The sequence below is a fragment of the Hypomesus transpacificus genome, chromosome 2 (genome assembly GCF_021917145.1).
Source record: "Hypomesus transpacificus isolate Combined female chromosome 2, fHypTra1, whole genome shotgun sequence".
Taxonomy (NCBI): Eukaryota; Metazoa; Chordata; class Actinopteri; order Osmeriformes; family Osmeridae; genus Hypomesus; species Hypomesus transpacificus.
Window position 1 is genome coordinate 15,873,982 of NC_061061.1, and position 127,557 is coordinate 16,001,538.

At 43.1% G+C, this 127,557-nt stretch overlaps 15 protein-coding genes and 1 non-coding gene across 24 annotated transcripts; 11 read left to right on the forward strand and 5 right to left on the reverse strand.

Annotated features, from left to right (window-relative positions):
- Positions 1-10,098: 10,098 nt before the first annotated feature.
- Positions 10,099-17,118, forward strand: LOC124478574 (endoribonuclease ZC3H12A). The gene is made up of 6 exons (XM_047036880.1): positions 10,099-10,205; positions 10,825-11,256; positions 12,486-12,625; positions 13,848-14,082; positions 14,237-14,343; positions 14,580-17,118. The coding sequence occupies exons 2-6, from the start codon at positions 10,907-10,909 to the stop codon at positions 15,548-15,550; spliced, it is 1,803 nt and encodes a 600-aa protein (XP_046892836.1). The 5' UTR covers positions 10,099-10,205; positions 10,825-10,906; the 3' UTR covers positions 15,551-17,118.
- Positions 16,593-21,877, reverse strand: LOC124478590. Its single transcript, XM_047036905.1, has 7 exons — positions 20,957-21,877; positions 20,767-20,815; positions 20,395-20,570; positions 19,940-20,051; positions 19,683-19,827; positions 19,107-19,346; positions 16,593-18,196 (listed from the first exon to the last, which is right to left on the reverse strand). The coding sequence occupies exons 1-7, from the start codon at positions 21,029-21,031 to the stop codon at positions 18,139-18,141; spliced, it is 855 nt and encodes a 284-aa protein (XP_046892861.1). The 5' UTR covers positions 21,032-21,877; the 3' UTR covers positions 16,593-18,138.
- A 2,159-nt stretch (positions 21,878-24,036) lies between these two features.
- LOC124478584 (mucin-5AC) lies at positions 24,037-29,548 on the forward strand. Its single transcript, XM_047036893.1, has 9 exons — positions 24,037-24,155; positions 25,951-26,006; positions 26,430-27,077; positions 27,184-27,248; positions 27,476-27,574; positions 27,809-27,971; positions 28,114-28,193; positions 28,283-28,384; positions 28,678-29,548. The coding sequence occupies exons 2-9, from the start codon at positions 25,976-25,978 to the stop codon at positions 28,924-28,926; spliced, it is 1,437 nt and encodes a 478-aa protein (XP_046892849.1). The 5' UTR covers positions 24,037-24,155; positions 25,951-25,975; the 3' UTR covers positions 28,927-29,548.
- Positions 29,549-31,872: 2,324 nt separating this feature from the next.
- inpp5b (inositol polyphosphate-5-phosphatase B) lies at positions 31,873-46,761 on the forward strand. Of its 5 annotated transcripts, XM_047036831.1 has the most exons (23): positions 31,874-32,181; positions 32,731-32,812; positions 32,900-32,997; positions 33,179-33,208; positions 33,306-33,416; positions 34,571-34,714; positions 37,743-37,821; positions 38,158-38,328; positions 39,549-39,650; positions 39,902-40,016; positions 40,657-40,773; positions 41,087-41,274; positions 41,567-41,678; positions 41,768-41,877; positions 42,009-42,144; positions 42,313-42,423; positions 42,595-42,760; positions 43,294-43,529; positions 44,619-44,729; positions 45,148-45,232; positions 45,691-45,818; positions 45,907-46,018; positions 46,323-46,761. In XM_047036831.1, the coding sequence occupies exons 3-23, from the start codon at positions 32,925-32,927 to the stop codon at positions 46,430-46,432; spliced, it is 2,547 nt and encodes an 848-aa protein (XP_046892787.1). In that variant the 5' UTR covers positions 31,874-32,181; positions 32,731-32,812; positions 32,900-32,924; the 3' UTR covers positions 46,433-46,761. The 5 variants fall into 5 exon arrangements, with proteins under 5 accessions (XP_046892778.1, XP_046892787.1, XP_046892805.1 ...); XM_047036822.1 differs by lacking the exon at positions 32,900-32,997 and having other exon boundaries at positions 31,873-32,181; XM_047036849.1 differs by lacking the exons at positions 31,874-32,181; positions 32,731-32,812; positions 32,900-32,997; positions 33,179-33,208 and having other exon boundaries at positions 33,322-33,397.
- A 353-nt stretch (positions 46,762-47,114) lies between these two features.
- On the forward strand, positions 47,115-60,072 carry mtf1 (metal-regulatory transcription factor 1). Its single transcript, XM_047036869.1, has 11 exons — positions 47,115-47,285; positions 48,887-49,404; positions 51,413-51,651; positions 52,922-53,053; positions 53,230-53,303; positions 54,093-54,226; positions 54,428-54,505; positions 54,653-54,758; positions 55,043-55,680; positions 55,839-55,908; positions 56,008-60,072. Exons 2-11 carry the CDS (start codon positions 48,940-48,942, stop codon positions 56,508-56,510), a joined length of 2,439 nt encoding a protein of 812 aa, XP_046892825.1. The 5' UTR covers positions 47,115-47,285; positions 48,887-48,939; the 3' UTR covers positions 56,511-60,072.
- Positions 60,073-60,971: 899 nt separating this feature from the next.
- Positions 60,972-64,060, forward strand: yrdc (yrdC N(6)-threonylcarbamoyltransferase domain containing). The gene is made up of 6 exons (XM_047035481.1): positions 60,972-61,236; positions 61,549-61,744; positions 61,955-62,069; positions 62,273-62,392; positions 62,997-63,127; positions 63,328-64,060. Exons 1-6 carry the CDS (start codon positions 61,062-61,064, stop codon positions 63,395-63,397), a joined length of 807 nt encoding a protein of 268 aa, XP_046891437.1. The 5' UTR covers positions 60,972-61,061; the 3' UTR covers positions 63,398-64,060.
- A 1,106-nt stretch (positions 64,061-65,166) lies between these two features.
- Positions 65,167-72,545, reverse strand: LOC124480583 (glycoprotein endo-alpha-1,2-mannosidase-like protein). Its single transcript, XM_047040065.1, has 4 exons — positions 72,035-72,545; positions 70,697-70,806; positions 66,125-66,201; positions 65,167-65,840 (listed from the first exon to the last, which is right to left on the reverse strand). Exons 1-4 carry the CDS (start codon positions 72,543-72,545, stop codon positions 65,204-65,206), a joined length of 1,335 nt encoding a protein of 444 aa, XP_046896021.1. The 3' UTR covers positions 65,167-65,203.
- A 5,031-nt stretch (positions 72,546-77,576) lies between these two features.
- On the forward strand, positions 77,577-84,402 carry lin28aa (lin-28 homolog Aa). Its single transcript, XM_047033834.1, has 4 exons — positions 77,577-77,610; positions 78,071-78,243; positions 82,005-82,189; positions 84,186-84,402. The coding sequence occupies exons 1-4, from the start codon at positions 77,580-77,582 to the stop codon at positions 84,400-84,402; spliced, it is 606 nt and encodes a 201-aa protein (XP_046889790.1). The 5' UTR covers positions 77,577-77,579.
- Positions 84,403-87,715: 3,313 nt separating this feature from the next.
- Positions 87,716-91,227, forward strand: mecr (mitochondrial trans-2-enoyl-CoA reductase). Its single transcript, XM_047035906.1, has 10 exons — positions 87,716-88,035; positions 88,129-88,226; positions 88,310-88,441; positions 88,850-88,993; positions 89,284-89,386; positions 90,033-90,135; positions 90,220-90,293; positions 90,389-90,449; positions 90,562-90,634; positions 90,754-91,227. The coding sequence occupies exons 1-10, from the start codon at positions 87,818-87,820 to the stop codon at positions 90,915-90,917; spliced, it is 1,170 nt and encodes a 389-aa protein (XP_046891862.1). The 5' UTR covers positions 87,716-87,817; the 3' UTR covers positions 90,918-91,227.
- Positions 91,228-91,310: 83 nt separating this feature from the next.
- On the reverse strand, positions 91,311-95,763 carry smpdl3b (sphingomyelin phosphodiesterase acid like 3B). 2 transcript variants are annotated; one of them, XM_047035892.1, is made up of 9 exons: positions 95,743-95,763; positions 94,744-94,924; positions 94,388-94,601; positions 94,065-94,162; positions 93,818-93,961; positions 93,532-93,701; positions 93,160-93,340; positions 92,856-92,989; positions 91,311-92,671 (listed from the first exon to the last, which is right to left on the reverse strand). In XM_047035892.1, the coding sequence occupies exons 2-9, from the start codon at positions 94,802-94,804 to the stop codon at positions 92,309-92,311; spliced, it is 1,365 nt and encodes a 454-aa protein (XP_046891848.1). In that variant the 5' UTR covers positions 94,805-94,924; positions 95,743-95,763; the 3' UTR covers positions 91,311-92,308. The 2 variants fall into 2 exon arrangements, with proteins under 2 accessions (XP_046891848.1, XP_046891840.1); XM_047035884.1 differs by lacking the exon at positions 95,743-95,763 and having other exon boundaries at positions 94,744-95,091.
- On the forward strand, positions 95,400-98,787 carry rpa2 (replication protein A2). The gene is made up of 9 exons (XM_047035917.1): positions 95,400-95,567; positions 95,793-95,890; positions 96,028-96,129; positions 96,332-96,445; positions 96,794-96,868; positions 97,242-97,358; positions 97,575-97,703; positions 98,025-98,119; positions 98,247-98,787. Exons 1-9 carry the CDS (start codon positions 95,555-95,557, stop codon positions 98,332-98,334), a joined length of 831 nt encoding a protein of 276 aa, XP_046891873.1. The 5' UTR covers positions 95,400-95,554; the 3' UTR covers positions 98,335-98,787.
- A 42-nt stretch (positions 98,788-98,829) lies between these two features.
- Positions 98,830-102,893, reverse strand: themis2 (thymocyte selection associated family member 2). The gene is made up of 6 exons (XM_047035872.1): positions 102,690-102,893; positions 102,097-102,237; positions 101,523-101,948; positions 100,169-101,328; positions 99,856-99,964; positions 98,830-99,695 (listed from the first exon to the last, which is right to left on the reverse strand). The coding sequence occupies exons 1-6, from the start codon at positions 102,793-102,795 to the stop codon at positions 99,586-99,588; spliced, it is 2,052 nt and encodes a 683-aa protein (XP_046891828.1). The 5' UTR covers positions 102,796-102,893; the 3' UTR covers positions 98,830-99,585.
- A 488-nt stretch (positions 102,894-103,381) lies between these two features.
- Positions 103,382-107,392, forward strand: ppp1r8b (protein phosphatase 1, regulatory subunit 8b). The gene is made up of 7 exons (XM_047034148.1): positions 103,382-103,461; positions 103,926-103,986; positions 104,561-104,714; positions 104,870-105,087; positions 105,429-105,573; positions 105,869-105,933; positions 106,031-107,392. Exons 1-7 carry the CDS (start codon positions 103,400-103,402, stop codon positions 106,382-106,384), a joined length of 1,059 nt encoding a protein of 352 aa, XP_046890104.1. The 5' UTR covers positions 103,382-103,399; the 3' UTR covers positions 106,385-107,392.
- Positions 104,163-104,330, forward strand: LOC124483805. The gene has a single exon (XR_006957918.1). It is a non-coding gene; the product is annotated as a small Cajal body-specific RNA 1 (non-coding RNA).
- Positions 107,393-107,909: 517 nt separating the features above from the next.
- On the reverse strand, positions 107,910-113,546 carry LOC124478495 (cytochrome P450 4B1). 4 transcript variants are annotated; one of them, XM_047036737.1, is made up of 12 exons: positions 113,140-113,546; positions 112,567-112,711; positions 112,437-112,481; positions 112,147-112,274; positions 111,851-111,975; positions 111,558-111,712; positions 111,216-111,322; positions 110,361-110,551; positions 109,855-109,988; positions 109,316-109,380; positions 109,049-109,131; positions 107,910-108,411 (listed from the first exon to the last, which is right to left on the reverse strand). In XM_047036737.1, exons 1-12 carry the CDS (start codon positions 113,332-113,334, stop codon positions 108,234-108,236), a joined length of 1,551 nt encoding a protein of 516 aa, XP_046892693.1. In that variant the 5' UTR covers positions 113,335-113,546; the 3' UTR covers positions 107,910-108,233. The 4 variants fall into 4 exon arrangements, 3 of the variants coding, with proteins under 3 accessions (XP_046892693.1, XP_046892702.1, XP_046892713.1); XR_006957244.1 differs by lacking the exon at positions 109,316-109,380 and having other exon boundaries at positions 113,140-113,542; XM_047036746.1 differs by lacking the exons at positions 109,049-109,131; positions 109,316-109,380 and having other exon boundaries at positions 113,140-113,542.
- Positions 113,547-114,340: 794 nt separating this feature from the next.
- med18 (mediator of RNA polymerase II transcription, subunit 18 homolog (yeast)) lies at positions 114,341-117,527 on the forward strand. The gene is made up of 3 exons (XM_047036769.1): positions 114,341-114,650; positions 115,028-115,145; positions 115,787-117,527. Exons 2-3 carry the CDS (start codon positions 115,073-115,075, stop codon positions 116,338-116,340), a joined length of 627 nt encoding a protein of 208 aa, XP_046892725.1. The 5' UTR covers positions 114,341-114,650; positions 115,028-115,072; the 3' UTR covers positions 116,341-117,527.
- Positions 117,528-127,557: the final 10,030 nt, after the last annotated feature.

Consider the following 127,557-nt stretch of genomic DNA (forward strand, 5'->3'; position numbering starts at 1 on the left):
TTGTCGGTCTGCTGAAGTGGGAGGAAGTTCTATTTAATTGGATTTTGATGTTCCCTGTTGTCATGGCACCCAGATCCCGTCCTTTCACATGAATTTGTGAGTGTGTACGTGTGTGTCTGTGTTTGCATGTGTGTCTGTGTGTACACTCGCCTGTGTGCTTGTGTACGTGTGCACACGCACGTGTGTGTGTGTGTGTGTGTGCGAGCGTGTGCACGCGCACCAACGGGAAAGAATTATCCGATGCAGGAAATGAGGTTCTAGGAGGAGCAGTCAACGATGGGGGTATAGCCAGCTTTATTGATTGAGGGAAATGAATCGGTTTGATCATTTGTCACAATGGGCCCAGGCTGCAGCTGGTTAAGTGGTCCTAGATCCTCTCACCAGCAGCGAATGAAATCATATCCAAGAAGCTTCTAGTGCATATGTAATGAAGGGGCGCAAAGTCCATCTGCATCTCAATCTGCTTTGATGCTTTGATGTAGACCACTGTATCTCTGTCTGACGTCAGGGCAGCCTCGGAACAGACTCAAAACTTTGTATGCCGTGACTCGACTGGGTGTAACAGACGTGGCCACGCTTCGTCACAAGGTCTACAGGCCGATGTTCGCCACTCGCTGGGCTCGAACACCCCAACTCTGACTTGCCAAGCATCGCCAGCTACGCCAACGAAAGGTTAGCTCTTCGTTGAAGCGGGTGGCCTGTTACATACCTGAGGAGTGAGTTTCAGGGATTCACACCCGTTACATGGGCAGTACCAACGATAGAACAGGGGGTGACTTATGTTGATAAGGTAATTGCTGACAGATGGTTCAATTCAATACCAGAGCGAGTTTCTAAGGTTGGCGTATCATAGTTGACTGCTCTCTTCTCCATCTGACGGAATGACATGTATTTAGTTTAGGACAAACATTTAATAGATTAGGATTAGGACAAATATTTACAGTGCAGTACCAAGGGAGATTTCTGGAGTGATGGTGAGAAAACTCCAGAACAACAATGTCATGCCACAAAGACTGAAGATGCTGGGATGGATGGATGAATGACATTGGTTACTTCAACCTAAACCCAAAACCTTCAGGAACCTGCCATTTTTTGCTTTCAGTTCAAGAACCATGAGAGTACAACAATATTGTTGAACATCACTGAGCTGTGACACTGTGACACTGTGACCTGTGACACTGAGGATATAATGTCAACAAACAATACATATATTTATAAGACCTTGAGCAGAGGATAGAATTGCACTACAGCATGTCTTTTTGAAAGTTTTGTGCCGGCTATGCTGCTTTTAAAACCACAATAAAGCATTTATGTCTGAACATCAGTGAACAAGTAAGAGTACACAATAAGAAACATAGAGAAGTATATAGATGTTGCTAATCCAAATACTCAGTCGACTGTATCTACTGGTTTAAAATGGCCATCTGATACCTGTTTCAATCCTCACAAAGACTTATCAACATCAACAGACATACATTTTCACAAGTGACTGATCATCACTAACTGACCAGAGTGCCCTCGCAAGCCATGAAGGGAGACAAAAGTAACTAGATGAATTGTTATAAATGATAGTGCTTGAAACTGCTGTCTTGAATTCATTACTGGCCTGCAGTCAGCTACAGTTACACTCGTCAGTCTATAAATCCAGTCATTTGCCAGGAATTTTAAGTGGGAGGCAAGGCAATATTAACCGTATGTCCTCCAAAGTAACAAACTGAGTAATCAGCGGTGCGTGATTGTAAATACTAACGTCAACACGGGAGTTATGGTTGTTAAGTTCTCAGAGGAATGCTCTGAGGACAGCAGCAAACCCTTGTAGAGAGCCAGCAGTGTCTGAAAACTTCAAGTATAGTCATAGTCATGATAGGTAATAAGACAAGGAAAAAGAGGAGGTCAAAATTAGGTCTTAGGGATGGATGAGGAAGAGCCACAGTGTTCTTGTTTAAAAACTTTAAAATCCTGTGACTGAGCTCAAGAGAATCTAGAACATCCAAATTTAGCATTCAGGGTTAATCACCCATGGTGCAACACAGACAGTCCAACGTCTGTTCAGAAAGACAGGGCAGAGTGGCTTCCGTGGCAAATTGATTTTGCTCTTCAAATAAAAAGGGGGAACAGTGAAATTACTTTGCGATCTCTGTGTGGAGAAGAAACAGTAATTAATTTTCCATCGAAGCTCAAAACAATTTGAAAAAAATCATAATAATAAGGGCAATAATTGTTTGTCGGCTGATTGTTGCTCAAGCCAGGCACAATAAATTGTTGAAATAAACTGTCCTATTTCATAGACAATATTTGTAGAACTGTAAATAGATACACATAACATAAAAATGTGATTGTGTTTGTCTTAAATATTTCTTATATTTGTTACGTTTACTGTTATGTGAGTTGAACATCCACATGACCTAACCAAAGAAGCCTTTAAACTCTGTCTGATTCCCCTTTCATTTCCAAAGCACCTGTGGGTCTTTAAATACCCTTGAAGCTTTCACCTTCCTGTTGACACATAGAATACGTAACGCAGAGAAAAGAGGTGAGAAAAGATAGTCTTCGCCTTTAAACACAAAGTTGATCCTGAGGGATGATCCCAGCCCATTCATCTTTAATGTCTCAACTCCTGCTATGTGGCTCTCCAACCTGACACCAGCTATGGACAGAGAGAGGGGTAGGAGGAGACAGAGGAGGGGGGGGACAGCAGGGCAGTTAACTGGGGAATAGGGCCGTTGTGAATGATTGATGAGCGCAGGGGGCTGTTGGTGAGTTTGCCAGTCTGGAAAAGTGGACTAATCCATCCTAGCTCTCCCATTGGACCATATCAACATGGATCCAATGAGCCTGGTCCAGGGATTTTGTCCCTCTTGTGTCTGTCCACACCCCAAAGTTACAAAGAGCAGCAATGTTTAAGCTGGACAGGGCAGCTGACGATTTCCACACTGTTGTACTCGTCAGTCTCTCTCTCTCTCTCGCTCTCTCTATCGCTCTCTCTCACTCGCTCGCTCCTTCCTCATCAGTTGCTCCATCTCTCTCTCCAACAACTTTTTTTCCTTCCAAGTCTGAATTTGCTCCGAAAACCTCCCCTCCTTGCCTCCACTCCTGCATCCTGTTTATCAGTCCATCTTTTTTTTCTACTTTCAGTTGAGGAGGTCTGTTTTTGCTGGTTAAAGAGTGGCTCCTGCTGGTGAGGAATATATTACCACAGGAGGGAAGGAACATTGGCTGCCGTTGTGAGGGAAATCAAGCATAAAATCAGGCTGGCATCAGCGCCCACCATGACAGACCCTCTGTCCCAGGGCCACATTGGGCCCCTCATGGGAAGCAGAGCTGTAATGTAGGTTGGAGCACGGGGGTCTACTCCAGCCCTGACACAGCTTCTGTCTCTGGAGGTCCAGCCGAAAGGGTCATAATGAATCGCTGCTCTCCTGTGGCAGGCATTTCGTTTCTTCTTTTTTAATGAAAGGTTTGTTTGGTTCAAGCAAAAGAGCCTCTCTTCTGCATCGCGAGTAACAGGCCAACTCTTAATTAATCTTGACTAGATGGTGCTTTGAAGGGAGAGAAAAAACGATCCAGGAAAGAGCATGGGATCTTTACTCCAGACTATCTTGCCTGGCCTTGTATCGTCAGTGTGCAATGATTTCATAATTCAAATGTTGAATAAAGAATATTTTCAGATAAAGTCATCTTGTAAATAGACTTAGCCAATAATCTCTACAGCACGAACAGTCCAGGTCCTTACAGGAGACTGTATGAATGAATGTTTACATTCAAGGATTAAACTGCTGTATCTGAATATCATCCATCAACCTCTGTTCAGGGGTTCAGCTCTAAGGTCAATTTTGAAAATAATAATATCAGGAAATGTGTGATATGTCTGGCTCCTCTAAATGAACCGAGGTGTATTATCAGCCCACAAGGTGAGACCTCCAAAACAAAGTATGAAGGCAATGCTAATCTTAATGTAATATTTGTCTTCTGCTCCTTGTAGGAGTCGCAAACACAGTGAATTCAAATCATCTTAAATTCGCTCTCAGCACTGGATTTCCGACGGAGCCAGGAGATACTTTTTTCATTCCATTGTGTGCACCGTGTCAAACTGTCTCACCAAGGGGTAAATGGGTAAATTTAGCTCTGTGTTCAAGCAGTGTCTGTGAATTTAAGTCGGATTTTGGCCCTAATATGCAGAAAATGAGGAAAGCCCAAGCAGGTGATTGTTTTGTATTCTGTGCCTTTATTTGTCAGTTTGATAGAAAATGAATTTCTCAATTGCACACAGGCCTCTCCTACCGTATAGGTGCACTTAAAATGGAACGTTGTCTGAAAGTACGATAATCTGTTTGATTCACTCCATGAAGGACAGCTATGGTATACAACTTTTCTTACATTTGAACGTAAACTGCTTCGTCACTCTGTCTCCATCTCATGCCCCATCTCTCCTTTCCTCCCACTTACGTCTGTCTCGTTCTCTCTTTCTGTCTCACTCAGGGTTAGAATAGAAGGCCTATAGAATATTTCACCACCGGGGGAAGTCATTTGCATACATTTTATACCTCACCTGATTTATATCTAATCTCCTTTGATAAAACTGACCCTTTACCCCAGTCCCAGAGAGGAATGGAGAGTTATAAAAGTCAACCGTACGTTTTTGATTAAGGATCTGAGTGATTAAAAGTAAATTGTTAAACTGTGCCAAGGTGGCTTGTTTAATTATGGCAAATGAAGCATTAATTTGAGTTTGTCTTTAAATAGCATGGAGGGTAACAAGCACTGCCAGGCCCTTCTGCATGCAAGTCAAACTGCTTTGTTTACTTAGCTGAGGACATGCCAGTGACCCTTAAGAGGGATAATTAAAGCGGAACCACTATTATATTCTCAACGTGACGAGCATGCCAGGACAATTATCTAATTCAGGGTAGGCAGGGGTGAGGGCGTAAATAAAGACAGAGAAAAATACTGTCATCAGACAGTGAGTGGATATTCCCAAATGTTGCTCATCTCTTGGTTGCTGTTTTACCCAGGCTAATTAGGGTACAAAGTGCTAGCTAAATAGGGGTGGGTGTGCATGCATTCAACCGGCTCAAGTTTTCCCCTTTCTATTAAGCAAAATGTTCTCCATTCTGTTCGCATGGGCTTTAACAGCATGGTTTGCATCCTTTTCCAAATACATGCCCAGTGCCTAAATTCACTGGAATAAATGTGTATCAGTCCCTTAACCTGAATCACAGTGTTCCATAATGTCCAGTCAGGGGCGCCCCATAGGAGGGAAAAGTTAGGATGATGTTAAGGGACTGAGTGACAGGGGCCCCCCCAAAAAACTTTTTTCCCCATATTTTTTTTTCCATGGGGCCCAAAACTCCTGGCGGCGCCCCTGTGTCCAGTGTCCATGTGGGGGTGTACTCTTCCCATAAGGTTATCACAGAGTCAATGTAGAGACCCTCCTAGGCTATCCATTTTTTACATACAGTACAGTAACCGTTCCTTTGGTCTGAGTTTATACAAGAGGCTCATATATGCGTCAGAGTTCAATTTCAGGTAAACCATAAACGCTTTACCATGTCGGTATTAGGATGAGCTGGTATGATGGATTGTCATCCACAACTTTGGGTTCAATCCACATTCTTCTCCACAGGGACTGTAATTGGACGGGGCTAACTCAATAGAATTCACGACAATCTTCACCTACAGTATAATTCCTCACCCTTTTGTAAAAAAAAAAAACGGAACACACACATACACAATATAATTGCAAAACGAAATTATGTGGGCCATGGGGAAATATGAATTATGATATGTGTGCTGTAGTCATTTCACGGTTGACAGAGTCCCACCTTTAACCACGAGGTGTATGTCTTTCACTGTGGTTTCGGGTGTCTGTATTCTAATAAAGGAATAATGGAAGCACTCTCCCTTTTTAATTGGACATTGTTAGACTGACATATCAATCCCGCCACTGAGATGCCCTTGCCATGTATATCATAATTGAAACAGCTTTTATTTCCCTATACAGTCTTTACTCCATACCAGAGATCGAGGCTGCTCCTGCCTGGCAAATCTAGTTCCGCTTGGTTGATTCCATTTTTTTAATGCTTCTATTTGTTCTGCGTCAGTAGTATTTACCCGGTTTCTTGAACGTTGTCAGAGCTGTTGATCATCTCTCACTTTACCACTTCAGTCAACTCAGTTTTGATAATTCCAGCAGAAGGCAACTGTTAATACACAGACATGACATTGTTCACATTTTGTTTTTTACGATTTAACAGAAATCTTAATTTATTACTATGCAACTGGTGTTAAAACTGTGAGTGAACGTAGTCATGTGGTACTTAAAATGTAAGTATTACAGAAGAATGATAATAGCATAGAAAAAGTTTGAACAACTTGAACAGGTAATGTCAATCTATTTCAATCAGTGACAGTTTGGCATTACCTGTTCAAGCTCAAAAAAACGCAATCCTAAACTGTTGCAGTGTTTAAGGCGTTCTTGGCCAAACTGCTGAGAAGTGAACTGAGGCTGTGCAAATAAAAACTGGCAAAAGGCTGAATGAATGACCTCATGTTTGTGTCAAAAGGATAAGAAAGAATGACAGATTTTCACTATCGGAAAAGGGAATACAAACCTGGCGAGAGCGGGGTTGGGCTCACTGAATCCTGGGCAAAGTCATCCAGCAAAAGATATGACTCACTTCCTCAGTATCCTTGGCCTCCTAATTCAATCCAGAATATCCACTATGATCAGGAATTAAAAGGCCATCAACTGTATGCAGCACACCCCTTAAAAGCCTACACTGAAGTCTTGGTATAGACGGATACACTGTAGACGTGGGGTAGGGGGTTACTATGAGTAACCACAAGTGAATTGTAATAAACACCCTCATCAATCATTCAATAGAGCCAAGACCCTCCCCTCTCCCATCTAAAAGTAGAATATCCTGTCTCTCCCCACTGATGTGCTCTATTTTCCTTCTGAATGAAATAATAATCATAATATGGTCACCTCCCTAGGTTTTGTCATTGTATGGGCCGGCTTTCATTGTGTAGTCACATCCTATACTTCAAATTATTCCATGTTCTCTCATCACTCATTCCCTCCTGCACAGGGATTCCGTTTCCCTCTCTCCCGCAACTGGCTCAATGTCAGTCTCTCCTCTACAAACAAGAGTAAAGGGAACATTATCAAGTGTTATCAACCTAACTATATATTCTGAATGTAAAATCAGCCTACAAGATTTGTCTCTGATTTATAGTTAGAGACCACTGCGGGGAGCTTTTGTCCAAATAAAAACCCCAAAACAAGCTAGCTACAGTCCATCATTGATAGCCTCTGTAACTGCCATACCTGACAAGTGCTTCCCTGCTTCAGGTCCTCTGCCCTCTGGGGAAGCCCCTTGGCTGTTGCATATGCACCAGTGCCAGATAAGGGGACAGCTGGGTCGCAGAGGTCAGGACAGCACGTCAAAGGTGCCAGCTGGGGGTGTGAAAGAGGGTCAGAAGTGAGGGAGTCTAAATGAGTTGAAGGCAAATAAAAGGGTTTGGGCTGAGGGCAAACCTGTATGTTGGCAGCTAAGCTCTTGAGAAATTCTTGAGAAAATTGAGTCTGAATTCTAACAACCAATGGCAGACAGACAGGAAACCATGCCCAAGAGGCAGCCAACATCCTGCCATGGCACAAATTGAGGCTTGGTCCAAAGTTTTTAATTTTGTATTTTTTACTGGTCTTGCAAGTGTATACAACTTTCATGAAAAAGATAAGGTATTTGTGAAACTATGACAGAGAGGAAACAATGATATTATGCCAACATTCCTTGGAATTAAGTGTCTTGCTGTAAGAATCGTAAGAAGAAATGACAGTGTTCACATATAACCGCATGACCATAGCATTAGGGGAAGTGAAAGAGTCAAGTATCCCCAGGCTTCAGAAACTTCTCCGTCTTTCCCTGGGATCCCAGGATATTTGAATTAATCATCACACAAAACAGCAAGCAACAGCTGGGCTAAGCTCTGTTTTTAAATAGTACAGGACCCAGGGAGGATCAGCAATCACTTCTAGTTTCTGGATTCTGACATCAATAGTAATGAATACCTTGGAGTGTTGCCTGACTGCCAGAGCATGAATGCTGGCTTCACACAGGGAGGTACAAATGTGTGTGCGTGTGTGCGTGTATATAGAATACAAATGTGTGCTTATGGCTGTGTGTGTGCACCTGTGTTTGTGACGACACGGTGTGTGAATGATTATGCAGAATACCAGGTAGACTGAAATGACCTATGGTCCTGGCTGAAAGGGGTCATTAATCAGAGAGCGGAGTGTTAGGGCTCTTTGGTGAGGCCCTGTAACGAGGATTCACTTGCTGGGGATGGAACAGCTTCAAATTATATCCACTGGAAGTATCAGACAAACCTGAACTGACTCACTCAAGGGCAATGACAACTTTGAATGATCATCATTGAAAGTTTTCTTAAGAAAATCTTTCTTTTTTTTTATCTTCATCTCTCATATCATCCTCCTCAAATACAGTTACATCAGAACTCACACAATACAAGGCTTTGTTTGGTGATCTGTAAGACTAGCACTGGAGTTTGTGACGAGAAAAGGGAACAAGATGAATGCGGGGGACATGTTAGTTTGAAAGCTGTACTCAGGGAGTGTTGGAACTGTCCGGTGGCACAAAGGGTTTTGCTGTCCTGCTCGATATACTTTAGATTCAGACCCGGACTAAATTGGAAATCGTGAATCACTCTGTCAGTGGCAGCACAAGATGGATTACTCCAGTTAAAGGGCTCCCTTTTCTTTGCTTTGGGTCCTTTAAAGAAATCATACAAAAATTAATTTTTACGACAGGCGGCTGACTCGGGCCGCCATTGAAATGAGACCAGAGAAGCTGGCTCTGTGGTACTACAAAGGCTGTTTTATCAGCTGCGTTATCTGAACCAGCACAATTGCAGCAGGAGAAATATTTGATCAACTGTCTCAGGTTTAACCAGCCTTGCCAAAGCCTGCCTGCTTCAAGGAAAATACATGCCTTGAGCAGGACAAATGTATGTCCTTTGTGCTAAAGATTGTGTTTGATGTTGAAACTTCCATTCCGTAGGTCTAGAGGCCTTAAATAACTTTTTTTTTTAACAAGCAAGATTGTGCTTACTTTGGTACAACTGAGTGACTTGCCAAGTGTTTTATGAGGGTGCTTCTTGCTGGTATGTCACATTGAAGGCCCCTTTGCATGGTCATGCCTTGACTTTGTACATGCCTAGACATACAAAAAAAGCTTTTGGCTTGAAAAGTAAATTCTTCACTTCCTATCAGGCCTATCAGACATCCTCAGGATGATTAGAAAGAGCACTTGGCCTGACTCTCTCCGGTGCTGCTCCCTGCTAAGCGCAGCTAGTGGTTGCCAGGGCACCTGAGGGTTGGAGAAGTGCTTCTGTGGCGTGAGTGATGGAGGAAGTAGGCTTGTGGGAGGAGGGAGGTCGTGGTGAACTCATCCTGGCTGGCTGTAGCTCATTGCCTCGCAGTAATGCCAGGTCCCAGACACCTGGGACCAGTGGTGTGGGACCTCAGAGGAGGCAGTGGCCTGGCAACTAGCCCTGATTACTTTCTCCAGCCGCCGGAACTCTACTCAGTACACACCATTAACCCGGGATACGCAGGCTGACCCCCACCACAGGGTTGTGGTTAACCCTGCAACACACCAAGACTCTTGCGCACACACAAATTCACACATTCTAGCAAACAAGGGGCCTGAACTGAGACAGACTCACAAGACAACACTAAATGGCCACCATATCCACTAGTAATTAAAGATCTCTTTTCCCTTCAAAGATATTTTAGAGATCAGTGAGTGTGCTCAGTACACATATAGCGTTAAAGTTGAGTCAAATGTTATGTTACAAAGACTTAGACCTATTACCTTATTTGCGTTATATCTTAAAAAAAATAAACTTTTAATTGACTTTCAATAATCAATGTACGTTTAATAATTTAATGTAGAGTCAATGTATCATAAAAATAGACAGTCTGTCAATTTATGTTTCAACTTGTCATATTTCTCAGAAAAGTGTTTCTCCGAAGAGGAAGAGAAGTTGTCAGGAATGGGAGGTGCTGGAAATCACGTATCTAGTTGAAGTCATACTGTAGGCTACAGTATATCGGTAAGGTTAATGTTTTGAACATTAACATGGAGCACAAAGTGGAAAAGCTGTGTGCGAATGTTAGGGTAAGTGTTAGGCTACAAATCAAATGCTCTTTGGAAATAATGCTGTCTAAGGGGAATTATTTACCTTTTATTTAACATAGATAAACGTGACTTTAGACATACGTTTAACTTGTATTGTTGTGTGGAATACCGATGTCTATTCCGGGAAGTTGTGTAGTTTAGGAAAGTGTTATCAGTTGCCTATATCTTGCCGGTGTAATTAGGATTGTTAAGTTATGTTCCTTTGAGATAAACTTTTTGTTGTGCACTTTGTAACTTTACCCAGGTGTGTAAGCGTAAAATATCGTAGCCTTGTGCTTAGACTCATTGGTTAAGAGTGTCAGGTCTTTGTTGAACCGCAAAGGATGCAAATGGATAAATGACCGCTAGCAATAATTATCTGACATAAATGCTTGATTAAAACGTTACAGTCATTATAATAAATAGGCCTATAGAGTAGTTGAGTAGTCTAGTTCATTTTATTGACCCATTTATAATATTGTAAGTAGGCCCCCTAGTGGTCTGTCAATAGAAAATCGTATGCCTTTTACGAAATTGTTATCAGTTGCATATATCATGCCGGTGTAATAAGGATTGTTAATTTATGTTCCCTTGTGATCTACTTTTCGTCGTTACACAGTCCAACGAAGTGCAACACTGAGAAAAATGTCATGAGCCTCCAATGCTGACTCAGTGAGAACAAGGCAAATTGATGCTTCAGAATGGACAAGGCCTGCCCCAGCCAGGACCAAGACTCAGATGTTTTCCAACTTCACGTGGACTTTTTCAGGAAGCTGGGTTACTCCACCACTGAAGTGAGGTGTGCCATAGAGAATCTGGGCTTAACTGCCGATACCAACTCAGTACTTAGGGAGGTACTCCAAAACAGGGACAGCAAAGCTCCTGTGTCCAATGCAGAGATGAAAGATATGGCAGCATTACACACAGCCCCCATAGCTGGTCTAAAGAGCCCACAGAGACCCCAAAGAGACACTCCACAAGAGTCACTGGAGCAGGGGAGGGATGGAGAGCTAAACCCTGTCGTCATTGACGGCAGTAATGTGGCCATGAGGTAATGCTTCATTCCTTTTTGTTTTTGTTTGTTTGCTAAAGTATAATGTATAAATGAAAATGTTAAATAATCCTTAAATGTACCTTAATATATTGCTGACACTCATCATGGGTAAAACTCATCCTTTATGGTTTACCTTTTTAGCTCATGTTTTACAATGGTCGGAGACGACGTAAAACAAGTCTACAGTACAATACTTTCCTCTTGATATTGGATACTGTAAATACTTAACACTTTTCTTGCTCTTGTTGAACTGACCCTGAACCAATAACTCTCATCTGTGGCTCTTTCATTCTCAACTGTTTTCAAAAGACAAATCAGTCAAGTCTGAATATGCCTTTTAGTAGGGCACAGCTCCTATATGCAAATCTCAAACACTCCTTACCTCTCTCTCTCTCTCTGGGACAGTGTATTTTAATCCTCGAAGGAAGTTGCCTGTCAACAAATATGTTTTAAGTGTCCTGAGTTTGGATATGGATAGACAATATTTGCATATTGAAGTTTTGCAATGTAATAAGAACCCATCACAACATCATGAACCAGTATGCAAATATTGATTGAAGGTATAAAGTGACATGGTAAAGGTTCTTCCTCACAGACTACACTAAGAGGGTTTTCACCATCAGTGCCAAAACATGAAACCACTGTGGTCAAACATCTTGTTGACCATATGATGGGACATTTTAAGTTTGTTTTTTTTTACTAAAAAAATTGTATTGCAAAAAGGTCATTTGAAGGAATTGCTATATGCAAAAAGTATGAAAAGTATGTTGGATGTTGGGTTATGGTTTGAATAGTGTTATGCAAATCCATAAAACAAAATTATTGTCCCTCTGTATTTTAAAACATGATTGTAGATCACTTTACTAAACAATTCAGAGGCATTGTCTTGTAGTAAAAGGCTACATTTATAACAAATTGCTATACAAGACAGAATTTACAATTGTTCATTACAGCTCTAAAAACTAGAATTGTTATATGATCAAACATTTTTGTTAGAGTAGGCTCCCTATAATTGTTTATCTTAGCATAGCCCTACTACTTTTGAACTAAGGGAATTTAGAAAAATGTTCAGCTTGCATTCCAAGTGTATTGGAACAGTTTTGGGTTCTGTTGGATCACAAGTGAAAGGAACAACTGTTTCCCTCAATGTAGTTGCTCAACATGAATTTGTCTTATTCAATGAAGCACGGATTTTAATGGTATGTTTTCCCCTTTCTCTTCCTTAGTCATGGAAACAAGGAGGTATTTTCATGCAGGGGCATAGAGCTGGCAGTCAACTACTTCCTGGACAGAGGTCATACGGCCATCACTGTTTTTGTTCCTTCTTGGCGTAAGGAACAACCTAGACCAGATGCTCCCATCACAGGTAAGACACACACACACACACACACAGTTGCTGTAGAACAGGAATGAATGACCTATGACCAATATAGCTGTTAACAAGTGAGCTCAGAAAACAAAGTTGTCCTACCGTACACCAGCAAAAAGCATTTCCTGCATTTTCAAATATATGCTTTCTTTCAGAGGATGTTATCTGAATCGTGACACTGTTTATACTAAGCTATTGTAAAACAATTTGAAAAAGTGAAACACATTGAAAAAAAAACATTTGCTTAAAATCTTTTCACATTAGTTGTAAAATGTAAGGATTGCCTGGCCCTCACCATGTTGAAAAGAGAAGTGAGTCTTATTGTATTCTATTGGAAGCTATTCAGATGTAATAATGTGTAGTTACTTCTGCCAAACTATGTGTTGTATATGTGTAGGATGTGCACCTAGTCACTGGAGTTTTAATGGTTAACTAGCAAAGTGTCTGGGTGGAGTAATCCAAAGGTCCTATTTTAAACCCTAGAACCAGGAAGTAAAACTGTTATTTCTTTATTGGAAAGTCCCATCAAGAAATACAGACATATTTTTCCTCCACACCTTGAATACAGAAACAGTATCTTTAACAGTTTTCATACACTGTTTAAGGAATGTATTAACTTACATAACTGTAGGCAGTACAAGGAAGGTAGATCTTTCAGATTGGTGTGATGCAACAGTGCAAGGCACTGCCCCACCCAAAATGCTCATACGTAGGACTGTGAGGGCTGTAATCTGATACATCAGACCTTTCTGGCCCTTTACCTGAAGAGTTTTTCAATCATGTTGATTCAACATGTTCCAGCTAGTGTAAAAATCATCTTGTGCCAAAAACAAAAAAACCTTCAAGAATGTAGCTGTCTAGGAACAGGGCCCAGCTATACAGCATGAATTTGGTGTTGTGGTTTAAAACCATACATGTACTGTACTAATTACTTATCAGTCCTTTGTTTCCTTTTGATCTGACAGTGGTTAGTTATCTTACTAGTCAGCCTGTATAGGGCAACAGTGTGTTGAGGGCGTGCTTACTCTTGGTTTTAGACTTGACTGTTCTTCAGAAGGAAAACAATCCTAGTTCTCAGTCTTTTGTAAATAAGTGAATGCAACCATGTTTTTATTGTCGGCCTTCAAAAGACAACCATACATGACATTGCATCAGTCATATTTGTTTAAAAGTAATAAGTAATAGTACAAATAACAGTAAATGATCTCAAACTATTCAGACCAACACATCCTGACGGAGCTGGAGAGAGAGAAGATAGTGGTCTTCACCCCTTCACGACGTGTCGGGGGCAAACGGGTGGTCTGCTACGATGACCGCTTCATCATCAAGCTAGCCCACGATACCGATGGCGTAATAGTGTCCAATGACACGTACCGCGATCTACAGGGGGAGAGGCCAGAGTGGAAGAAATGCATAGAGGAGAAGCTCCTTATGTACTCTTTTGTCAATGACAAGTGAGTGACTTCATGTGATTCCAATGTTTTGTTCAGCATTTGCAGCAGAGCGCCACGGTCTTGAGTCCACCATCCTTTCGTTTATCACGTTGCAAATCTGTAGCTATCACAGTTCCCTATATGAAAATATCTGATCCTGTCTTGTTTGGTCCAGGTTCATGCCTCCAGATGACCCCCTAGGCCGTCATGGCCCCAGTCTGGATAATTTCCTTAGGAAGAACCCACTACCATCAGAGCAGAAGAGACAACTCTGTCCCTATGGTAAGGAATTTCTATTAGTTGTCCATTTGAACGACAGGATATCAACTTATCTCCCAGAATTCACTACGCCTCTTTCATAGTTCTTTAAAAGATATACTGCCTCATCCTGGTGAATTCCTTCAACCTTCAGAATCCCAAATGGACATCAGTTGATCTATTTTGGTTGATTCTACTAATATCGGGGGGGAGGGAAATTGTATTTTCTGATAACTATCATTTGTTTTTCTGTGTCTCAGATAAAAAGTGCACTTATGGGATAAAGTGTAAGTTCTACCACCCTGAACGCACTCAACAGTCTTACCGCTCACTGGCTGACGAGCTGAGGGACAACGCTCGGCTCTCCACGCTGAAAGAGGAGAGGAACACCAAAGTGTCGCAAAGGTGGCCTCAAACTGATCTAGGACCTCCTGTAAGCTCCTATCAGCACACGTTGGAGCATGACCTGGAGCACAGGCTGGTCTTAGATAGGCCGAGCCCCCTCCACAATGGCCATGTGAATGAGAATCAGCCTCTGTACTGGGATAGTGGTCGGCAGTTCACCAGAGATTCAGGAGGCTTCTCTCAGCATGACTGGCCTGTGATGCCTCGTCCCCCCTCCAACAATGACCAGCCCTACGTCAGCATTTCCCACAAGCACCTGGATTCCGGGCTGGGCTCATATGAGAGCCAGTATTCCGATGCCCCCCATGGTCTCAGTAAGCCACTTAGGAGTAGGCAGGACATCGAACAGCCTTGTAGGTGCTGCTCCCACGTGACATCATCCGCAGGCCCCCAGAAGCATTGCAGTTACCCAAGCCCGGAGCCCCACTCCCAGCCAAGATACAACACCTACCCGACCCCACAGTTCCCTCCGAGCATCCACCACTACAGCCTGCCCAGCCACTTCCAGGACAGGGGTCCGCCACAGCAAAAGTACTGGTCTGACCCCTTCCATGCAATACCCCAGACAAGGACTTCCTGCAGCCTCCCAAGCCCTCCAGCCTGTCATGGCCACTCATGCTCCTACCAGGAGCAGCCCTCATGGGGTTGCCCCATGCCCCAGCCTTCTACTTTTGACCCAGACAGGGAGGAGCTCCGCAAGAAACTGCAGGCCATCTTCAACCCCCATCATGTGGATATGGTCATGGGGATGTTCCCTCACCTGAGGGACCCCCAGAAGTTGGCTGCAGAGATCCTTAACTTCAGGTCTCAGAGAGGAGCCTTCTGATGTTCCCATGACTTTCCTGGATGTATTTTAATTGGTTAACCCTAAGCCATTGCTGCGTAGTTTAGCAATGTTTCACTGGGAACCGCACAGCTTACTCTGTTTTCCTGGAGTGAAGGCAAACAAAGGTTGGTTGTTAAGTGCCTTCTCTAGAAATTAGTTGGTTGAATGATTTTTTTGTACCTTTATGTATTGTCTGGTTTCATGTTTTGTGAAAATGAGATGTTGACTTGTTCTAAGTTAAAAACAATTGTATGACATTTGAGTCAAAAGTGATCTCTACAACCACATGTACTTTAGCCTTTACCTAGAAACTGTAAACTTAGACTGTTGATACATATTGTATCTCTTGGGAATTCTTGCACATTGATATAGTGTCCACGCTTCAGTTCTCATGCAATAAGGAACAACGTCTCCATCCAAATGGACACATTTTCCTACGAGTTTTGTTACATTGTGGATGTGTTAATGATAGGGGTATATAGACAGTGTTTCATACAGTAGGCACATCAGTATGTTGTGTAAAAGATCTGAACTGTCAGTAATCTGTCGGCCTCCAGCCACTATAAGTTAATTAACAGCAACCAGTACACAGTATCAGCCTAGCCTTGCTAGCCACAACCTATCCAAAGGAGCTCTTCTTTGTCAAATTTGTAAACACACTACTTTTGTTTTAATTGAGTGCGGTCTGTGCAACTGATCCTTCTTCTGGTTAAAGTTAGATGTATTTCACTGTTGTGTAGTAGAAAAAACTTTAGTCAAAGGTACTGTAAAATGCACCGGTGTAACACTGTGTGTACTTAGTTATTACGGGCATAGGATTTTATTTATCCAAATATGCATAAACTATATTTGGAGAGCCAGAGAGAGGAGTCTCTCTGAAACGAGAGAGAGAAAGAGAGAGAGAGAGAGAGAGAGACAGAGAAAGAGAGAGAGAGACCAACCAGGACTGGAACACACACCCAAGGAGACTGACAGTAAACAGAAGGGGCAGGGAACACCAGGAACTCAAGCTAAACAGGGGCACAGTGCCGTTGTTGTGACATGGAGTTAAATTCCAGTCTGTTTCAGGTGTTCTAGATAAAGGGTGATTGTAGGTATCACCTCTAGATCTCATGGGAATCCTTGTGACCCTATACTTTAGAAATACAATAAGACTACTCTCTACCTCCAACACCTTGTCTCCTCCTCCAGCAACACGAAACAGAACGGTCTGTTCCTTTGTGTACATTCTTAGAAGACACCAATGAATGTCGTCTGACTAAAACGACAGGATCAGCACTGAAAGAGCTTGAGAATACCAGACTGAATAAGATACACGTAAGGCCATGAGAAAACTATGTAGTTAGTCTTCTCCTTGCCTGGCATTCACAGACAAACAAACAGAGCTGGGACAGGCATGAGATTCCAAGGATTCCGGATAGCCATTCATGTCTGGAGGAGGGGATCCCTTTATGTTTTTTTCATGTCTTCTTTGAGGGGTTTAGGTGATGTTCCATGGACATATGGGAAGTCATATGTGAACACTGCTTGTAAAAAGGGCTGTACAAATAAAATATTATTTGATTTCATTTGACTATCCCTACTCTGTTTAAAGAATCTAAAATATACTTATCATAACTCTGAAGTAATCTCACACTTTGGCATGTTCATTCCAGTAAGAACATAAATAGGTTATCAGAATGTGTCCGTTGACACTGACTGTGGCTTTGACGGACTAGTTAGTTGTGCCCAGTCTTACCATCCATTCTACCAATTAAAAGTCACCTGTTAACCAAATACAGCAACTTAATCAACATTATCAATGTTCATTGACGGAAGGGAAACTAGTTTATTGTCACTGTTCTGTCATGCTATGATTCTTATCAAAATGTTGACATCCTTTAGATCAGGTTATTTGTCAAGCAAAACCGCAACTTTGTTTTGACGCAACTGTCAGACTTTGTCAATGTCGTCACAGATCCTATCTTGACATGACCTTTACAGAGTAGTAAAAAGAACAGGTTTAAGCAACATTTGTGCATTTGTACTTACATTTGGTTGTAGTGTTTTGCTTTCAGAGGATTAAAATACCTTGTCACTTTAAATGTTATTTCAGTCTCTAGTTACACATACTGGTAATTTACTCATGCTTCAATCAGTCAAAGGTAAAGTGTGATCATTTGTCACAATTTTTAAATATAGGTGAATTTGTGAATACTTGCACTTTCATCCTACACATCCGCATCTATAGTATCTTCAATATCTGGTTACTGGAACAATGTTGCATCATTTCAATAGCAGTTTAATAACATCTTAAAAAATGATATGAACAGTCTTGTGATATGTTTCATGCCTACACTGTGCTGATCAACATATTTACTATATTTATATGTGTTACATATAGGCTACACCCGGTAGTTGTTGTAAAACTTACAATTGACATTCTGTCCACATTTCATTATAGAATCTCTTTAAACTGCTCATTAAAAAGGAAAGTTGACGGTAAGCTCTTGCTTCAGAACTTTGTTGTTGGATGTAAAGTTTCAGCTGGATGTCGACAACCGCTACATCGAGATGTGCAGCTCAAGTAGAGAATGTCTGTGATGTCATCACTCCCAGACCATGAGCAGTTTGTTGAATGGTACGAAGGTCCCTTGTCCAGGCTTGCTGCAATAAACAGTCACCACAGTAAATCATGAGTGAGTGATCTGTCCACCATCGCAGTACGGAGGAGAACATGGTGGTATTACTTAAGTTCAGCGGAATGGGTATTGCAGACATGAATGTCGGGAATGCACTTTACTTGGGAATTAAGTTTTCATGTTGTTGCCTCAGGCAAACATTGCTTCCTGATGTGTCTTCACATCTCAAATGCTACAATTCAAGCTCTTCAAGTTGGACTTACGTTCGGGCATAGATTTGCATGTTAAATTCTGCAGCATAAATTCTGATAGGTGTTGTGCTTTGTTCTCAACTGTGTATCAATGTCACGCATAGGATGGTTTTTCAGTAAATATACAAATATGTATACCATTTTATATATATATAAACTTAAGGAGCCAGAATTTGAAGGGCCGCTCTGTCGGTACAACTACAATTTGTGTTGCCAGAGTCAAAACGATCAACACAAGTGTGAGATGTCTAAAGGTGCTAGGAAGAAAAAAAACAACTTCAAAAGGGTGTTTTCAGAGACAGCATAGTACATAGAATACCACACTAACGACTTTCCGCTGACAGGTATGTGACCTGACCTCCAAGGACAGGCGGCCTTTTAAGAGAGGCTGGTATGCACCCCTCCTTTGTAGTGCATTTTGATGTATCTGATGGCTGACTATCAGTTATGGTAAACTATGGTTTCCTAGATTCCTAAACAGTATCCTTTCCAGGGAAGGCATTTTGAAGTTTTTAGTACTCACTAGCATCAGAGGAACCTAATCACTGTGAGATACCATATATCCTCTATCCACATATATCCCACAGAGAGTTAACAAGATGACAATGCTAGAGATATTGTGTTCATAAAGGCATCTAATCAAGGCTTCATGCAATAGGTAGTAATGTACGACGTAGTAGTTACCAATCAAAGTAGCTGTGTCCAGCATGAGTGCCGTCCAGCAGGCCGTGCTCGGATGTCTCCAGCTCGACACCCAGGTGGAAGTCTGGCTCCCCCTGCAGGTTGCCCAGGTAACGGATAGTCCCGGTACTGATTCTGCCAGAAGCCAGCAGGATGCGGACCCGTTGACCCAACTGCAAGTCCAGAGGTGAGTGAGGAACAAAGACCCGATGTGGACCCATAGAGCTCCTCCAGGAGCCAACACTGGAGGGAAAAGAGAATTTCTCCTTTGACGAATTTCTCCTCGGTCGGATGGATGGTGATTAGTGAGATAGTGCGCAGTCCAGTTAGTGTCACCATCTTACTGTTTCTCACTAAAGCTTAGAGAGCAATGTTGTATGCATTTACATGGTGACTATACATGTCAAAATGACCAAAACTCTTTTTCTTAACGATCAACCTTTTCAGTGATAGTATGTGGACAGGGAGGAAACACTTCCCGGTTTAACATCAAACTTCGTCTCCTGAGTGGATATCATCTCAGCAGGAATAACATTTTGAATGAGCCGTAGTAGGAAAGTTAAAGAGATTTAGCTCCACCTAGTGGCTGAAGAAAGACCAGAAGTGCGCCAAGAGCCAAAAGCTGATAAGGAAAGTTGGCTGCCTGACGAGCTGCTTTGTCCCGTGTCTCCTCTTGATGACCTCACATCTGACCCTTCATGCTGGTAGGAGTGCCTTATGCTACCTGTTATTGTAAAAGAGAATCTCAGTCCTTTTGATAAAGATGTATTGTTTGTCATTTACAGATTACACGATTGCCAATGAGATGAAAATGAATTGAAGGTGCCAGGGCTTACTTGCGGTGTCGTGGTCCTTTTCATTCGAGCCATTTTCCTCAAATCCGTCTTGGTCATCCAATCCACCCTCCCTGACGAAGACCCCAGTCCTAGCTAGAGTCTCTGAGATCAGCTGGTCAACAGAGCAGTACTTGTCATCATTTTTCATACACACAAAAAGACAAACGTTTACATTACATTTAGCAGACACTCTTATCTAGAGCGACATACAGTAAGTACAGGGACATTCCCCCAAGGCAAGTAGGGTGAAGTGCCTTGCCCAAGGACACAACGTCATTTGGCACAGCCGGGAATCAAACTGGCAACCTTCAAATTACTAGCCCGATTCCCTAACCGCTCAGCCACCTGACTCCCCAAACACAAACACATGCTGAGACACATGGTCACACATAGACACACATAGACACACTGACAATGAACACACACCGGCACAAACAGACAACCAACAAGCACACCTGCTTATGTAGTTCCTGTTGTTTCTTCTGCAGCTCTGAGAACTTCCTTTCCCACAATGCCCTCTCACTGGCAAGCTGAACCTTCAGGGCTTGGATGTCCTTCTCTGCTTTGGACAGTCTTTTGAGTATGGCACTTCTGGGCTCATGGCCTCCAGGTACCTCTGTCTTCTCACACCCTGAAAACAATTCTCTTCGTTGGCTACTCTGATATGAACATCGTACACGGCGTTGTACGGACTTTTGAGAAGTTCTGAGAGAATTTTTTTCGAAAAAAAAGTTTCATTCTGTTTTCCGTGTGATTTCTCTACCCATCTGTGATTCAAACAGATACATGATTGAGTGCGGTCACCTGTGGTGGATTGTGCTGCTTACCTTTGAAGGGTCCCTTTGCCGGGCATTTGATTGCATAGTAAGGGCTCACCTGCAACACAGATCGATTTTCTGTCTATCGATCGTGCAACTGAGCTGTTTGATTGCACCACAGGTTTTAAGCTAATGCCAAGTCAGTTGTGTTAGCCAAAGGCAAGGTAATTCAGTGGTCAGAGAGGGCAAAGGAACTCACCCAAAGGAACCTGCAGGTATACAAGACACCCTTGAATGTCCATGCAAATGCAGACCACAGGATGTACATCACCATATTGCGTCAAGCTCAGCTCACATGATGGACAGTACACTGTGGATGAGTGTAAAGCTCCATTGTGGTATAATACCAATGGTGTGATAGTAACAAACAGTAAAAATCACTATCAGAAAAGTACTTGCCAATTCCCTGGTAGCAGGTGTGAGAAGTGCAGTCAAAAGAGGGAAATTCATCAACAGAAATTAAAACAGTTCTGCCCTGTTCAGATCAATATGCTACTATCCATGGTGAATGCTAGCAGTGCCTATGGTACTTAGTTACCTGTTGCTATGAACCGTGAGAGCTGTGTTGCTGACGACTGCTCAGCAAGTAAATCTTATCTAATCTTCTTAGTCATGCAGCCAGTCGGTCGAAGCAGGCTAAGTTGACCTATCGAGTCTTCTCGTCTCAGCACAGTGAGGGTGGCTGAAATGTCACTTTCACACTACCCACTGTTGATGTCAGATGTAAGGTATTTTTCTTTCCCTAAATACGTATTAATGTTTCCAAAGAATTCTCCCAGGAAATAAATAAAAAACAGTTCAGACTCATGTCATTGAAACCAATGGCACTATACTCTCATACGCTATATAGTTATTCATTGTATTTGGGATATTGGATATTGTGTAAATAAATACTTCTAACCCTATAATTTGTTCGTCCTCTCTCGAATATTGTGTTTAACATGTTATGTATTTAAGGATTGTTTATGCATTTATGCACTCTTTCAGTTATCAATGCAAGAATTTTATTTGACAAACAACATTATAGTAACACAATAATATAGTGAATTTACTGTCATCCTTATACTAATAACATATGTATGTATGTATTTTTTTTCTTCGTCAAAAGCCATTATTGTTCAGTGACACAGTAGCCTCCACAGGAACATGCAAATAAAGTTATAATTATAGTTATCGTCATCTGTTTTGCATGTGTTTCTTCCTAACCAAAGATCAAGTTTATGTTTTTACAATCAGGTGTTTTGTGAACATGTTTCCTTGTTAGTGTCATCCACGTCAGTACCATTATGAATGGATGGTTACATCATGCACATTTAAAGAACAGCAGTGACAGAAGTTTGGGAGCTTCTGTTGTGTATTCCTAATAGTAGTCCTTTTAGAATTCCACGTTTAACAAGTTTCATGAGTAGTCTGATTTATAACACTTTTATTTACCATGGATCCATATTGACATGTGGATTTGTCTTAACTGTAAAGATGTATTTATTTACTTGTATGCTTTTGTTCAAACATATTTACTCGTCTAACAATCAGGACATGAAAGCAGTCTCTCTCCCATTTACTTTTAATTCAGAAATGTATTTGCTTTCAAAGTAAAGCACAGTACTCGAGCGACATTTGAGTCAGCAGGCCACGTCTATGAGATTGATTGTGGCATGTCAATGGACAAGTCACTTAGCTCTCACAACCTTATCCACAACTAAGTAAAACACTACTGGGATGTACATGTACTGCGTTTAAGCTCAGCCACAGAGGAAATTCAGTCTATTTGTCTTTTCTTTTGTCTTTTCTTTTGTCTTTTCTTTTGTCTTTTCTTGGCACAGGTTTGGGGGCGAGGTCACACATTCAGCTGTGCTGAACAAGATGAACTAACAACTACGTGAAAGGATAAACCTTTGTTTTTCTAAGGCTTTTCAATTATGTGTTCTTGTTTATATAGAGTGAGGGTAGATATGCTAGAGATGTTAAATTGCCTACCCCCCTCCCCCCCTCCCCTCCTGCCCTCCCCCTAATCCCGCCAACCAGTCATGATGAAAACTAGCCAAGGACAGAGGCTTAAGGATTTTGTTATTGACATTTATTCAATCCAGTCCCTCATTTGTTTGTGGTTTTGTTACCTGAAACCCTTCCATTAAAGCTCTTTGTCCAGTTTTGACAGTATTTTGCATGATGGTTCCATAATGTTTAGGAAAATTAGAAGAGACTGGCAAACATGTATTTGAGTTGCTCTGCTACTGTAAATCAAATGCAAAGCATGTTGATGTCTCTGACAGGTTATTTTCGTGATTTGAAAAGAGGCAGAAAAAAGGAGCATTTGTCTGCAAACCTTTCACAGCTTTTACACTTAAAACAAGAAAATGGTTTCGTTTAAATTCCATAATTACTGGCAAATATAAAAAGATAAGTGTGTTTCCAAACATGAAATACACATGCATTGGCAAAGAGAATGACATGAGACTTGAGTAACATATCAAGGCAGAACCATATTAAACCATTCCGGAATTTCACTTCCCTTGGAGAAAAGAAATACTGCTGTGCAGTTTTAAAAAGGAAGGATTTTTGTCACCTGAGTAGCCAACCTGACTCTTGCGTGGTCCTCAGGTATGTTCTCAGAGCCACAAAGAGGTAATTGTAGTCCCTCTTTATGGCAGACAGAGAGGGGGTTTTGATTTCACATTGTGCTGAACTGAAACCAAGAGGTTCCCCACAAACACCCTGAAAGGCAGGGAAGTCTTTGTAACCCTGGCCCACCCCAACAAGCCTACAACGGCTTAGCTAAAACTTGTGCAAAAGTTCTACTCTTTCACAAAGAAGTCTATAACTGGTACTTCTACTGTATTCAGAAGTTTGTTAGGGAGAGGCCCTGATACCTTCATGGGCAGGTAAGGTGAGATTCTTGTTCTGCCTTGGAACAGTACAATGTGTCACGCTTGATGGAATCAGCTATTTCTTTTTTAGAAAATGGGGCTTATAGACTAACTTCACAAATAGTTTGGTTTCTGCAGATCTTCATAATCTACATTGGTTTGTCTGTATACCAATCCGTCTACACAAAAATCATGTTGTCATGTTTCATCTGTTCAGTCCAACAGAATAGTTTTGATCAATGTCTCCATTTCATCTGTGAAATATAGGGCCTGAGGGTGAGTCTAATTTGTTGTCCAGGGCCTTGTATGGAATAGTCCCACCCAGAAACGCCAGTCCCCTCCTCTCCAATGGGTGATGCAGGTGATAGTTTCCACTTATTAGGTTACCACTTAAGTGCTGTCACCAGGAAGAAAAAGCTGGTAGTGGCACAGAGAGTGGGAGAGAAAGAGACGAAAGAGAGAGGAACACTATTTCATCCACAGCTGACACAGAAGGGTTTCACAAACAGTCTCTCGGGGAGAAGGACACGGGTAAGCGGACGATTTTGATTGAAAATATTCTGAAATTATGGAAGAAGTTGCTGTGTTTTATGTTTTTCCAATTCTCTGAGAGCGAATCTTTGGATGATGCACCTGAACAAGATCAGTTGCCATGGTTGCGATGCCGACAGATTTGTTGCATAAGTTATAAAATCTTTTTGTCGGTATCAGCAAGGTTATTATGGAAATAAATATGTAGGGAATACAATGATCATTCATGTTTTGTGAAGGGATTATATTTTTGTTAACTTACTATAATTACGTGTGGATAGTTTGGCACACACTGTAGATTTTAAAGAATATCCCTCTAATAGAATAGAAAATATTAATTGATTTCTGATCCTAAAGTGCTGTAATGGGATATTGTAAAACCCTTTATAAACTCCTTTACTCCTTTCCTTTATGACTTGCAACTGTTTTACCATACAATAGGAGTTGTGCATTTTACCACATGATGCATTGTAGAGAAAATTACAGAAATTGCAGGCCCTAGTTTACAGTTTGGGATTTTTCATGAATTCAAATTGCCGTAAAATATTGTATTCAGTAAAGAATCAAAAATAAATGATGAGAGATTTTTCAGTTTTGTTTTCAGAATTTGTGTTTTATCATTTCACTAAATAATTGATGGATGAAACCATGGGTTTTATAGGTACAAAAACCCAGAAGGTCACTTTCAGAATAGTTAACTTAAGGAAACAAGCCTGCAACTCAGGTGTAAATCTAGCTGACTGTTAATCTTGTAATTGTTTAGTTAAGGTTTTACAGTACATATTGTATGACATCATGTAAACAAACTGGAAATTAATTGTAAATTAACTTAAAGCTTATGGTCTTGCATGATAAGGTCTAGAGGCTGGAGTGAGTTACTTTATGGGGAAGTGGAACATGAGGCATACGGGTCTAAGAGAGTGACATGACTGTCGAGACACGTGAAGGTTTCCTTTTATTTTTAATAGTCCTCGACTAGCTCGATGAAGCGCCGGTGTTGTCACATGAGTTTCCAGGGTGGTGAGCGCGGAGGAGGGCTCCCGGGGACCGGGGAAAAACAAGACGTGCTAAGAGTTACTTCCCCTGGGATCTGTCGAGGAACAAACACATTTTAATTGTGTTCACGGCCCAACCGCCACAAACAGACCCTCAATGAAATAATAGTCTATGATTTTACGCATGGTTGGCTTAGGAGTGGATGATCTCACGAGGTTAAACCATAAGTCCCAAAGTTAATTGGACTATGAAAACACAATCTCAAGATAATTCCCTTTTTTTCCGAAAGTATTTTCTTAAAGTTGAAATGTCGTACAAACTGTTACTTGATTCTTTTGTTCAAGTCTCGGTTGCATCTTAATTTTATCTGCCCACGACTTCCAACTTGGCCGGCTGGCCAGTCCAATCATTACCATCTCGGTTTCATCATGACAATTAGAGAATTGTTTGGGGAGGATCTCCTAGATGACATGGCTCCCATAGATCAAACAAGAGACCCAGGTGGGAGTAGATGAATGGGCATACTTCTTTCCAACCGTATTAACAAGTGTAAACAGTCTGATTGGTCCCAGAATCCTACATGGTTCTTATGTCAACAGTAAAACAATATAGACTTCTGAAATTCATTACCTGGCCTAATGTTTTATTTCTTGTTCTGCAACAGATAGCAACTTTGAGACAATAATATTTACACGGTCATACAGGCTATTGTGCTCGACGTACCTGTATTATGTTTGGAGTGGGAGTCAACGTTATTGATCATGTCTATATCAACAACATTTTGCCTTTGTTTGAACAGACTCCCACTTCATCTATTCAACACAATGGCCCCAACTGCTGCTCTAAAGGGCACAGGTATGTCTTTTTCTAGGCAATCTTTTATTCTACTTTTCCAGTAAGCTTATGGTTCTGTCAGTCTAATAAAAACAGAACTGAGCACAAATCGACCATAAACTATTAACACAAACACTCATAGTATTATCTGTTTGAGTGTACTCTAGCTTTATTTGTTTGGTGCATGCTGCCATGTTCACTAATTAGTCCAATCTGTCATGGACTCAAGAACCATGGCGAAAATGTAAAGTAACATAATCCAATAGTCCATATGGAATAAATGCAATAGTTACTTTCCAAATCACATGATAGTGTGAACATACAGATTTATGTAAGCTTTCAAACAACCAAAAAAACTATCTTCTAATGAGGTCATTTATTCTGCATTTAATGCGAGCGAAGTGACCTGAATTGAAGTGTAATCAATTGTTGTCCCTCTGCCAGGCCTTTTGCTCCTCTTAGTTTTGGAATTGCAGCCGTTCTTGTCCGTGTCTGGTCAATCAACCACCCTCACAGCAATCACATCCATAGCTTCAACCACTGGATCAACCATCCCGGCTTCTTCCACCACACAAACTGTCACTTCTGCCCCTACTGTCACCACACAAACTGTCACTTCTGCCCCTACTGTCACCACACAAACTGTCACTTCTGCCCCTACTGTCACCACACAAACTGTCACTTCTGCCCCTACTGTCACCACACAAACGGTCACTTCTGCCTCTACTACCACCACACAAACTGCCTCCAGTACCACTGCTCCTTCTACATCTATCTCCACCGGCACAGCAAGCTCTATTACCTCTATTGCCTCTACTGTTGCCTCTACAGTCTCCACTACCCCTATTACTACCTCTGCCTCGACTTCGTTACCTCCCACAAGCTCCATCGTGATGCAGTCAAACACAACATCAGGTACAGGCACAGTGACTGCTTCCATCACTAGCCTTTCATCATCGGGTGTAACTACACCAACAACGACACCTGCCTCAACTCAAAATGCCTCTACTTCTTCAATGACGACTGCAACAACCTCGTGGCAAATGGCCCCCATGACTGGAAATTCTATGACAAACGGAACTGTAATGACAGGTACTGCTGGCTGCCGCCATTCAAAGTTATATTTATGTGAATCAGTTTAACAAGGAAACATTTTTTAATCCTCCCCTCTTGGTTTCTCTCTTCTTTGCTGACACAGCTACTGCAATGAACTCTTCCAATAGCAACAGTAATAACATGTCAGGGAACAGCAACAGCAGTATGGTGAGTATTTTGTACTCATATCCAATATGTTTCCATCAGCCTTGCCTGAGACCATGCAATGTGTCACTCTTTGTCTGGATTATTTTTTCTCTGTTGATAACTGGTATTGACCTTTCTTTCTTTTTCTTTCTGGTTCTTCCTTTTGTCTCTCTCTCTCTCTCTCTCTCTCTCTCTCTCTCTCTCTGTCTCTCTCTCTCTCTCTCGCACATACGTTTTTCTCTCTCCAGATCTCCTGCCTCACCTACTCCTGTAACTACTCAGACTGCTACAGTATGTCTATGAATAGCACTGCTGTCCCATGTTCCTATGGTTACAATGTCTGCCAGGTACTGTTAGAACTATGATGGGGCCATCAAAACCTTTAAGGTTAAGTGGAAATTGTTTGTCATTCATTGATATTTCAACATAGCATGTGTAATTAAGATCTTTTTCAGAACCTTTTACTTACTTTGGGGGCATTTTCAATGCAAACCATGGCATGGACTTGATTTAAATTCTCGTGGTATAAGCTTTTTTTTTTTTTTTACAATTTCTCTTATGTGTCTCATGTTGTCACCCAGTTGAAGAACAATGAAGGTGTGTCCTATACACTGAGATGTGCAGTCTCCTGCAATAACATCTCTACCTGTACCAACAACTCCCAGACCAACTGCATCATGAGCTGCTGCAACTCAACAGGTTGCCTGAGCTCTACCCTAGCCTCAATGACAAGCACAACAACAGGTGAGAAGCCATTTCTGCATGCCATATGGGATATCCTGTTTCGACACAACACATTTTTGGATGGAAAACATTTGATCAATTCGGATTGATTATTTAGGCAGTAAGGGAGTGATGTTTTTATGCTCTTCTTATGAACTTCTAGTGACTCCAATGAAGCCAACCACAACCTCTACCACAACTAAAGCACCAACTACTACCATTACAACGCAACCTCCAAACAATGTAAACACATTTTTTAGCTTGAGTGTGCGTCTGTGTGATTAGTTGCATGCTTGAGCACATTCTGAAATCTGAAATCCATTGTTTAACAGGGAAAAAAGTGTCACACATTCCAATGCACCACGACAGATTGCTACAAGTCCTACACCGGCAGCTCATCAACGTTCTGTTCCCTCAATCAACACTACTGTGAGGTAAAGAAAACATCCATATTAAACACTGATGACCTCGTTTATGGTATCATATTTTCACTTTCAAGTAAATCGTGAACTTTTTACACAGACCAAACCAAGGCATATGAGATGAGTTTCCTAAACATATTCTCGGTACATCCTGTATGTCAACTCATCTTGTTGAGTAAGGTCAAATCTGTTTATTTGTAAAGCACTTCTCTTTTTTTTTACAGCGAACGCCAACCAAAGTCCTGTAGAAAGTTATCAAATAAAGCAAACAACAGTCTAAGTCTTTGAGTCTTCTGTCTTTATAGTTGAAAAAGACCACGGGAACAACCTGGGTAGCAGGCTGTGCAGAAACCTGCCCAGGACAACCCGGGTGCACAGCCACCTCGACCACCGCGTGCCAACAGGAGTGCTGCAACGCCACCACCATCTCAAGCTGTCTCAAGCTGGATGGTAGCCTGAACCTACCCTCTTCTGCCACCAGGGGGCCTTCCTATTCATTTGGTTCAATCATGACTGTGCTGTTTTTTCTGCTCTGTCATCAGTCCCTGGTGTAAAGAAGTTACTCTGGACTGCTGAGGAGGCACATAGTCCTCATATTCATACACTACATGTAGGTTTTGTACTGCAATGCTGTTCTGAATCGATTGTAAAATCGTTGTAACCCTTGGCTGTGGGTAAGCCTTTGCCTGTTTTCATGTGTATTGAGGTTTGTGAGGGTTCATTTTGTGTTTTGGTTTAAAATTAGGAATTTAAAATGCTATACATGACTATGTGTCATTCTCATTCAGGATACTGTATACATTGGCAATGTCTAAAAATAGTAAATTACTGTTTGTGTGTAATCATGAATGACTGAACTAGGTCCCAGTATGGCACTGTGAATACAAACCCCCCTTCTCAGCAACATTGCATGTGTCTTTTTTAGATGGAAACCAAGTGGTTAAAGTACAAATTGTCTGGAAGTGTTATTTAAACATTATCTTTGAATTAATTATTTTAGATCCTTTGATAGCAGTTGACCTTGATGTACTGAGAGAAGCAACAACAAAAAAAGAATATATATAAACATATCTGTATGCACTTTATTGAAAACCTTATGGGCTATTTTACAATACTATTTTAACATTTCTGTTGACTTTGTCCTACAATGTACTATAAACTGTGATTCTTCCTTTACTTCCTATTCATTGACAATTGCACTGAATTATCAGTTAAGGGAAACTCAGATGCCCAATGGAAACATAAATATACAATTATATATTTTAATGTTTAATATTCAATCTAATCGTCTACACTGTGTAAATTGTACAAACTATAACAAATGTATTTGCAATCAGATAAATATAATAAAGCACATCTATGTTGACAAAAGAATGGTGAAAGAATACCATCATTGTGACAGCATGTAGTTCAAGGTAAAATATACAAAATATCATTGAGGTGTTGCAACTGTTATCCTAGAATAAGGATGAGGTAAAACATGTATCCTTCAAATGGTGACATAACAGGTTAAGTTCTTTGACTAGAGATAGAATCAGAAAAAAAGAGGAACAGGTTTGTAGGTTTCTAAATCTTTTCTTTTTTGTCCATTGTGAGTCATTTAGATTACCTGTTTTGAGTCGGGTAATGTGCCCTTACAGTACATCCCCTCCCAGATCCTCTAGCTTCTTCAACTTCTGGCTTGTGTTCTTAGTGGAAGCCTAACATGGGTTTCTACTCACCCTCTCTTGCAACTCAACCTCTGAGCAACTTCATTCTGGCTACACCTTGGTACCACAGGTTTGGGATTGTCTATCTCTACACACCAATCCCTAGTGAGGATGAGATGGGACGTGGGATTACTCTCTCCGATTTATACTCCGAATTTTACTGTTATTGTGAGTTTTCTTCTCAATCTTAGGCTAGGGCCTTGAGTAGGTCTATGTGTCACCCCACATTTCAATATCCTGTCCTGTTTTATACAGACTGGGGCTCAAGTCGAAGACAGAGGAGCCCCGGACGTGTGTTCAGCCCCTGGGGTACACCTGAGAGCTCTCTCCCCAGTTGTGTTCAGCCCCTGGGGTACACCTGAGAGCTCTCTCCCCAGTTGTGTTCAGCCCCTGGGGTACACCTGAGAGCTCTCTCCCCAGTTGTGTTCAGCCCCTGGGGTACACCTGAGAGCTCTCTCCCCAGTAGCCGCCCTGACAGTCCCCAGTCTGCTGGTTTCACGCACACCATTCAGTGTGAAACGGCTGTGCTCGATCTCTCAGCCTACCACTCTGGCATCAGTGCAGATGACCTGAGCAGCGATGCTTCTGGCTACTCCTCAGGTCAAGGTTGAATGTTGCTAATCACAATCCTTTGAGTTTATAGAATGTTTACTTGAAATGAACACTCCAAGATTAATTAAAAAAATGGTACATCTAAATAGTCTGTAACATTGGATGTCTGTAACATTTTACCTTGAGTAACCCTATGGCCTTCTGCATCCACAGACGGAGCCTTGTCTCCTGACATCTCCAGATCAGCAGGTCCTGGACAAGTGGGCAACCTACAAGCATCCTACACGGAGCTTTAGCTACTGAGTCCCCAGGACATTTGTCCCGGTACCCCTGGGTCCTCCATCAACCAGTCCTGCCAGGCTAAGTCTGCACTCCAATCTCTCTTAGATATACACTCTCACATCACAACTCGTGAGGTAGAAGCAGAACTTAGATCAGGTAGGGCTCACTACTCCTGTCTAAGAAATGTCTGATATTCCTCTAAGAATTTCTTTCAAATGTAACTTTGCTTGATTAAATTTCTCAATCGACTCTGTTTCTTGATCCTTTTATTCACAGGTCAGTGCATAGCACATGCTGCTCCGGACATACTGATGGAGGTTGCCTTCGTTCTTGCAGAGAGAGAAAGAAAGAGAAGAAGAGAGGATGGGATAAACTCCAGCCCTCAGCCTCGCTCCAGAACCTGCCCCGCCTCTAAGAGCTTGAAGGAGGAGCAAAGAAGTCCAGGACAAGCCTCTGTTCGACCCCAACAAAAGCAGGGAGAGCAGAGATGGAGCGGGAGGCTATCCTGACCCAAAGAGTGTTAAGAGATAAGAACTCTGTCTTGGGACTACATGAGGCCTATAATAAATTACATTTTAACAGGCTTTTCACTGAAGTATTACCTTTTTACACTTTCTATAAACAGTTTAATACAGTGCCATGCATTTCACACCAAATGTTTTCTGGAGTAGGGTTGTATATATATTGGTTGGGTCTATAAATAAAGAACATAGGAACACTGATTGTGTTTTGTTATTATTATTATTATTAATCTTGCTGTACTCCATAATAGGTTAATTGACCGTTTATAATGCCCTTTTCACATTATTTTCGTATGGACTTCTATGTAGACAATTAAAAGGTGCTTCCAATTGTAAACCCTAAATTTTGATTAGGCCTACATGGTTGCTAATCCGATTGAGATGGTTATCCCTAATGACACCCTAATGGTGACGTCACCTTGAGTAGTCTCCTCAACAAAATATATCTGCGTGGCAGCACTTCGCTCAAGTTAACCGTGTGTTGAGGAATTGTGCCTCGATCAGGACAACATCTGGCAAAAAACGGATAATGTCGATATTCGGGAAGTTACTTTTACGCGCCAATCCTCGATATAAACTACTTTGTTTGGAGAGCCGTTTTAAGTAGCCATATAGGCTAGATGTAGTTTGAGATTATCTTGTATTTAATTTGAAGAGAATTCGCGAGCCTATATAACGGCTTCCAAGCATGGATCAATCAGTGGCAATACAGGAGACGTTGGAAAAAGAAGAAAATTGCATCATAGTATCCTTTGTAACATCAAATTGTTTCTGATTTTTGTTGTTTCTCAATGTAGGATTATCAATTGACGCTATCAATCTGACGTTAACTTTCTTTTAAGATCTTAAGAGAAACTAGCTTTACTATCGGACACATCAGATTATCTCATTCAATCTAATGTAGCCTTAATCTTTGCAATAATGTATTGTTTGTCAACAACGAAAAAATAACAAATCAATGCGTAAGATTTTGAAAAGCTTTTCTGGGTGGGACGTTTTTACGGCTGAAGTCCAATTTCTGCAACGCAACAATTCATCCACGCGATGGCAATGTTGCTGCGATTCTGAATCAAAGAAACAATGAAATTTTGCCCGAGTTGAGGTCGGTTGAGGTAAATACTGATGTTGAACTGGAACAAGTGTCTTTCCAGAATGATTGAATCTGAAAAGGATTTGAATAAAGTATACAAATATGGATACGGCTATTTAGAATACAGTAATCGGAAGGAAATATCTCAGCAACATTGTGTCCTTACTTATAATATACAGTGCATAATCCTTAATTGTTGTTAACATGCTGTCCAATGTCTTGTCCTTGTTGACAACGTCACAGAAAGCAGACTGCTGGGATTGGTTCAGCATACAAAGGAACATGCGTAAGATAACATATTTAGATCATACAAACTCTGATGACACTTGTATTTGTATTTTTTTATTTATGTTTTGTTGTTGTCCTTCTGTAGTCTTTTTGTTTACACTCATAAAAGAATGGCGATAACAGGTGAAGATGTTGCTCTGGATGGCATTATTCCAATCTCAAATTCCTTTGATGTTGTTGAAGGTACACAGATGCATCAATTTCAAATTGTATATATTAGACACTCTGTAGAGACTGCTAGATCCCCCCCCTCCCCCCCCTCCCATCAAAAAAGTAATTTTGTAGTCGTTTTTAGCCCTTACCAATTAAGCATAGTCGTAAGCCATGACTTACCTTTTTCTTTCCAACATTTCTTTGTTGTCAGTGTCATCAGCAGATGTAGTTGCAGTTGTGGGTAGGTCCTCCTACTTAAGTCTTTTGAATTCTTTGGCCTTGAGTATTTTTATGTCAATCTTCCAAATAATCAAATCACTATATATGCATGGTTCTAGGTGCCGACAGCAGGGTGATGGTGAGCTATCAGGATGTGGAGTTGGAATTGAGACTTCCTTTTGGCTCTCACTCTCGCCTCTTCCTAAGTGAGGTAAACAGAGTCTTGAGTGGTAAGATACAGTTCCTAGTTCTACACAGTGTTCTTATCAGTGTAGAGGTAAACAATGCATATCATTAATGGATGATACTTGTAATGTTGTAAGTGGGAGATAAGGACATTTTTCATCTTATAGGGGGATGTGAATGTGTGCACTCCTTGTTACCTTAGTTAAAACCCTGTTTATAAAGTCTTAAGCAGTTTGTTGATTTACCTTACATGTGACAGAACAGAACTACCAGTAAATAAGGCTATTTTCTCCAGCCAGCTGATCTGTTTGTTTTCACAAATCAGATGGTTAAACAGTTGATAATGAATATGTATCCTTTTAACCTTTGAACAAACATGTCATCATCAGTTATAAAAATAATGCAATGACCAGGGATTAAAACAACAACAACTGCAAAAAATATATATAGCCTATAAACTAGTCATCAATGACAGTTGCTTTTCATCACGAATCACTAAGTTACTCGAAGTCTTTGTGATAAGACTAAAAAACACTGAGGAAAGGGGTGGAGCTTGTGAACCTAATGCTCTTGCTGCGTAGACAGTGTATTCGTTCTGCGTTTCTAACTATGCCTGCAACTGGTTGTTGTAATAACGTAACCATTTTTGATTTGTGTAGCACCTTTTTGCCCTCAGATTTGTCTTTGATATGATTTTGGTTTCGCCTGTTTATCTGAAAAAGGATAAACCAGTGACGTAGTCAGAAACAAAGCCTACTTTGTCATGGATGTGTAATTCCTGGCATTGACTCATTTAGGCTCGAATGTGTTGTAAGTCACTTTGTGTGACACTTTAAGACAAGCAAGGCTTACTTTTTTCCTGTGAGGAAAAGCAGTGATGGAGGGTCTTAGTCTGTCAACTGTGGTTGTTAACAGGAAGAATGTGAGGAACGATCAAGGTAAACAGACTTGTGATCTATATTAATGTGTGGTCTGATTATAAGGAACAGAACAACCACATTGTGTCATGAGCTTTAAAAAAAAAAAAAAAACTACAACTGGCTGTGAAGAGACCAGTCAATGCTAACCATGCTAATGTGAAAGCTAAATAACCTCTCCAAATGTAGGTTATTGTTAGATACAAGTAATCATTTAAATGTTTTTGCCTTGGTTTAACAATGTTTTTTTTCTTTTTCTTTTCCCCCTGAATGTGTATTAGATGTGTGTAAGTCCCCTTCAGAAGAACCTTTGTTTGAATGGCTACACAAGTACCGTAAAGCCACCAGAGGCAAAGGAGTCATGAAAGAAGCCCTTACTCCCATAGGAGCAAAACTGTCAAAGATGAACCAGCACAAGAAAACAGGTCAGTCCCGTTCATATCTCAATCACACAGCATACTGATCCTATCCAAACAGAAACTATACCCAGTGTGACTTATCGCTTTGGATAAAAGCGTCTGCTAAATGAATAAATGTAAGAGAAATGTGAAATTAAAAAGTTTGCATTGTTCGTTGCTTTGGTAAAGTGATATTATATAAATAGCTCTACTGCTGTTAATCTCATAAGTTCTAGATGCCATTGGATTGTCTCATAATGGATTTTTTGTGGTGGTCAGCAAGAGTACTTATAAAGATAAATACCATGTTCAGTGGAGTGCCAATCCCAACACCACTTGTTGTAGTGAGATCAACTGCAGTTTGAGATATGGATAAGATGGAGTTTGAGGTTTATTTATGTTGATAGAAAACATAAATTAGGCATAAGTAACTAGTGTAATACTGTCAGTGGCTGGTTTCACCTTTTCCATTTGACTGTTAAATGGCTTTTAAAAACACGAGTAATAACAAATATTCAAAAGGATTTTTAGGCTAGTGTATAACACAATTGCCATTACACCATGTTCCATTCTAGTTGCACGTTTTCGCGGTTGATTGCTTTGGCCTGCTGTGCTGTGGGACCAGTCACGGTGCTTGGAAAAGAAAAAAAACTTCACATTCCTAGCATGAACAGGTCTTTGGACATTGCACTGCACATAATGTGTGGGAGCAGTGCAAGGAAATGTCGAGGGTGATCAGAGAGCCTGGTATGTGGAAATGTATCCTTCCGTTCCGACTGTGTAGCACTCGATTTCTGTTAGCAAGCCACGCTAAATTGGTCGACTAAAACTTACCTTGATCTCGTTGCTCAACTTTCATTATGTAGTTAGTCTATAGCTAACGTTTTCGAATTATTCTTGCGGGAGCTATGCTAGCTAGTAGCATACATAACACAGCCTTCCTCTGTCTATGTTTTGGCACCTTTGACTGGCACCTTCTTGCATTGTGCAAAATCTTGAATGCATCTAGCTGGCTACTGCTAGCAAGCCAACTAATGTGTTACTTAATAGAAATAAGCAAAGCTAGCTTGAGAGGTAGAGCTTTCAGTTATTTGGAACTTGTAGGCAACTAGCTAATAATGTAAATGAGATAGCTAGTAGCGAGCCAGCTATATCATGTTGCCATCTTCCTTCTGAAGTTATGGACTGTTGGACTAGGTTGCCTGCAATCTGTCTTTATTGCCAGCGTCAATGTGATAACTATGCATTAGTATTTGAAAGTATACCAGCTAGATTGAAGTACCGGTGATACTTACTGATAGTGCTGTTGCACACCTGTCATAATTTCGATACTGCAGTTGACGATTTAACAACAAGCCGACTCTGTGACCTTATCAGCCTTTAAGCAATGACGGCAAGCTAATTAGATACAGTAGTATTCATGCTATGAACTTTGGAACAACTAACGCTACAGTAAGTGACGTTATACCTAATTATACAGTATTATAAAATGGCACGCTCTTGTCCTTGTTCTGTTGTAGATTACTTAGAGGCCAATATCACGTAACCGAGGCTAAAGGAACACTCTAATGCATTGCTTCATGCATGTTATCTTCAGTTGGAAAATGCACCCCTCTCACTTAAGTATTGTTCCCTTTGAGGTGAATAGGGTGAATTATTTAGCCAGTCCAGAAGAATTAAGCCCCTGCTGGAATGCAAAATATGCCATAGATGACCAAAAATAGGATTTGTGCGTAACAGTCAGTATGTAATCCTTAGATGGTGGAATAAATGCTTATAAACATATGTGTTTTTGAAAAAGGTTGACATTTCACAAAAGTACAACCACTATATTTTTGGGGCTCCTGTTGTCGTGGAAATACAAGCTTGCTCTACCAGCTTTCACAGATCTCTAGTTAGACTACCAACAAGAATGTGATTTAGCATGGGGTTATTTACTCAATACACAGAGGCATCTCACATCACCCTGGGAGTTTCCATGTCATACTGGGTGTAGTCAATGTTTCCATTTCCTGTGCTCCCGTAGCGCTCTACACCCCCTCCCAAATGTACGCACATACTTTTGTTACCCCTCTTGGTACGCAGTTTAGCCTACTCTAAATTGTATATCTGGACACTGTGTGACCTCACAGTTGGTTGTTCTAAGACAAGTTACTTCATTTCCTATTCTGAAATGTAGTACTTAAATAACCTTTCCTGTAAATGTTGAAACTCTGTCCTATTAGGCATGTTCAAGTAGACCTATGAGTAAGGAGAATATCTGCATTGTCAGCACATGTAGCAGGTCTACATTCTCCTGTAATATTGCAACCACTTCCTCTTGCAAGTCGTAGTAAATAAAGGCGCATAGAAGACCTGAAAGAGATGACCTCAACGTCCTACAGTATTCGTAAAACATTTAGCATGATGTGAATAGAAATACTTCACAGGATTAGACCTATACGCTCGAGTAAAATGATTTGGTCTGTACTGTACTTAGACTTCACGCATACTCCTTGAGTTTGTGCAGCAGAGGGATCTAGATTAGCCTGCTAGCTAATGTGCAGAATTTCTTGACAAACAAGAAAAGATTTACTTTCTTTAAAAACAATTTCCTCCCTGATATTTCTGGTTAGGCCTACACTTATAGTAACAGATGGCCAAGTAGCCCAGATAGTGGGTTACATTGTCTGAAGCTGAAATTCATTTAGACATTTTTAGATGCTTCTATTTCACCCAGATCTACATTTTGGGGATTGTGAAGTGTTCTGTGGGTAACATCAATATATAATCATGCCCTGAACTGACATTATTATTGACTGGCTCATTGATTCTTCCTTCCGCATAGCCAGAAGCTTGCGGATTAGTGCTTGCACCATCTTTGTGTGCACTTCATTAGAAGGGATGGTCTATTTAATTACTCTCTCAATGTCTTGCTCCTGCACTTTCTCTTTTCTCTCTCTCTCTCTCTCTCTCTCTCTCTCTCTCTCTCTCTCTCTCTCTCTCTCTCTCTCGCTCTCTCGCTCGCTCACTCTCTCTTCCTTTTTCTCTCTCTTATTCTCTCTTTTGGCCACAGACAGGAGGTTACCTGTAAGGGAGGACCAGAGAAGCAACAGAGAAGAGGAGCAGCACAGAGTGGATTCAAGCCCAGAAAGGTGAGCATCTTGCTCCCTCCCATACCCCAAAATATAGTACGGTGCATAAAGAGGGTCGGGACCACAGTGAACTTTAACCTCTGCCTCCAGCATTTCCACAGATTACATTGAAGCAGTATATATTGTATGCAATTGTATATTACAGTAAAAACTGTAATATTACTGTACATAGTACTGTACGGGACAGAGGCCGCGTTGTCAGTGCTATTGGATAAAGACTGCAATCGTAAATCCATCCAGTCAGGCTACGCTTTCAAACTCAAACCCAATAGGGCCGGCCCGATGACATATTTCTATTTTTGTCCGACCCAACCCCTCCCCCGGTGTTGCCAACAGCCAGGGCAAAGCAGCGCGTGAGGACAGGGATGACATGGTGCGCTCCTCCAGTCACACCCTGTCCAACAAAGCCCAGATGCTGACCATGCCGCAGTTTGGCCTGAGAGACAACCTCATCAGGTGTGAGCTACTGAAGAACGAGGACCAGTACACCTACCTGGAGAACTACAGGTGAGTCTGTCCTCACTGGGAGCCTGGCAAACCTGGGTATCTCATATTATATTGTGGCCCACAGAGAAAAACGAACTGTTTTACATTTAAAATGGCAACTTCTGCTTCAGTATTGTGTGTTGAAGAACAGTCTTTTTGATGGAACACTTTAATGTCTAACATTAACCACAGTTTTGCATGATTCACAGCCAAAGCCGGATATAGATATATAGGTGTAATTTGCAGGCCAGACTGACAGATGTTGAAATGGCGAGTTGTTAGTCTTTTCTCTGTATGTTGTGTTTGAGATCCCGTTCCACTGTCTCACTTGATACTGCAACCACAACATGTTGATGTTGCACTTAAGATTTAACATGTATTGCTGCAGTACTATGTAATAGTTGTTGAGATGTGATTGTTGCACTGTAGCAGATGTGATTGTTTCACTGTAGCAGAGCGATTATTGTTCACCATGCCTGGTAGCAGAGATGTGGTTACTTTGCACTGCACCCGGAAGTTACAGACTGACCACAAAAAAACTGTATTTCTGCATTATACATGAGTGCAAAGGAAGGTTTAAGAACAAAAGTGTCTAATGAGTATAAGACAAAGCTGAAACTGCTCAGGAGACTTAAGAAACCACTACAGGCTCATAGGAAACCTCCTCTATACGATTTACAGTTGATCCTAATGTTCAGGATATTGGGTTCCTTAACAGAGAAAAAAACAAATTGATATTAAAGGTTATAAGAAACAAAACAAACATAAATGCATGGCACATGAAATGTATACTGTTAGATTTGTAATGTACATGTAATTTATGACACATTAATTGTATGTTTAAATAAGTCTATGTTACATTGTATGTAATGTATGAATACTGTTAGAATTATACACTTCTGATCCTTGAAAGAAAAAATTAAATATGATAGTAAATAAATAAATAGTTCAATTGTCCCCCTGCTGGCAAGATAGGAACATGATGTTTGACTCCTTCACAGAGGGCTTGTGCTTTTTACATTTTTGTAAAGTCAGCACACTGCTCTGTTTAGGTCATACATTCCACTATAACAACAGAGGGCCTTAGCAAAGGTCGTTAGAAGATGTCTCTGCCAAGTACCCTCACAGTAGCAGGATATGCCTGTATTAGGTAGTGCTTGTTCAACAGAAAAGATGACTTATTGCTCTCTCTGTAAATATCTGTAACTTTCTCTTCATTTGTGACTGTCTCTCTGCTGTAGTTTCTTTCTGGGCACATACAATGTCAACGGCCAGACACCAAAAGAAAGCCTTCGTCCGTGGCTGGGATCCACCCCCACCCCTCCTGATATGTACTGTGTGGGGTAAGTCACCATCTACCCCTGAGTTGGAAATAATCTCAGACTAGCTAAACACTGTTCCCGGTGCCCACATCACCACAACAGTTCTGAATCAAGTCAGTCTCACTGACTTGTCCACGAGAGCTAGCACCAAAACCCTTCAAATTTTCATCGGTGTCAGTTTGCTCCAGAGTTGATCAGGGTGGGAAGAAGTCTTGTGAGGAGAGTGTGTGCGAAAGTGTGTGTGTGTGTTCAATGTCTCTTCTGTTTTCTAGGTTCCAGGAGTTGGATCTCAGCAAGGAGGCCTTCTTTTTCAACGACACACCCAAGGAGTCTGAGTGGATGAAAGCTGTGATCGAGGGGCTGCACCCAGATGCCAAGTATGCCTTAGTAAGGACCCCTTCTCTGTAACTGTGAACTTCTTACAGTTCTTGGTTCCTAACATTGTCAAGCCACAGACAGACAGAGATTCCTCCCTTTATAGTTAAAAAGATGCCATTAAAGCAGAACCCTGTCTAAGAAACCAGACATGAAAATGTTGAAAGGGATTTCCTTGTTTGGTGGAAGCTTGTTTGTTTTCAGTACGTGGTTCCCTTTCTGTAGGACTTTCATCTTGTCTTTTTCCCCTAAAAATGCTGACTACAGATTGCTTCCTCTGTTCCTGGTATTATCAAGCACTCTTTGAAAGTTTAAACTTAGGTTCCCCTTTCTATGAAGATTAATGAAATGTTATTTTTCTTTCTCTGACTCACAATTACACTTTTTACAATGATGTGGTAGCTCTTTCATGGCCATGGCATAGAATTGTGTTGTCTCATAGGTCTATAATGTAGGTAGATACCTTTGGCAATACAGCTTGTGAATCCATTCAGCCGTTAATATTGTATTTGTGTTGACTGATTTCCATCCCCCTGTATAAGTCCACCTGAATGCTGATATAATACTTTATATTGGATTTGTGTATTGCTGTTTGTATGGCCAGTGTTTATGGGTGTCTGACCTGTGTGTGACCTACCTCTGTGTACTATAGATCAAGCTGGTGCGTCTGGTGGGCATCATGATGCTGTTCTATGTGAAGAAGGAGCACGCAGAGTATATCTCTGAGCTGGAAGCAGAGACCGTGGGCACAGGCATCATGGGAAGAATGGTGGGTCTCCTGCCTCTGCAGATTACAGGAGCCGTGTAAATAACAAGACAAAACATTCCTTTCCTCCTTGGAGTAGCCGAATCAATATTTGCATGTTTTTTTAATGAGGCCCCCGTTTTAGATCTAGTAGTCTACCACCTTGGCCTTGTAGAAAACAGTCATCCCCTAGTTGTCTTGGTAGTTAAAAACACAAGACTGGACCTCCTTTCTTTTCTCTTCTCTCCCTCGCAAGGTTAAAAACATGAAGTCTTTACTCACTCGCACTGTATTTCTCACACAGTCTCTCTCTCTCTGTTCCCTTCCTCCCTCCCAGGGTAACAAAGGTGCCGTGGCCATCCGTTTCCGGTTCCACAACTCTGACATCTGCGTGGTCAACTCCCACCTGGCGGCCCACGCTGAAGAGTACGAGAGGCGCAACCAGGACTATAGGGACATCTGCAGCCGGCTCCAGTTCCACCAGCTGAACCCCAGCCTGCCCCCTGTCCCTATCATGAAGCACAGGTAGGAGACCGCAGCTGCTGGCCCAAGACCAGTTAAACCGCTCACGATTCAAGTGGCCCCTGCCCAATGAGATACATATGGCTCTGGAAAAAAATTAGAGCCCATTGCACCTTTTTCTTTCCTTTTGTAAAAGAAAGTTGAGAAGGACAATTTTGAGCGAGGAACAGAGGGCTAACATTTTAGAGGCCACTGCCAATTTTGCCCTTCTGTTCTTCACTCAAAATTGCCCTTCTCAACTTTTTTTAAAAGGAAAAGAAAAAGGTGCAGTGGTCACAATGTGGGTGTTTTGCAGTGTCATCTTCTGGCTGGGGGACCTCAACTACAGGATAAACGATCTTGACCTTGAAAATGTTAAAGATTTGATCTCCAAGAAGGACTTGAAGACGCTGTATGATTACGACCAGGTAATGGACGTTTTGGACGTGCTGTTGTTTCATTGCTGCCCTGACTGTTCAGTGTGAACGCTAGTGCTTAAAGTCAGTCTGGTTTTCAGCTGAAGAGACAGATCGAAGAGGACGCCGTGTTTGTGGGTTTTACAGAAGGAGAGATTGATTTTCAGCCCACATACAAATACGACACAGGCACTGACCAGTGGGACACCAGGTAACCGCAAAGCTTACCTGCTTAATACCTCTTGTGTTGTGTAGGCACAGAGTCATTAAGGAACGGCATTAAAGCTTGCCCTTCTTGTGGCTTGTTTTCGAGGTTTTAATGAATCGCTCTCACTTCCTTAGCGAGAAGTGTCGTGCCCCGGCATGGTGCGACCGGATTCTGTGGCGTGGGAAAAACATCCGGCAGTTGCACTACGAGAGTCACATGGTCTTGAAGACCAGCGACCACAAACCTGTCAGCTCGCTGCTGGAGATAGGGGTAACAGTCTTTCTCTTGTCTTTTTGTCGGCCCCGTCATGGGTCTGTCTTACTTTCTCTCTTCGCTCGGTTTGTGAATCATCCTTTAAATCATTTCTTGTCCCCTTACGCTTTGACTCGGTACAGCCCACCATGACCGACTCGATGTTTCTGTCCCCGTTGCTCACAGATCAAGGTGGTGAACGACGAGGCCTATAAGAAGACCTTTGAGGAGATTGTGCGCTCCATAGACAAGATGGAGAACGACTGTATTCCGTCCGTGACCTTGTCCAAACGAGAGGTAAGGTGGCATCATGCGGTACTAACTCGATTTAGATGTACAGACACCGTAAACCAATCTTTCTGTGCCTCTCTTACATACGACAATGTCCCTCGTAGGTCTCGTCAGTGGAGCGAGAGGTTGTCCGAGATTGGCTGTTAATAGACCCTAGCCCTTGTCTCTGTCTCTCAGTTTCACTTCAAGGACGTGAAGTACATGCAGCACCAGGCGGAGACGTTGACCCTCCATAACGACGGGCAGGTCCCGTGCCAGTTTGAGTTCATCCAGAAGCCGGATGAACCCACCTATTGCAAACCCTGGCTGACCGCCAACCCGTCCAAAGGGTTCATTGCTCAGGGTGAGAACATACTGCTGAGGTGTATGGAATAGGGCATTCAGAATCAGAATGGGATTTAATCGCCGTGAAAGTTTACACAGACATGGAATTTACTTTGGCAGGAAGGTGTATACATTCAACATATAGGAATCTTAACTTAAACAAGTGGTCTAACTATACTAAAGGTACAAAGTCTCACTAATCCTAAGGTGCTAAAGACTGTAAATTTAGAATAAAAATAAAGAACATGAAATATAAAATGGCCATAATATACAATATAAAAATACAATAGTAAAAAAAAATACAAAATTACAAAAATACAAATAGTGTAACAGTGAAAATGTTGATCTCTATTTGAGCTTTATTTTCCTTCAAAAAGAAAGAGTTCCTACCATATAATACAATCCTGTTGCAGATGTAATGATGTAACTTGCACAGCTGCATGTTATGACATCGAGCTGTTACCATCACATGCTTGCAGAACAACAAATAGCGCGTGGGTCATCGAACTTGCACGTTCAGGAGGCCTTTAAATGTCTCTCCTCCCGTGCTAGGTGGAAACGTAGATATCGACCTGGAGGTGTTTGTCAACCGCTCCACTGCTCCAGAACTGAATTCGGGCCTGCAGCAGATCGAGGACATCCTGGTCCTACACCTGGAGAGGGGCAAGGACTACTTCCTCTCCGTGACGGGCAACTACCTGCCCAGCTGCTATGGCACCTCCATCCGGACGCTGTGCCAGCTGAGGGAACCTATCCAGGACATGCCCCTGGAGATCATCCGTGAGCTGGTGAGTTCAGCTTCCAGGTGCAGAACAGCTAGCAACACACAGCTAGCAACACACAGCTAGCAACACACAGCTAGCAACACACAGCTAGCAACACACAACTAGCAACACACAACTAGCAACACACGCACACAACTGGGGCTTTGATATGTGACTTCCACACTTCAGGGTTATTTGTCATGTCATGACAGTCTTGTCCTTGTTATTTGGGGAGGCTGATTAGAGTGTCCTGGTATACTAAAAGTATAACGAGTTTCGAGGTACAAAACCATGACGCTGGATATGCAAAAAAGACTAGTAGGGATTTAGGTGATTTTTCACTGTGTTAAACCTAATTATTTTGTTTTTCTATCTGTGGAAATGTACTACAAGTCTAGGGTACACTCTGTACCTCCTATTTGATGTCAGTTCATTAATGTCATAACCATCATAGACAGTTATTTGGACATGGTGGTTTTACTTGTACTAAATACAGTGTAGATAAAAAATCTTTGCAAGAAAATAAAATGTATCAGGAAAAAAAATACACAAGTTTCTAATGCCTTTGCTGCATGTCTTTTTTAAGTCCAACATTTGTCAAATCGAGTTAAAGGGAAATCTTCTTGTTTTATGGAGATCTGTTTTTGTGGTGAACAAGCGTTTTCAGTGTCCTGATCCAAGTTAGCTGTAGGTGGTTGAAGAGGGATATGCCGCATTTTAAATTTGGCTTCTGGCAGAGAACCTACTGTTACCAGGGAGAGGTTCCAATGGTGCATTAGACTTGCAAAACAGCAGGATATTTGTTAGATGAATCAGCATGCTCTCTTTGAGGCTTGGCTTTTGTGTTTTTAATCAGTGTTTAATTATTCATCCTGAAACGGTGTGACTCAAGACCTGAAAGTCTTCAGAATAAAACAAATATATAGTTAGTTCTTTTATCATTTTAGCTCTTTCTCATTTTCTTCAACTTGTTTACTTAATACCCAACCAAAATGGTTTCCACATACATTAGATTTTAAGTTAGATTTGAAATAAAAGTACAATTTTCAGTTTAATTTGTATCTTTTACTTTTTTCATGTCCTTCCGTTTTTTTTTTCTTTTCTTAACTTCAGACGGAACTATCTGAAGGTGAGACCAGAGCTGAGAGCACAGACAAGCCTCTTGACATCCCTAAAGAGATCTGGATGATGGTGGACCACCTGTTCCGCAACGCCAGCAAACAGGTCAGGACTTTTACTTTGAAGCTGCTTCTGATCGCTACACCCTTCTTCCTCATGGATTCTTTTCCCAGTTTCCTAGAAAAGAAGTCAATGTCCCAGTAAAATTTATGACCTGACACTGAATTGTTAAACTTTTGGCCCTCTTCCTGGTTGTAAGGCTTTCTTGTCTTTCAAGGACAAACCTATTGGTTGGCTTCTCTATGGGCAACCAAAGAGTGAAAATTCTGAATCCTTTGAAAATAATTGTTTTTGTGATTTATGGATGAGAAGCAACACAGAGTTGTGCCAGAAAAGTTTGTGGAATTGTATTAATACTTGAGTATTGTGTATTAATACTCATGTATTAATTGTACTCACAGTTTCGAGTTTTGGCTGGTTAATTCACTACTTAATTAATGTGATCATTTGTTTAATTTCATAGGAGGATATATTTCAGCAACCTGGGCTCCGGAGTGAATTTCAAGAGATAAGGGATTGCCTTGATACAGGCACGCCAGACTCGCTTCGTATCCTTAATAAGTGTAAAACTTCGCCAATTTGGGGGGGGGGGGAGAAATCATGTTTTTGTGCAGGACCATGCCCCCACGCTTGTCTAATCCAGTTCTGAAATGGGTAACGCTCAAGGCATCTGATGTTCTACATGCCAGTACATACATAAGATACCTAGAGACAAACCTGCCTCTATCCCTCCAAACTCTGCTTGGTTATAGGCACCAGACAATTACTCAATTATGCAATTCCCTCCACATGGTGGAGCCAGTCTCAACAACTTGAGAATTAATTGCATGAGTAGGGGTGTGGGGGGGGGGGGGGGGGGGGGGGGGCATTATACCAGACAAGGCCTTAGGTGGTTCCCCAGATTTTTGTGGTTCCTTATTCATGGCCTTATAATTGTTTCTATGCAAAATAACATTACATCTGTATGTTTTGAAATAATAATGCCCTTGACACTGTGGACTCTTAGCTGGCAGTAACCACTCTGTGGCAGAAGCATTGCTCCTCTTCCTCGATGCTCTCCCTGAACCCGTGATCCCCTACTCCCTCTACCAGCAATGCCTGGAGTGTTGCTCCAACACAAGCCAGTGTAAGAAGGTAAGTCTAGAAAGTTCAGTGAACATTCTTATGTCTATTACTTGTTTTGACTTTTTCTGGCTTTCTGTCTCTCTACCTCTGTCCGCAGGTTATTTCCATGCTACCTCAGTGCCATAAAAACGTGTTCAACTATCTAGCGGCATTTCTACGCGAGTTGTTAAAAAATGCTATACACAATCGACTGAATGTCAACATTTTGGGTAATCAAAAACAATTTGCTCTCATTCATCTTTTTTTTCCCCTTTATCAGCATTTTGAAAGTTAACAAGGAGGGACCAAAGTAATTCAGTAAACGGTTTATATTTAATATTTTCGCTAATCCTCCTCAGTTCTTAAAAATATTTCAGTTCCAGTTTCCACAGTCTTTGTAGTCTTGCTTGAGTTCAGAATCATGATTTTGGTTCCTTAAGTTTTTTCTTTATGTAAATGCTCCGTTTCCCAACATGTGATTGCCGCTTATGGAGATGTTGCATGTTCCTGACATTAGGCTCTGTTTCACCACAGTTCCCATTTTTGCTGCTTTGCTACTGAGGTCGACTTCAAAACAAGATCTTGCTGAGAAACGGAAGACTCAGGAGTTCTTCCATCATTTCCTGGTCCAGGACCTCTCCTGAATAGCGCACGGATCCTTTCACTGATTTCACTTAGTGTACAGCTCAGTATTTGTAATTAGTTTGTAATAATTTCATAAATGAAGTAGGTTTTTGTTTGTAAGTGATAGTCTAATTATGTTCACTGATTTAAAAACTTTTTTTTTTACAGTAATGTTTCAATGTAAGATATCATTACACAGCTGTTACTGTGTAATGATGAGCAGCTGTAGAAATATTTTTATGTATGTAAAGTTACTAGTTATTTAAAAAGATGATTTGTATTTTGTCGTTTATGATGTCAAAACAACCAATTGTTTTTTATATATATATATGTATATAAAAAGTCCTGTTTCAAGAAATGTGATCAGTTGGATTCATTGTTTGTTGTATAGGACATTAGATGTAGTCTCACACTACAAGCTTGTCAACGGATGGATGGTTCACTACTATCTACAAAAAAATACTGTGTACTTCCTTGCATTACTTAACTTTTCTTAACTGTAATGCAAAGCCCCATATTGTACATAACAGTTCTAGTTCACACACACACACTCCATGTAACACAGGAGAATATGGTTGTGAATTAATTATTTACTTCAAAAGCATATTTATTCACATTTCAATAAAGCACATCTTCTTGACCAGAGGTATATATTACTCATGTGGGATGATACGACAACCGATACCATACTACTCGATATATAAACATTTAAGAGTGTATAACAATGTGTAGCTGTATTTCCCACAATTCACCACGTTAACTGGGAGGCTGGAATATGACGTTTATATTTAATCATGGTACCGCTAGGGAGGGGATGGGAAGAAAGTGCTAGCAACCCTAAACATAAAGTCTAACGACGTTTTCTCTGCCTTGGTAACTATCTTCTTGTATTTGTTATTGGCATTGTGAGTTTGTTGTGACAAATTGTTTAGATCGACGAAGTCAAACTTTTCTGGTTCGTCGCGAGATTTGTCCTGGTCCTAGCAGTAGACTTGCTAGCTATCTACATTAGCTCGCGCTAGCTGTAGCTAGCTAACTGCTTGGTCTAACTAGATAGCTAGCAAACTGATTGTCTGATAAATACTTACCATTTGCTTTCTGTTAAGATAGCTACCCAGTTTGTGTTACTTAAGTTGGGTAACGTGTAGTTCTATTGACAAAGCAATATACATGTAACGATTTAACAAGATCCGTGCAAATTAGGCTACAGCCAAGCCAGCTAGTAGCGAGTCAGGCAGACTGAACAAGACAGGATTTAATGCAATGGATTGCCTGTTTCCAAGCTTCCACTCAAAACGCAACCCATCATTTAATGCTTTCTTGCTTTAGGAGCATTAATTGTGTTAGTTAGTAAGGTTTTCTTATAACGTAATGCCAGCTAATATAACGTTATAGCCATAGAGCTAACCTTAGCTACAGCTGGGCAGCATCCTCCTACCTAGCTAGTCTCAATTGGCAAGCATTTGGCATGTTTGCCATTTAGTTTGACATGTTTACCAGCTAGTTACTGTGTCTTGTAGCTAGTCAATTCAATACAAACTACTAACATCGACTAAATTGATTTGCTACACTAGAACCTTGTTTCAAAGTAAATTAACTTCATCAGCAAGGTTACTATACCAGCTAACCCCAGGGGTCTCGTGACTATCGGAAATCAGAAAGTTCTAGATCTCCCATTTTGGCTACCGTGCTTCTGTTTGTAGAAAGTAGGCCACTTCCATATATTACCATATTGGTGAAATAAAGGTATATCTTGTCAGCTGTTAATCGAGTTCTCACTGCGGTTGCTGGATTTTTTGACGAAAAGGCTGAACTGTCATTAAACGTTAGTCGAATGGCAACCCCTTGGCTTGCCTAGCATACACAAAATACACAGAACACGCCAATTATTCCAATGGAGGATTGTCATGACAATTGTAGCTACATGTTAAGTATGATCAAAGGGTATTGTGGTCCACTGACATTTGCGTGTTGGTGGCTATCTTCACAATCAAATTACCATGTGTTTGTGTTTAGTAGCCAAGGTGCCTTTTGTCCCAGTTTCCTAGCAATGCTCTTAGGTTGCTAAAATAATCAGCAAACTATAATTGTTCAAATATATCTAGCTTTTCTATAGGGAGTTTCTATGTTTAGCATCAGTAAATTTTTCTACAAGCAGTAACAAAAGCAGAATTTGTGATGACAATTTTGTGTTCAATGTCAGAAATGGACCAGTTTTGAGCCATGCCAAATATTGTATAGATCAAATATAAACATATATATCTGTAATATGTTTCATTTATATTAAGTCATTTAGCAGACGCTCTTATCCAGAGCGACTTACAGTAAGTACAGGGACATTCCCCCCGAGGCAAGTAGGGTGAAGTGCCCTGCCCAAGGACACAACGTCATTTGGCACGCCGGGGAATCGATCCGGTAACCTTCTGATTACTGACTCCCTCACCGCTCAGCCATCTGACTCCCGTTTCCTGCAGGTATAGCAAGTGTGCCGTCCTCTGCGCCCGGGCGAGAGAGGCGGCCAAGGACCATGAGCGAGAAGGGCCCTCACACTGAGGCGCCGATGTACCTCACGGTGGAGGTGGACCAGCTTCCGCGGGACGAGGACGAGGACGAGGAGCAGATGGCCAACTACGGCAAAGAGGATGACCTGATGCCCAACCGCCCCTCCTCCTCCTCGGGCCGCGTGTACGACCGCACCACGGTGCTCATCGAGCAGGACCCCATCCGATTGGACGAGGAAGGCGAGGAGTACATCCACTGCGGCGGGGACGACGACGGGGTCACCTTCCTCACCGAGGGGGAGGGTGACGAGGAGGGCTCCCTAGCCTACATGACGGACCCTGACGGGATGTCGCAGGGCTATGTGCACCATACCATCTCGCCGGACCAGATCCAGTTCATCATCAACCCCGGGTCCACCCCCATGCCACGGAACATCGAGGGGGCCACCCTCACCCTGCACTCGGAGTGTCCAGAGACCAAGCAAAGAGAGGTAGGTGGGAGCCATTACCTAACAGCAATGGGCTTCCTCTGCAAAACCGTTTTTTTTATGTTCCTGCTTCACTTCCTTCTTCCTGAAAGAGGACACAGGAGACTACAACAGGAGTTCAACTCCATAGCCTGTTGCTGTCGGTGTATTTGCTTTATCATCGGGGCTCTATTGCTGCAGCAATTCCCCTTCCAAATTACTGGTTTATGTAAGATCCGACTTGTCCCCTGCGTCGCTCGCTTCAGGAATTTGACTTGAATGTTTTCTTTGTAAATGCGAAGCGACTCTGTTGTGGGTCACCAGTTTTCTACTCTCGGAATACAGCACATGACCATTTACTGTGAGGCATGGCTAAACATTGCGTGTTGTTGGTGCAGCTGTAGGTGTTTGTTGTCAGTGTCCCTAGTTGACATCATGTTAAAGTGTCGTGAGAACCTGTTGTCTGCCGCGCTGTGTTTATTCTGCTGGATCTCATCCAGTCCACCCTCATCCTTGGCCCCATCTACCTGACTTGATATCGCAAAGAGAAAACGTGTCATCCAGAATTAGATTAAAGAAACGTCAGATAGACCACCGAGCCAACGATGCAATTCCCAGAAGTGTCCTGGAGTTCTGGCAATTACTCAACATCAATTTCCTTTCAAATCTTTTTTAGTTGTTTCTCCCCCCCTTAACTTCTGTCCTTTTGCTGTCACGCATGGAACTCTGTAAAAGTCTCCTTTGAAAAGCGTCTGAACAGTGTAACTTGTGTATCCATCCCTGCATGCACAATTTGTCTGCATGGCGGAGTGCTCTCTTTGCTCATTGTGTCTGTGTGGGGGAGTCAGTGGCATGCCGCATCTAGTTACCCTGTGTGATTGAGCTGATGCTGGAGAAGTGCTGGAGTCACGACGGTGTGGGAGAGGGAGGCGATCCCGCATTAACAAGCTGTGGTGGCCCTCTCACCGTCGGCTCCACACCGCACACTTCTCTACATTTCTCTCTCTCGAGCATTGAAAATAAAAAGCCTAATCAATCAGCCGCCTATCTCTGAGGTCCTGTTAAGGTTTCTTGCTCAACATGGGTTCCACACTGCTGCAGTGCCTGGACAGTCTTTTTAGTATGTATGGTTTTGGGCCCTCTGTATTAATAAAGAGGCTGTTTGATCTATGACCCGAAGAGTTCTAGTCTACATGTATGTTGTGTCTGCTTGTGGTTTGTATGGTTGAAGTCCAACAAGAAACGCATCTAAAAATAGCTGGATCCAAGCATGGACAGCCTCTAAAATTCCTATCATGGGGTTACATAAGGTATAGAATCTGTTGGATTATTTATGTACGAGTGCAGCATGTCATTTCACCAAGGGTCAGGGTCTACACTAACTTCCCTTTCGAACCCCAGCTTAAAAAGAGGAACTGGAAAACGTGTGAACGTAGCCAAGAGAGATTTTCTTTGTCTACCTACATTCATGGTTGTGCTGTGGGATAATGAAGGCGAGAGCTTGTTTCTATGGGAGATAAAGCAGAGAGATGGAGTCTTTCTTCTCTTTTGTCCCAGAGGCATTTTCCCCCCCGAGAGAAACAGAAGCACAGGGCAACCACTACTGTGGAGTCGAGCTGAGCTGAACACAGGGAAACAGAATGGGTTGGATGTGATGTGAGAGGAGTGAGATGGGGGAAGGAAGAGGGGGGGAGGGGGGGGGGGGGGTAGAGTCATCCCAGTCACCAGTTCAAGAGCTGGCGGGTGGCTGAGTCATTGAGTTCAAGCTCTTCCCGAAAGGTCCCAGTGATCTGTAGAACAGAAAGAGAAAGAGACGTTATATAAAGATGTTAAGCCTCCTTGGATTCCTCTTGTGTGAAACACAGCCTAAACATTGGTTTTGAAAAGCTGTTAACAGCTGGTCGATGAGTATGTGGTTTGCTCTTTCTAAATGAAATGTTTCTCCCCTAGTTTTTTCTGGGTTTGTAAGTGATCACGTGATCCCCCATCTGCTTCCATACATTCCATTGTTCTCTCTCTCTCTCTCTCTCAGGTGAAGCGGTACCAGTGCATGTTTGAGGGCTGCACCAGAACCTACAGCACGGCAGGCAACCTCCGCACGCACCAGAAGACACACAGAGGAGAATACACGTTTGTGTGCAACCAGCAGGGCTGTGGCAAGGCCTTCCTCACCTCCTACAGCCTTAAGATCCACGTGCGCGTCCACACCAAGGAAAAGCCCTTTGAGTGTGACGTGCAGGGCTGCGAGAAGGCCTTCAACACTCTCTACAGGTTAGGCCTTCAACACTCTCTACAGGTTAGGCCTTCAACACTCTCTACAGGTTAGGCCTTCAACACTCTCTACAGGTTAGGCCTTCAACACTCTCTACAGGTTAGGCCTTCAACACTACAGGTTAGGCCCGTAAATCGTCTCTGGCTCCAGTTCTACCGTGAATCCCACTCTAGTATTGAGCAGGTTTCCCTGGGAATGCACTAGAGATGAAGTTAACGGAGCATCTCACATACAGAGTAGTTCAAGTACACCTGCCCTGACTAGATGTCTGTCATGTGGGACATGTGAGTTAACTGGAATGATGAGGTGTTCCTGGGAACTAAGCTTCTAAGCGTACTGACTGTATGGAAGCTCTGTCTTTTTGATGCAGTGGTCTTTGGATGTTTGACCCAGAGCTCAAACAATAGGCTCCATGCATCCAGCCAATTTCTTTTTTGTTTTGTTTTTGTCTTGAGGTTACCATTGTTCTCTTTATACAGTGCCAGTTGAGTTAAGCTCTTATCTGCATCAAAGCCGATAAGAGCCTCATACAAACAGAGTTTGCGGCTCTTTCATGGTGAAGCCCTACCTGAGCCCAAAAAAATGCAGCCAGTTGAGGCGGTCCTGTTTGGCTGCCTTCTACTTCCTGTCAGGAGCCATTCGTCAGTCTGGCCGGTGTCATTCTGGCCAGCTCCTTTCTTAATCACATTATTCTCCCCTCTTATCACAGCCTCTGCTGGCTGGCCCCTCCCCTAGGGCACGCGTTCACTACCTCAAGAGTAGCCTTACGAGATCAGACAGTCCGGTTGGTTTCTTGTCTGGGCAGGAGGTTGCTGCTTAATGTCAGTGTTTGCTGAAGAACAGACAGGCCCAGTCAGGGATATTCAGACCCTTCTACACACTAAACATTTTGTGTTAAATGACGTGACTAGCAACCAGTCAGCATAAGAATCGAACACTGTTTATTGTAAATTGGATATGGTTGGTTGAAGCACTTGTGATTGTCCGATACCGATGTCGATAGTGATGCCCCAAGATGTGCTACAATGCATGGAATGTCAAGTGGATGCCGCCAGTCAATTAGTGTAGCCATATTACAGATTATCCCCCCTCTTCCACCCCCCTTAAAGACTTGTAGCTATTGTTCTTTCCTCTCCACAACAAACATTAGAACGACTAGAGCAGATAACGGTATTGAAGTCGACATAGGCCAGGTAGGTGTCTTTTCTTTTGCAGCCCACCAGTCGGCAGATTAATGATGAGGCTAACGTTCATGTGTCACCAATGTAGACTGAAAGCACACCAGAGACTGCACACGGGGAAGACTTTCAACTGTGAATCGGAAGGATGCACAAAGTACTTTACGACGCTCAGTGACCTGAGGAAGCACATTCGTACACACACTGGGGAGAAACCATTCCGGTAAGTGCAGAGGGTCGCCGGTGTTATGTGTCCCAAGGGATGAGGGTTTGTGCCATATGAGGGAAGGTGAAAATCAGCTTGTTAGCGCTTTTCAGCGATGTGTTTAGACTGCTAGGCTACTTGATAGCAGTCTTAGCACTCTTAATGAACTGTCGCTTCCTGCGATCTCTCCCCAGGTGTGACCATGACGGGTGTGGCAAAGCATTTGCTGCTAGCCACCACCTAAAGACGCATGTACGGACACATACAGGTACTGCTCAAAAGCCGACCATAAGGCAACCAAATCTCACTTCGGCGTTTCCCATTAATTTTCTCTGCATTTGCGGCCGATTTTGAGATTTACCAAAAATATTTCCACACTCATAACTTAAAAGATCTCTTAACATGGTGTTTTGCGCCATTGCTTATGCAAAGCATCGCTCCCTCCCACGTTAGCTGTCAGTCTCCTCGCTTATGTACAGTGCATCCGGATGCAAGCTAACATTAGCTAATTATCAAACGTTAACATTATTACCAGAAGATCTGACAACATAACCTTTTTTGTTTTCAAGAGCACAACGTTCTTTTTTAGATCTCTTAATTTAGATCTCAATGTGCACCAGATTGATGCATTTAAACGTAAAAAAGTTGATATTATGGTGGAGCATGCCGCCGGACCCCAGTGTCTGAGGGTCAACCCACACAGTCTCTAATGAGAAATCGAAGAGAAACACTGTACCTCTTGAACCAGTTTTTCTTTTCATTGTTCGAAGTCTTATGCTGGCTTAGCTTTTATGTGAAGATGACCCATACCACATCGCTCTCCGTCTCTCATCTTTCCCTCTTCTCCCTCCTTTGTCCTTTTCTGTTCTCTCCCATTGTCTCCATCTTTCTTTCCTCTCTCTCTCTCTCCCACTATCTCTCGCTCTCTCTCTCTCCCCTCGCGCTCTCCCCCCCCCCCCCCCCCCCCTTGCTCTCGCTCACTCTCTCCCCCTCGCTCTCTCTCCCCCCCCCCTCACTCTCTCCCCCTCTCATCCTCCCACTTGGCACCCTTCTGTAGGGGAAAAGCCTTTCAACTGTCCCAGCGATGGCTGTGAGAAGACCTTCAGCAGCCAGTACAGTCTGAAGAGTCACATCCGAGGCCACGACAAAGGCCAGCCTTTCAGCGTGACCTTAACCCACCCCCTGTCAGAGGTGAGTCATTGTCAGTTCAGCATAATGTGGATTTGTATCCCCTGGTAAGGAAAGATGGGACGAGACTTCTTTGTGCTGTACTGAATCTTGGAAGTGCGTTCATAACAACAAATTTAGTGTCGAATTTACCAATTGATTTAGATCTCTGTTGGTGTCTGACTGTGAAGAAATAAATTAGAGCCCATTCATCTCTAATTACAGGATGCAAATCATTCACTATGCCTCAGTGATCTAAGCCTCATCTCTACCGATTCAGAGCTACGAGAGAACATCCACAACGTGAGTTTGGGAATCATTTCAATGCACCCCTGTTTGCTTCCTTGCATGCGCGCAAGTCGATGTACTCAAAATATAAACACAGAAATTCCAGTTCCACATTGTCCTCAATCTGTGCCATAATATTCTGTTGTTAATTGTTCCAAACAGTCTCAGAACATGGATCTGAACAGTGTCACCCCCATCAGGATCTTTGAGCTCATGTTTCAGAGTCCAGAACATAGTGAACACAGTCAAGACGATGTTCATCATCGAGGCAAGTACTTTTCAGAACACATGAACTCAAACTGGGGTCAGATGGCTGAGCTGTTAGGGAGTCAGACTATTAATCAGAATGTTGTTGGTTCGATTCCCGGCCGTGCCAAATGACGTTGTGTCCTTGGGCAAGGCACTTCACCCTACTTGCCTTGGGGAAAATGTCCCTGTACTTACTGTAAGTCGCTCTGGCTAAGAGCGTCTGCTAAATGACTAAATGTAAACTGGAATGGGGGTTACTGTATGGTGTTGATCGTAACTTCTCCCATTCCCCTCTCCTCTTAGAGAGTTTTGTGGAAGTCTTTGGCCTGGACACTCCTACCCAACCTACAGTGAGTGACGGTTCCTCCCTCCTCTCCTTCCCCCTGCCCCCCTGCTCCTCGTCCTCCTCACCCTGCTCCCACACCACCCCGGTCGCGGAGGGCCCCTGCCAGCTCAGCCAGACACCCTCTCAGACCCCGACGCCCATCAGCTCCGCAATCGGCTCCACCCAGCCCGCCCCCTACGTCTCCTTAGCCGGCCCAACGCCAGACGTGCCCGACCATGCCCCGGGGGCCGGCGCTGCAGTCCAGCAGCACTATGTTGCCGTGTCGCCCGCGTTCCTTCAGCCAAAGGGCAAGACTCCGACCGGGGCGGCGGCGCCCCCTGCGGCCTCCGCTCCGCCAGCTCCGGCCCTGAGCGCCGCGGTGCCGTGTGCCGCTGCTGTTGCCGCCCCCAACACGGAGGCACCGCCGCTGCCGCCAGCCACGGCTCACAATGTGCCTTTAGCCCCCAACACCAGCCCGGGCCTGACTCCCACCCCCACCACCATTACCATCGGGTCCAGCCAGGGCCTGCTGCCGTCCAGTATCGTCATGTCGGACCAGAACCTGCAGTGGATCCTCAGTAGCGCCGCCAACAGCCAGCAGAACTCGGACACAACGGTATGGGGGCCCTGGTAGTGGGATAGTGGGAATGTGAAGGCAGTGTATAGATGAGTATTCTTTACTAGAAAAGTACTTATCTTTCCTTTTGTATTCTATTCTCCCAGACTTGGCTTAATGCGAAATTGCTAAAAAATCAATCTGTGTTTTGCATGCAGACTCACCAAGGAGGGACAAAAGTTGAGAAAGTTTTCTTCACCACTGCCATACCTGTGGGAGGAAACCCAGGTGAGTGGAAATGCAATTACATGTTTCCTTGGGAACTGAATAGATTCTAAAATGGAATCCTTAAATGTATGTGTTACTTTATAAATGTTGTTGTTCCAGGCAACGCTGTTCAGCAGATCGGCCTCAGTTTGCCAGTCATCATCATCAAACAGGAGGAATCCTGCCAGTGTCAATGTGCCTGCAGGGACTTGGCTAAAGACAGGAGCTCCAACAACAAGAGCACTAACACAGCCACAGCAGTCATAGCAGCACAGCAACCTCCGGATCCTCCTGCTCCTCCTCTCCCACCTCCACCTCCCGAGGCTCCTTATCCACCTGTTCCCCCTGCCCCGTCACCCCCCTCCTGCTGCCTCCCCCAGTCCCCCTCTCCTGGGGGCGAGATCCTCCCCCAGGGGGAAGCAGAACCGGGCAGCACTCCGTCGTCCACTCAGACGTTCCCCACGGCGGCCACCAACCCTTCTCCCCCCGATGGCCTGTCCAACATGGACGTTTCCGACTTCCTGTCTCTGCAGAGCCCGGAGACGGACGCCAATATCGAGGCTCTGCTGCTGGTGGCTGATGACTTTGCTATGGCTGGCAGCAGGAGCAACATCAACCCCTAGGCAGGAGGGGAGGGATCGACGACTTGACCACTCTTCAGCTGAAACCGCCTCGTCAGCCGGAACCCACTCCCTCGTCATGCACACGTCCCCCATGTTCACGTCCATCTTGTCCTCTTCCTTTTCGTGTGCAGGCACTCCCCTCACCAAGTGTTCCATGTCTCTACCTGTAGTGTGTTTTTGTTTGGCCTAGTAGACACATTTCAAAGACTACAATAGAACTATTTGAATCAGTTGCTGCGAATGGTCGAGGTGCAGTCGTTTTTGGCGATAGTGTTAGCATATTGCTAACAACACATATCGATGGCTGCATATGAAATTGAGAATTTTGCATGACTTGGCGCTCTCATTGCCAAGCAATAAAACAAAACTAGACTTGTTGTCTAATCAAGCACTGTAGTGAACTAGCCAGCATACTATATACCTTTCAACTAGTATGCTTTTGACCAGAATGTACTGCATGTAATGTAAGTCATTTGGTTTTTATCCAGTACCACCAGGAATTGGACGTTGTTGGGCAGTGTTATCTTACTCAAGCAATGTCTATTGACAGCCATTGCATAAAAAGTAATCATGACAAATTTGTCTAGGAAGGTTATTGTATTCCAGAAAATGTGATTTCCTTTGGTTTCATTTGTATTATTGGTATTGTGGCTGTTTTCCATACACAAGTATTACAAATTGAAACAACCTTTGAGAATTTGATTGCCTTTTAAATTTGATTTGGAAGTCAAATCACTATTTTCAGGTTTCCAGTAACTTTATTATTTAAGTGATAACAGATTAATTTATTGAGAGCTTAATTCTGCTTACTTTTGCTGTCTTCTCTCAAGCAAGCATCATGGACAAAGTATCAATCTTTTTATTATTATTATTTATTTCATTGCCTGCTTAGGAGTCCTTGTAGTTGTCCTCATATGTTACTGATTGGAGTCTACGGTACCCTCCCTCCCCCTCCATTTTCTTTGTTCTCAAAGACACAAGAACATTGCAGTATTGCATCTATTAATTTTGATATTTTGATCTTCTGGTTTGCGAAAGCCTTTGGCAATCAAGAGACATTTATATATAGCCTGACCCTCTCAGGGATGCACGGTGATACAGGTTGATCATCAGACATGCAATGGACTGCCAGATACCATTATTGCAGCCCTGTTTGTGCTGCACTTTCTTCTTCTTACTTTTATGTGCACTACCTTCCCCCCCCCCCCCCCCAGTTACTCAAATGCCTAGTTATCTGCAGCACTAATACATTCTTCATTTGTGAACCACTGCTGTAAAAGGGTGTACATATAACATCTAGTCATATACATTTTATCTTGTTAGAATGATCTAGAATTTGTATTTTTGTATAGAATTTTGAATTGTCTAAGTGTGGAAGTCGGAGCCTTCAGAGAATACCACCCTTACTCTTTTTTTATTTTTAGCATTAGCCTTCGAGACATTCATCTTATGCAGACGATTGACAAATTTACAAACTTACCGATTTTAGATATCGGCGCTACTGTACACAGTACCTTCTAATATGTGCATATGTAATTTGCTTAGAGTATAATATAACATTATTGTTTTACAAGGGACACAATGCAATGACACCACAGAAGGCATTACTTCCATTGGGTATAGAGCTGCACGGCCTTAAATGTTATCCCACTTACTGTGGCTTACGCGCCTCCTTGCCTTGTCAGTCTCTGCCTATGACTTGCCATGACGTTGCCCATCTGGCCACTATACCCTTTTCATCAGTTTTTGTTTAAATGCCTTTGTGCAGCAGTCTATACAAGGATATCAACTAATTTGTTTGATAATTTCCGTGCCAATGATGCAGCCTAATCTCCACGTTTGACAATTTTGCGTATCATAGAAATATGCATCTATTCAGCAAAACAGTAGCCTGAAATGTTAAGATTCCTCGTACTGTACTGCAGTGAATATCATCCATTTTACAATTGACAGGACACCCAAGAGAAATTCCATTCATATTGAAACTGTATACACATTGTTGTTTTGTCATTGTACTTTTATTTTGCTATCGAACTGATTATGAATAGATGGACTGAGAATCACACAGGAATGATGTATTCTGTCAGAAATATTTTTCTAACAGGCATAAAGCAGTTGACATGTGGATATCTAAAGGAATTTGAATGATCTTTGCCGTTTTACTATCTGAAATGTACCAGATATATTTTAATATCAATGCATACTATACGTATGTGTATGTGGGGCTATTCACTGTACTGTAAAACGCTTAAAATTAGCATTTTATTAAGATTATTGAATATATTATTTCTTTTTTGTTAGCACTTAGATTTGGGTCCACTACTAGAATAATATAAGTGTCTAGATGACAAAATCCTTAATTTGTTTCTTATTGAAGTGTTGTCCCATATTAAATGTCGGTCAGCTTGAATAATTGTAAATATGAACTCGGCATAACCCATGATTGACTTGCAATCAATTTCATGCATCCCTTTGAGGAAAAGTACCTATGCAATTATTTGACTGCAGCATTCCCAAAGGTGAAATGTACCAAACATATTGACCATTTTTCACTGAAGTCATCAGATATTTCCCATATTCGGTATGCAGATTCACATGTACTATAAAGGCTAATGAAGGTTGTTTGTAAAATTACACACAAAAAATACAACATACTTCATTCTTTGACCAACACACCTCAATTACTCACTCCTATACGACTGCTATAAGGGTCCATATTATTATACTCTATGGGTTGTGTTGAGTGGTGAATATGGGCATTTGAGTATTTGTATTTTCATCCATTACTTTCCAGTAAGTTGTCTTTTTTTACCTTTTTCTTTTCTCCATTTTGAGTTACCTGGTTATATACTGACTGGATTTACTTGGAAAGGAACCTGTAAAATCACTGATTCTGTTGTAAGAATTATTTGGGTCATGTGTGCTGCAGTTTTTACGTTATGGGTAAAAATGATTTGTCACATTTTGTTATATTTTCACTAAAGTCATCTCAATCTTTTGTGTCTTTCTGTATTGGTAATACAAATCCAACCCAATTTGTATGCCCATTGAAAACATGTAGACCAAGATGTGTTCTTTAGAACCCAAACAAACCCAATTTTTGCCTTTAAAAAGGTACCTTTATAGCTGCTGACTATTGCTGGGCAGGCATTGTGAACATCTTGTGCATGGAAACAATACTCTCCCTGGAAGGAAGTTCAAGTTTTGAGGGCATTGGGGCACTTGTTTGGAAACTGGTTGTTTTTCTTCAGATGTACCAGTTTGGAAAGAATGCAGTGGCAACAGGCTTTTTTGAACTTTGTATATAGTTAGGGATACTTGTGCTTGTTGGAAAAATGTTTAATGGGTAACAGGAGGGGGAAACGAAATGCTTCCAAAGGAATGTCTTCAGTACCCAAAGAGTAAGGAATTGTAAAGGATTTGTATTTTTTAAAAGAATGTACAATGTGAAAATGGTTTGCTTATGCTTGTTTTGTATAAAGTAATATTGTACTATGATAAAGTAATAACTTTTTGAATTGAGAGCAATATAATACTAATAAAATCTTACCTGATTTGTCAATCGATGTTACCTTTTCTCAACCAAAGAGGCATGACTTTATTTACCATTTATTTGTCAGAATATGCTTTACTAATATAAAAACATACATCGTAGTTATTGATTCACTTTTGTGCGGGAAATGGTGCATCACTTAGATTCTTGTCCTGAGGGGAGATAGAAATTGCACTTGTTTTGTCGTTTACCACATGCTTGATTTAGGGGGCTCTGGGACCTACCGCTAAGACACTTCGCAGTTCCATCAAATCCCTCAGGACAGCGTTGCTTAGCTCCAACTTGTCCTCCAGAGTAACAAGTCTATCGTCGAGGTCCTCCAAGAGCTATATGTGGGCCAATAACATGGGAGTTAGTAAACACACGTGCTATTGGGTGAGGATTTCATGGTCTGTATGATTTATTAACGTAACAATGTTGAGTAAAAAGAGTCGTGGAAATTCTTATTGGAACCACAAACCTGAGTGTTCTGTGTGTTTGAAGACTCTTCCTTTACAGCAGCAGCATCCTGTAACTTCCTGTCTAGAATAATGCACACCAAGAAACATTTGGATATTCCAGCGGAACAACAACACTTAAGCATGAAAGTGATGTGCTGTTACAATACCCGTACTCGTTGCCATGATTCTTCTCAGAAATAAAGTTAGGCTTGCTTGTGAGTAGCCTAAGCCTACACGGGTGTTATAGTTTAGTTAATTAGCAGCCGCCAATTAATTAAGGTAAATATCCATGTTTATTAGACAATTATTTTCATATCTTATACATTTACCTAGCTTATTCTACGTTTTCCAATAACAAAAATGCTCTGTTTGGTATTTAGCCTACTTAATTCAATGTATCCAAATGGAAAATCGAAATACCGCAATAGTCTGTGCTGTTACCTTTAAGAAACTGGGCGTCATGCTTTGAAGGCGTTACCGGAAGACTGTCATTTGCTGCCAATAGCGAGTGTTTCATCAGGCAATACTAGCATGCTGTAGAAACCTGATACAGTTCACATGCAGAGTACATGTAATGTTATTAATGCCTTTGTCAAATCAAGAAGTGCGTATCACAATGCCCCGTTAACAAACAAAATGTGCAAAGAGCTGAAGACTAAAGTGTTACGTTTGATACCGCCGACAGACAACGGTTTGACCGGCCAGCATGAGGACACACCGAACAGACACTCAGGTGACGTTAGCTAGCTTGAAACTGAAAATCGGGTTTTCTGTCGACTTCACTTTTACAATGACTTCTAATGCGTTTAAGATGTTGTTATGTATTCACGGCCTACATGGCTGGTCTGTTGCTTCTAGTTGCACGTGTTGGACACATACAGCTTCTTTTATCTTTGATAATATGTATGGTGTAGTTATAGGCTTGTGGGATGTTTACATAACGAAAGTTGGTACTTTTAATGGCATTTGTTTGGCGTTTACGAAACACTTATTTTTTCCCGAACGTGTCAATGTTGATGACTTCATAACCCCTTTTGGTCTGTAGATGGTGCTGAAATCCTGGATGCAACTGTCCTATCTCTGAAGGAGGGTCAGGTGGTAGCTTTGCCAACTGACACAATATATGGCTTGGCTTGTCTGGCTCAAAACTCTGATGCCATCAAACGGGTGTATGAAATCAAAGGACGAAATGGTCAAAAACCGCTGGCCATTTGCGTTGGGGAAATACAGGACATTTACAAGTAAGTGTCCATATTTTTGAGCAATAATCTCCAGTCCACATAAAAAGGTCCACAGCTATAGAAAACACACTGCTGCACTTGCTTCTTGTTACATAAACTAATTAGTTAAATAGAATGTGGTCATGTTGGTCTATGAGGCTCATCAGTCCATGCTACAGCATGTCAAAACAAATCAAGGACAACTGTTATACCTCTATCCCATGATTGCAGGTACTGTAAGGTGTCAGTCAAAGAGGAGCTTCTGAAGGAGCTTCTGCCTGGTCCTGTCACTCTGGTTCTGCAGAGGTCTACGGTGTTGAACACAGACCTGAACCCCTTCACTCCGGTGAGACCCAGCTACCCCTCGCACTCCACCCTTCACACACCTGCAACCACACCCTACAAGAAGACAGTCCCAATTTTTCGTAATCCACATACAGTTCATAATAATATGCTGTTTTTGTTTGTTGTTTTTTCTAAAGGTCTTCCGAGTCTTTTGTATGAATTATTATCATGCGGCTTGTGTTCTTGTGGTTGTGTTCCCTTTAGCTGGTAGGTGTGCGCATCCCTAACCATCCCTTCATGAGGCGTCTGTGCCAGCTGTGTGCAGAGCCCCTGGCTCTAACCAGCGCCAACATCAGCACACACTCCAGCACTGTGGCTGTGCACGTAAGTGGAAACCACCCTCAGTGTGTGTGTTACAACACATTTTATTTTCGAGTGGATCACTCGAAAGTCATAAAGTGTGAATTTATTGGGTGTTTAATTAATTGATTTTATATAGCGCTTTCTACTACTCAAAGTACTCAAGGTCGCTTTACAGAGTCCAGTATTCATTCAGACACAGTCATACCGGTGGTGGTAAGCTACAACTGTAGCCACAGCTGCCCTGGGGCCGACTGACAGAAGCCTGGCTACCAATCAGCGCTTACGGCCCCTCCGATCACCACCAATATTCATTCACCTTCATACGATGCATGTTTTTATGGTGTTTGGACTAAGCAAGGCTAGTGCTATATTACATTTTGTCATTTAGCAGACGCTCTTATCTAGAGCGACTTACAGTAAGTACAGGGACATTCTGCCCGAGGCAAGTAGGGTGAAGTGCCTTTCCAAAGGACACAACGTCATGCGCACCGGCCGGGAATTGAACTGGCGACCTTCAGATTACTAACCCGATGCTCTACCCGCTCAGCAGGATTCTGATTCATTTGTGTTCTACACAAATTTGTTTGTTTGTTGTGTTCATATTGGACTTTTTAAATTCCTGCAGGAGTTCCAGGACCTGTGGCCTCGTTTAGCTGTGGTAGTTGATGGTGGACCAATAGGAGACCATAGTCGGTTAGGGTCAACAGTGATTGACCTATCAGTGTTTGGAAAATACCGCATCATCAGACCTGGCTGGTGAGTCATTGATGATCTCCTATATGAACTTTAAGCTGGTTTAGGTAGCATGATGTAATTGAAAGTAGATCAATGTCTTGCATTCATTTAAGGTGAACCAAGGTTAAGTTGTAGTGTCTCAGTTTAAAATTGAACTTCAAATATGGATGTAAGCTTGTTGATAAGAGCTCACAAGTCAAACCACTCCTTTTATCTTTCAGTGCTTTTTCTGCCACTGTGGATTTGCTGGAGCGTAAATATGGACTGCTGGAGGACACAGAAAATCATTGAGGATTTGTTCCTACTCACTGGCTGAAATGCACAAGCAGCTGTATCCATTTTCTCTATAGCCAATGAAAAATCTCCCTCCGGTGGCAATGTTTGATAGGCTGAGGGTTAAACATTTTTAAAGTAATGTTGTGGTGTTATCTACCTCAGATTATGGACCTATGGAGTTCATTTGTTTTGGGTGATCAGTTATTTGGGCCTCAACTTACATGGGTCAATCTTAGCAACAAACCCAACTATCTCTGCTATGTCAGACTGGGACGAGGGCCAGAGAATGACAGTTGGTGGTTGTAGTTGTTCTTTCTTCAGGACCTGCGGGAGTCTTTGAGTCTCAATGTGCTCTCTGCCTGGAAATTAAATGAAAATTCCTTTTTGAGGGGATTTGTAATTTAAAAGTTTTTGAAATTGTATTTATTTGTTGGAGTGCATTGGTGTGGTTTTTTGTTTTCTTTTTAACAGTTGTATATATACCTCTGTGATTTTGACAATACATCAAATGATGGAATGTGGATTTTCTTTCTCCCTGTGCATTCACATGGCTTTGTTGGCAGTTCCTCAACTACATTGTACAGTGGCATGTCATATAAAATAACAGCTTTTGTTGATATCTGCTCATGTTAACAATAAATTCCTGAAATACTTTTTAAATTAACTTTTTTTTCCATTAAAAACTGATGAGTAGCTGGTTGAATTTTGAATCATATACTTTCTTCCTTCATTTTGAGTATGGAATCCTGAAACGGATCATATGGCAAATGTGTCTTAAGTAGTTCAGCTCATAAGCAAGACTTTTTTTCCTAAAATCTGCCCATATTAGTTCATGTACAATAGGCTTCATATCATTTTTTACAATTGGCTTTTATGCGCTCTGTCCATCATTCTTGTTCCAGTATCTCACTTTACCAGCCCTAAACAGGAGGAAGAGATATTTTCAGAATTTTTTAAAACAAAGTTAAACCAGCTTGCGTACTCTGGAACAAGAACATTGATCTGAATAGACAGTCGAATATTGTCTAGAGTTGGTGTTTTCCACTGTGGGGGAAAAGTAACCCATAACAGACATGGCTGTTGTACTCAACTGAGTGGATATCCAATCATGCTCTGGTGGTCCTCCATCTCTGTGGAGATGCTTGCTTGACTTGCCCGTCCCCCTACCGATGTGCACCGCTAAACCATTCGGTGGTCAACCGTAAACCGTGTCCTAGGGCTGTTGTCTGCTGTTTTGAAGCCACACGAACATTAAAACGTGCTGCAGGCCATGATTAGAAGATGAACACCACGACACAACTGTTTTCTCATCCTGTAGCCTTATTTGGTTTGGTTGGTTAACGCTCCTGAAAACCAATATGTTTTATTTACTCTGTCGTAACTATAATGAGGGATGTGGTGCTGAAAGGAAATTACTGCTACTTGTAAGCAAGGTTATGTGGCGAGAATTACATACTACACTGAGCAGTAGTTCCTCGGGTAGGACAAAGTGATGTATTCATAATGCATAAAATACACAGGGTACTGTACGGTTTACTTGAAAGTGTCCATGCGTGAAGAGAGGAAGGGGTCGCCTGATTATAAGAAGGGTTCCGTGGAGGACTGAGACGAGCAAGTCTCTGCAGCACTTGGAAGTCTGAGCTGTCATTGGCCAAAATAGTTTCAAATAAAACCACACAATGCCACTAAGGGCTGAGAAGAGTTCAACCAAGAGTGAGATTCTCGACCTCACACGTTTTTTCCATGTGTACTGGCACACATCCACAAAGGTACTACCCCCGCTGAATAGTCTGCCAGTCCATACACACACGCTAAGCCAGTTCACATGAGCCACTGCTCCTTCTCCTTATTGAACTGCTCAGCCCATCTCCGGGTCAGCTCCAGGTAAAGTTCAGGCTGATGGGGCTGGTAGTCTAAGTACAGGCGTGTCACTGTCTTCTTCGGCACCGCCTTCTCAATCTGCGTGCCCTCGTGCCACTCGTTAAAGGACGTGATGGTGACGACCTCCGGCCGCACGCCGAGCGCAGCCTGCAGGGCCATCTCGTAGTAACGGCCGTTGACGCGGTTCCGCGTGTTGTGGTTGTTCCACGGCCGGATGCTGGTGTCGATGTAGCCGGGCCCCACGCTGGGAACGAACAGCAGGTTGTTGCCATCGCAGAACGCCTTGATCGCCTTCCAGTTTTGGTGGGAGGAGCCGAAAGAGAAGCCGTTTGAGGCGAAGTAGGTGTACATGCCGTCGAAGCCGCCGGCCAGGATGTCGTGTTTGTGCCGTTCCTCCACGATGAGGGCGATGAAGACGGCATCGTAGGCTGTTCCCCGCAGGCTGTGGGAGCCTGCGGGGGTCAAGAGGTCAGACCAGGCCTCTGGAGGGGTCAGGTAGGAGTCATAGATGTAGAAGAAAGGCAATACCTTCCCTGTGCTGGTGGTGAACTTGTAGAAGGCTCCATGGTCCCCATACCTGAAGACACAAGGAGAATCGTTGGAAGAAGAAACCCACATGACAGTACAATCAGGAGGAAACAGCTGACAGGATGTTCTTTTGTGACAGGAGGATGTTAATCCAAGGAATCAAGCCATGAAGCTTGTCACACCCATGAATAAGTCATACAGCTAGCATTAGCTGAGTGTGTTTTCTGTCTTTGTGGGTTACCATTCTCTTTAACACAGAGTGAAGTTTAAATGGGTTTACCTATGCGCTCCCTCTCTCTCTCTAGGGATAGGAGCAATGCAAAGTGGCCATACCTGTCGATGATGTACTTGATGTTGTCATGTACACTCTGGTCTGTCCGTCCTCTGTATGGCTGGATATGAAATGCAACCTGGAGAAACAAACCCAGAAATGATTAGGTTGATGTTGCACCTTTCATCAATGAGGATGTCTAAAAACGAATCATTGTTGAGAATAAAACAGAACAGTATAACACATGACAAGATATGAAAAATCAACCAATGTGTAGGCCTATAGGTTTAATATTTTAAGGGAAGAATGGAGAAATCCATGACTGAATTATATATGATCAAACTAAATGCTTTTGTTCTTGTGGATTGGCATCCCAAGAGGAACACAATTGCTTCTTAAGTGGATGGATTTGGTAATTATGGAAATAGAAGTAACACCTCACTCAGCCAGTAAGATAGTGTCTGACGAGTCCTGTATTGGCTGCAGGATGTCTCTGTTTTTGGCTTGTAGCCTTTAAAACGCTTATCCTATTCTGTTGTTTTGAGAACTAACCCTAACGCATGTAACAGTATGCAGTCCTTGCATTTTACATGAGACAGAACAGCAATTCAGTACATGGTTGCAAAGAGGTCTTGCAGTTGGCCAAGTGCTTTAGACTACAGGGGATGGGGTCTGGAGGTAACAGTGGCCTTTAGACCTTCAGAAGCGATTGCCGTGGAGATGTAGTTCAATAAATGAAAGAGATGCTCGGTGTGAATTGGATTTGGTATAGGATAGGAAGGTGGTGGTTTTACACTGGTGCCCCTCCTGTGGGCTGGATAAACAGAGATGTGTGAGAAGGAAAGAGAAATCAATGTTTTATCACTGATGGTGGCAGGTATGTTTTGGTGTTGGATGGAAATGTTCCATTCCAATTGCTCTCTCTTGGAAGTCGCTTTGGATAAAAGCATCTGCTAAATGCGTAAATGTAAATGTACATTTCAATGCTCCCCCCCCCCCTTCAATTTGTAATTTGAGTCATGACTATAGCTGACAAAACCACAGGTCCTAAAAGGAATGGCACTCTCTGTAATAAAAGGGTAGATTTTATTCTTCATCTGCAAAATGGATTTCATTACAAGCGTGGGCCCTGCAAAAATGTGTACAAAACTGGATAATTGAGACAGTATCACCCTTTACTGCGGATGAATGCAAACTGTGAAACAAGCCAGACCATTTGTCCAAGACACGGAAGGCCAATTTATGATTAAAGGAGACCAAGCAAGAGCCTTTTAATAACTCACAAACATAGCCAGTGTATCCATAGCGCACCAGACCGCACAGTACATTTGGCTAAAGAGAGTAGGATGACACTGTAATATAATGCATGTAACAAACCCCAAGGAAGGGAATCGAGACGTTCGTTTAAAACGTCTCAGGCAAGCAAATGTATGCCAGAGATGTTGCCATTGCTCAGTTTCGGGATGACGCTCGATGATGGTGGTAAGCTTTGACAATTAATTTGATTTCAGTCAAGTGCACCACGCTGTCAACGTCGTCTTTCTAGCCTGAACATCACTAGGCTTGTGTCGTGCTCCACAGGACAGGATCGAGCTGCATGCTGTTCAGTACATCTGGAGCCAAGGAAATGTGCTTGACGGCATATCTTGGACATCCCTACACTACTTTGTGTATGGAACATGGCCTACTTTTCGACTGGAACATTTATAGGCCCTCGGGGTGCAGATTGTTCAGGGAGGCAAAACTGAGTCATGGGACCCACACCCTCTCTCCCTAGATGCTCTTGCACCCAGTGTCTCCCGCCCACCACCACTGCCTCCCCCCCCCCTCCCACCTCCATCCACCCCCTCATTTTTTCAGCCTGAGCTAGCCTGCAAGCTGAGCACAAGGGCCTCAATTGGCACTGTTGGCATCGCTGGCACAGTGAGAGGATCTACTTTTGCGCCTTCGACTCGACTGTAGGCTACATACATAATACAGAAGAGTGGAATATGGGTGCTGACGCTTGACTTTTAAAAGGGTTCTTAATGCATTGTTTTTACATAAAACCATGAGTGGAGCGTGCCTTTTTTCGCAAAGTCAACCAATGTACGACCATATATATGGCCCTATATATCCTATATAATATCGTTTTTATTATTGCAAGTGCTGTACAGTTAGCCTTTGACCTGGTCAGCATATTTGCGAAGACAGTCTCTGTTTTGGCCTTGGCATGTGTGTGTGCACGTGCGTGTGTCAGGGAATGAGTGAGAGAGCAGTGATGCCATGTTACATGCAGAACTCCTTCAATTGTCCGGTCAAGCGGCAAGTTATAAGGCTGCTGTAGCTTTGTTCGTTGTGATCCTTTGTGGCTCAGAGTGTGATGAGACAGGGCTTCTCCTGCTGTGAAAGAGCGGACAGGACAGAGATGACTCAGCTGGTGAACAGAGATGGACTGACGGATTGATTCCGTTGAATGCACTTGTCTTATTATGCAATGTATATCCTTTGTAGGTACAGAAGCACTGGCTAGAAATTGCTTACTCATCTCTCAGATACTGTAAACTGGCAGCCTTTTTAGAGGATGCCGAATCATTGTAGGGCCATCCATCCTTGCATTGGGTTCTTGCCTCATGGTGTGAGGCTTAAAGAGGTTTTTGTCTGCTTTTACACTGAAGCTGGGACGAGCTGAGTTTAGAGTACAAGAGGGTCTTGTTTGCTTTAGAACATTTTCACCGAGAGCATCATCTTTTTTCAATTGTCAGCGCTTTACAAAGACTGTGCATAAATACTCTCCAAAGATAGATGTTCTCCATTGCAGTGGGAGTAGGATGAGCTGGTCAAGAGGAGGCAGGCTCTAGAAGAGACTACCTACAAGCACCACTCGACAGTTTATTAAAGAAAATGTTCAGTATACTCGCTGTCTTTGTGTTGGTGTGTGATTATCATTGATTATACAGATGCTGAGGTGAGTTGACCGAATAAGACAGGTTTATATGGAACAGGCACCTGGTCTACGAAAGGCTAAACATAGTTGGCCAGAAAATGCTCCAAAACACCTTCCTTAAATCATTTAGGCTCCCTATTTGTTTTCCTTTCAAAACCAGTTAACTTTGTTTTCATCACTGTATCATACACGTCGTGGCACTTTGGCTGACACCAGCAAAAAATCCAGGCCCTCTGTTTACAAACAAACTACAATTGTCAATCTGCTTGTTGTCCAAAACAAGGAAGACACCATATGTATGAACAGCTGAAAATACAGTCTGTCACAGTGTTACAATTAGTGTTTTGAAGGGATTATTGTCACATCTTAGAAGCACATTTACAACTCATGTAAAATACCACTTCCTTGAGGCTCCCCCCTCCTCTCCCCTTCTCTCTCTCTCTCTCTCTCTCTCTCTCTCTCTCTCTCTCTCTCTTTCTCTCACTTTTAAAAAGAGCTTTGGTGCTCCATGACATTAAGTTGAAACGGATAGTGGCTTACCTGGTTGGCTAACACCTCAGCCACCTGGTTTACTTTGTTTAAATGTGCTGTGTGTTGAGCAAACACTGGCTGTGAATTATAGATGGTTCCCAGCTGGAGACCAGAGCTCTTACAAGCGTGTCTCCTTCATCCCACTGAACTCTGAATTTGTTCGCACAGATGCGAGGCTCACTCTGCCCTAGAGCAGCTTTTTACACACACACACACACACACACACACACACACACACACACACACACACACACACACACACACACACACATGGATTCACACACATCAAATAACTGTTCACAGCTGTCCACTGACACACACATATCACTCTGATTGCCGTGTAGTTCCGTCGTTCATATGCATGGCTGTCTACACAACATAATATCAATCTACCAGCTTTGTCATATTTACACGCCTATACTTCTGCTGGTTTACAGATGCACTCCAGCTCCAGACAACAACCCTGTAGCTATTTATGGACACACAGCATGGCATTGGTTATGTCATCAACCCACAGCCACGGCCATGAAATATCATCCCTTTTGAATAGTGCTGCTCTCTTCCTGCCTTTGTCTGAAGTGGATCTGACATTACACATATCACATTACCAAGAAGAGGCTCTGAAAGGCTCCACACAGTGATAAGAAACAGACATGCAGGCAGTTGTTTACCAAGGGACCACATTTTCCGGCCTAATTGGCATTTGGTCATGTGCTTGCCTCCAACACCCCCCTGCCCCCTGTGCTCCAACGCGTTTCCCAGCCTCTGTAAACAACACGTCCGACAACTCTGTGTCCCGCTTGGATCTGATGTTAGGCCATCAGTTCTGGTCGAAGGCTGAGTCCGACCCCATCTCCCCCAGACCACCCTGGACAGAGCTGGGAGATCCAGCCTATGTTCCATTTCAACACTAACCCAAACCCCCCACCCCCTAACACACACACAGTGGCCCACATGAAGAGCCGTGAAGTGTGTGTTTAAGTACAGGTGTGTGTGTGTGTGTGTGAGAGAGAGAGAAGGAGGGAGAGAGAGAGAGACAGAGAGAGAGAGAGAGAGAGAGAGAGAGAGAGAGAGAGAGAGAGAGAGAGAGAGACAGAGAGAGAGAGAGAGAGAGAGAGAGAGAGAGAGAGAGAGAGAGAGAGAGAGAGAGAGAGAGAGAGAGAGAGAGAGAGTGTACCTTAAGGCTGTGTCTATAGGCAGCATCCAGAACAGCTGGCACCAAGTCTTCTGTGGGTTCACCGTTGTCATCAGCTAGGCCTGGAGGGTACCAGGACAGTACTATGACCCCTGTAAGACACACACACACACACTCAGCCTCTCTAGAAACTCTGGATCTGTTAGCCCATCAGTTATTCTATAAAGCCTGAATACCCTGAATCGGTACTTTACTTTATTAGGTAATTTACCAGTCCACAAATTATTTGAGCAGACAGTTCTAGCAGTTTTTTGATTGGATTTGAATTGTGCCATCCCTTTTTATTGCAACAGACAATGCAATGTGGTGTTTGGACATCATCTTTCCTTTGATTGATGAAAGATAAGTTTATCGCCTTTTGACTGGCGTTGGCATCGGAAGGCGTAGAGAGGGACACAGCCCAACCGTAAGTGACAGCTCATAAATTGTAATGTGGCTGTGGATGCTTGCCCACATTCGAATGTCCACAAACGCTGTTGTTGTCACACTGCCAGGCGGTCACTGGCAAACCACGTAGCACTCAGAGCTAATTCCTTTACCCCGTGTCCACTTGGTAAGAGGCTGTGTGGAATATTTGATTACACCATCAAAATAGCCATGTGTGCGTATACGTATTAAAAGTTGTGGCTATTGCGATTAATTGTATTGACAAAGCACTGAGGGGGAAGTGGACGATCAGTCATTTAGGGAAGTCATGTGATTTAGTATTCCGCTCAGGACTTGGTACCAGTTGCTAATTAAATGGGTTCTCTTTAAAAAGTAATGTCAAGCTGGCATGTCTGTGTTCCATCTGACAGAGTGCGTTTTGGGGGAGGGGCTAGAGACTGTAAGCTGGCATGCCGGACGATGTAGGCTACAATAGCCAATTGAGCCGGAGGGGAAATATTGCATTTTCATGGACGAAGGCTGTCCCATCAATTCACTGTGCAAAGTAAAGTGCAACACTGTGGGCAGTATGTCTTTCGTAGAATAGATCTAACTAAATGATAACAAGCATAGTCTAAACCGATGTGCCATGTGTAACTGTTATTTGACATACGCAAAGTTCCACAAGCAAAGTTTTATATAGGCCTAGCGTCAGACGGCCTCCCATGTAAAACATGACCCTCTGCATTAACCCAATAGACGCGGAGTTATGGTGAGCGAGCGCTTTTCGGTGCATTCCATCGCGTGCTGAAACAATTCCATCAAGCGCAAGCGAAACAGCTGTTCGCTAACTAGGACTAATATAACTCTGTAGGACTACCAGCTGGGTACGTTATAGTTTTACTTTGTCCGTAAGTTGATGACTGAATTACCAACCCCTGCACCTTACAATACCTGCTGCAGCCGCTCCAATCTGCTCCATGTGGGACTCTATAACGTCAGGATCCCTGGAACTGTATGGCCCAAGCTCGGGATAGAAACTGGATCCGATGTCTTCCGGCGGCATGTGCCTTCCCCTTGGGTAACTGGAAGCGATTTTGGGGTCCCAGTGCTGCACCAGTGCGTGGTCCCAATGCATGTATTTCCCGTCCATGTGCGGAGTCCCGTACCACAAATGGTAAAATATATGGACGTCATAAAAAATGATTCCTTCAGGTCCAGAGTTCGATAAAAGTACTTTGGTGTTGCTGGAAGCTGGACGGGCTTGACCTGGAGACACGACCATGTCTTGGGAAACAGAGCGGCGATCAATCTTTCCCCCAACCATCATCCCCAGGTCCAACCCTGGGGCCATGCCTGAGAATCCATCACTGGGCTTTAAGGTCCTCAACCCCATCATGGTACCAAAAACAAATATTGTAAATAATAACAGGACTATGCATGCTTTCTTTCGAAACCGAGCCATGGTACATAAAGGTCTCGCGGAGGCTATTCCGTTCTGTGTGAGAAGCGCGTTGAATTGCGCTGCCACCGAGTCGATGCAAAACAAGACCCCTTTATGTTCTCCTTTCCTAAAACGCTTACTGTAAATCAATTAATGATCAAAATATTATCTCGAGATGTGTTCAGCAAAAAAAGTAAGTTATAGACACAATGATATCCACGGAAATCGAAATAACTTAATCATAATGCAGAATCAGAGTCAATTCAACTCATCATAACTTAATGAATGAGAGTTGATGGCAGATGACAGTGTCATTTCCGCTACGCTTTTTGACGCAGTGGCAATAGAGTTGACATGAACTCGCAATTAAAATGTCAATAGTTTGTTTGTTATACACTTAAGTGGGTATTAGTAGACAGTGGTTTGAAGTGGTCAGGAAGTTAACTTCCCCAAAACAAGAGAACACAAAAAACGAGAGATTACTGAATGCCTAGACCTCCTAACCGCAACAACGTAGACTTTTTACCTTGTGAGCTGAGGGAGTTTTGGGCTAAATGTCGAATGGGAAAATATGTGGCGTCATCCAGTGGCATACCCTCCTTGTCAAGCAATATAATATAATACAATATAATCCTCTGATATCTTTCAATCGTCCACAGTCGTCCCCACTGATCGCTGAATTGTCACACATGTTGTCATCGTTCCTGCCCTCTCCTCTTGTTTACACGCTTTCTAGGGCTTTCTCACTGGTGTTCACAAATGTACGCCAACGGAAAAGCAACGAGGACAGCAGACCGCAGTCGAAATTCTAAGCAACAGGATCGTCTTACGGAAGCGCTTTCTGGTTGCTGTCCATGGTAGCACCTAGCCACACAGCTTTGCTGATGGTTGTGTTAAGATACGTTTATTTAAGCTGTGAAGGAGGCGGGGTCTTTTGAGTTTTCCCGTTTTTATTTATATATATATTTATCTGCATGTGTTACGCAGCAGGAATTGTGATGGCTATACTATGACTATGTAAAACAAACTGAAATACTTGCAGAAGCAACCCCCCCCCCCCCATCCCCCTTCCAGAACACACACGCTCACCTTTGACCACAACCATGTTATTCCCCAAAAAACAAAAGATTTAACTAAAACAGGCTCGAGGGTGTCTATCACATCGTTTCAGCATCCTCATCAGCGGCTTAATTTACCTATAAAGATGAGCCGCTGCACACGCCAGGGCGGGCGTCAGATGCTTCCACGCCACGATGTCAAACAAGGGTAGACGTTTGGAAAAACAACCACTCTTATGCATACATAACTTGCAGTGACGTGGTTTTAGTTCTGTATGTTTCTTAAAACGTGGAAAGTATATCGTCATGGACAGAAAAAATATGAAAGTAGTGCATGCAAAGATGCATGCAATATAAAACTGAATATTCACACTGACTAAACACTGGTTATCAGAAATGAGAGTGGCCTGCTTAGGTAGTCTACACGAACCACTAACATTTTCAAATAGGAAGAATAATTGAGTCCCAGTGTCTAAAATCGAACTTTACAGAGAATGTCTACTGATGAAAAAAGAAAGAATACTGGCATCTTGTGGTCGAGGGCTAATGTTTCGAGGATCGGTATTGCATGCAATCCATGAGTGGATAAAATGTCTATATTAACAGAATCAGTAGCCTACTTAGTGTACTTTGATCCACTAGAGTACTCAACTCCAAACACCTTCCTATTGTTCTGGGGTTTCTGAGACGAAATAATATTCAAACCTACAAAAAAAAAATCATCAATCTCAGTACATGGCTTGTATCCTTCTAAAATCACCCCAAAACTAAGTAAGAAAAGTAAGGCCAATTGTCTGAGGTAAAACTGGTGTGAGAAGGAAGGTGGGAAATTAGACAGCGGGCAGTTATAGTCTCATTGGCATTTAGGCTATATATTATGCTTTACCTCTGGGGGACGCTAGAGAGTTAACAAAACAGCTGATGTTGTTTCGGACTTTTTGATAGTATTCTACACTTAAAGCTGTAAGCAAATGTCACATGTGTATTCAAATTGTTATTATGATATATTCATTTTTTTTTTTGTTATGAGATAAATAAGTCACTTGGTCATTGTGACTGCAAGGTAACAGGTGTTAATATTTTTATAAAGAAATTGGGTTGAAAAGAGTAGCAATATATATGTGTCTTTCTATTTGAAAACATTTAGCTACTCTCGCCTTTTTGCGCTCACAAAAACGCTGTCCTTGGTGCTGAAACTTGGAAGCCAAGCAATGCAAAAGCCCCCTAACATGAACGATTTTAGCAGCGTAGATGTGTAGATACTTGTAGTTGACTCTCTCTTTTTCTCTGCCCATCCCTTGCATCCCTTGCATCCCTTGCAAGCCATAAGCTGATGGTTTTTCAAAACCATAGACAACGTCACGCAGAGAATCAGAAGGAAAGTTGGCCTGCTTTTTAGTAGTTAAACAAACTTCTCATGGCTTCCTTCAAACTTTTATCTAAAAACTGCAACCTAAACAGTGTTTGGGTTAGGTATGAATCTCAAATGACCGTCTTTGGCATAAATGAACAACACGTGGTTATTTTTCTTCTGCAGCAGATTTCTAAAAGCTTTCATTTGCAGCCTGACTCTTCTATGGAAAGGAGATCATTATCATACAAAACGTGATTGTGTAAAACCTGCTGATCCGTAGAACAAATGAACAACCAGTGGGACAAGCGAAGTCTGGTCAACATGACATTGTTTAGCAAATGAAGTCAAAATATTGACAACTTTCTGTCGTTTTTGGTTTAGTGCCGTCCACCTTTAACGCAAAGCATAAGCTACGTTACTTTCACAGTGTTTGTAGTAAACTTTAAACTTTTGTAGCCTACAATTTATTTGAACCGTTGCCTAAAATCAGGCCTAACCCGGCTTTGTGGCCAAATCAATTTACTATTAAAAGAAATACATGTAACCAAGTGGTACTGCTGTAAAAAACTCATCTCAATCATCATTCAGACATCCAAACTTTTTATCTTAACACAGCTCGTGATAAAGCTGTTACATGGCCAAAAATATAATAATGTTGCATTATAAGGCCACGGGTTCTCTTTAGGCTTGCAACGCCTAGTCTTCGAGCTCGCTTGCAGATGGCTAAACCTTCGTTTGAAACTCTCCTGGGTCTTTAACACCACAAGGGGTCGTGATCATATTAGGACTGATAAAAGGCTATCATCGTCGTATAGCCTAATCATATTCTTCCCAAATTGACATGCACCAAATAAAGAAAATGTAGAAGATGTTTGCTGTTTTTGTATAGATTTTTCAGAATCAGAAATAAATGTGATATTTATTACGTTTTCTGCGTCTTTTCTTGCATAAAAACGCATGCTTACAATGTAAAAGGCCACCTAATAATTGTAATATTAGCCTTAAAAAATAAGATTCGACCGTACATTACGTTCGACAGTAAAATGATTACCTTATAACAGTGATAATAATGGATGTCTTATTGCACATGCATTACTGTTGACGATATGACAATTGCTATAGGTCCAGTAGTCTATCGAGGAATAGTAAATGTTATACTGTTATTATTGTTGTTTTTTATTGTTATTACGTAGTAGCCTATAGCTAGTCTATATTTTCTTTGTAGGATAGTTCTTTAATATTTGTTTATCTTAATCATTTTAGAATTTAGAGAAGTTCTGAACCACTACTTGGTCTCTTGTCCCGTAATTTATCACTCTACAAGGACAAGAGTCAACAGTCATCTTAACATATGTGATCAATCACTATTGATCTATGAATTCGTTAGACCAGCTTGGCCTGCTTTTGTACAACACCTCTGTTAGGGTTTAATATATTACCTAGCGTTTTATTTTGAGCAATTGATTAATGAAATGTTTTTTTTTTACCTCATTTCTGACTAAACATCAATTTGGCATTATTTTCTTCTTCAAAAAGGCATCAATGAATACTACTGAGCTGTCACACCCTTCCCCCTCCAATTTCTTGCTGAAAACGATTCACATCTGGTTTACCTCTTCAATCTATTGTTTTGCATGCGTCAGCAACTTACTGCAGCAATAGAATGACTGATTCTCATGGAAAGTATGAGTTTAATGATAACCCAATCACACAAATGTTTAGAGAATATCCTGAATCCACGAAAGAAAAACATTTAGAACAAATAATGTACACTCGTACAATGGCAAAGCAAATGTGAAAATGCATCAACAACGGCTAGAAAATATCCTCACATGCTTTTCTATCGTGATATCTTCAAATTACGGAGGATTTTAAACATTTCTGTTTTCATGATCTAAGAAGACTATTTGGATAGCATGTTGGCATATCGGTGCCTTTTGCTATGACGATGCAGTTTATATACAAATTGATAGCATTTTATGCATCCGGCTTACATACAACGGGGCTGTGAAATACTCCTGATCTAGCGCCGTGATATGAGGCGGTCGATACGGAGGTCTCAAATTGTGATTGGTCACTTGCCACATTTGGGCCCTTCAGCCATGGGATGTTCAATTTATCAGAGTATTGACTGTGATTGAGAATCACGTGGACATGACCGAGAAAGGTGGGTGGGGGTTGTTGGTCGAGGTGCAAAATGGTCATTTATATTGACCAACAGAAGTGACCACACAGCAGGAAGGAAGAAAGAATCCTTGAGGGCCCCCGAAACACCGAGCCAAAGGGAACGGGGAATATTCTTAAGAAAACGGAGAAAGCATGGCAGAAGGTACTCTTGTTTTATCCAAAACATGGTTCGTTTCTAGTTTAAATGGTTTAGGAGGCTGGGTTTCCTTGCATTGTCTTTCAGGTTTGGAGGATTCTCCTATTCGAATTCTATTCGGTGACCCCCACCCCTCATTGTTTGGGGGAATAGGTTCCCAGCCCCTTTTGTTTACCTCGCTCTCCCGCTTTCTCCCTGGCCCTCACGTTGGCTCTTAAGAGCATTTTGCACGAAAGTGGCAAACTGTGAGGATTACACAGTTCGAAGGGGAACTATTCTGTATCTTGGGTGCTTTTTTGACTCAAGACAGAGTTGGCAAGATGGGTTCTGTTTCGAACCAGGAATTCACAGGTTCAGTATATACATTTATTTTGAAGTAAATTAAATAGTTTTTATCTTATTTTTTTATTTTCTGTTCTTGCCTAAGGGTAAAAAGAGGGAGTTGCAGAATAACATTTTTGTCTGACTCGGAACCCATTTCTGATGTGTATCGATTGCTTTTAATTGATTGATTTTAGGTTAAAACTATTTCTCTTATTTTACATGTTTGCATTGGGTACTTGTTGCGCAATATTAGTCATTTAATAAATGCCAGTAAAAAATCGAATATGGGCTGTTGCTTTAGTGTATTTTTTGGCTATTGTAAACTTACCTTAGGTTGGTGGTGAAAGGTATATACAGTTATTGGTGAGAACGATTTTTTTTGAAGCCTTTGCTTGGAAATTGTTTATAGCCTCAGAAAAGTTTATTTTGGCGCTTTGTAATAAAAACAGGAACAACAGACTATTTTTTTTCCCTCTCCTAATAACAGGAGTCTGTAAAACTGAGGAGGATGAGGGACCGACCACAGAAGAAGATTCACAGTCGTTCCATGGTCTCGGCGTTTGTAAATGGTTTAACGTACGCATGGGATTCGGCTTCCTTTCCATGACTAGTCGAGAAGGCGTACCGCTGGAGGCTCCGGTCGATGTGTTTGTTCATCAGGTAAGCTAAGTGTACAAGTACAGGGGCAATTCTGTTGGAAATGTTTTATATTGTGAACCACAAACTCTTACACAGCCTACGCTCTTGTTAAGGGAACACGTGTTGCTCGTAAATGTGAATTGAGCAAGTGACCTCGTGGTTAGAGGAATTTCTTCATTGTTTCAAAGATGCAAACTGTAAATGGAAAAACATCACGCACCTCGTTTTACATAAACGGTCGAACGTTTAGTTATTTAATTCGTATCAAGAGTCAAAGTGTGAAATATCCCTTCCAAATACATAATTTTGTCGCTGTTTAGGCTACTCGTGTAGCTTAAATAATTCACAATCAACAACATTTGGACGTTGATTCATAGGTTTTCAGTATTATTTAAATTACACAAAGGTAGAAAACGACTGTTAAAGCAAGTTAACCTACTAATCCAAACAGTGAGGGGGTGGGGCATAATTTTGCCTCCAAATCGCCACTCGAGTGAGACTCTCCACCTTTCTGATAAGATATGGCTTAGCGTCTCAGTGAGAGAAACGCCCCTCTCTCTGTGGTCATTCGTTTCCTGTCCTGTCATAAAGTGATGAAAGGGTGGTCACTTTTCTGTTCCTGCCTGCCCCGTGTGTATTTCATAGTACAGGAGGTGCCTTTTTCAACTTTCTCCACTCTCTTCATCTCCAAGACCCCCAACCGTTTTGGCATTTGTGTTTCTCTCTAGAAGTGCCTTTCCAGCATGGCCGTGAATGTTGCACAATTGTGTCCATTTGAACCATTTCTTTTTTTCACCCCTCCCCCCTTATAGTCTATTTAGTATTTCTCTTATTGTATTTAAACTTTCTATCTAAAGCGGATACTTTCTTATTAACGTACTAGGGCTAGGCTATATGCTTTTTTTGCATGGGAGTTGCAATTGCAGACATTGCATGGTTTGAGCTTGTCCACTTCATTTCCTGTCATTTCATTTGTTTAGATCCTTAAGTTATGGCACTGTTCACCAATCACAGAGAAGAGGATCATGCCCGATATGACGGATAGGAAATCTAGTGACCAGGGGGGCCTTAACCATAAAATGAGTCGCCGCGTGTCAGGGAGCATTAACTCCCAGGGTCCTTCGGCCTTTGTGCAGGTCGACAATAGGACCACGCATCCAAATGAACCCCTCCTCTCGGCCATGACAGAGCCCCTCTTTGTCCCGACGGCAATCCTCTCATTGTCCTTTGCTGCCGAGATGTCTCTCTCAGGCCTCCTCTCTGGGACTACCTACCCCTCCACAGACGTAGATGTAAACAACCACACTGACGGAGCCTCACCCGCACCTTGATTGGGGGTTGAGTGGTAGGGACCCTTATGGGAAGTGTGGGGGAGGGGGGGGTTCCAGTTTGCGAATTACAGGGTGGTTTGGGGGGTTTGACCCCCATAATTAAGAATTGGACCCCCCCCCCCAAAAAAGAGGTAAAAACAACAGGTCGGGGGGGGGGGGGTCGATACATTTATATATCGTGCTTACCTGTAATCGTAAATATTACTTTACGCCCTGGAGAAGAAATTGATCCCCCCCCCCCCCCGATTCTCATCGTATAATTCGCACTTTTGGGGGGGGGTCACTTCACACGTGTGTGAGGAAGTGGTTTAACGGCCACTGTGGTCACACACAATGGACCAGCCTATGAGGGGAGCGATATCCTGAATGACCAATCGTGTCTCTTTGCTTTGTTTATGATTTTGCAGCAGATGCTTCTCTGCTTTCTGTTGTGTTAGGACATTAGGGTAGACTTTTTTTTATTGCCGGATCCGGTTCTGGTGCATTGCCAGTATGCCTTGTTATAATCAGAGGTTGAAAATCTGTGCATACTTCGCTTTTTGACTTGCTGAAATACACTGCCACCAGTTCTGCGGTCCTATGTGCTAGGTTAGTCTTGTCTGACAGGAACAGTCAACAAGATCCCTCTGTTTAAATACTATACTCTCTGATTAGCTTAGGATAATGGTACTCTAGGTCTATTGAACATCCCTAAGGAGTCTTCAGACCGCATTGAGGGGATGTGGCCGTCAGAGTGGTTCTAACATTGAGGGTGACATACAAAGCAGGCATTTCCATTAGTTAACCCCATTCCTTAAATTCAGTATCAACAGCTAGGCCTTTCTTAAGATCACGCTTGGAAGAGTACAAACTCTGCAGTTGCAACAGGCCCAGCATATAATTGAAATGTAAGATGACCCCAGTTGTTAATCTCGAGCCACCCATAGCTTCTCTGCTCAGGTAATGTTTCCCCGGTGGGTATGACTTACATTTACATTTAGTACTTACACTTACAGTAAGTACAGGGACATTCTCCCCAACGCAAGTAGGGTGAAGTGCCTTGCCCAAGGACACAACATAATTTTGCGCGGGCAGGAATCGAACAAGCAACCTTCTGATTAGTAGCCCGATTCCCTAACCACTCAGCCATCTGACCCCCTTTGAGTTAGAAGCCGAACCAGGGTCACCCGAGGTGAAAGTAGCAGAATGCAGTAAAGTAAAGGTTCGTTATCTGGAATAAAGTTTGATAATTATTTTTAATGACACATGCTACAATTGTAGATTACATTTAATTAGTCTATGGATTTTAATGCAGGTATAGTTCTGATATGCATAGAGTAAATTCCATAAACGCGGCTCATAGTCCCAATAGCAGGCCTACCTTCTGCTTGAAAACAATATTGATCACTTTTGGCAGTATGTTACTTTCAGCAAAGGCACACGGACATCAAAGAAGATATCAATCATTTGGACTCAGAATAAGCTCATGCCTAACTTTATCTGCATTCCTTTCTGCCAAACAACTATCCAAGGAATGTCTCCTTGACACCCCCCCCCCCCCCCCCCCCCCCCCCCCTCTTCCTCCCCAGTCTCAACCCCCTCCTCTGTCCTCCTCCCACCACCACCGACCATCCATCCCCCCACACCCAACACCGGTGTGGTCAGTGTGTTAGTAAACCTTTGTGATGTGGGGGAAGGGGCAGGGGCTGTGTGGAATGCTGATCCTTTTAGGAGGGGGATGGTGAAAGTTACATCCCATCAGGTTTCCTATTCAAACACTGGTAGGGAGAGAGGGAGAGAGAGCATTGTTGAGCTATGCACATATACATGCAGTGGGGAGGACAAACAGACAGACAAGACAAGGTGACAACGGGGGGCCTTGAAGTACTGTTGTTTATGAGGCAGAACACAATGGTCACCTGAAACGTGCCAGATAGCTGCTATCTCCGTCCTGATGCTATCACTAAGAAGCTGAAGATAAGGGGTCTGTGTCTCCCTGGCCTCATTTGATTGGTCAAGGTGTGAGGGATTGAGGTATTTCGAGTGCATCACTGTCAGGTCGCAAGGGGAACCGCCTTGCTTGCTCCGCCCTCCAGTCACCTCACATTACACAACTTGTTATTTCACGAGATCAACAATGACCCATGTTTAGTTTTCCATCTGAAATCTGAAACTGAAGCAGAAATGGTTTTAGTTGCCATGAAAGTTTGCACAGACAAGGAATTTACTTTGGCAGGAAGGTGCATACATTCAACATATAGGAATCATAAATCTTAAATATGTAACTAACTATACTAAAGATACAAAGTCTAATACTAAGGGGATTTAGAATAAAAAATACAGAATATCAAATATAAAGTAGCCATCATTTACAATATAAAGATACCCAAAATATCTGAAATGGGCTTTGGGTTGGATTGTGAGGGCTCACCGAAAGTGTTGTGATGAGTCCCGTCTTTGCGTCCCATGCAGAGTAAGCTCCACATGGAAGGCTTCCGCAGCCTGAAGGAAGGCGAGGCAGTCGAGTTCACCTTCAAGAAGTCCTCCAAGGGCCTGGAGTCTCAGCAGGTCACGGGGCCGGGGGGCGTCCACTGTCAGGGCAGTGAGAGGAGACCCAAAGGCAAGAGCGTCCAAAAACGTAGATCCAAAGGAGACAGGTGAGAAACGGATCGAAGAGATGGAGATTGGTGAATGGGACACCTTCGGCATAGTGCTCGAGTAGCCCTTTCATGCATGCCTGCATACTATTTTAGTCACATCCATCTTACAGTAGTGGACAGCGAAAATCTGGTAATTTTTCCTACTGTACTTATATTTCTGTTAATCGAAACGTAAATGTCTTTGACGCTTGTGGGCATACACTCTCAGAAGGGGATGATCTGTCGCTAAATGTTTTCCCCACTCTTCCTACATTTGCTTTGTCGAACATCCACGTTGGACCCGATGCAGTGTTTCGGTTTGACCCTATCCTCTCCTGATTCCCCCACCCCCACGCCTGGCCCGTGAGAGGGTCACACTGGCTTGACGTGTGACCTGGATCAATAGCTGTTTAAATCTGTAGGCCCCTTGTGTATTCACACCCAGCACCGCTCTCCAAAAACCCTTTCACCAATTCTGAAATGGAACCCAGCTGGGGACAGGACAAGAGCTGGATAAAACAAACATAAGCATGAGATGTAAAAGGAAGTGAGAAAGAGAGTTTGAGATTGGAAATGGAATTGAGTCGGTTGGGTGAGTCTTCCTTAGTTATCAGTGTAGTTGGGGTGGTTGTTGTGTTTGGAGGGGTTGTGTTGTGCTGCCTGTCATGATTGGGGTCAGAAGCTCCTTTTTCAACACGTGGTACCAACTCAACTCAACTGGACTTGCTTTACTTTGTTTTCCACTGTAGTGCCCCCCTCAATCAAACAGAGGAACATCTGCACCTCCTCAATTGACCACAGCGGGGTTTTGCGGCTATCATTGAATTGAGTCCAGTGAATTAAAATAATTGTGGTGGTACCACAAAATACCCCCCAAAAATCAAAGTCCCAGGTTTGCCTGATTTATCCCCCAAAGAGTACATGGAAGCCTGCTTGGGGGTACATAGATTTTAAGGATGACTTAAAAAAATCTCCAACGATGAAAGTATTTTGGTTCATCATTTATTTCAATAATTTGTGGTTCAATAATTTATGTCCTGGGGTTTTAGAAACGTGACCCAAAATAATGTTACTATAAAATCCCACATTATGGATAACACAGTTCTAGTTTCTTACCCCCATTGGACGGACCACCTTTGTTGGTATATATGACAGAGAGGAAGAAGGCTCACATCTTCTTAATTTCTAACAGATGTAGGAGCCCGAAAGGTTGGGTCAAGGGTCGCCGTTGCCGCGGCAACGGCGTATGAGTAAATGCAGGGGGTTGGGAAGAGGATGGGGTTGGGGGTTTGAGAACTAAGGGGGAGGGGGGGGAGGGAGGGGGGTCAGAGTTCATAGGTCATTGCTGTCGCTTTTGAGACAAAGAGCTAGGACCACTTCCCCTACCCTGCATGCTCTGCTTGATCGATGGTCGGCCTGGTGGAACTCGTATGACGACCGACCTCAAAGCCTCCAACTGCCAGTGGTACAAAGACACTGACTCTCATCTGTCGCGTGAGCGAGGGACAGCAGTGGATGCCGCACGCCCACCCCCCATCTGTCAGCCACCCTGCACGCGTGGCCATTCTAAGGCCTGTGTGTTCCAACATCAGCCTTTGACAGCACCCCACATGTCTGCTTTTGACCTCTTCCTGTGAGGACAGCTCTGGACATTGTCCGAGCAGGAAAGGAAACTCTCCTGAAAGTAGATAGGGAGAGCGGCTAATTTGTATTGTCCTGAAAAGTTAACCCTGCGAAGTTGACACATGGATGAGTAAACCAGGGGTCACAACAGTGTCACGTTTCAAGAGCCGTTCTACTATTCAAGTTGATCAATCAATGTTTTGATTAAATTAGTTTCTAGGATTTTTAGGTCAGACTACTGGCCAGAGAACAAATGTCTTACTCATCATTCCAATCTCCTCCACCCTTGCTTCCTAACAATGTGAAATGCACAACCTGCCCTCTTGAGGTCAACATGTGACAGTGCATGACAGAACCTCATCACAGTCCTAACTTTGTTGTTTGGTTTCAGGTGCTACAACTGCGGAGGCCTGGACCACCATGCCAAAGAGTGCAAACTGCCACCGCAGCCCAAGAAGTGCCATTTCTGCCAAAGCGTTGCCCACATGGTTGCCAACTGCCCAATCAAAGCACAGCAGTCCTCACCAGGTTCGCAGGGAAAACCGTCCTCTTTGAAAGGAGAGGACGAAGAGCATGCCCACTCTCCTCCGCCCCCCAAGACCCCGTAGACCAGGAGGGAGGGAGCAGGAAGCCGGGGAAGCACAGAAGCCAATCAAACTGCTCTACTGAAGAGATGGACACGAGTTCCTTCTCATCTGTTTAGCTGCTTTTGGAACTACCTCAGGTTGGGAAAATACTGATCATGAAGAATGTTGCTTATGGTTTTTATCTTTTTTTTATTTTTTTTTATCTTGGTGTAACACTCAGGAACATAGCTGTATTATTGCACTCGGGAAAATGTTTTTATGTATTAATCACCGTAATGGTTTAAGGGTTTACAAATGTAATGAATTGTTCCGTATACCAGATTGTTTTAGTTTAGTAGGATCTGTCTTTTATTTAACGCGACACATTGCTACTCTCAGTGGCGTTCTCTTCTGCTATTTCCTCACTCAGCAGGAAGCGCAAATTCACAGTGTGTCAGTGTTTAGGTTCACTGTAGCTGCCTTATACTATGTTTAATCTTTCCTGATTGCTACACCTCACTATCCGACAAAGGGCAGAGTTGTGTTGCCACATCTCTGTAATGAATGTTTGTCTGAATTTTGCATGGGGGGGTTGGGGTTGGGGGTGGGAATTGTAGAAACAAGTGGGACAGTTTATTTGTTAGAGCTATAGGCAATTTTTTGGCGGCTGCCAATGTTGCAAATGACCATCCAGATATCCTGGGAACACATGAATGTCTGACCATAAGTATGGCTCTGTCATCTTATGGTTGCTGTTAATTTTCATTTCATTTTCATTGGGCCAGCACAATGCTATACCTCCTGACTGTTTGGACCCCCTCACTGTTTAAGTCTGAATTGCTGCTAAACTAAATAACCCACAGGAAACTGAACAGCCTGTCATAAATGTATAGGAATATGTTTACATCTTAAATCGAAAATGATGAGTTGGTTCAGTTGGTTTCAGAAAGCTTCCCTGTCTTTACTTGAATTTGAAATGAGTTATGGTGGCATCAGACATTTTACCAAAGGGGGTCTGGCATTTTTGACTCACTGGCATCCATTACTAGATAGCTATTTATGACATTACCTCTAATCCTTTAGGAGGGGAAAACCCTCCGTATAAGAAACACCAGGCCTGTATGGAGGTGTATGTAGAACTAGCTAGCTAATCAGCCATTTACTCCCGTTTTACAGGAGAAGCTGACCAGACTTTTACATAATTAATATATATGTAAAATTATTATAATGCCTATGAAATCGTCCTCCTTATTTATTTCTATCCAAGTGGACTACAGCTTCTCCTTCATTCCATTTAAGCTCACTTTGGGATAGGTTTACACTAGACACCAGATATTTTCCTGTGTACTGGTCAGTACTGTATTCAACTTTTGGATTATTTGGGGTTAAACTCTATTACACTATGGTTCCTTCATTCTTTAATTACTACCAAGACAGTTTCTCTATCATGCATATACAGTAGGAACCCATGGTCCTCACTAATAATCCTAATTGTTAGTACAGTTAAAGCAGCTAACAGTACAAAGGAATGTATTTACTGTGTCATTCAGGGACTGTTGTTGAGTGTGCCCTTTATTTGGTTTACTTTGGTTTGCCTTTTTATGTTTTCACTGCTATGCACAATTAGTCGCCAAATATAGGCCACGTTGTGAAACATCTATCTATGCCAAAACCAATGTTACTCTTCACTAATCATATGTAAGATGCATTATATTTGCATTATATCTACATTTTCATTCGTTTTATTATCCATGTGAACATGTTCTATATTTTTTTACATATTTTCTTTTAGTTTTGTTTCACAAATGCTGTTAGTTGTTGACGATGAAAACAACATGTATGTGCCCTCCACTTAGTCATCTTTCTTAGGATTCACAAATCTGAAACTCAGGGAATACTTCAGATTCTTGAGGGATTTATTGCAGGTTGGTAGTAAGGGCTGAAGTGCATTCACGATGGAAAAGGGGGTGCCATTTTTGTCTGAAACTGTGTGATTTCAATGATGAGTTTGCAAATGATCGATGCCGATTTTTGGGCTTTAACATGTTAAATGTGTACATCATCAACATATATTCAGTATGCTATCAGACCTAATAATGTCCTTCAAAATGATACCACAAATATAATGTTTGACTATTGATGTATTTCTTCCTCTATAAATGTTGTAGATGGGGGTGTAGTAGAATATTGTTAACAGTAAGGGATTGGGGCTAGTAGTATATAAATCGAGGGCGTCTCTTCTCAGGATAACAAATTACTTAAATACGATATTTCAGACTATCAGTCGTGGTGACGATAAGAATGTGTCATACATAATTTGTTTTACCCTCTGAAAATCTTCCTCGGGTCCAAAAATGTGTTTAAGATTTGTGGGATGTATTTTTTTTAAATGTTAAACTATCACATTTCCAACTCAGGGTGTAAATGTTGAAAAAGATAATTGAAGTGTGTTTACTTTGTCTTTTAGGGTCGTATGAAACTATTCCAGTGTATTTGCTTCAGAATGTCTGTTGATTTGTTGCATTTGACTGGACAGGAAGTCCTTAGGGGTCTTAATGCTGTTTGATTCCTCAATTAAAGGGATGCACACAACCCATTGCTTACATCTCTGTTGATTCCAAGCGGATTCACAGCTTAGTAGAGGATCTTCAACTACCAATATGCATCAGTGAAAAATCATACTGTCAATGCTGTCAAACCTCCCCTTAGACTCCCCAGATATGTGTTGTTGTCACATTGTGATTCAATTGTTGGGTGTTACGATGTAGGACAGTGTATTGACAGGCTTTGTTATCTGTGTTCAGGGTTACAGGACAGCACAAAGACACAGCAACGTGTGTGGTACCTCACATGCTACAGGTGCTAGAGATGTGTGTGCTTTGTTTGACATCATTGGCCATTTCGTTCTGTGATGTTTGAGGTTAATGGCTCAGGGCATTTTCTAAGAATGTGCATTTATAGCTTACAAAGGTATCCATGTTTAAATCTGGTAATTTAGTCTTGATATCAAGTGATGTCAAGATACCTCAGTGTATTGTGCTGATAGGTTAGACTTGTTACTCAGTTTAAAAATGGTATGAAGCATGCATAACATGTGAAGATATTCTCAATTTCCTAAATAAAATCAATTTGAACTTCAATTTTGTTGTGATTGTTCTTTTACTTGCAAACCCATGGTTTATGATAGACTAGGTTCCAATCCCAGCTAAATGGAAATGACAATGAAAATGTCTTCTTTAACGTGTTGGGATGGACTGCTATTAGTCTTTCTGACCTCCACTGTGGAATGCTGAAATAAATGGGTGCATGTACGGCGTTCAACCGGTAGAGGCGGCACTCTATTTACATTCGCTTGCTTGGTTTAAAGTCAATCCAACATGGCCACGCACAGTGTCCTCTGAGCAACAATACAATGAGATAGTTCGCGTAAAGGCATTTGTCATTTTTATGTTTTGAAATGAAGGTCAAGCTCCTGATACGCTCATTATTGAAAAAAACATGGGTTTGTGGACTGACGACGCACACAAACCTCCCAACTGCCTTTGCACACCAACGTGCATTGCAATGCAGGATAGTCGGGGAGTTAAGCGCGAGGGGGTACTCTACAGCAGCTTCAGCTAAGGGCTGTGCGGCTTTAGTGTACAGAACTCACGGAGACCCTGCCCAAGTTGTTCAGTAAGAATGTCATGTTTTTGTCTTGGTCAAGTGGGGCTGTATGGTATAGCCTTTCAATGAGAAGCGTCATAACCTGTATTGTGTGGTTGTCAGGTTGGAGAGTATGAATCTCCCATCTATTGACGAAAAGAGTGTTCTTGTAAAAATACTGGCAGCGCCAGTCAACCCATCTGATATCAACATGATTCAAGGTACAAAGGCAAAATAAAACAACGTATAGGTCCCGCGTATGGAAATGAAAGCTAAACGTTGATCAATGTCCGGGCTGTCCCAGGTACCTACGCTATCCTACCCGAGCTCCCTGCAGTAGGGGGAAACGAGGGGGTCGCCTTAGTATTGGAGGTGGGAAGCCAGGTGAAATCCCTCAAACCAGGAGACTGGGTCATTCCAAGAGATGCTTCATTAGGTGAATAATACACCACGTTCTCACACACAGACTATCGAGAATAGACGAATCCAAATTATTTCTTGCCCCGCTAATTTAGCAGACACATTTAGGGGTCAGATGGCTGAGCAGTTAGGGAGTCGCGCTATTAATCAGAGGGTCGTTGGTTCGATTTTCTGCCGTGACAAATGACATTGTGTCCTTGGGCAAGGCACTTCACCCTACTTGCCTCGGGGAGAATGTCCCTGTACTTACTGTAAGTTGCTCTGGATAAGAGTGACTTACTTAAATGACTAAAAGTAAATATAATGTGAAGTACAAAAGTGCATACTAAATGCTGCAAATATTCAAGGACTGCAAAGTTCTAACTATGTTACAGTGGGTAATGGCAGGGAACAGTCTGTTAAGATGGTTTCTGTCTGATTGCAGGAACATGGAGGACAGCGGCAGTGCTGGCTGAAAAGGATGTGATCTCCCTGCCAAATGACATCCCCCTGCTCTCCGCTGCCACACTGGGGGTCAACCCCTGCACGGCCTTCAGGATGCTCTCTGACTTTGAAGACCTCAAACCAGGTACCACCAACACCTCAAGCTGCAGCTGGCTTATGTGTTTGGAAAATTGGAAGCAATATATTTTTCTGCGTTCTGCACTTTAACGCTATGCGTGTGTTTATGAAAAACAGAGAGCAATGGCTAAACAGCCCAAATAGCCTGTAACAGGCAGCTTTGCGGTGTGTAGGAGACAATGCTGTCAGTACCCTTGAATGTCTGCACCCCTTTGTGATATATCTGAGAATGTTTGGATACCTTCATGTGAAGCATCTAAAATGTGTATGTGTTCTGACTGTGCCCCTGCCCCTCAGGTGACTCCGTGATCCAGAATGCAGCCAACAGCGGTGTGGGTCAGGCTGTTATTCAGATTGCTGCAGCGAGGGGAATCCAGACTATTAATGTGGTCAGAGACAGGTAGCCTCCACTCACACTTAGTTGTTATGGGCCAACATCTGTCAATTAGTCACTGATTGTGAGTTTGGTGCACTACGCTCCTTAAAGTACATGCATATTGATTAGCTGTTTTATTTTCCAGTAACACTTTAGAATAATGGTCTGTTGTTAACGAGTAGCTATGCAGGAAGTATTAGGTAGTACAACATTAACACTTAATTTAATACTATTAACTAATATGGAACCCAGATTAACTAAGCAGTAATAGCAGATTTTGTACAAAGGTAGTTCCTTGGTAGGTATTTGATTATTACTAAATAAATATATCCTCATTGAGAACTACTTGTGAACTATGACCAATTAAGAAATAATAACCAATTAATTACTAATCACATAAGTAACATGCCTAAAAAGTGAACCTTTTTTTTAAATCTCTAACAGACCATTATTCTAAAGTGTTACCTATTTTCCTAATGATTACCTCGGTCTGTCAGCTAGTCTGTTAAAGTAAGACTTTTTACAACAGAGTTGTAACTCTCCCTGCCTTAGTGAAGTCAGATGGGTCTGAGAATGTCATGGCAGGAAAAAAAGATTGGGATTTAGAATGGACTTAATAACAACTAATGAAGGACTATGGCTAATGAACATCCTTGGCTCATTTCCCCAGACCAGACCTCACACAGCTCACTGATAGGCTGAAGGCTATGGGGGCCAGTCATGTGATCAAAGAGGAAACACTAAGACGACCTGAACTGAAAGAGCTCTTCAAGGTCTGTGGTCACCCGCTGCACCTTTCATGATGGTAAGATTTAAACATGATCTTTGACTCATAATGTCTGTTCTTTACCTCATAGATCTGCCCTCGACCTAAACTAGCATTGAATGGAGTTGGGGGCAAGAGTGCAACAGAACTACTTCGCAATTTACAGTGAGTATTCTGGTATTCCTTCGATGTGCAAGTTCAATGCTCATAAATCCAGAAAGATTCAATTTAAAAAAACAAATTCCCTTTGTGGTTGTCAGGGTCGGGGGTACCATGGTGACGTATGGTGGGATGTCCAAGCAGCCAGTCACAGTCCCTGTGGTAAAACATGCACTTCCTCTGGAGCTCACTTCCTCCCCAGGGGGCTTTCACTATGACCTATCATCTTTGGTTTCACATCACATCTGCATGAATTTTGTTTCTCTTTCTCCAGAGTGCTCTTATTTTCAAAAATGTGAAGGTGCGTGGGTTTTGGGTCACTCAGTGGAAAAGGCAATATGCTGAAGGTGAGTTAGGATCGTTTTAATAGAGGTGTCTTCGAAATTACATACACAGGCCTAGCATATTGACGCACAGTGAAGGTATCTTAGTACTCTGACAAAAACTGATGTTCTTTTCTCCATAGATGAGGAGGCCTTGCATGGGATGCTGGAGGAGTTGTGTGTCATGATCCGCCAGGGGAAGCTGTCTGCACCAGCCTGCTCTGAGGTGGGCCTCACGGACTTCCGCAAAGCGCTGGACTCTGCCATGCAGCCGTTCACTTCAGTCAAACAAGTCCTGATCATGTAAGCCCCGACCCAGCCCCAGACTCTGACCCAGCCCCTGACCAAGCCCCAGCCCCTGAACCACCAGCCTCTCCATGTTTCCCATCCCAAGGTCACAGGCACGTTCACGGGAGTTCAGTCCCAAGATTGCTGCATCATTGTGCGAGGATGAGTTGCTCAAGCATACATGCAATAAATATGTTGCTACCCTTTTATAGTGATGTTCAAAGTCCATTATATGTTATCACTTCACCTTTGTTGTCAGAGACATTTCCTAATGAAATGCAACACATGGTAGTCTGGCAAAGCACTAAAATAAACAATTCTTAAAGGTTCACTGACAATACAGAGTCCCTTTTCTCAAATTATATGGATACAAGGAAGTATATTTGAGACCTTAAGGACTTCCAAATGTCTATTGGTGATAACAATGGGTTCAGGGTCCATCCATTGCTTTTGTTGTTATGACATGAACATATTGAGTTTATAAAAACGTGTTCATAAATACTGCTTTATTCTACCAAATTTAACAAAAAAATGACTCAATCTACAGGAAGTAGTTAGAGACGTGGATCTTTTTGAATGGTCTATGACTTGTAATCATGGTAACTCATTATTCAAAAGGTATTTAGACCCTGGTATATATTGATTTACATGAATAGCAGACAGGGGAAAGGTTAGCGTGTACAAAAATAAGTGAAGGTTTAAGTTGCGGATATTACCATTAAGAAGAACAGTTAAAAATACGACCAACTTTTACAAGCATAACACATGACCAAACAGAGGGTGTTAAAAGTCATTCATGACCCACAGAATATCGTTTATTCAGAATAAGCTTGTTACACTAATGTACCATTCTATGAATAAATATCTCAATATGACATTCATTATAATTTTAAAAATTATCATTATTTCATTATTTAATACAGACAACTTGTTTCAAAAAATGTGTTTGCTTCCCAAAACAGAGTGGAATGCTAAATAAGTTTTTCTATCCAAAGGCTGACCAATGTGCAGGTCCTGCTGTGTGTACAGTTGTGGCCACAAGTTTTGGCAAAGACAAATGTTGTGTTTTGCAAAGTTTGCTGATTCAGTATTTGAGGATTTTTTTAACATGTTTCTATAGAATACAGGAATCACAATAAGGCACATTTCATTTTTTGTAAAGCTTTTTTGGGGAGAACATTTTCAATATATGCAAATAGTCCACTCTTTTACAGCAGTCAATCTGCTCTTACAATCCAATCAGAATGATAGTGATTTCACCAGGCTAGAACTAGTTCACACTTTCCCCTGTGCTGAGGATATGACTTACTGAAATTATGTTAGCAGTCATTTTATGCCAAGGTCCAGCAAGCTTTGCAAACACAAAATGTATGTCGCTCCCAATACTTTTGGCCACAGCTGTATAGATCCTCAGCTGCTTAGCCAGACTAGACTGAGCGCCGTGGTGATGATGGGCAGCAGGGCGGCGCCGATCGAGATTGCCCCCTCTTTCTCCAGACAGTGCTCGTATCTGTCAAAGTCAACTTCTCTGGCAGCACACACGTGGTCGACGCGACAGTGACTGTCGCACTCTGCCAGGCCGTAGTTGACGGAGTTGAACTCGTAGTACTTCTGGAGGTAGCAGTGGCTGTTTGCCATTCGGTCCAGAACCCGGTGCATGGAGGTGGGGGATGCGTCTGGGACCCGGAAACTCTCAGTGAGCCTGTATTCCTTCTCCCAGCGGCTCTGGGCTATGTTGGCACGGGTCAGGTTAAGGTAGTACGTCACAACGTCCTGCGTGTGGAGAAGACAAATGCTGCTGAGACTGAAGGAAATGCTTCACTACAACTACCATAAAATAATACATGCAACTAGAATGAGGGATGTCGTGTCGTCATTTCCTAGCATAAATTTGATGGTTTTGAGATTGTAGGCGTAACTTATGGAGACAAGGAAAGAACTTTGGGTTAATTTTGACCTTGACCAGGAGAGTTTGGGTATCATATTCAAAGACGCGGATCCCAGGGTTGTTGGCCCCATCCACGACTCCAGGCAGGGTCGTCTTCCATGGGGTAACCCCGGGGGTCAGGAACATGACATTAATGGGGGAGTCTGAAGAGAAAGGAACCAAATCAATAAAGAAAAGTTTAATAAAGTCACAATCATGTACAACATGAAACAAGAAGTCCATACCAGACAGATGGAATGGATCGACACTGAGCCAATGCCAAACCCAACATATCTGAAAGCCAAGCGTGATGTCTGTGTAGCAGCATCCGTACCATCGGGACTGTAGAACATGCGGAAGCTGTCAGTGTGGTGATGTCCGAAGAACTGTCCGATGATGATGGAGTGATGCTTCTGAACAAGCTCCAGGTAGCGTTTGTTGAAATGGGGTCTAAACCAAGGCTTACTGCGTTTCTTCTCAAAAAAGCCCGGTGGCACATGACCAATTATGTAAACCTAGAGGAAGACCAGAGGTTGCGTAACACTTGTAAAACCTCGTTAAAAGTGACTGGTTATGTATTTCAGACAAACATTCATGGAGCAATCTGCCAAGTTTATCAACAGTAGCTCTGGCTTACTGGTTGAACTATATCTTATCTTTTTGTCTCGCAACTAAGCGCAAACTATAGATTCTTTGTTGTTGGTACCTTTTCTCTGTTCTTTGCGGCATCTGTGAGAACCTGATCTGTCCAGCTGAATTGATTAGCTGGGTCTGCCATGTCTTCAGTTACCTTGTTTTGATCATAGTATAGGTTAGTGTTGAGTACCACCATCCTGAAGCCTGGACGATTCAGCAACCTTTCAGTGTAATAGCCACCTAAACACAAAAGATAATACAAGGAATAAAAGCGAGCAGAGATTTGTTTTGCAGTCAGACATGTACTCATTCATATAATTGTTTACTCATTATCAGGCTTTCATAGAACCCTGTACCGTTTCTGAAGGTTTTTTGTGATTCCGGTTCCAACCAATCCTGCCACATCCCTGCAGTCCTTTCATAGATGTTGTTTTGAACAGCTGGAAGCTGACTCTTTGGGTGATAATCATGATTGCCCAGTGCAGAATATACTTTGGTTGCTGAAAGTTGAGAATGGTGAAGATTCATGCATCCTCAGACAATTTCAATATCAAAGCACTGAAAATATGAAATTGTATTTGATCATAAGGAACTAGAATTTACTTGGGAACACAAGCTTTATGATGTGGGTGAGATTTCCGATAATGTGTAGGACCGCCTCCTCTCCTAGATCCTCATTGGGTATATGAGGTGTGTCATCTCTGTAAGGCAAATGTCAGGCTGTGTGAAAAAAGTGTATTGTATAAAATCAATACATTCACATGACAAAGACCTAAAATAAACAGTAAAAATCGTTTATTTTACGGACAAAGGTGAACCTGATACTCAAAGATGACAATTTCAGCATGATGACATAGTGGTAAACATCACTAGGTCTGTCTGATCACGTAGCCTATAACATCTGTTCTCACACATTTATTTCCTACCCCGTCCAGACGATGAAATCCGGGTCGGGCATTATATCTTTCATGGCATACACTGAGGAGTTTATGAGGTTCCATGGGGAGTCACAGTGATAATCTCCAAATCTGCCAGCACTGGAAGTAGGGCGTTTTCCACTGGACGCGCATACATTTTCGGGATTGTCTGTGAGGTTATATGTTGGGTCCCAATGTAGGTCTGTAATATGCCAAAAGTTTCCTGGAAATAAGAGTAAACGTAAAAATGACAAATGGAGCTTGTTTCTCAGACAGCGTGTAAAAAGAAAGAAAAAATAAGTTTGTCAAATAGTGACGTAGGCCTACCGAGGACAGGCTCCACGGATGCAGGGCATGCTACTTACCGGACAGAGCCAGAACCTTCGTGCAAGTGAAGAGGAGACCAAGCAAAGTTTTCCACATCATACACTTTGACTAGCAAGATGATAAAACTCCACTTGTAGTTGGAAGCTAGGGTTGTAGTGGGAAGACATGCAATGGTAGCCTATCTTGCCGTTACGAGAGTAATGTCCCATGTTAAATAACCTTGGTCAGTCAATAAAAAGGAAGATAAGAAGATATAAAATCTGAAATGGGTGGTTGTCTATTAACATCTTAAAATCCCATGCATATTCAAGCCTGTTGTTTTTGACAACGTGATATACTACATGTTTCTTTTCTCTCCTAAACTGTACAAAGATCGGTCAAGCATTTTGACACGTTACCATAATTTGTTTGCTAAATATATTAGTTTGACACTTTTGCCGAGATGGGCTTTTGAAAATTGATGGGAAGTCCACACTTGTGGTGCGAGCTTAACATTACCAACTTCGAATGCTCAAATATATAAAATTGTGTACATATTTTTTTTTATGAATGCGGAGTAAACATTTGTTTCAATGCCATACTTAAATTGGATCCCCCAAACTCCGCCCAACCGGGCTGACCGGGATACCACAACAAATGGAATATGGCCGTCGTATGATTGGGTAGTAGATTTCGCGGGAGTGCATTACGACGCATGCGTTCTCAGATGTCAACTTTCAAGCGCGCGGAATTGCACAAGAAAAGCCTTGCACAGCGGACCCACAGTAGCTACTTAGTTTAATCTCTTTTGTTGTCTTTAGCTACATCGGTATAGACGTTTTTATCATTATCAACACATAAGGGTTTAACATGTGGAATCAAGGTGAGCTGCCTTAATTATCCTACTGGAACTGTCCAAATAACAAACAGAACAATCGCTAGTTGGCCAGCTAGCTCACCAGCTAGCTACTAATTTATTCTTTATGCCATTAGCCGAGATTATTTTTAGTATTAAGTATGCTAGCTACCTTACTACTTAGTTCAGACAACAAACATACCTGTCTGTTGCATGTTCAAGCAGGATTCACATGGTCTCATTTTCCTATAGGAGGATATAGCGAAACAAACACGATGACTGGTGGGTATAGTCAGTCTCCAGGGGGATTCGCTTCACCTGCCGCATCCCAGGGAGGAGAGAAGAAAGGGGTCAGGACCATAACTTACGTTACGTTAAATTACGTTAATATGTAAAACAATGTTGAGCCTCCTAGTGTGAAGCAGGAGAATTAAGACTTGATCCGACAATAATTAGTGTATCACTTTTCTTGTGCGCACGACCACAGAGAACTCGTGCCCAGCAGATCGTCCCGTGCACGGTGTCCCAGCTCATGTCCGCGGCCCAAGCTGAGGATGTCTTCCGAGTAGGAGAGGTGGAAGTTGCCCAGGTAACTAAACGCATTTCGTAATGTTTATGCTGTAGAAAAAAAAACCTGATTGGCAATCCCAGACAATCGCTTTTAGGATAGTAAATAACAAATACATGTACTGCATCTTGGCGGTACAAATGCATGTACCGCCAAACTAATTTAGGCTTTTAGGGCATTTCAAATACAACTTTAATGAGTAGTGTTCCCATTTCCATCTCAGGTTACTTTTGTTGGAATCATCAGAAGTACTGACAAGTCCATGACCAACATTCAGTACAAAGTGGATGACATGACTGGAGCCCCTATGGACGTCAAACAGTGGGTGGATACAGAAGTGAGTACTGCCCCTTTCACGATGGCTAAAACGTGAGCAGTTGTTATGAAGGGGTCGACACTTCAGTGATACGAAAGAATACCCTGTAAATACATAGAGTTAACCGGGGTCCCAAAATGACGTCTCAGAGAATACCTGTGTGGAGGGTTGTGTGAATTTACTAGTGACACCATGAGTACTTGGATCAGTCAATCACCAACAACACTGGCAGACAATCATTTTCCAATGGAAATGTTGTATGAGGGGAATATTGAAACCCGTAACAAACTCTTAAAAGAGTGTTAGAAGCTGTTCTGTCTTGGGCATCATGGATACTAATAAACTATCTTCTCTGGTGTAAATGATCAGGATCCTGGTGTGGACAGCACGGTCATTCCCCCAAACACATACGTCAAAGTCTCTGGGAACCTACGCTCCTTCCAGGTAACCATCACTTCTCTCACAGTACTGATGAGTCAAATCTGCAAGATTGGTAAAGGAAGTCAGGGCTTGGTTTCCTTCCTGTCTTTTCTTCCTCATTTAACAGAATAGAGAACTCTGTTCTTAGAAGTTAATTTATACATGGGGGTCAGTTTAAATGTATTAGTTTGCTTTAGTACTTTATTATTATAAATTGTGTTTAGTTTAGAGGAGGAGGGCCTCGTATAACTTTACCCATTGTTTTTGTATTATGTTTTTATATAATATTTTGTGGCCAAAAAAACCAAACAATTAAATTCAACAAACAAAAGTAAATTCAAAAGGCAATTGTCAAAGTGACAGGTGCACTCTGTGTGTGCCGCCCTTCCTGTGTTAGAATCACAGGTCTGTAGTAGCATTCAACGTGCGGCCCCTCGAGGACATGAATGAGATCACCTCACACATGCTGGAGGTTGTACAGGCACACATGCTGCTCAGCAAACCACAGTCTACGGTGAGACAAATCCTTATCTTGACACACCAAGAAGCTATACCACTTCTCCTTTATTTTACCGATGTGAAATAAAAAAAATCGTTTTATCGTCTATTTAACTGAAACAGTCAGAAAAGTCACATGGCCTTTTATTCACTTGCACACGTTTCCTTTGTTTTTTGTGTAGTTGATACATCTTTGGGTGAAATGAAAGTGAAACTTTTTGCTCTGTTTTAGATGGGTGGTGGGGGAGGGATGAATACCAGCATGATTCCCATGTCCAAGCCTGGGATGGGAGGCATGGGAGGAAGTTACTCAGGGGCCAGCGACATGTCTGCCAATGGGCTGAGCCCCAGCCAGAACCAGGTGAGAGTGCACAGTTGGTGACAACACCGACTGTTATTATTATACTGTTACAACACCGACTGCTATTAATCAGAAGGTTGCTGGTTCGATTCCCGTGCAAAATGACGTTGTGTCCTTGGGCAAGGCACTTCACCCTACTTGCCTCAGGGCTATGACCCTGTACTTACTGTAAGTCGCTCTGGATAAGAGTGTCTGACTAAATGTGACTAAATGTAATGTAAATGTAACACACTAGGGGTGCGTTCAATGATCAGGGTAAACGGTGGGAAGATTAGCACAGGCTACACTTGGCATAATGAAGGGTTTGTGTCCGTCGCTCAGGTGCTGAGGTTGATAAGGAGCTGTCAAGACGCTCAGGGCATCAGCATCCAGGATCTGAAGCAGAGACTCGGCGGTATAAGCTTGGCTGTTATCAAGTAAGTTGCCGCCTCTTTCTCTCTCGTGGTTTTCTTTTTTTCTTGCCTTCACACTATACCCCAAATACATTGTCAGTGCAATATTTCTGTCCTGTTGACTTGATATCCCCATTCTTCCTCATTGCAGACAAGCAGTGGATTTCCTCAGCAATGAAGGACACATATTTTCCACTATTGATGAGGACCACTTCAAATCTACTGACAACGAAGACTAGTGCCTTCACTCTCACACTTATTCCTAGCAGGAATCAGACTTGAGTTTATAAACCTGATCTACAAACAAATATATATGTACATACATTAGCCTTGGGAGTCTCTGAAATGCATGTATTTGTTTATGGGACTAATCTTAAATAATTTGCTGATTAAGTTGCATGTGGTTGTGTTAAATAGCTGCATATATAGGCAGCCTTTCGTGGAAGCCATTGTTCACACATCCTGTTTTAAAACAGTTCTTTGTGAGAATTAGACAGATGTGGTTCATCATGGTCCTCTTGTTTCCTCTGAACATCACTCTGAAGTATGTTTTTAGATTCCTTCAGAATAAAAGTAATCTGACCATGCTATAAATTAAATGAACGTGGTATACAACTAGAACCATTGCAGTCCATATTCTCACGTTGTTTCTCTCTTAAGTAAAGGCACTTTTTCTTAAAAGTCTGTTTTCTTTCTATACATTATAGACACACACAATTAGTACAGTACCTTAATGAATACAAATATGGTGCATTTTATTTAGAGTATCAATTCAGGGTGACAAGTAATTCTCAGTATGTAATTGATTAAGATGAGGAACTAAATCTCTAGTTTTAGAACTATATACTCAAATACTATAAGAGTATTTTTTAATATGAGACCCAAAAAGATTGTTTCATTGAGCAGTGGTCCAACATAAAAAGCTATGTTCTCTCTATTTCAATTTGTATGTCCATCTTGGCAGTACTAAGGGAAAAACCATAAGAGCATGTAGTTAAGCAAGTTACAATTTAAACAACATGAATCTGTAAGTGCAAGTGTACCTGTAGAAAAACAAGCAACAGTAAAATAAAAATATAAGATTAACTAAAATAGAATACAACAGTTTAAATCAGCTACCACTAACCAACAAGAGCAACAAGTCTCTAAGCAAGAGTCATTGTGATCCTTGAGGAAACTAGCATTGGGTTCAGCAAACCATTCCTAAGTACCGTTGTACTCCCGGAACAAGTGCGTCTTGAGCCTTCTAAATAATGTGACATCACTATAAATAAAACATTTTCTTTCTACTTACAATTGAAAACTAAGAGCTTAAGAACTAAGAGCAAGCTGCATAAACAGTACAAGTTAAACATACAACTTTTTTTTGAAATTCAATAAAACATGAATCCGATATGCCATTCATTCTGGACAATATTTGTCTTTTTAACAATTCTCACGTTCACACCAAATACATGAGGACTAAAACAGTTTGTGTGATTTTTCATAGCTCACAGAAACATGACACTCTCTTGTGCTTTTTTCATTGCATCTGCGTACTCTTCCATAGACTCGTAGTCATGGTCACTGTCGACGTATGCATAAACGGCACATACATCCACTGCAGAATAAGAACAAGCGTTAATTTACAGTTTATGCAACCACTACTTTACTGAACAAGTCGGTACATACAGGCGACTGTGTGTAGGGACGTCCCATGTACCAGCTGGTTTGTCAAAGAGAGGGAGTGAGTGAGAAGGAGTAACACGAGGGAATACTACCTTTTTTCTTCCGGGTATTTTGCACGTATGTGTTGGGCTTAGCCTTGCTTGCTGTTGCCACTTTGAGTTTCCTAGGGTTCAGTTGGGGAAGCCTGTCACTTAAGTTGTCCTTCAGGGTGACAGAAAGAAAAACAATGTTATCCTTAAAAAAAGTGCTTCTGCAAACCATGAAAAAGGAAGTAGCAATCTTTCAGGATTGACCGTGTCAACATATTAGAATTGTTACTTGAAACCACACTAGTATGCGGTCACCATAGAAATTAAAATACGACTGTAACTTGTGTTCAAATAAAGATGTTCATGTAAAACTTACCGGAAGTGGAGGTGCTGGTAAACTCTTCTGCTTGTTACTGTCAAGGCTCGACGTGCCCATGTCTTTGGTTGCACTGCTGGCTTTTTCCCCAGAGCGAGATTTTCCTTTTTTCTTAGAAGGTTTAGAGTCCGGCACAGGTGTCCGCTTGGGTGGGCGTGGTGGTGGGGGCTCGTCTGATGTCGTCAACCTGCGAAACTCATAATAGAATGTGTCTGTCACCTCTTTAACAGTCTCTAGGTGACACATGGGGGGCTCACCACTGGGCCAGGGCAGTGGGTCACTGGTGAATGACAGAGACATGTTGAGCCAACGGATGGGGATCTCAAAGGTCCGTTCGGGACTTCCTGGTAGACTGGCTTCTATGGTGGGCTCCAGGGTAGCTTCCTCAAGTCTGAGCGAGGGGAAGCCCATGAGAGGATCCGTCTCCATACCAGCGTCACGGTTCACTACCTTAACATCCAATGGCAAAGCTTTGCTCTGGCAAAGATCCGCGAGTCTATTCTTCTTGTTGTCTGTTATTTTCTCCACAAAGTTACCTTGCATGTATAGTGGCAGAGAGACTTCCTCGATCTCATCCTCCTCATCCTCGTCATCGTCCATGTCTGTGGACCGTCTGCAGATCAAGGCCTCCACCGTCTTCATCTGGCCGTTGCAGGCCAGCTTCACCTTCTCGACCCGCAGCACAGCCAGCTGCTCCCCCACGCTGAGAGCGGGGACACCTTCCTCCTCCACCTCCTCACAGTGCCGGGTCACGCTCACAAGGAGGCCCGGTGTGTGGGTGAGGGCTATGTACAGCTCATACGCAGAGCTGAACTCTCTGGGCCGGCGCCGCAACCTCCCGCCATAGTTCTGAGACACCAGGAAGTACTGTTGTGCCCGCCGGCCCTTCAGGCTTGTGGCCAGGACCATGGGTGATGTGCCTCGCCTGTGAAGCACCACGTGGGAACCCTTGCGGAGTTCTGGTAGCCAGCTGCAGCGAAATAGAGACTGGGCCTCTGGGCCCTCCAGGATTTCAGCCATAGTGGGAAAGACGTCTTCGGGCTGGGAGTGCACCTCTGACAGAGTGAATGGGCTGACAAAGGTGAGGTTCTGGTTTTGCTCTGTCACATCTATCACATCCACTTCTAAAGTTGAAGGGAACTTCACTATGTCTTTTCTCACTGTGAAAAGAATGTAGATTTTGCAAGTTGTGTAAACAACACACACAGTATAAACATCTTTAAGTGGCAATGCACATTTTTGAGAAAATAACACGTGAAGTGTGAAAATAATACATTTATACGTATTTCTTTTTTTAGGATGTTGTGTGGATTCCTTTTATGGAATTAGCAAAGGATAGGCAAGTCATACTTACAGTGCATGATAGCCTGGACCTGGTAGATGGGACTAAAGACAAGAGGTCCACCACACATTGTGGTTTTGCTGAAACGAAACCGTTGGCTACAAAGATGGGGTGAAGACATGATCTCCTGAAGACTGTAGCACTGGTTGCTGTCACACTCGTAAAACTCTCCCCGGCAGGTGAGTGGTACCAGTACTTCTGCTGTGGCTCCCTGCTGCCCTTGGACCAGGCAGCGAACGTGAGTCTCCTGCCCTTCCCTCTCCTCCATGGACAGTATCGTCACGCGTTTCCCAGCCCCCAAGGTGAAGTTCTCAAAGGTAAGCTCACAGCGGCTGGTGAAGGTAAAGGAGAGACAGGAGTTCAAGCCTTCAGGCCTGAGGCTCACCATCTCCTCCACTGTGTTGTATGGCATCTCCTCAGGAACGAGTTTGAAAAGACCTGACAGGTTTAACAACAGATTTGCCCTTGGTCACGTTTTTTTGTTAGGGTATGATTGTTAAAATATTGAACGAATGACGCAGCAGAATAGGCTTATTACAGTATATCGCTGAAATTGAAACGACTTTGTCGAAACTCTCATTCTCACCTGTGTGTGTAAGGGGCAGCTCAAACTTTTCATTGGTGCTGATGTCCTCACAGTACACCGCCAAAAGATCTATTCTTATAATTTTCACTATATCGCCAGTAGACAGACACACTTCACTCCCCGAAAGCTCATATACAGATCCTGTAAAAACAAATGAACACCGTAAATGGTGTCAAGATAATGTAGACTACACAGAAGTCAGGTACCAACCCCCAATCGCTCAACCGCAAGAACATAATTGTGGCATGTAGATTGTGTTCACTCGGTCATATAGAAATATTATAGTGTAAATCAAGACCGTCATTTAATTATTGTCGAATATTGAAGATAAAGTATTAACTATTAAGATAGCCTAATTCTCTCCAAATAGTTAGTTTACTCAAGGAATTTAGGCCTGCAATATCGAAATAAAAAATAGCCTATATATAGGCTATCAGCAATTAGATTATAATCTGGGTATCCCTATGTGTATTCAACAATAAACGTCAGTTTGATCTTTTAAATTGATGTTATCCGTTGTATCAGACGATCGAAGTTTAAGTATGATAATATAATATTTTTGTCTACTTTTATTTTATATTGAATATCCCTACCTTGGAAATACACCCCGGAGCAAACCTGTAGAATTCGCGGTAGACAAGTTTCATCCAAGGATGCAATAAATTCTTGCAGGGACACAGCCTCTCCCGCATTCGCCATCACTGCCGAACAAGTTCTGCCTTGAGAATAAGGACTATTCTCTCAAGCGTGCTTGTTCCGAGTTCTCACACAGTTGAAAACCACAATTTGCATGAGGAAGTGAGTTCATGGTATCGCACGTTAGGCTAAACTTGTTTGCCGTGTCAATAAAAAGGATTGCCCCGGCAAAAACTCTCAAACGTATTAATCAAGATGTCCATTATTATATATGTCACACATTCATGATTAGTTTCACTTAAAGTTTCAACTTCAAAAAAAAGCATCTCTCTCTCTCTCTTTCTGAATCATCCTTAAAGAGTGCAGCGTTTAGGCTGAACACAGGCCTATATTTTTTATGTAAACTGCAAACTATAACTCCGTGTCTTAATGATGACCATCACACATAGCAGTAACTTTGTAACAATAGCTTTATGTTTCAGTAATTTAGCCGTTGTTTTGTCTAACCGCAGATCTCACACAGGTTCACACAATCAAAAGTGAATGAAAGACATTTACAGATATTTACAGATTTTGTCTTCAAATTTTGGCTGGCAGAAACTACAATTCCCAAACCCCAACATTTGTGATTACCCAGAGATCTGTACGACTGGAATTGTTAGCCAAGATGGCGTCTAAAACAAGTGGGACTGATATCACTTCTGCCCCTCCTTTTGATTGTCCATCATGGTGAGAAAATGCAACTATGAATTTTGAATTGCTCAGGAATTTTAATCAGAGGCATAGCTCTGAATTCAGATTTTGATTGTGGCTTCTTCAATAATAATTTGTCTAATCCGGGTTCGCACATTGCTAGCTAGTAGCTAACGCCAACTCTGAATGGCTTGTGTGGTAGTCACCCATATTGCATGCACACACTCAAGGGTAGTCAATCCAATGTGTGCCTAAATCTACTAGCTGGTTGTTGAGTCATAATTCTGAATTAACAAGGCACTCTCGTTCATACGTTTTAGTGTGCATGCATAATGTTGGCCGTATCTATAATTGAACGTGATGGTCACTAGAGAGCTACAAGCACTACCTAGTAAGTGTGTGCATACTTGTGCTGGAGAAAAGAATACTCTTTTGACTGTACGTAACTGCATTTCAAACCAGGCTACGAAGGTTGCTAATGGAATCTATTATTGTTGCAGGGCAGGCAAACCACCACCGGGGCTCCATCTGGATGTCATGAAAGGAGACAAAATGGTTGAGGTAAGACGATGAGCTGTAGAAACATTGTAAACTACTGCCACAGTGATGAGTCGACTTTTATTGTACTCAGTCAACTGTTTTGTAAAATAAACGTTTGATGTGTATCTATGCTATATTCCAAAGGCAATAAGTTAGCCAGCTCACCACGGTCCAGTCAGTGACCAAGCTACAGTGAAACGCACCAGATACTGATCAGTCTGCCTTCAGCCCAGCTGTGCCATGCACACTGGTGACTGTACTCCATGGCAATCTGATTTCAGAAGGGTGCCACACAAAAGTCAGCCCTGACATTTAAGCTCTGAGTGAAAAGCTGCACTTTAGAGTTATGGCTCAGAGGCACATTAAGGGCATAGGTAGGCCTGAGGTCCTGCTGCTCACAAATAACTTGATTCATGCAACAATCCTCCCTGTTTATAACAAATATGTCTTACACAAGACCACCGTTGATCATCACTGTGTCTACGCATACCAAATGGAGCTCTGCTTCTTGTAGATGGGAGTTGAGGGGTTGGGTACGGGTCATCAAGCTTGTGTTTTCCGTTTGGGACGCGTTGACATGCACATGCCCACACAGAAACTGATCATTGACGAGAAGAAATACTACTTGTTCGGGAGGAACCCAGACATGTGTGACTTCACCATCGACCACCAGTCCTGTTCCCGCGCCCACGCCGCCCTGGTCTACCACAAACATCTGAAGAGGGTGTTTCTCATCGACCTCAACAGCAGTGCGTCTACTCATCATTTTCATCCAACATCTATTAAACCAATACTAGAAAACACGTTGACTCCATTTAGATTGAATTTGAAATCTTACAGCACTAGTGGTTTGTGTCAATGTGTAGTTCAACACGTACATAATCACGGTGTCTGGCTTCTTTAGCGCACGGGACCTTTCTTGGACACATCCGCCTGGAGTCCCACAAGCCTCAGCAGGTCCCCATTGACTCCACCATGTCTTTCGGAGCCTCCACGCGCACCTACACCATCCGGGAGAAGCCCCAGAGCCAGTCGAGCACCAGTGCAGGAGAGGGCAAGGCTGGGGAGGACGAGGAGCTGAAGGGGCTGCTAGGTTTACCAGAAGAAGAAACTGAGCTAGAGGTGTGTGGTTGTATTTACTGGGTGTGGGTGGATGTAAGTGTACTTTGAGTGTTATGTTGACAATGTAGTTATACTTGAGTGAATACATTACAGTAGATATATAATCAGGGTATGACATACCCTTTATTTACATTTAGCAGACGCTCTTATCCAGAGCGACTTACAGTAAGTACAGGGACATTCCCCCTGAGGCAAGTAGGGTGAAGGACATAACGTCATTTGGCACGGCGGGGAATTGATCCGGCAACCTTCTGATTACTAGCCCGACTCCCTTACCGCTCAGCCATCTGACTCCCAGATTTATTTCATTCCTGTTTGGCGTCTCTTGTTCTTCATGACAGAACCTGACAGAGTTTAACACGGCCCACAACAAGCGCATCTCGCTGCTCCCCATAGAGGAGGGCAACTTGGAGATCCAGAGGCCCAAGAGGAAGAGGAGGAACTCAAGGGTCACCTTCAATGAGGATGATGACATCATCAACCCAGGTACACCCCTTCCTCCCCCCTAAGTGCTTGGCAATTGTATCCTCATGATTATTCTTGTTCATGAATCCAAATGAGTAAAATCAGTTGTCAGCCTGGGCGTGTAGTTTCTTTTACTCTTACATCGTAACTAACTAATTCCGTTTATTGAACCTGTGAAATTATTATACGCATTCAGTTAATAGAAAGGGGTGTTTTAGATCGGAACAAAAGAACAGACATGGGCTGCCTCAGACTGTTTGATTATTGTGATGTATAAAACAACATGGATGTTTCTTTTTGTTTCTTTTTGTAACAGAGGATATAGACCCTTCAGTGGGCCGCTTCAGAAACATGGTCCAGACCGCAGTTGTTCCCATTAAGGTAAAAACCTATTTTTAATCCCAAAAGAAATCCATACTAACAGTTAATAAATGTAATACGAATGCACTAACTGCTTTCCTCTTTTGGTTCAACCTAGAAACGGAGAGCTGACAGCCACAACACACTCGGTCTGGAGGATGTGACGTTGAGACGCATTCACAGCTACACCTTCGGAGGCGGCCTGTATGGAGACCTGCCTCCTAGCAGCCACGAACACCATCCTACCGGAGCCCCGGGAGGAGCCACCATCCTGGGGGGGCTTCCACTGCCCTTCCCCAATCCAGCCCCGGAGGTGGATCTGGCCCCAGAGGCCCCCCAACCCCCTGTCACTCTCAACCCCACCCCGGTCACAGGCCCCTATCCCCCCGATGCCCTCAACGAGCCACGGAAGAAAAAGTACGCCAAAGAAGCATGGCCGGGCAAGAAGCCCACCCCTTCCCTGCTCATCTGAGCCTTCCTCCGTCAGTTTGTGAAGGAGAGGGGGCAGACTCAGGAGACATCAGGGACTTGTTTCTCGCTGGAGGGTGATTTGTTTTCTTTGTTTTTTTTTTGAAGACTGTTTAGGATTTTATACTTTGGTGTTTTATACTCTTCTGTTCTCACCAAGACATTCTGAGCAGTCCGTGAAGACTAACACACCAGGTTTTTGGTGAATGGTTGATGAATTGTGTCATTCACAGACATACTGGTTAGTGAGCGTAGGCAGGTCATTAAGAAAATTCTTTGTTTTAGGGGGCATTATCTCCTATTATCAGCCAATTATCCAACATCATTATGGTTGCTTACAGTTGCAAAAACAGCTGCTTTTGTGTAAGTTGTTTGATGTCAATTTTGGGATGCTGTATCATCACTTTTATCAGTGCATACAGGTATTTATTAGAATCCTATTTGTGTACAATTTCACGTCCTAAAGCAGTTTTTTATATACAAGTCACATATGGTTTCCCAGGAAAAGTTATTTCTTACAAAAAGTTGAGAATATATATATTTTGTCTATCGAGGCTTTAGAAAGAACAAACACATAGATTTTCTTTCATAGGCATGCATTTCTGTAATAAACAGATAAACGAGTAGACTACAGTGTATTTTTGATCTTCACTCTTCATCAAAGAGCCTTGTAATTCACTGCACCTCCAGTAATGGCAGTACATCCTGTGGACTACCAGATGGCAATGGTGTGGCAGTTGTCCAGTCACACTAAATTCAGCCTTTTTTTTATGGCTGACAACTACATTCTCTGTTTTCACACCAGCAGGGGGAAATACCAAGATATCTCCTCTTTATGTGCTGACACTGTTATAGGATATCTAAAAGAAAGTACTGTAGTCTAGTCATATTTTTTGCATTTGTAATAACTTTGTATCGTTATTAACCAGTGCCCAGGCATTATTTGTCCATCTTTCAAATGACTGAAGCTTTTTTAATCACATGAAACTATGTAAATAAAATGGAAACAACTTTTTCAGTCAAGTTTACCGAGTCTTTTCTCCCTATGTAGGTACACACTAAAACATCCACACACAAATACTTTTGTCAAGTACTGAATTGATATATACATATATAAAGGATATATCTTGTGTCCTGGCACAATATATGTTTTCATAGATAAACAAACCTCATTGGAGGACTTACGCCCTGGGAAACCTTTCTGATTGGCCCTAAATCTTTCCAAAATACTCCCCCTCATGGGGCATCTATAGCCAGTATACAGTATATAAACTGGTGCAACATACAGAACCAGTCTATTTTCAGACAGACATACAATACAAATACGTGGCCTGACCCGATACTTGAAGGAGATGGTGGGTATAAAGCAATCATTACACGTGTTTTGTTGCATACACACAAACTTCATATTTTATTTAACCGATAAGAAAATGACTCATGTTGTTATGACACAATTCTCCACTTATTCCCTTTTCAAGAAAGTATCTCTGAAACATAGTGGATACAAACAGTCCAAAAGATGACATAAATGTAGTAAATGTTTTTATTTACAAATTAATCTAGGAATATAAACATAGGTGGCACAAACGGCATTATGTTATTAAATAAATCAATGAAAACGTTTGCATTGCATGTCTAGCTGTTTGTTACTCATAGTAACAAACTGCCTTTCATAATTATCCTAACTGCGTGAGAATATGCACACTTAAAACAGAAAGTTAGCCTACCTCTTGCAGAGCCACAACATCAACTGAAAATGATTTACTTTTATGATATGGCTCAAATGAATTAGTGACTATTTCTCACTGAAATGTTACATTTTTTATGGTTGTCCTTGATTGGGGTGATTTTCCTCACGGTTCAAGTTCAACAGGTTCAATCTTCAGGTGGATTCCATTGAGGGAGCGCAGAATGAGCCTTGGAAGCATCTTAGGCTTCTTGGTTGGGTCCTCTATCAGATGGTACCTCTTGAGTGTTTGAGCAACCACTACTTTCAACTCATTCATAGCAAAGTTCTGTCCAATGCAATTCCTAAGATGGGGAGAGATAAAAATGTAAGGTTATGTTTTGCAGTGAAAATCACAGGATTTGCTGTTAAAATTGTTATGAGAGTACTTTTACAGCATACACTATATATTTATACTAAATACAACAGATTGTGCATGACCATAAACCATTTAGTCTCTTTCTGGAACAACGTTTCCAGAAAGAGAATAAAACAGTTGTAGGTCTAAAAGACCAGTTCTGTTTGTTGAGTTGGGAAAGCGGTGCCGTTACCATGGCGAACAACATCTAATGCCAATTCTAGCGCTGTAACTGGGTCATCGCAAGGACAAAGACTCCAAACTCCAGCCACGTAAATGAGTAGCCGTGTCTGTAGCTGTAATGTGAAAACCAGCCCTTGCTACTAAGAACATGCATAGCAAGACGATTATATTGTGATGAGATGAAAAATGAATCGCAGACCTTGTTTTTAACAGCAGAGGGCGACATCTAATTTTGATTTCAATGATCAAGTTGGGTCGTTCTAATCTAAACTGTCAGTGAATTTCTAGATCACAGTATTTCCTTTGTACTGTAATTTTGATTGAAAAGACTAAAATAAATCTTCTTGAACCTCCTTTACCACGTCAAGCAACATCAGGTCTGGTGAACAGCGTGTACTAACCGAGGCCCAGCAGAAAAAGGAACAAATGCATGGGGTGACCTCTTACAAGAGTTCTCAGGCAGAAATCTCAGTGGATCAAAAACCTTTCAGATTAGGAAGAAAAAAAAGAGAAAAACAGCATGAACAGAATAATGACAAAGGCCGGTTCTTCGGACATAGTTCACAGTCAATAGCCGTCAGTCACTCGTTCCCACAGCTGGACAATCTGACCCCTGTTCCTGAGTCTCCAGTTAAATGACAACACGTGTATGCAGATGGTATTCTCACATGAGGGTTCTCCCAGACAGATGCATTCCTATGAATTCCAAACACGCTTGTTCCAATGAGACAACCTAGACAAAATACGTTTTATTTTATTTTATATTAAGTTGTATAATAGGACAACTGCAGTTACACTACAGAGGACCCACTCTGCACAAGTGAGGAGTTGTGCTGACTAAGCCAAGATGATCCTTCCTGATCTTGGCTTAGTTAGGAAGTAATCAACTTATTATGACTACAATCCAGTCTCTGTAATAGTTGTGACATGCAATAGATAAATGGAAAAGATAGCTTTGTCTAAAAGGACAGCCAAAAGAGGTGTAATGACTAGGGGGTCACTGGATGTTAAAGTGATAGGCAGTGTCTCTTAAACAAATACCAGTTAATGTTTAAAGAGGCTTTGACTAAAGCAAAGGTTAGAATGTGACCTATTGTAAACCTAAGAGTTATTATTTTATGAGTTAGAAAAACCATGCCCTGTGTCCTAGTTCATGTTGTATACAACAGTATTAATGGAAACTTAAGTTTAAAAAAAAAGACAGTACCTTCAGGCACAGTCCTGCCATCGAAAAAGGTCATGGGTTTGGTTATCTTCCGGGAAATTCCAGGGACAGGAGGGTAGAGACGGAGGGACTCTTTAATACACATAGTTGTGTAAGGTATTTTACTCAGATCCTCCCTAGAAAACAAATCCATCAAAGTGATTCCACTATTCAAGTGTAGAAACAGTCACTTCTGTCCCCTCATAGACATTGTAAAGTATAATATAAAAAATGTACAAATAAAAAGACTTCTAACCAGGGGATGGGTATTGCTCATTGAAGCATTTGACTGCAGATCAAAAAGATTTCAGGTTGAAAGGTTTATCACTTTGGATAAAGTGTGTAAATTAATTCTCATTTACACCTCAACCACCAAGCACAAACCTTTCAAATCAAACCTTCACCCCTGTAACAGAATGTCATATTTTACAATACATCATCATTCTTGTATTCTTTTTTTTCTTTTCTTCTTCTTCTATTTTCTTCTGTGATGTGGGCAGGTGACCCACCACTCCATGGTGTCCCTGCCATCCAGGACGTGGAGGACTTCGTCCCTGCAGATCTGCTGATGCTCCGGGTTACAGGCCAGGCTGTAGAGGGTGAAGGAGATCCCGCTGGCTGTGGTGTCGTGGCCCTCGAACATGAAGGTGTCCACCTCGGCTCGGATGTCTTCGTCCGACAAGCCCTGCTGATCCTCGTCCTGGAGAAACGGGAACAAAGCAGTTTTTAGGGTTAGGGGTCAGGTGCTCTCGATGGCTGAGCGGTGAGGGAGTCGGGCTAGTAATCAGAAGGTGTCCGGATCGATTCCCCGCCGTGCCAAATTACGTTGTGTCCTTGGGCAAGGCACTTCACCCTACTTGCCTCAGGGGGAATGTCCCTGTACTTACTGTAAGTCGCTCTGGATAAGAGCGTCTGCTAAATGACTAAATGTAAATGTAAACTGATAAGATACTGACAAGAGACACAAGGGGACAGTCAGCATTGTCTCGCGTATCATGTCCCGTGTTTCAAATGGCATCCTAACATCCAAATCAGGATGGCAGACAACGCGTAACATAGTGTGTCTGATCCACGGCACCAAAAGTTCCAGGATGACTTGGAGAATCATCCTGGTCGAATTTCTGCTGTGTCAGGGAGAGAGCTGGGGTAGGACCCAAATGCCGGAGAGTCGGCGAACATGGCGTAAACACAAAGGGTTCATTACACAAAACAATGAGTAATAAACCAATGTTTTCTTTCAAATTCTAATAATAACGTACAGTTCAGGATGTAGCCAGATGTAAAACATCTCTGCAACACCATCATAAATCCATTCTATTCTGTATCTGTGAAGAAAGCAACAGTGTGTTAAAACAGTAACATACTCTTGCACAGAGAAGGATGTCCAGAAAGTCCAGGTTTCTCTTGGCCTGGATCCTTCCTAGCTCTTCCCCGTCCTTCAGTGCTTCTTTCCTCTTTCTTATGACTTCCTCTACAAGCAGATCACATGACAGAAGAGCATTGGTCACACTTTCCCCAGTCAGAACGCTATTCAATTAATTGAAAGGCATTTTAAATACCAGTATAATGTAATTATTTTGATTTTAGGAATGCTTAACTGTGTCAATTCTTCCAGAATGGTGCATTTGTCTTTCGCTAAAATGATGGACTTGAGTTGGACATGTCCAGACACAGGGTTAATAGAGATTACAATTCATAGATCATACCCGTGTGACTGTGAGCCACTTTGGATGCTTTCCGATACCTAAATCCATGTGGGCTGAGGTGGAAGATGAACTCGCTGTGGTACGGAAAGACCCGGAAGCGGAGATTAACCAAGTCGCTAAGCTCGTACACCGCCTTGATGTATGCGTTAGTACCACTGTAATGAGAAGGCATTCTCTGTAATCTCTCCCTTAACAGTTTTTTTTTGGAATGAGAGGGAGTAAAGTGTTATTCTAAAAGACATTGACAAGGTAAATTCCACGTGGAACATAAAGGAGGAGGTGTGGAAACTGACCCTTCTGTCTGGCAGTTACTGTTGGAACTGAACGCACATTTCATTATACTGTCCAGTGTCATTAGGCTCACATGTTCAAATAACTCAAACGTATCCTTGCTTCTAGAGTGACTCTCCCATTTGTCCTGCAAGATGAAAAAGACAGATCCAGTCACTACTTGGTCTGTCAGAAACACTTTGACACCACAATCCCTCATTTTCTGGCTTCATGTCTCTTATGATTGGTGATGGCCATTCCTTCGACAGGCAACTCTCAGGATTATTGCTGTTATTGTAGTAGGATACACTGAACCCACCAACATGGTTTTCGCAGAGTCCGCCATTAGTTTGACATATGGCTTTAAGACATCGTAGTGAAAACCAGGGGTCAGAAGTCTTCTGTGCCGAAACCATTTCTGGCCCTTAGACACAAGCAAACCATCCCCTGGAGATGAAGAGAGGAGGGTCATTAAAACAAATAGTACAGGACCCCCCAAGTTTAATATTTTCTCTTTTATGGAGGGTGCCTTAACTCTTTACCTAAGACCCCCTCAACCTAATTCAAAGCAATATTTCATGAAATACCAACACAAAGCAGCTGACTTACCTATCCATGGAATAAGGAATCTATATGCAAGATCATCTTTGGGCTCTGTTAAGAAAGCAGGTCACGTGTTTTATTTAAATAAATAAGACCAGACACACTGATGTACAATTTGATATGCCTAAATACACACCTGTAGATGCTAGAATGGTTTTGACATAATCTGGGTGGTGAATATTCAAGAATGAAACAAAAGGACCAAACCACATTTGAAACGCCAGAGGGTATGTCTCCCCCCATGTCACCACTTTATCCAAATCTGTCCCATCCTGTTTAAACTGCAATAGAACACGAGGAAAGGGGAAAGTGCATTAAGTTCTCCATTTGTTTGTATCTGTCTCATCTCAGTGCTGAAAAAATTACTGATATAACTTGTCTTGCAACAATAGTTCGTATGTCTATTTTGGGTCACCCGAATCGGCCACATCACATTTGAGTTATATGCAAATAGAACAGACAACTTTCTTTCGAGAAGCCACTACGCCACTGTACGTCTCTATCTACTAATTATTCGAAACCTCATCAAAATTCGGTTTCAGATTAGACTATTGGACTAGACTGCCTCGTAGACTAGAATTTTGCAGACGCAGTCGGTGATGTTGCCGCTGCCAGTATGCTGAGGATGAAACAATGTTTCGACACGTTTCATAAATGTAGGTTTTACATTCAGAAAAAACTGCCATGTTAAATGGTTTAGAACACCTACCTCATGAACATGGCCGTAAAGCCAGTGTTGTGGAGGTCCAGGAAATTGTTCAAGAGCCCAAAGCCATTGTCTCCTTTTAACAATTAGTTGAGTTAATTTAAAAACAACAGTCACAAGGAAGAAGATTGCAACCCAGTGATGAAGGTGACGCAAATCCAATGACAATTGCGTCTTTAATGTCTCAGCTATCCCCATTGCCAATTTCGCATTTAAGCTTGTTGTTATTCAAGGTTGAGAGACAGGAAACTAGGAAAAACAATTAAGGTGACCTAGTAGTTATGGCAAAGGGATCCGTGGTTCGGGAGTTATGGGCGGAGAACTGTAAACCAGATTTGTCTGGGCGAAACAGAGCATACAAATCGAGGGTACCCACATAGTGTGTTTAGAAGTGAAAAACGGATCCAAGGCCAGTTACTAGTTTTTGTATTTTGTAACGCGAGCCGTAACTCTATGGATCCGCCAACCATAATTGCCGGCAGCGGAAGCTTAAGACTGTTGGACGGTCCAGCCGCGCCTACAGCCAGTAAAAATCCCCTTCATGGCACGTGGGAAGTTCGGTCTTATTCTTATTTTTATATATATTTTATTTTATATTTAAATTGTTGTAGATTGTTTAGTTCTTAGGAATAGTTAAACTTTTGTACTTTTACTTAATTTAAGATTTGTAGGTATGTTTAGTGTTTGCACCTCCCTGCCACAGTAGGCTACAGTCCGTGTTTGTATAAAATACATGGCGAATAAACTGAATTCTGATTCTGATAATCTGATTTTACGCTATTTCAGAGATGTGTTTAAATGTCTATATTAAATATTCTTTTTTTTCTTCTTTTTTTTCTCATGCCAAGGTATCAATTATACAAGTACATATAAAATGCAAAAGACACATACAATGAAATGATAATAAAGGTAAAGCACCATCCATCTATACGCAGGGTCTATACATACAGGTTTCACAAAGCAGAAAAACCTTATTGAAATAAATTATGAAAGTTGAAACAAGTCTATTGTCTTTAGGGCTTTAAGATTCTTAGATGCTGAAATTGTTTGGACGTACTGTAGGACCGTACCTCTCTCCTAAAAACAGATTAAGTATTCAATGCCTTGTAAAATTCAAAACATGTCACTGATTAGCATCCATAGTAGTAAGCGTAGGTCATCACTGGCGACATTCTCCGGTACAGTAGGTGGCAGTGTATGAAGCTTTTAGCAGGATACCATCCCCCAATCAGAGTCAAAGAAGAAGATAACCTGCTGGCTAGGTAGTTTTTCTGCCACCACTACTAACTGAATAATCGTTATATTTTTTTCCTTACTTTAATTTTTGAAGTCGCATAGTTTCAATCCAACTTTATTCCACCGATGTGTTCGTTTATTACCTCGCAAACCATCGCACACTAGCCGGCTGTCTAACTCGTGTGGACTTGTTCATCGACTACCACACGGTCCACAGTGAGGAACTGGTGAAGAAGAGCTGATGCCGTTAGCGGGCTTTCCTTTCCCCCCAAGTTGAGGTCAGTGTTGGTGATGCCCAGGAGCGTAAATCTTTAAAGTTCATCCAGTTACTATGTAGGGTGTTAGTTATTTCGACTATCGAATAAAAAACATTCTCACGCACACAAAAAAAAATCCATGGATCTTGCTCTCGTTAATAAACGTTCAATGCACCTTAGTCGACCGTGGTGGTCACCCTGGGGCTTGTGAGTTGCCCTCTGTTGCTTGATAAATAATTTCAACGCTAAACCATGTCTGCTGGTAAATAGGCTAGCTAACTATTTCCAGTGGCATCAAGCAATTGCAGGTTGATACTTCTGTATTCAACTTCAATTTATTTCGCGCCAGAATAGTGAAGGTATTTTCTCATATGACAGTATATAACCCTCCCCCCCAGAGCCCTGTCTAACCGTCTGTGAAGTCTTCGTCTGTTTCGGGAGAGATGGAGGCCCCACCGGTCACTGTGATGCCCGTTACCGGGGGCACTATCAACATGATGGAATATCTGTTACAAGGTACCTACTTTTTCACGTCAAACGTGTAATTTGCTCAACTTTTTAGTTGGTTTCACAGAACTATATGGCTAAATGGTCCAGACTCAAACCCACCCACTCTAAGGTAGACTAGACTGTAGCATTAAGTCTTAGTTGACCCTTTGTGATTGGGTTCAGTTGACCTTGTTGTTTCACCCCACCTAGGCTAACCTTGGCAACAGAATTAGCCATGTGGTAAACCAAGAAACTCTGGCATGGGTGCATGTTTCTCAAGTCACATCCATAGTGGGATTTCAGTGTATGTCTCATTGTATTGGTGTCACCTTCATTACCTTCCCTGGTCAGCGAAGGCATTCATACTTCACTCACCCAGTAAGTCTCACAGTTGAGCCTACTAGTGGATTTTGTTGATGAAAGCAGGAACACCCTTGACTAGAGTGTGTAAGCAAGTTGCAATAAATACTACTACCAAAGAATAATGCAGATCAGTTGTTACAAAGGGTCAAGCACTGGATATGAAATGCCCATACTATGAAGGAAATGAGCTGCTTCTTATTGCGAGGCCAAATGCTGGGGCTACTTAAACAAAAAGCAGATGTAAGCAGTTTGACGCGACTTCCGAGTAGGCCTGAGTGTTTTCCCCCCACGTCGTTCTTCTCCAGGCAGTGTGCTGGACCAGGCCCTGGAGAGCCTCCTACACCGCCTGAGGGGCCTGTGTGACAACATGGAGCCCGAGAGCTTCGCCGACCACGAGCTGGTGTACCTCCTCAAGGGCCAGCAGGGCAACCCCTTCCTGCTCCGCGCCCGCCGCTCCCTCTGCCACCCCGCCGCCCCCTGGCACCTGCGTTACCTGGGCCAGCCCGAGGTGGGCGACAAGAGCCGCAACGCGCTGGTGCGCAACTGCGTGGACGTGGCCGCCTCCCACAGCCTGCCCGACTTCCTGAACGAGATGGGCTTCCGGATGGACCACGAGTTTGTGGCCAAGGGCCACATCTTCCGCCGGGGCGTGCTGAAGGTGGTGGTGAGCAAGCTGTCGCGGGTGCTGGTGCAGGGGAACACGGAGAACACGGAGCCCCTGTCGCTGTCGTACCTGGTGGAGCTGAGCGTGCTGGCGCCCGCCGGGCAGGACACCATGTCGGAGGACATGCGCAGCTTCGCCGAGCAGCTCAAACCGCTGGTCCACCTGGAGAAGATCGACCCCAAGAGACACATGTGAGGGGTCCGGGAGGGAGGGGGTGGGGGCAGTCTGAGGTCAGTCTCGGCCAGGTGTGTGTCCCGTCCCCCCCCCCCCGCCTTCCCCCCGCTCCCCCAAGGAAAAAACGCACAGATTTTCTGGTCTGTTTACGTTTTAACAAGCGGGAATCCGACAAAAAACACATGCTTTGTGATTGCGCCGGCATTCGTTCTGTCTGTCTGTTGCCTGGATGTCCTCTCTCACTCACTCAGTAGGTTAGAGCCTGTTAGAGACATGCGGCTGCATTCAGCTGCAGTCATGTTTGTGAAGGACTTCCAGAGGATTATTACATGGCCCACAAGGGTTAGGGGACAAACGGGAGATATTGCATGTGTAAATAATGACCAGCTTTTTCCAAATCAGATCAGATATGATTCATTTAACAGTCATATGAATGTCAGTCATTCACTCTGTTGGTGTTTTGGAGATGTAAAGTTTTAATGCTAAATAAAAACTGTCCCAAGGCCTCCCTCCCTACCTCAGAAGTGATTTACGTACTACTGCCCATCACCACTAGGGGTCTCTCCTCATCTTCCCAAAACCTAGGCTGCTTGCTTCGATGCTATTGTACATCACCACCTCAGATCATCCACACTAGCCATGGTTGCCATGGAAATAATTAGCCGCGAGATCTGCACATCCCCCCCCAGCTCTAATTAGCTTTCTCAATTGCTTAATGATACATCGACCTGTGAAAGCTTTCCTTTTCTTCCCCTTACAAAAGCATTGATTTCCCCCTCCCCTTCCCCTCTCATCTCCAACGTTAACCCATTAGAGGCCCTGCCGTGGCAATCTGAGCCGAGGCTTTTACACACGGCGCGCTCGGCCTAATGGCGAGTACGCTGAGCGCTAATGTTGCCTAATGCACATGTAAAAACCTGTGTGCGTCGTCGTCCTTCGTCCTCTCTCCGGTGGAGGGTTGCAGATGGCCGGCCTGCCCGCGGTTGGCGTACAGCTGAGAGAGCAATGCACAGCCACTTGTCTAGGCTGCTGAGGAAGAGGCAGGAGCTGTCTGAGCGCGTGAACGTCAGCGTCGAGGTCGAGCCTGCTAGCGCGGAAAGGTGAGGACTGCGTTGGTGGGGCTCACTGTCACATACGCACTGTTTTAATACGACTCAGTTGGTCTCGGGTGTTCGAGCTATTCGCCTCCCTCTGTCGCGCGGGGGGGGGGGGGGGGGGGGGGGGGGGGGGGGGGGGGGGGGGGGGGGGTCGAACCTTCTCTTTCCGTGCCCAGTCGACATATACAGAAGTAGATGTCCGTTCGCCTGTCAAAAAGGCCCAGCCTTTGATGGGCTGGGAACGCCAGCGTTTCCGACTGCATCCAGACCGACGGGCTCCTAGGAGCGAGGCCGCGATGCCCGAGCAGCGAGTGAATTATGTATTAAAGAAGCGGATGCCTTTCGCCCGGGGCTGTGCATGTCCAGCGCTCACGCGCTACATTCTGCCCCCTCCCGGCCTGTCCTGCTCCCTCACTTAAACTTGTGCTCTGTAGCCCCCTCTGTTGTGATGAGCTGGCTTCCCTGGGCCCCTCTCCTCCAGACTGCGTGGAGAGCTAACACAGAGCTGGGCTAATCAGCATCTTGGCACCAGGCCTGCTCAGCTATTGTGGAACCAGCCAAACCCAACGTCTTGTACAAGTGAGTGGTTTAACCCACTGCTGGAGGCGAAGCGATTTGCCACTTAGTTCGAAGAAATGGGAGAGCATCGCTTTTCAAAAGAAAAGCGTTATTAGCCAATCGCGTAGGGAGCGCAGCCTCTTGGCTCATGCCGTTCAAGTCAATGGGTGGTAATGTTTGGCACTTCTTATGGTAAACTATTGTAACATATGCCTGAAGATGTGGACTTCAATTCCCTCTACCTGAACCCATCAACATAAGTCCTTTATACAAGACTGGTGGAGAAGATAAATGGTCACACCAGTACCAGTTACATAGCTATATTATAGCTGTTGCTGTCATATCTCTGAAAAGGTGGGGGAAAAAGCTGTACCCTGCAAACCCTTCTCTTCTTCTATATATTACCACACTTTCAAAATAAAGCTCCTGGCAATATCCATCTTTATGTGTCTGAACATAATGTTCAAATGAGGCAGAGCTAATGCCAAGGTCTGCGACACGAGCTCTTCCCCGGGGATCAGGAAGTCTTAAAGTCAGCCTAACTTGGGCTTCTGCCACCAAGGGGTGAAATCTGGCCTGGCCTTCTGAGGAACATTCCAGATCCTTGGAACGTAGCCCTCCCCTTCCTGTGTCATTGGGAGCCCATATGCTTGTTAAAGAGTGGGATGGAACTTCAGAGGGGACTCAAAGCGAGGCTTTTTTTTCTTCCCGGGGCGGACATCGATCTCCCCAGTGCCTCCTTGTGGCTCCTCCGACTTCCAGCCACACTAGAGAGGAAGAGGCTGGAATGCCTCTTTACGTAACCCGACGAGGCTGTGGCAGTACAGGGGACTGAGCCACAGCACTCAGGCCACGGGGTGGGGGATGTGGGTGCTGGGCCTTGGCAGGGGAGGAGTCATGGGCGGGAACCCGGGAAGAGAGGGGACAACAACAAAAAAAAGAACTATTTTCGTTATGTGAATGAAATTCCTGTGCTTTTTGAGTGCAAATTGACGGTCACAATGCAGGCCTTGTTGTTGCTTTGGAGGAGGGCTGGCTGGTGGCTGGAACGATCTTTGCACTGAGCGTTCTGTTCCAGGATCCGCCACAGCGCCTCAAGCCAGCCCGGCTGCCAATGGAATGTGTGGTATGGGGACAACTTAAAGCACTCTGCCTAGAGCAGCCTGAACACACTCACACACAAACCACCATGTCAACGAGCTCGCAGGCTATGTGTCCAACTGCCTGTCTCTCTCTCCCCTTCTTCCATCCTCCTTTCTTCATCAGAGGGTGTGTCTCCTCTAAGCCTCTTGATTGGGTTAATCATCCTGGTGTCTCACCGTCGTTGTCGTAGTGGTTACCATGGCCGCCGGAGATGTTGTGACTGAGAGACGTTACGCAATGCTGACCAAATCTGTGGCTCGCGGCATAGATCCTTTTAAACTCCTACCGACTAATAAGGCACTGACTTTGTGTCAAGTATATTGTCTGGTGTAAGTACGTTTGGTGCCATGCGAGACAAAAAATAGACATTCCACTTTTGGTCCTAACAAAAGACCCCCCATTTCTGTGGTGTTGATGATACGAGGCATAAATGGACTTGAGCGTTGTTAACAAGTAACGTGGAAGAATGCCTGTTTGTTTCTGTGTCCAAATGCTTTTGTTTAATCGCAGGTCGTGACACGAGGACTGACCTGACTGTCGATACCTGTGTGGTGTGACGCACGATGACACATCATTTCATTCCGTGCATGTGCTACTTTGGGTTCTTGAAATTGACTCAAGCGGGACATATCATCAGTGGCCTCTAAGCAGACATGGTGTTAGTGGTTGTGTTGTGCAACTCTGAATGCACGGTGGACGTTTGGGGGAGTGGAGTCTTGCTGGAGAATGTCAGCCACTGTTTAGTGGGGGTTTTGGTAGCAGACTGTCTAGATGCCAATAAGGTGAGTAAGTACCGTAGGTTCTAATCCACAGACCAACCAGTTATGTCTGTTACAGTAGACGCTATTCCGGTTGTAAAACAAAGTCAATACGTTCTGTAGTAACCGGCTGACATCTATTGATTAGCACAAAACAAATCTAATGTTACAATCATGTTGACACACTATATCTTACTGTATGAAAATTGGCAGTGCATTGAATGGAGGGGATTGCTGATGTATTGAAGTGACTCTTCAATCAACTTGAACTGTTTTATTTTTTTTCTGATGAGTTTCAGATTGTTGTTTTGAATTGTCTCATTTCAGTTTCTTTTTAGTACTCTACAGAAGAAGCTATAGTTTGTAATGAAAGGATGCAGGTACATATTGAATAAATAAATGCTGTGATTCCACTGGAAAATTGAGAAAGTCATTTTATATGTGGAATGCATGATGTGGCCACATCATTATCAAGCCACACTTTTCATGTTTGGCTTACTCTCTAGACAGGCTGCAAGCCAACAGATGCAGGTCCACACAAAGCATTTTGTGGGTGAGGAGAATTTCATTTCTTTCCAGCTAATTAACTTTCTCTAGACCTGAAAGGTTACTAGACGCTATTGCTCTGACCGTCAGTTTACAGTACAGGCCCCAGTTCACTATGCTTGTTCCCAAGCAACCTGCTCGTCGCATTATTTTTAATAATCTAATGTAATTAGACAAGTATTAACAGAGATAGCATTTAAAAACCTGTATTGACCCGATTTTGTAAAAAGTGAACCGATAGCCATATTTATTTGTGACCATTATGACCAATCGCATAAGCACCTGAGCCATGTGCCCGCCCAGCTGTCAACTGTAGACACAAGGAGGCGGGGCCATAAATGGCGCGTGGGCGGAATCCCCTCGGTCAGAGAATGCAGCAATCTGGGCATTACGCACACATTCATGGGTCAATCGAGGGCTGTGCTTGCTCGGCTATCTTCCACAATCCCCAATTCCACAATTCCCTATTCGACTTGTACAAATATGTGAACCGGCTCGTTAAGGCATTGGTGAATATATAATAAGAAATTACATCTTTGAATGATGGGAATAAAGCAGAAATTACCACAGACTCTAACCCTTTCCACTCACTCCTACGGGATTAGAATCTGGGGTGAACTAATCTATGATAATCTGAACTAAATCTATCTAATCGTGGTGGAAAATTACACCATCAGGAGCTACTGTTCCACCCAGAGGTGAAACGGTTTACCCATCTGACCGGGAGCTCTTGGACTGGAGTATCAGAGACCACATGCATTGTCTGGGTTACTACGAGGACAAAGAAACACGGCATTTTACAATCTAGCTGGAATATGGCATTTATGCAGAAATTGGCTCTTGAGTACCTCTGAATATTAAGCATAACGTGCATTGTATTGACTAGATGGGGTAGGCTTTCTATATAGCCTAAACGTCCAGCGTTCTGCTGGCTATAAACTCAATAACCTGCCATTCAGATTTGTTTCATTTCGAATTAAATTTTAACGTAGGCCTACGTAGTCTAGGTGAGTTGATGAAGAGGGAGTATCCTACGGGATGCCGTAGCTAGGTTACCTCAAGCATGTTCTGGGAGTGATTTCACGCGCCATCCAATTGGCAGCATCTATTCACACTCGAGAGCCTGCGCGTCATCATCGGTTCACGTCGACGAAACGAGTTGTAAGCAAATGAGAACATGTGAGACAACTGAGAGTGAAAAAGGCAGACCGGAGACTGAAGAGAAACGTGAGAAATATACCCGACTCGACGGAGAGCTTCATAATTTTAGCAACCAAAGTGGACAAGAGACTAGTGGTGGATTAATTTATTTCTGCGATTTATCGTCAGCATTTTTAGCTTTTTGATTGTCATAGCCTCCGTGCACACCGTTTTTACTCCTAATTTGTAGTCGAGACTGTTGGATGCTAGTGTGTGTGAAAGGACTTGTGCCAACCAATCCTTGAAGAAGATCCTTGCTGGTTGATCCACACTTTATCTTGATGATTTTCCGATGATTTTTTGACAGTTTATTCTAGTTTAATCTTTCGACGACTGCCTGAAAATTGTGTCCTTATCAGTGATATCATCTGTTGCTGCTACTGGATTTTAAAGCCCGTAGAACTGTTATTGGCAAGCGTAAGGACATCGTTATTTGGAGATGTAGACAGATCAGTTGCAATTGTTTTGAAAAAAATCCCCTCTAGATTCCAGATAAAATGGGAGAGAGATTATTATTACTCTTGTTGCTTCTCTTATCTTTACATGCAAGGTTATGATATTGCAGACGAGCCATTCAAAATGATCCATCTCAACATCACCGGCTTCTCGAGGTTTCACGGTTTCCTTATTGAATAAGTCTGCAATATCCCTGTCACTAGACGGGTTTCAACTGGAGGTAGTATTGGAGGCGAAACGATAATCTTGGAGGCATTTCTTCTTTTGAATCTACTTATTTTTTCTTTAACAAAAGAGGATAAATGTTGATGATGGAGGACGACGAATTGGAGGCTCATCAGGTTGATATCGATTCCGATTTCGAGCCGCAAAGTCGGCCTCGCTCATGCACCTGGCCACTACCTTGTCCGGAGGATTTCCCGGGAGGACATGAGGTCAGTGGGGGTCTTCCATTGGTCACCATCAAGGTGGAACCGGACGATGTTCCCGCTTGCAGGGCAGGGAGAATGGGTGGCGCGCCGGCCGAGCTGAAGCACCCAGCCGGCGCCCCGGCGCCTCCCGGTGCGACGCACCCATGCCTGGCCGGCGCCGCGCTCGATGTGACCGGACAGTTGCGCAAAGCCAAATCCTCGCGGCGGAACGCATGGGGTAACCAGTCGTACGCGGATCTTATCACACGCGCAATCGAGAGCACCCCTGAGAAAAGACTTACACTGTCACAGATATACGATTGGATGGTCCGTTATGTGCCGTATTTCAAGGATAAGGGCGACAGCAATAGCTCAGCTGGATGGAAGGTAAGATAACTACGTGTGCAACAGCATATGAATCAACAGTAGTGAATATTTAATGTCGGTATTCATCACACCCGACGTCTAATGACTGTGCACGATATATTTCCACAGTAGCCTCTCTAAACCTCTCTTACTCAACATCGTGTGTGAATGGTTACGCGTGGACAGTGCCATGCGCTGTCGTGCCTTTTTCAACAATGGTAGCAGATGAATGGGCATTGATGCCTTTTGGCACATATGTGAAGCCTTCACACGCACTTAAGCTACTTACCATGACACAATGGCTAGACTCAGTATTGCTATCAGAATGAACCACCTAGTTTATTTAGCCATGTGTCCAGGCCAATTAATGACCGTAAGAAGTTAGAACCCCTCTGGAATCTCACTCTCCTGGTGAGTGATAGAGAAGGTTAAACGAGGAAGCTTTGACCAGCTAATTCCATCGTGCAAATAATCAACATGGGATGGATGTGTCAACCTGTCCTCTCCAGCACAACACTGGGACACTTGGAGCTGGTCTACTGTTCCTCTGTGTAAATATTCGGAGATGGTTTTTCTCCGCTGACCACACAGCACCGCGGTCTGTCTGGCCGCCAGCTCGGAGAGTAGCCTCCTGGACGCCTGCCTTGTTCCCTCTGCCTCACCCCCCCCCCCCCCCACACACACACACACACTCTCATGGCCACGCTCTTCAGTGTGACCACCCACATGTTAGGCCAATAGTCGAGAAATAAATAAACACAGGAGCAGAATTGTCAGAGAAACATTGGGTCCTTTTGGCCAAGGTTTCGAATCAGTGGTTGACTCTTAGAATGCTGAGTTAATCTTAATCCTACCCAAAAAACCCTTGTCACCGTTTTTAGAACGTGGTTGAATAGCACTGCATTCACGGTTCTCGCTTGTGTGTGTGTGTGTGTTTGTGTGCGAGTGAGTGAGTGAGAGAGACTGAAAAGAAATGATTGGATCTCTAGTGCGGTGAAGACGAGAGCTACTCAAACTGACACATTCTTCAACACCATCCACAGTGTGTTGAATACGGCACAGACAATCCTCTTTAGAAAAAGCACCATACTTACAGACCCCCCCACCTCCTTCCCTCCCCCTCCCATTTAGGAAACTCCAAATAGGAGGAGTTCTCATCACAGTTGTCACATCATGTCATGCGTGCCGAATTTCATAATGGCTCCTCACTCTGAATAAAACCAACACTGTTGGGATGTGGGAAATGGAGGCTAGGGGGACCGTTTCTGCTAATGACATAACATCTACATGTTATTGCCGACGTAATTAGTCCCCACGCAAGTGTCTGAGGGGTCCTGAAAAACGTGTGCTTTATTGACGTAACCGTGTCTGTGTCTTGAAGCTAACCCCTGATGAAGTCAAGGGGTTAAAGAGTTGGGCTTCTGTCTTTAGCCGTAATCGCTAGCGCCCGACTGCCTCGCTAAGCCTGTCCCCGTTTAAGTGAGCCCGACGCAGGTGTGTCTGCAGGTAGCTTAGCCTCATCATCCCTGCCCTCGGGCCAACGCCGCCGGAGCGCGGCTATATGTGGCAGCGCCTAACCGCGGGTCCGACTCTTAGACTATCCTTAGCTCTGGTGACCCTGGGACGCCCACACTTACGAAACTGCAAATTAGTGGCTTTTGGACAGTGGGAGTGTGAGGGGGGGGGGGGGGGGGGTGGTATGGGGGGGGGTATTTTGAGCAGCAGGCCAGACACGTCCCATTCCAGGTAATGAGTGGGATTAGGTTGTTTAAAGCAGACAGGGAAGGCTACGGCGTAATGTCAGTGATAGCTCTGACCCGCTTCCAGTCGGAGACACGCTAAGGGAGTGTAAACATGCACTTAGCCTGGCGGTTGCAAACTCAGACGTGGTGAAACAGACAGCAAACCGCCCCCCTCCCTCCCCTCAGAAGACAGGTGTGCCCCCCCCCCCCCCCCCCCCTCCCAGTGGAGTATGGGTCCTCTCTTTCTCTCTCTCTCTCTCTCTCTCTCTCTCTCTCTCTCTCTTTTTTAACCCCCATCCCCTCGTCCCCCATCAAACACACACAGAAACGCACATGAGCACAAACCTATCGCAGCTCCGTGGTACTGAACCCAACCCCGCCAATAATTTCTGATATGTGCTTGCGTACGACATTTAGATATGACTGCTTGCATCATATGCATTTTCACGTCCCAAATCAATACCGCGCACGGTCAGGGTCTTTGAAGCGTAACAGTTTGCATTTAGCCTGTTTTCGTGCTATTTGGTGAAAGAGGAAGAGGGGTAAAAAAAAACAAACAGATAAAAGACACACAAAAAAAATTGGTAAAGCTGCTGATGAAACAAACTGAAATATTATTTTTTTGTTTGTGTGGGAGGAGGGGAGGAGGGGGAGGAGGGGAGGAGGGGAGGAGGGGAGGAGGGGAGGAGGGGGGAGGGGGGGGGGGGGGGGTCTCTGGAAGCAGCGGGGCCAGTGAGAGACAGGAGGGGGCAGAGAGCGGAGGCGGGGGGGGGGGGGGGGTAATGAGCAGGGTGGTTGTAGGGTTGCTGTGTGTATATATAATGGTTTCTGGAAGAACATAATCTCTCTCCCAGAGCAGGTAGAGTGTGTACGCTTCCAGCCCCCCCCCCTCCCCCCTCTCCTCCCTCCCCCTCCTCCCTCCCCCCTCCCCCCTCCTCCCTCCCCCCTCCTCCCTCCCCCCCCCTCCTCCCTCCCCTCTCCCCCCTAAGAGACGGCGTCAGCAGTGCCATGTATAAATACACCTGCCCTCTCTTCTAGGAAGCCTAGAGACTGACCTGGAGTTTGAAGCTCCTTATGCACCTCATTATCTGCTTCTCAGAGATAGCCTGAACTTGCTGACACCACACCACTGTTTTGGTGGCATACTGTGTGTGCGGGGGGGGGGGGGGGGGGGGGGGGTTATTTGCGGTCAAACTTTTCAGTCCTTGAGATATTGTTTAGCACACATCCGATTGAAACGCTACTTTGCATGTTCAGAGCGACAACAACAAGAAGAGCAGGAAGCTCCTCTAGGGACGGGGATCGTTCATTTCTTCTTCGTTTCGTTTTAAGGCGGTTGGCATGCCATCCAATTGAATTTAGTCATTTTATTAGTCAAACGTTGTATGTTTGTGCACCAGTGATTTGATTTAAATAACAATACTTATTTCTCGAGACATAAGTCAACGTTACATTATATTACTTAGTCTCGATAGCGGTATCCATAAGCTTGGACCTTATCGATATTTTGGTTTTGAGAAATTTGGAACCCAAGTCCTTACAGAACCGGTTCTCGATACCCATCCTTAAGCTCCTCTGAGACTGAGGTACGTCCATAGCCTCGTGTGTGCGCGGTGTGTGCGCGTGTGTGTTTGACACATTTCCAGTATGCGTGCTCATTCGGTCAGCGGTGGACGGCGGGTGGCGTCTGTCACGGTGAGGACAGGGGTGGCGTCTGTCACGGTGAGGACAGGGGTGGCGTCTGTCACGGGGGGGACAGGGTGGCATCTGTCACGGGGGGACAGGGTGGCGAGAGCGTGAGCGGGGCTCGTCTCATTCCACAGACACGCGTGTCCCGACCAGAGTGATCGGTGTGACAGCGCGTCACCGTGGCGAAACGGTGCGCAGCCTCGCGCTCGTCTGTCTCGTGCCTCTAATGGTGGGGTAGAGGGGTGCTGGCGTGAAAGCCCCCCCCGCCGCCGCCGCCACAGCGAACTGAATTTCAGTACAGGGAGGTTTTGGAACTTCTTCATCACGGACGAGGGGGACGACGACACGACGACACGGCCCCCCTATACTGCATGTGACAGTGTCTGTGTGTATGTCATTTCCCAGGGTGCATCGGGGTTGGACAGAGTGGATGCATGAACCCTGTGACCTCTGTGTGTAGTGGATGTGGTGTGTTACATGTGGAGGGGCGGGGGAGGGAGGGTCTACCCTGCAAACAGAGGGTGGGTGTGGTCTATGTGTGTTTGTGCCAGCACTATGTCCAGTATATATGTTTGTGTTAGACTGGCTTGTAAAACCCTGTGTGTGTGCACGTGTCAGCATTTTCTGTGTGTGTGTGTGTTGTGTGTGTGTGTGTACCACAGTGCGTCTGGACTGGGCGGCTGCCCACGGCCAGGGGATTGGAAGGCAGGTCGGAGCGAGTGCCAAGCGGTCAGTCAGACGCCCCTCATGGGAAGTGACTCGACTGTTATCCATAACGTGGTCTTTAGGTAACATGCCTCTCTGGCCAACTGTGCAGGGGGTCAGGGAAGTGCTTCTTTTCCACGTCAACCAGGAAAATCTGAGAGACGGAGAGAGTTCGAGAGGGAGGATGAGGAAGAGCAGCTCAGAGTGAGGGAGACCTTGAGTGAAGATAGAGAGATAAAAGAACATCCTAGTTCATACGATGGTCCTTCCGAGTGTGGCCAGGGCGGGTGTGCGGTGTGTTCCAGTGGCTGTTCTCCAGAAGAAATGAACAGATGCACCCTCTCTTGGTTTCGTCAATACACACAGGACTGGCTAACATTAGAGGGAAATAAAGACTTGAACTGGCAGTAAAAAATGCTTTTACTGTCAATTTGTGTGTGTGAAAAATGGGTTTAACTATGTGTGCAGAGGCAAGACATCAGAGAGCAACAGTCAAAAGTGTGTGTGTGAGTGTGTGTGTGTGTGTGTGTGTATGCCGCCCGTAGTCTGAGGGTGTGAGACTGAATCA

Excerpts from the sequence above, each read along its gene's own strand:
- LOC124478574 (XM_047036880.1), top strand. The coding sequence starts at position 10,907 with ATGGACAAGGCCTGCCCCAGCCAGGACCAAGACTCAGATGTTTTCCAA. Across the intron at positions 12,626-13,847 it reads ACCAGATGCTCCCATCACAG|ACCAACACATCCTGACGGAG; the intron begins GTAAGACACACA and ends CAAACTATTCAG. Across the intron at positions 14,083-14,236 it reads TACTCTTTTGTCAATGACAA|GTTCATGCCTCCAGATGACC; the intron begins GTGAGTGACTTC and ends TGTTTGGTCCAG.
- LOC124478590 (XM_047036905.1), bottom strand. The coding sequence starts at position 21,031 with ATGGTGATGTACATCCTGTGGTCTGCATTTGCATGGACATTCAAGGGT. Across the intron at positions 19,347-19,682 it reads GGTCTTTCTTCAGCCACTAG|TGTTGGCTCCTGGAGGAGCT; the intron begins GTGGAGCTAAAT and ends TTTTCCCTCCAG. Across the intron at positions 18,197-19,106 it reads GGACACAGCTACTTTGATTG|CAAGCCTGGACAAGGGACCT; the intron begins GTAACTACTACG and ends TGTTTATTGCAG.
- LOC124478584 (XM_047036893.1), top strand. The coding sequence starts at position 25,976 with ATGGCCCCAACTGCTGCTCTAAAGGGCACAG. Across the intron at positions 27,078-27,183 it reads AAACGGAACTGTAATGACAG|CTACTGCAATGAACTCTTCC; the intron begins GTACTGCTGGCT and ends TTGCTGACACAG. Across the intron at positions 28,194-28,282 it reads CAACGCAACCTCCAAACAAT|GGAAAAAAGTGTCACACATT; the intron begins GTAAACACATTT and ends ATTGTTTAACAG.
- inpp5b (XM_047036822.1), top strand. The coding sequence starts at position 32,125 with ATGGATCAATCAGTGGCAATACAGGAGACGTTGGAAAAAGAAGAAAAT. Across the intron at positions 41,275-41,566 it reads GTCCCTATCATGAAGCACAG|TGTCATCTTCTGGCTGGGGG; the intron begins GTAGGAGACCGC and ends GGTGTTTTGCAG. Across the intron at positions 42,761-43,293 it reads CAAAGGGTTCATTGCTCAGG|GTGGAAACGTAGATATCGAC; the intron begins GTGAGAACATAC and ends CTCCCGTGCTAG.
- mtf1 (XM_047036869.1), top strand. The coding sequence starts at position 48,940 with ATGAGCGAGAAGGGCCCTCACACTGAGGCGCCGATGTACCTCACGGTG. Across the intron at positions 53,054-53,229 it reads ACTGGGGAGAAACCATTCCG|GTGTGACCATGACGGGTGTG; the intron begins GTAAGTGCAGAG and ends ATCTCTCCCCAG. Across the intron at positions 55,681-55,838 it reads AGCAGAACTCGGACACAACG|ACTCACCAAGGAGGGACAAA; the intron begins GTATGGGGGCCC and ends TTTTGCATGCAG.
- yrdc (XM_047035481.1), top strand. The coding sequence starts at position 61,062 with ATGCAGAGTACATGTAATGTTATTAATGCCTTTGTCAAATCAAGAAGT. Across the intron at positions 61,237-61,548 it reads CACACCGAACAGACACTCAG|ATGGTGCTGAAATCCTGGAT; the intron begins GTGACGTTAGCT and ends TTTGGTCTGTAG. Across the intron at positions 62,393-62,996 it reads CCAGCACTGTGGCTGTGCAC|GAGTTCCAGGACCTGTGGCC; the intron begins GTAAGTGGAAAC and ends AAATTCCTGCAG.
- LOC124480583 (XM_047040065.1), bottom strand. The coding sequence starts at position 72,545 with ATGGCTCGGTTTCGAAAGAAAGCATGCATAGTCCTGTTATTATTTACA. Across the intron at positions 70,807-72,034 it reads GATTGGAGCGGCTGCAGCAG|GGGTCATAGTACTGTCCTGG; the intron begins GTATTGTAAGGT and ends TGTGTCTTACAG. Across the intron at positions 65,841-66,124 it reads ATCAAGTACATCATCGACAG|GTATGGGGACCATGGAGCCT; the intron begins GTATGGCCACTT and ends TTGTGTCTTCAG.
- lin28aa (XM_047033834.1), top strand. The coding sequence starts at position 77,580 with ATGGGTTCTGTTTCGAACCAGGAATTCACAG. Across the intron at positions 77,611-78,070 it reads TTCGAACCAGGAATTCACAG|GAGTCTGTAAAACTGAGGAG; the intron begins GTTCAGTATATA and ends TCCTAATAACAG. Across the intron at positions 82,190-84,185 it reads CGTAGATCCAAAGGAGACAG|GTGCTACAACTGCGGAGGCC; the intron begins GTGAGAAACGGA and ends GTTTGGTTTCAG.
- mecr (XM_047035906.1), top strand. The coding sequence starts at position 87,818 with ATGAAGGTCAAGCTCCTGATACGCTCATTATTGAAAAAAACATGGGTT. Across the intron at positions 89,387-90,032 it reads ATTAATGTGGTCAGAGACAG|ACCAGACCTCACACAGCTCA; the intron begins GTAGCCTCCACT and ends TCATTTCCCCAG. Across the intron at positions 90,294-90,388 it reads GAACTACTTCGCAATTTACA|GGTCGGGGGTACCATGGTGA; the intron begins GTGAGTATTCTG and ends TGTGGTTGTCAG.
- smpdl3b (XM_047035892.1), bottom strand. The coding sequence starts at position 94,804 with ATGATGTGGAAAACTTTGCTTGGTCTCCTCTTCACTTGCACGAAGGTT. Across the intron at positions 94,163-94,387 it reads GATTTCATCGTCTGGACGGG|AGATGACACACCTCATATAC; the intron begins GTAGGAAATAAA and ends TTTGCCTTACAG. Across the intron at positions 93,702-93,817 it reads ACAAAAAACCTTCAGAAACG|GTGGCTATTACACTGAAAGG; the intron begins GTACAGGGTTCT and ends TTTTGTGTTTAG.
- rpa2 (XM_047035917.1), top strand. Across the intron at positions 96,446-96,793 it reads AACAGTGGGTGGATACAGAA|GATCCTGGTGTGGACAGCAC; the intron begins GTGAGTACTGCC and ends GTAAATGATCAG. Across the intron at positions 97,704-98,024 it reads TGAGCCCCAGCCAGAACCAG|GTGCTGAGGTTGATAAGGAG; the intron begins GTGAGAGTGCAC and ends TCCGTCGCTCAG.
- themis2 (XM_047035872.1), bottom strand. The coding sequence starts at position 102,795 with ATGGCGAATGCGGGAGAGGCTGTGTCCCTGCAAGAATTTATTGCATCC. Across the intron at positions 101,949-102,096 it reads GCTGCCCCTTACACACACAG|GTCTTTTCAAACTCGTTCCT; the intron begins GTGAGAATGAGA and ends TAAACCTGTCAG. Across the intron at positions 99,696-99,855 it reads AAATACCCGGAAGAAAAAAG|TGGATGTATGTGCCGTTTAT; the intron begins GTAGTATTCCCT and ends CTTATTCTGCAG.
- ppp1r8b (XM_047034148.1), top strand. The coding sequence starts at position 103,400 with ATGGCGTCTAAAACAAGTGGGACTGATATCACTTCTGCCCCTCCTTTT. Across the intron at positions 105,574-105,868 it reads TGATGACATCATCAACCCAG|AGGATATAGACCCTTCAGTG; the intron begins GTACACCCCTTC and ends TTTTTGTAACAG. Across the intron at positions 105,934-106,030 it reads CCGCAGTTGTTCCCATTAAG|AAACGGAGAGCTGACAGCCA; the intron begins GTAAAAACCTAT and ends GGTTCAACCTAG.
- LOC124478495 (XM_047036737.1), bottom strand. The coding sequence starts at position 113,334 with ATGGGGATAGCTGAGACATTAAAGACGCAATTGTCATTGGATTTGCGT. Across the intron at positions 112,712-113,139 it reads TTTACGGCCATGTTCATGAG|TTTAAACAGGATGGGACAGA; the intron begins GTAGGTGTTCTA and ends GTTCTATTGCAG. Across the intron at positions 111,713-111,850 it reads AGTAACTGCCAGACAGAAGG|TGGTACTAACGCATACATCA; the intron begins GTCAGTTTCCAC and ends TTCTCATTACAG.
- med18 (XM_047036769.1), top strand. The coding sequence starts at position 115,073 with ATGGAGGCCCCACCGGTCACTGTGATGCCCGTTACCGGGGGCACTATC. Across the intron at positions 115,146-115,786 it reads GATGGAATATCTGTTACAAG|GCAGTGTGCTGGACCAGGCC; the intron begins GTACCTACTTTT and ends GTTCTTCTCCAG.